The sequence below is a fragment of the Arvicanthis niloticus genome, chromosome 8 (genome assembly GCF_011762505.2).
Source record: "Arvicanthis niloticus isolate mArvNil1 chromosome 8, mArvNil1.pat.X, whole genome shotgun sequence".
NCBI lineage: Eukaryota > Metazoa > Chordata > Mammalia > Rodentia > Muridae > Arvicanthis > Arvicanthis niloticus.
Window position 1 is genome coordinate 4260238 of NC_047665.1, and position 140912 is coordinate 4401149.

The following is a 140912-nucleotide window of genomic DNA, read 5'->3' on the forward strand; positions in this document are numbered from 1 at the left end:
AGAAAGATGGAAAACTGTGGAACATGGGAAGGAAACATCTTACTTGACTGCTGAAAGTCAATAACTTTATTGCAACTAACAACAACAAAAACAAGTTGTGAACACCAAAGCACCACTTAAGGTCAAAATGCATGACTTTTGTGTTCAGTGGGTTTCTTCCTTCTATAAACCTGTGCTCTTCTTTCAACCTCACAAACAAGATTATAACCCATGTTTACAGTCAAATTACTTTTTTTCCTTTTTTTTTTATTGGATATTTTCTTTATTTACATTTCAAATATTATCCTCTTTCTAGGTCTCCCCTCCAGAACCCCCTATCCCATCCCCACTCCCCCTGCCTCTATGAGGGTGCCTCCCCACCCACCCACTCCCACCTTCCCACCCTAACATTCTGCTACACTGGGGTATCAAACCCCTCAGGCCCGAGGTCTGCTCCTTCCACTTATGTCCAACAAGGCCATCTTCTGCCATATATATGGCCAGAGTCATTGGTCCCTCCATGTGTATTTTTTCATTGGTGGTCCAGTACCTGGGAGCTCTAGGGGGTCTGGCCAGTTTACAGTTGGGCCCTCCATGGGGTTGCAACCCCCCTCAGCTCCTTCAGTCCCTTCTCCAACTCCTCCATCAGGGACCCAGCAGTTGGTCCAATGGTTGGCTGTGAGCATCTGCCTCTGTATTTGTCATGCTCTAGCAGAGCCTCTCAGGAGACAACCATATCAGGATCCTGTCAGCAAGCACCTCCCATCCACAATAGCGGTCTGGTTTGGTGGCTGTATATAAGATGGATCCCCAGGTGGCGCAGTCTCTGCTCCACACTTTGATTTTATGTTTTCTCCTGTGAGTATTTTGTTCCACCTTCTAAGAAGCACTGAAGCACCCACATTTTGGTCTTCCTTCTTGAGCTTCATGTGGTCTGTGAATTGAATCTTGTGTATTCTGAACTTTTGAGCTAATATCTACTTATCAGTGAGTGCATACTGTGTGTATTCTTTTGTGACAGAGTTACCTCACTCAGAATGATATTTTCAAGTTCCATCCATTTGCCTGTGTCAAATTACTTTTTAAAATTTCTTTTCTTTTGAGATAGGCTCTTGCTATAAAGTCCTGCATATCCTGATGCTTGCTATATAGTCCTGAACTTGTGGTAATCCTCCTGCCTCAAGCACTGGAATAGTCTCTCTCTCTCTCTCTCTCTCTCTCTCTCTCTCTCTCTCTCTCTCTCTCTATCTCTCTCTCCCTCCCCCACTCGTGTGTGTGTGTGTGTGTGTGTGTGTGTGTGTGTGTGTGTGTGTACATGTGCACACGTGCGCATGTGTGTTGTATCCCAGGATGTCTCAAGCTCACAGAATTCTCCTGCTTCAGCTTTCTGACAATATAGGAATGCACCATGAAACCTGGCTTAAAACATGTTAATCTCTTTGTGATCTCTTTGTGACCTACTAGAAATAAAACTCTTTTGACTTTGTTTTGTTTTGTTTTGTTTTGTTTTGTTTTGTTTCGAGACAGGGTTTCTCTGTGTAGTCCTGGCTATCCTGGAACTCCCTCTGTAGACCAGGCTGAACTCAGAAATCCGCCTGCCTCTGCCTCCCAAGTGCTAGGATTAAAGGCGTGGGCCACCACTGCCTGGCACTTGTTTTCATCTTATTAGCTTGTAAAGAAAAGCTAAAGAAGACAGGAAACAAAGATTCAATACATGTCATGTTTTACCTTCAAAAGTAGTAAATGCATATCTGAAGGTAAACAAAATACTGTACACACTTTAAGAACCTGTGTTCACCCTTAGAAGCAACAAGAATTTAAGACAAGCTTGGCTCTCTGGAAGCTACTGACTGTGGCAAGCCAACCAAGCCAGGCTGATTGACAGCTGGCACCAGGTTGCAGCCTACAGAGGTGGTAAGAAGTCATTGTGCTTTGCACGTGTTTATCTTTCTTTTGTTTTCTTTTCCTAGAAGTATTTAAAGGAAGAGTCGAAATAACCTACTAACAAAGTGAACAAAGAAAGGCATGAGAAAGAGAAAAAAACATAGCTGATAAAACTCTGAAGACAATTGCTGTATAGACTTCTGATATCTCCCACCTACAGAACAAAGGATAGAGTTTGTTACAAAGGTAACCAACAGCCATTCCCTACAGAAGATACATTGTAACAGAGAATAGTATCACTATTCTTAGAACAATCTGTAACACTCTATTGCCTCCTGTTGCCACGCTTCCGCTCTAGGTTATTGAAGCAATGCCACAGACATTTAAAGAAATTCTGTCTTCTTCCTCTTAAGGACTTCCAAGGCAATCCAAACCAAACGTTTCAACTGCATTAGAATTTTCATGACCAATATAAATCTCCAATATATTCTGACAGGTTTATTTTGCTGTCAGTAATTTTTTGTTAGTACTAGGTCCTCGGTATGATTTTTTTTCAGTCCTGGAGAGCAAATCCAAAACATTCTTCCAACTGAGCCGCATCCTCAGATGAATGACATTTCAAATATTTTTTTTTTTGTGTGTGCACGTGTGTGTGTGTGTGTGTGTGTGTGTGAGAGAGAGAGAGAGAGAGAGAGAGAGAGAGAGAGAGAGAGAGAGAGAGAGAGAACAGTTGCCCTAGGTGACCAGAAGCATTGTATCCTCCTGGAGCTGGAGTCACAGGTGATTTTGAGCCCCCCAAAATGGGTGATTAGAACTGAACTTCAGTCTTCTGCAAGAGCAGCCACTGCTCTTAACCACTGAGTCAAGTGACTCAGCCCCTGAAGATGAATATATCTCTTTCTATATTTGAGATTTATTTTTAATGTGCATGAGTGTTTCGCTCACATATTTCTATTCACATGTGTATCTGGTGCCCCATGAAGGTCAGAAGAGGGTCATGGAACCCCTGGAACTGGAGTTATGGACAGTAGTGAACTACTGTGTTGGCACAGGGGTAACAGATTCTCTTAACAACTGAGCCATCTCTCCAGCACTCAGCGTGACCTTAGGAACAACTATTTAGAATAGGAAAAGATTATGGATATATATTGAAGAAAATGCAGATTAAAAGATTTTAAATCCTTAAAACAGTGTGTCTGTGTACTTCCTCTAGGATCCTAGGAACCAAGGTTGACTTACCCAAGCTAGGACTTTGGTACAGAGATTACTCACCTGGGTGTGGTGACGCTGCTCCGGCCCATAATAAATATAATGATGGCTACATCACCAGCTCCCTTTGGACTCAATGACATGCTACTGTCTGCCTGGCAAACACATTATTAGTTTGGCTCCCATGAATTTTCAGAACAGAAAACAGCTATATGAGACGATTACAAATTTTTAAGAGTCTGTTTCAAGTCACACAGAGCTGCCTAAGAGTACATGCTTCCTGCTGGTGAAGGTTTAAATTTCAGTCAGGTCTCCTTAAGAGCAAACTTTGCCGTTGATTTTTCCCCTAGAGTAGTTTCTTGTACCTTTCTCCTTTCTAAAGGATGTGTGTGTGTGTGTGTGTGTGTCTGTGTGTCTGTGTGTGGGCATGCAGGTGCTGGTGGAGCCCAACTGTGTCAGATCCCCTAGGAATGGAGTTAGAGGCAGCTGTGAGCAACCACCTTGGGTGACAGAAAGTGGACTTCAATCGTCTGTAAAAGCAGCAAATACTGTCAGCCTTTCCTCAGCTCCTCATTCCCTTAATACATCTACCTTGCTTGGTGGTCACAGTCTGCTAGGTGTAACTTTTTCTGTCAGTAACAGGAACACTCGAGTTATGTTTAGTAGAACAACTACTAACACTGTGGGACTCTAGAGATGGCTGGCTGTGGAGCCTTGTCTGGCCTCAATGGAAGAGGGTGCACCTTAAGGAGGGGGGCACCCTCTCAGAGGTGAAAGGGAGGGGCATGGGGAAGGGGGGGGACGGATCAGGAGGCAGCATTTGGGATGTAAATACCTTTTTTAAAAAAAAGAGACTGGTGCAGAGCCTCAGATGATTCGCAAAAGCAAGAGAAACCGACATAACAAGTTGTAGAACATCTGCCGTTTAGCTATGTCTCTTTTGCTTTTTAAGTTTCTCTTGTATTCCTTTCTTGCTGAATTAGTAGGATTGAGTTAATATTTATTTACAGTTTTCAAAACAGTTTCTTGGAATAGCCAAGGCTATATACATTCTTCACTTTAAGACTGTTGGCTAAAGAAGCAATGGATTTAAATTTATTTTATGTTGTAGAGGTAGAAATAAAAACTGCCTTATTTTTTCCCCAACACTTCTATTTATTAGTTGCTTGAGACATTCAAGGCATTTAGAATATTTTAGATAACAATGAATATTCAATTAGAAAAAAAAAAAAAAAAAAAAGCAAGTCTGTGTTGTTTTGAGGTTTTGGTCCCCGACACACACCTGCGGGGGGATGGGGGGGGGAGTTGAATTTCTTTCTACCCAGGCCATCCTTTACCACTACGAATATTCTTCAAAATACGACCTCCATCCTCCCTTTCTTTTCTTTCTTTCTTTTATTATTTATGTATCTGTTTGTTAGTTTATTTTTGAGACAGGGTCTTCCTCTGTTTAAAAAACAAAAAAAAGAGCGTTCCCCTTGAGCATAAGAGGTTTAGGCCGCTGGACTTCAAGGTCGTTAATGAAGCCCTCACTGAAACTCGGAGTCACTTGGAATTATAAAGTCTGGCTCAGTTTCCCCAGAAGCCACAGAGTGCGTCGGGGAAGTCCGAAAGCGCTCGGTACGAGAACGCGCAGGTAGCTAGCAACCCGGAACTCTCCGCCCGCACCCGCCGCGCGCCCCCGGCGCTGGGCGGAACCTGGGCGGCGCGCGCTTCCGGTGCGTGCTTCCGGCCAGCCGCGGAGCGCGGGGCGGGGGCACCGGCGTCTTCCAATCGCGCACAATGAGACGGCGCTGAGCGCCGGAAGTGGGGCCGAAGGAAAACACGGAGAGGAGCCGGGCCCGGACAGGAAGCGGCGGGGGACCGCAGCGGCGCTGGTGAGTGCTCCCGGGCGCCGTCTCGTCGCGTCCCTTCGTGACTCGCCTCCGGGCTGGGCCCGCGGGTTCCCCCCGCCCCAAGGAGCGTATCTGCCCGGCCCCGAGGTACGTTGGCGCCGTCCTTCTCCGGCCGCCTCTGCCCGACTGCGCGCCCGGAGCCCTCGGGTTCGAGTCCGTGTCTTCACTTTGTGTCGGGGCTCCGGCCCTGGTCCGGGGGACCCCGGAATCCTGTCAATGGCCGGGCGCTTCCTGCTTTCTATTCCCCACGGCGGCTTCGTGGCCAGTAGCGCGGGACCACCTCCTCCTCCGCCTGGGGACTCCGCTTGAGGAAACTGAGGCACACAGGGGTGGGGCAGCCGAATGGGGAAGGAAAAGGAGTGTCATTCTGCGGTGGATTGTGGTTGGTGACGAAACTGGACTTGTCTGGGGCTGGGGACTAAGAAATCGGGTAAGTCAGCTGGCGTTGTCCCTTGGTCGGAAGCCGGGACCCTTAGAGTGGTACCTTGGTGGGTCGCGCCGGGTTGAAAAGGAAAGCATAGAGTGGGGCTGATCGAAACTGAAGTCTGTTCACATAGTTTAGGCTACTTTGATACTTAAAAGTAATTGCCAACTTTAAAAAAAATAGATTTGAGAGTTTTGTAACAGTGTTGACTTAGGATGTTTACTTTGAAGAGAGGTGCTTTCGCTTACATAGAAGTTACTATTTTAGTTTTTGAGGATATAGAAGCATCTTCAGATTTAGTCTTCATATTAAATAAGGACCCCTTACAGTTTTTATGAACACTGTAAGCTAAGCCTCCTAACTTCTGGAATGCACTAATTATTAGGAATGTGATAACAATTTAATTTTTCAATGGGGAAAAATAAAGGCTTCAGGGCATCAGTGTGTTACTTTGAGTTTTTGGTATGATGTTATTTACAGTTTTTTTGTTTTGTTTCCTCCCCAAATGCCTTCTTTCAGGTACAAAGTAAGAAAGTTGAAGTCAAAGACCATGGGAGATACAGCAAAACCTTACTTTGTGAAGCGCAGTAAAGACCGTGGAATTATTGATGATGATGATTTCAGAAGGGGTCATCCCCAACAAGATTATTTAATAATGGATGATTATGGTAAAGGCCATAGCAGTAAAATGGAAAAGGGCCTTCCAAAAAAAAAGACATCACCCGGGAACTATGGGAGCACCCCCAGGAAAGGACTATATGCGGTTTCCAGCAATCCATATGCATTTAAAAACCCAATTTACAGTCAGCCTGCTTGGATGAATGATAACCACAAAGATCAAAATAAGAAATGGCTATCTGATGAACTCGCTGGTAATGCAGACAGCTGGAGAGAGTTCAAGCCTGGACCTAGGATTCCTGTCATGAGCCGGTCAAGGAAAGATTCCTTTCAGGAGAGTGATGATGCCTACAGGTGGCAAGACGGGAGAGGCTGCAGAGCGGTGAGAAGGCTGTTTCAGAAAGACCTCAGCAGCCTAGAAGCCATGTCAGAAATGGAAGCAGGAAGTCCTGGTATGCCCCAAGTCTCTAGGTTATGTGTCTGTGTTATTTTCTTAATCCAAATAAGTGTTGTTCTTTTCAGAAATGAGCTATGTAATGTGATTGTGTTAGTGTTTGCAGTATAGTTGGGCAGCTTCAACATATTTTGTACATTGGACCATCACAAGCTCCAAGGCAGGCTGGGCATCATAGTGCAGTGCTGTCTCCCAAAAAACTAAAAAAAAAAAAAAAAAAAGTGAGGCTCATTTTACTTTAATAAACACCTTATGGGAGAGGAGGAGGGTGGTCATTTAACCTCGGAGATCATACTCTAATTTCCATAATCTGTATTACTTTTGTATACATGATTTTAATTTTAAAATGTGTTCATAATGTACCGGACAGTTTAAAATTGAAAATATTTACTGTTAAGACAGAGTATAGGCTGCATATATTACAAAGAGAGGAAGGGAGGCACGGAGGTGGGGGAGAGGTAGTGACAGGGAAAGAGGAAGTTGTAGGAGAAAAAAAAAAAGAAACCAAGTTTCTGTTTAACCAAACTAACTTACACAGAGCCAGGGATAGTTGGCATACTACCTTGACAACAAAATTTGGGAAATGGAAATTTAGAGACCCAGAATGCAGATAAAAGCAGTGCTGTTCCCTTTCAGAAGAATCAAAGTCTGCTGGTTTTTCATGTAGCTGAGGCTAGCCTTAACTAGATTCTCTTGCTTGCACCTCCCAATGCTAAAACTTCATTTCTAAGTAACTTCACAATTTTTAATATTGATACAGTGATTGTATTTTTCCAAAATGTGCAAGTAGATGTTGTATAGCAATTATTTCTAAGAACAGAAAAGTTATTTCTATGTATTTACTGAAGTGAAATAAAGTCATGGATGGAAAGCATGTAAACTGTTTATAGTATGAATTTAGACTTAGAAAAACTGTCCCCTTTTGGAGACAGTGACTCCGTTTGTGGTGCCCAGGGTGGAATTTGCTCTGTGGACCAGACTGGCCTCACAGTGATGCTCATGCTTTTTCCTCCAGAGCTAAGGTTTAAAAGGACCATGTCTCAAAATAAAATAAATAAAATAAAATAAACTGTAGCCTTATACATCTTTGAGCTGGGCAGACTAGAAGGGTAGTTGTGTGGGTTTCTGGGGTAATGTGGAACCACATTTTTGTAGATTGGGCAGCTGCAGTTTGGAGAGATTAAAATTGTCCAGAATTATCTATGCAGTGCTGGATGGAAAAATGGGACTGAAATCGAAACTGAAATTGGGGATGCTTCCTGTCACCCTGGCCATTACCTCAGTCTGCAGGACCTGGCGTCCTGACAAGGGAACAGTGTTTATTAGTGGTTTCTGGGCTTTGGATTTCTCTGTTACTTTTCAACATTTCGTGCAGACTTTAAGTGTTTCATGGCATTTATGTAGGTGTGTACATTGTTACCTATATTTGTCTTGTGGAAATAAAAAATTAAGATATGTGTGTGTTACATGCCTGCAACCTAGAACTAGGGAGGTTAAGGCAGAGGATAGAGTTTGAGGCGTTTGGGAGGCGAGCAGGAGGATCAAGAGTGGAAGACCACCCTCAGCTCCCTAGTGAGCTCCCAGCCAGTCTGGGTTTTGTGAATAAAACAAAACAAAAATTTAAAAAGAAAGGGGAAAGGGGGGACTTTTAAGGGCCTCGTGCAGCACTGACCTGAGTGGGATGCCTTAAATGGGACTTCTAAGATAAGGTGTAAGCCAGGTTAAGAGGTACACTCCATTAGTCCTAGAGTGTAAGAGGCAGAGGCTGACAGACTTGTGGATTTGAGGCCAGCCTGGTCTACATAGGGATTTCCAGGCTAACCAGGGCTACTTTAGACCCTGTCTAAAATTACCACTACTAGTAATAATAATGAATTATAGATCAGTGTTTTGCACCTAGAAATATTAAAGGGAACAATTGTAGAGCAAATCCTCTTATACATGTCCTTTCTCAGTTTTAGGAATGACTAGAGAGGTGTCTCAGAAGGTGTGAACAGGGAGTGCATTGACTGTGTGTTTACAGAAGCTCACTTAAATGTTTCTCTAGAAAGCACAGAGTTTCAAGTTGCCAAATGAAATTGATAGTTTGCCTTGAAAATCTTTTTAAAGGAAACATTAATGTTTAATGTGTAAATTTGCAGTGTGTGGAAATGACCCTAAGAAAGATCATTAAAGGGATAAAATTTTTTTTTCCTTTTGAGGCAGGGTCTCATTGTGTAGCTCTGGTGCTGATGAGGTCACCTCACCCTCACAGTTTCCTCTGCTTCTGCCTCCCTTGTTCTGGGAGTAATGGGTGCACTACCATGGCCTGAGTAATAAGGATCACTCTAACTGAGAAGATGTGATAAAAGTTATATTAAAGTTGATTTTTAAAGCTTTTTAAGCACTGTTTTGTTTTTCTTTTTTCATTTTGACATTATTGTTTCTCCCTCCAACCCTCAAATGTCCTAGACTGGCAATGTAAATCTTTGGGACAGTGTCATTCATAGGCTGGCAGAAAACATCCATTCAAATGTCCTCTGTGACTGGAGTGGTGTTCCATATGCAAATAAGACATGAGGACTTGGAACACTCACAGCTGGGGTTATGGTAGCTCTAGGAACCCGACATTTTCCTGTCAGTAGTTAGGGGACCTGCTTGGGCTGTTTTGCTGTTCAAGAGCTGCTCCAGTGAGCTTTTTCACAGCTTTCCCCTGCAGGTTTCACCAGCCCTGTCGTTCTTACTGTGTGCTACGGGGGCAAGGCCCTGTAGGGATTTCTCCTCACTTGCATCCTGTTGTACAATACAAGGCCGACTTCTGCCATATTTTAAACTGCATTTTAGATCTTCATTTTGACTTGGCCCTGTGCCCTTAGACAAGTCACTTCATTCTCAGAGACTACCAGTGTTACCATCCCGCACAGTGGGGCTAACCTCAGCATTGATGTGGGAAGTGCTACAGGGATCGGAGGAGGTGGGGCACATAAAAGCACTGTCTTCCTTCATGGATGCATCTGCACCATCTGTGTGTAGAAGCCTATGGTGGCCAGAAGAGGACATCAGACCCCCTGGAACTCGATTTCACAGATGGTCATGAGCCTTCTTAACTGCTGAGCCATCTCTCTAGCCCCAACCGTAGTACTCTTTATAACTGGAAGTCCTATACTTCCTTGTCTACCCAGAATTCTCTCCTGTAATTAGCCAATGCATTGCAGTTGCTAAGTCATGAGTCCCTCCAAAAGCTGGAGAGTGATTGCCTTAGGCAAGACTTCTTCTAAACATTAATTTATGAAAAGCCAATGCAAACAGTCCCATGTGTTTAATGAGAGTTGTTAAAGTTTTACTGTTTTGATTTTTGTGGGTGTGCAGGCATGTGCAGTGCCTGCAGAGCCTGCATGGGCACTGTGAACAGAACTCAGGTCCTCTGCAAGATCTCCTTCCACTGAGCCATCTCTCTGTCCTTCTAATCAGAATGTCAGCTTGGAAATAAGTATCGTTTTAGTCCGGTGTTACAATTAGCTTCCATTGTCTTTAGAACCTGATTGGAGTGTCAAGGCTACTCACCACGGTTTTTAAAGTTCAGTCTCAAAATTGTCATATGCTTCACAGGTTGAAAAGTTGTTAGCTTGAGTTTTTTTAGTCATTCTACTAATTGTAGAGCTAACAGAGTTCATAATGCACGTATTGAGGGTAAACTCTGACTTTTCCCTGTCAGTTGTGAATCGTGCTCAGCCTGTCACTGGTGTGTAGCCAAAGCGGGGATCGTGTGTGCTCAGTGTAAAGCTTGAAGATTTTCCTCCTAATGAAGGAACCCAGTTATGATTGAAGGCTGAATTGCAGCTAAATGATTTTTTTTTGAACCATATAAGAAAATGATCACAATTTCCAAGTTTTCCAGATACATACATACATACAGTATTGTCCATTTTTCCCTACTTGGGTTCTTCATTTTAAGAAGAAATCAAACTAGATACGAATAGTTTTCATCAAAACACAGGTTATTTACAGTTTGGTTGAAAGTATCATATGTGTCCCTTGTACATCAAGTGGATTAGAAGTACAGTTATATGCGCCTTCAGTGGGAGATTTCTGCTGTCGCACAAGTGTTCAGCAGTGAAGTGTGGGAGGAGATAAAACCAAATCCTATGGAAAATATGGTCCTTCTTAATTGCAGTAGTTCTGTGGATTGGTGAATGTGGCGAGCTGCCTTCCCCTTTGTTCAGTGTTCGGGCTTCACTTATTCTATCATTGAAATAAGTTCACACAGGTAGAGTTCAGGGCCTAGCGCTTGCCAGCATGAATGAGGACCTGGGTTCAATACCTAGTCCTATGCATAAGTAAATGGATTTATAGGAAGAAAGTTCTACTTCTCAGAGTGATAGTTTTCAACATTACCCATATTGTCCCCTAACTTAAGAAAACAAGAAACAGCGCTCCAGACCTCGTAAGCCACGGAGGACTAGAACAGAGGACGGTGAGCAGGACGAAGATTTGGATGGTCCTGTGATCGACGAGTCCGTCCTTTCAACCAAGGAGCTCCTGGGCCTCCAGCAGGCTGAGGAACGGCTCAAGAGAGACTGCATCCACAGGCTGAACAGGGTAACGTCTCTATGGATACACTTACTAGATCGGCTCTAAATTTTACTCTACACTGTGTTAGTAATTGCAGTATTTGCCTCAGGGAATTAGGCTTTCCACTTCTTTATCAGTGTGTAAGTCCGTATGCTAAGGGACAATCAGTGTGATTTAAGAAACTCAAGAGTTACTGCCATTGTATTAAAATAAGAATGACTGTCAAGCTTGGAAGCAATGGGGAAACCATTATTCTGGCTAATTTTCTCTAAATGTTTGGAGATACATCTTTCTGTCAATCTTTTCAAACTGTAGCGACCACGAAACTGCCCGACAGCAAAGTATACCTGCAAACTGTGCGATGCTTTGATCGACTCCATCCCTTTTGCTCATAAGCACATCAAGGAGAAGAGGCACAAGAAGAACCTTAAGGTGAGCGGGTCTCTGGTGGCTGAAACAAGTGAATACTCTTTATTAAAATACCTCCCTCACCCGCCCGCAGAGGGCGCACCGTCTCTTGGTGCACGGGTTCGAGTCCCGCTGTCGCCTTGTCCCGTTTCCCGAGTCTTGTGGGAAAAAAAAAAAATACCTCCCTCATACATCAAGTGTGTTAGGATAACGGTTGTGTCTACCTCATACATCAAGTGTGTTAGGATAACGGTTGTGTCTACCTTATACATCAAGTGTGTTAGGATAACAGTTGTGTCTACCTTATACATCAAGTGTGTTAGGATAAAGGTTGTGTCTACCTCATACATCAAGTGTGTTAGGATAACGGTTGTGTCTACCTTATACATCAAGTGTGTTAGGATAACGGTTGTGTCTACCTTATACATCACGTGTGTTAGGATTACGGTTGTGTCTACCTTATACATCAAGTGTGTTAGGATAACGGTTGTGTCTACCTTATACATCACGTGTGTTAGGACTGCAGTGTGTCTGCCTTAAATGGGAGATTTCTACTGTTGCATGAGTACTCCACAGTGTACTCCTTTGTGGTTTTTCTTAAACCCACTATAGAATATTTGTCCAATAGTCAGATGTGTTTGCTGGGTGGCCCTGTGAATTTCCCCAATTCCAGAGTTAAGATGTAAGAAGCCATTGGTGGGACCTTGGTGTTCTTATGCAGATAATAAGACACCTAATATTTGTTATTGCTGTCCATGTTTTCTCTGTATACCTGCCTACTCCTTATTATCTATATTAAGCACATAGAGTGTATATGTATGTTTGATAAGATGAAGACCACCATGTCTAAGATAAGGAAGGCTACAAAGATTCCAGAAAATTCAATAGGGTCCTGTCTAAGTTAAAAGAACAACAACACCTGAGTCATTTTAATCTCACCATTGATCTTACAAGGAAAAGCAGGAGGAAGAATTGCTCACCACACTGCCCCCGCCAGTGCCCTCCCAGATACATGCAGTTGGCAGCGCCATTGACAGAGTGGTGCAGGAGTTTGGTTTACACAGTGAAAACTTGGATCAGAGGCTAGAAATTAAGCGTGCCATGGAAAGTGTGTTCCAGCACAAACTTCCAGGTATGTTCTAGATTCGTTTTTTCTATTTAGCATCTAAAAGTGCCTCATAGTTCAGGTTGCTTTTACCTAATAAGTATTAACTTATGGTCTTGCCATGGGTGTTGCCTATAAGGCTTATGGAGGCTAAGGTAGGGGCATCCCAAGGCTGGACCCCAACAGCTAGAACCCTTTTTAGTGGAACCTACTGCTTATACTAAAAACTATATGTACATTCTGACATTCAAAAGAAGTGCTTGCGTTAGCTTATGTCTATACTGTAGGTTTTAAAACACATGTCCCTTTCAACATACATTATCTGAATTTTTAAAATTATGACAGTTTTCTACACAAAATATGAGCTTGATCGTGTCGGAGCCCTTAGCATGCTGCACAGCTAATGGCAGGAGTGGCTGACATCAGGAAAAGCTGAACAAATGGCTGTGCAGTCCTCCTCTGTGAGCGTCTGGGCTCAGTATGTCCTGCTTCTGGGCTCGGCTTTGACTGATGTTTTAAGTAGCTTTGGAAAGATTTCACTCCCGTGACTCCCATGTGCTTACTTCTTTCCAGACTGTTCTCTTAGGCTTTATGGATCCTCCTGTAGCAGACTGGGCTTCAGAGACTCTGACGTGAACATTGATGTTCAGTTTCCAGCTGTCGTAAGTACAAAATGATCTGCTGGACTTCACACTCACATAGATTCTCTCATTTGTTTAGCATTTAAGAAGTTTTATATTTATGTCCTTGTGTGAACTCATCTGCCCTTGCTTCTCCCTCCCCCCAATGTGTGTGGGTGTGTGGGTATGTGTGTGCACGCTCACCAGATGTGTGTAGGTACCCATGAAGGCCAGAGAGGCCATCAGATCCCCTGGAGCTTGTGAGCCAGCTGTGTGGGTTCTGGGATCTGAACTCTGGAAGAGCAGTGCTCTGGACTCCTTAGCCCCTGTCTTTACTTAAGCTGTTTGTACATGTCAGTCACCTGGCAGACCTGCTTGGTCATAGACCATCCAGCCAGTTGGACTTGGCTCCTTATCAGAAGCACACAGATCTTAGAGTCTTTATCTCTTCTGTCCCTCTGAAAACGGACATGACAGCCAACTTCTTCACAGAGTGGTGGAGCCTCTCAGGGAGGTCAGGGCGAGGCTTCTTGATTGGAGAGTGCTCAGAATTTAATAGCTGACCAGCAAACACACGGTACCACATGAGCCCTCAGGTCACAGGAGCTGTGAGGAACCAAGCCCTTTGCTGTCAGGCTGTGGCTGTGCTCCTTTCTGAGGACTTGGCTCTGTGCAGGTGGGGCTGCTCAGTGTGCGCCTGTTCTGCTTCCCACGGCACAGGCTTTTCAAGGGAGCATGCTTGAGGCTTGTGGTAGCTGTCTGCTGGGAAGAGTGGAAATGCTTTTGAATGTGACTTGGATGTGAATGCATTTTGATAGTTAAAGTATGGAGTGACAGCTCTCTCTGAGAATTTTCATTTTATGTCTTCTGTCTTGACCGTCAAAATTTTAATTTTTTTACTTTACAAATTTTCATGTTTATTTTGCTACAGATCTTCCCTACTTACTTGTAATGTTGATTTTCTAAGCCTGTGAATCCTGGGAGGATTCTATGTCTATGATTTCAGAAAGTTTAAGTTCTTTTCATAAAATCAACTTTCCTAGGACAGGAGAGGAAGGCAAATGTTCAAATAGTGTATTTGTAATATTTATAATATTATAATATAAAATATTTATGTTATATATGTTATATAATGTATAATATTTATATATTATACTATATATTATACAATATATAATATTTATTATATTATACAATATAATATTTATATATAATATATTTATAATATTACAAATAATATTTGTAAATATTTATGATCTGGAAACCTAACTAGCTCCCGTTTCCCTTTTATATAGCAATAATAATAGTCATAATAATAATAACAACAAGAGTGCTGGACCAGAGAGATGGCTCCTGGGTAAAAATACTTGCCCCCAAAATCTGATTGAATTCAATCCCTGAGTGTCACAAACTGTCCTCTGGCCACATGTATGCCTCCCCACATACATGCAATGAATAAATGTAATTAAAATAATTACACTTTTCAAAAAAACAACCACACCTAACCTCAAATGATGGAACAAAATACATCTATAATCTCAATACTGGAGAACTGGAAGCAGGAATAGCAGGATTTCAGAGCTATCATCAGACAAAGCAAGCTTGAGTGAAGCAGAAAGTAAGGATCCCCCCACCCCCCAACACACACACACACACACACACACACACACACACACACACACACACCGATACATAAGCCTACATTTTGGTGAAACATGATTCTCAATGACATAAGATAAGTCAGAACTTTAAAGCTAGAAGAAACTTAGATTATCAGTTTACCCACTCTGCTTCCCACTGTTTTGTTACAGTTGGTCTATGCTTAGTTTAGTTGTTTGTTATAAGTATAGATTCTGAGGCCAGGAATGGTAGCGCATGCCTTTGATCCTAAAGGCAGGTGGGTCTCTTGAGTTTGAAACCAGCCTAGTCTACATAGTGAAGTTCCAGGTCAGCCAGGTCTACATAGTGAGATCCCATCTTTGAAACAACAAATAGATTCTGAAGTTGGATTCCTTAATGTTCTTGTTCATAGCCTCTCCTTCCTTCCTGTGCTTAATTCTATAGCTCCCTGGTTAGGTAACACACAGACTTTATTGTTTTTTAAAGAATTTAATTGTGTGTGTGTATGTGTGTGTGTGTGTGTGTGTGTGTGTGTGTGTGTGTGTTCATCTTCACATGGGTGCAGGTGTGCCTTCAGAGGCTGGAGGTGTTATAGTCTCCCCAGAAGCTGGTATTACAAGTGATTATTAAATGCCCTGTGTGGGCCCTGGGGACTGAACTTGGGTCCTCTGGGAAACTGTGTGTGCTCTTAGCATTGCCAGCCCCAGTCTTAATATTCTTTTAAGTTTTAGAGTTTGATGAGTGATTTACCAGAGTAAATCCTTAGCAGTTATTTTGATCTGGTGTCGTTCATGTGGCAAATTTTCACTAAGCCCCTGCTGTATGTAGGCTCTGTGCTAGGTTATAAAGGACAAGATAGACCTGGCTCTCTAGTGGCACTTGTAAGCTATTAATTATATTGTAAGTTGTTAACGCTAGTGAGCTTCAAAGAGAAACGCGGCTGAGTGACAAGATCTGAGCATAGACTTGGCTTTCAAAGAGGGTACATTTCCACAGAACTCTGCTTAGGGTGTAGAGGCGATGGTCAATTGGTTGTACAGGATCTTGAAGGCTATATAGTAAGAATAAGAATAACAGTATGGTATCAGTAAGAATTTTAAAAACCCTTGAATTGGGAGGGTGGCTCCTACCTGTAGTCAAAGTATTTGGGAGGCAGTGGTAGGAGGATTACTGTAAGTTTGAGGCCAGCCTCAACTATAGAGCAAGACCCAATGTCAAAAAACCAGAAGGCTAGGGTGACTGCTCAGCAGTTACCTATGCTTGTTTTGTTGCCAGAGGACATGAGTTTGGCGCCCAGCTCTTACCTCAGGTGGCTTATAACCTCCTGTAACTACTGTTCTGGAGCTTTGATACCCTCTTCTGATCTCTTCAGGGGACACACACACACACACAAACACAAATAAATCTGTAAATGACACACCTCAAATCAACAACAAAAGAAACATTTAAAGATCCATTATAGAATTTTTAATGGTTTTGGTCCAGTGCGGAACAAAGGTTTGAGAAGGGAGATACTAATTTTAGAACCATGTAGCTGTGTGTTGCTACATTGTTTCAGAGTGAGAGGAACATTGTTGCAATAGATACCTTCCAACCACCATTAAGGCAGCTAAGGGGTTACTACCTTAAGAATGAGTTTGTATACGGTTACTCTGTAGCAAGTCCATTGTCCACACATGCATCCTCATGTGTTTCTTGTTGGCCTTACCCAGGCTGGTGACTCCTCTCCACCTGTAGCAATGTGCGTTTCTTATTTGGAAAGCAATTTGGGGAACTTCAGACTGTATTATACCAGAAAACAGAAGTGCTTAGGGATTTTTTTCATGTATTCATTCATTTATTTCCTAGATGTCTCAGCCAGATGTCCTCTTACTTGTTCAAGAATGTTTAAAGAACAGTGGTAAGGCCAAATTCTTCCACATTTTGCTTCTGATTTTGTCTTCTGTCTATAAATTTTAATATATCTTACTACCAAACTGAAAGTAGAAAATTCACTTATAAAAATTACTTATGGGTAAAATCCAAAGCAAAAATAAAAGTAAATGCCCTTGAATTATTAACTAAGTCCAGCTAATACTCCCAGGACCACCAGTCAGACAGCTGTTAGTTTGACAGCATTCAGGATTAATGAGCCCTGGACTGTGAGTGAAAAATGCAAAATATGTGATACTTACTTTTAGGAGTACATTTATGGAAATCTGCTCTATTGGTGGTTTAAATCAATGTTACAAGTGGCAAATAGATGGGACCTGCCCTGATTAATGAACTCAAAGACAGTTGCTCCCAAGTGGGCTCACTGGTTGTCTTATCCAATATAGTATTTCCCTTGGGGCTTATTGCATTTTCTCAGTAGCTAGGCCTCACAAACCGCTCTTTTCCTTGAGTTAGGCATTCTTATTCTTTCTCTTTTGGTATGAGAAACACTTAAACCTTCACCTTGCTTCAGTCAGTACACATTTGACACTATGACTTAGTAGCTTTACATCAATCTGTCTTTAGTCTCCTGTGCACATTCCTAATTTGTCCACATCGCATTTAAATGCTGCGTCTGCACTGCGGTCATTTCTGGTCAGACACTAACTAGCTCTGAAAGATTAGGACGTTGTCTGTGATGACTTGGTTTTTGGACAGTGTTCTCTCCTCCTAAGTCACCTGAGGGCTGTGTGTGGTAGTGGCCTCTCAGACCCACAGCTGTGCTTAGGTTTCTTGGGTCTGCTTTACAGAGAGGTTTGATGGACTTGTTTGATTGCTCTTTCCTCTTTCCTCAGACTCCTTTGTTGATGTTGGTGCTGACTTCCACGCCCGGGTCCCTGTGGTGGTGTGCAGAGATAAGCAAAGGTTCCTGTGTCTTTAAGCTGCTATTTTATGTGATTTATTTGATTTGGGATTTTTGAGATAAGGTCTCACTATGTATAACCCAGAAAGGTCTTGCATTTACCATGTCACCCAGGATGGCCATCAGCTTGTGGCCGAGTGCCTGCTGTTGTGCTGGGATCCCAGAAGCACCACCAGCTTCTCAAAATTGCCAAGGTTACAAGCACTTTGTATAATCTCAGGGTCTACCTTACAGAACTGAAGGTTCCTTATCTGATTACCACTTGGACTTCTCCCTGGCCATTTTCCTATACTTTCATTGTAAGAAGAAAGGGGAATAAAGTATTGGGATGTGGGGGGAGTCCTCACACATTCCAGCTAGACTGGAGTCAGCCTGCTGGAACAGTGGCTTCCTGTAAAGGTTCTTTGCCATTGCTCTCTGTGCATTTGTAGCATCTGAGATAGTGCTCAGGGTGGCCCCGCATGTGCAAGTCTTTTCCCTTGGAAAGCACTGTCACCACTGCTGAGGAGAGCCTCGCAGGCTCTGCTCACTCTTCATTAAGCAGATCCCTCTGACTTGGGAGGAAACATTGTATCCTTGGGATGAACAGAACAGGCCTTTGATAATTTCTATTCCTGTGTTCTTCCCAAAATATTTTTAATATTTGAAAACACACAGTCCTAGTTCTGACAAACAAATCTACTCAAAAATAGTTGCCTTTAAAAAAACAAAAAAATAAAAAAATTTTAAAAAGAAAAGAAAATTCAGTTTCAGGGCTGGAGAAGAGGCTGGCTGCTCTCAAAGAGGAGCTGGGTTTGATTCCAAGCACCCACTTAGTGCCTCACAACCACCTGGGCCTCCAGTTCCAGGGATTACATAGCCTCTTCTGACCTTCCAGCGGGCAGTGCATGCACATGGTACACAACATACTTACATTCAGGCAAAACACTAAATAAATGAACCTTGTTAAGAGTCCGACGTCTTACATGAAGATGCTAGTGAGCTTAGGGTCTTTCCATGTACGTCTAATTATTGGTGTGAACTGACTGACGCAGAAGACAGGTCCCTATCTAACATACTTTCTCTCTTTCCCTCCCATCCTTCCCCTCCCCACTAGCGGCCTTCTTTGTAAAGTAAGTGCGGGAAACGAAAACGCCTGGCTGACCACAAAGCACCTCACTGCTCTTGGAAAGCTAGAACCAAGGCTGGTTCCTCTGGTGACTGCATTTAGATACTGGGCAAAGGTATGATTGGATGCTGGTGCTGGTGCTGGTGGTTCTTCTTCTTGGTTTTGTTTGTTTGTTTATATTTTTGTTGGGTTTATTTTGTTTTTGCTTTGTTTCGTTTCGCTTTGCTTTGGCAGTGCTGACTGGCCTGAAACTCACTACACAGACCAGGCTGCAGCTCTCTTGTGTTTTTCCTCCTGAGTGCTGAGATTACAGATGCGTGCCACCATGCCATGCACCAGATGTGTATTTATAGGCATCAAGAGTGGATGTTAGACTATTGGATTAGAAACTTTAATATACACAGAAGGGAAGGTCAGAGTTTCTATTTCAATGTGGCACTATTCATCAGAAGATAAAATGGGCTATAATGCTTATTAAAAGTCAAGTTTGGGTCGAATCTTGTGAAATATGACCTAAAAAGTTGTATTTTCGTGTCTCTGTGAAGGGTTTTCTGGGGCATGGTGATGTTTGAGATGAGTCTTCTTACACCATTTTCAATAACATAGGCAGAGACATCAGAAAGACAAAAGGTACTATAATTGTCCCATAGTTCCATAGCGTTCTAGGTAGGTTGTTGTTTTGCAGTGTCAGAGTAAGCAGCCCCAAAGGAAGATCGTTTCATGATGGTGAGAATGAAAGCTGGTGAGGCATTAGCACACATCCCCAGCACTGAAGAGGCTGAGACAAGAAGCTCTCAAGTCCCAAGACAGCCTGAACTAGTTCATACCAAGACCCTGTCTCAGAAACATAGCCGTAGCAGTAAAGCATCCAGTTGGAAACAGGGATTCACAGCTAAAGTTCTTACTGACTCAAGTGCAGCTAGAGGGTTCCAGTGCGTGGGTCTGGGATGAACATGATTCCCTGTTTCAACTTAGTGAATTGGAAAAACCTTGCAGAAGCCGGGGTATGGCTTAGTGGCAGAGAGTTTGCTAGGACATTGAGGCTATGGTTTCAGTACCCAGCAACCCCCAAACTAATATCACTAATGTGCTTTTGGTTTTGTAGCTGTGTAGCATCGATCGCCCTGAGGAAGGAGGTCTTCCACCATATGTGTTTGCTCTCATGGCTGTTTTCTTCCTTCAGCAAAGAAAAGAACCTCTCCTGCCAGTTTATCTAGGATCATGGGTATGACAATTTCTAGTTGTGTCTGATAGTTACCTTATTAAATTCCTTATGCAAATATCTAAACACTTAACCAGGTAGAGTCATGCTGTAGAGATACTCTGGTTGGTAAAGTAAGAATGAAGACCCAAGCCATCCTAAAACACATCACAGGCATTGTGATATGTACTACTGATTCCAGGGCTGGAAAAACCAGCACAAAGAAGTCCCTAGAACAGTCTGCCCAGTCAACCTAGCCTAATTTAGTGGGTGTCAGACCAAATGAGAGAATTTGTCTCCAAAACCACAGTAGATGCCTCCTGAGGAATACCACCCAAGGTGGTCCTCTGGCTTCCACAGGTATGCATGGGTGTGCCCCTCCACACTATCCCAAGCACACACAGGGGAGAGATGCCTAAGATCCCCTTTAAGGGTATGCACTTAGTGACCTAACGTCTTTTCATGAGCCCACCCTTTCCAAATGTTTACCACCTCCCAAGAAACACCATAGACTCCCAACAAAACCTTCAGCATGTGGGCCTTTGGGGAACATATAGTTCCAGACCATAATATTGACCCCAAAGTGACCCAGAGGTGAGAGTTATCAAAGACTTGAGCTCAGCTTTCATGACTGCTTCTCGGGATAGAAAGACTACACTAAGAATACATGAAAAACAAGAGATACCAGCTGAAGAGAAAGAAAGTGAACTAACCTAGAGTCAGTGATGGTAATAATTATCTTAAATTAGAGCAGGTTGTTAGATACTCCTGTTATAGAGGGCCAGCACAGACATGATATACATTGGTGATCCCAGCAGTCACTACCAGAGGGCAAAGCACTGGCCCATCTTCCAGAGGACCCAGGTTTGATTCCTAGTGTCCACATGGTGGAGATCTGATATCCTCTTCTGGCCTCTGTGGGTACCAGTCTGTGGTACACAGACATATTGCAGACAAGATACCTGTGCATATCCAACAAACAAAGAAACGGTTTTTTAAAGAATTGAGAAATTGAAGGTAGCCTGGGCTAATAAGAGTTCAAGGAGGAGAAGGCAGAAAACATGGTTAACTAAATGCTGAGAAGCACGAGCTGCCAGAGTGAGCTACAGCTAAAGTGCTCACCACAACACTTTCAGTTTAATTCACTTCAATGTAAAACAATTCAAGAAGTTTGAAGTTAAAAGTGCAAAATCCATACCAGACCTAAGAAAGTAGATAGATTAATCGCAGCCACAGGAGGCGAGCATCTCCTGCAGACCAGAAGCGAGCTCGTAGTGCCAGACAACTCTGTTCATCAAGAATGTCAGTTCTATATCTTTAATAAGTAAGCTTAATTGAGCAGATAAAGAAATACAAGTTATTATTGGAAATGAGAGAGCAAGTATCACTTAAAGCCAGGCAGAATGGCTTACATTTGGAATCCCAGCACTCAGGAGGTAGAGGCAGGAAGATGAATTCACGCCAGTCTTGGCTACAAGACTTGCAAATCTGAAGCCTGCTGGGATACAGGAAATTGTCTTTTTAAAAAAAAAAGAAAAGAAGAAAAAGCAGGAGGAGGAAAAGGAGGAAGAAGATGACAACAACAACAACAACAAAAAAAATTATTTATGACTGGCGTGGTAAAGCATACCTTTGATCCCAGCACTTGGGATGCAGAGGCAGGTAAATCCTCATCTTCAAAGCAAGTTCCAGGCCATATAGTGTTACCTAGAGAGACTTGTCTCAAACCAAGGAACAGAAGTGTTGCATGGCTTTGACTGGGATTATACAAAGAAATGTCTTCACATTCTCCTCTTCATGGAGAGGGCCCTGGGATCACAGGAAGAACTCTGTTGAACTGTCATGTGGCTCAGGTTGCTGTCAGCCTTCACCATTCATATTAGCACATACAATACAGCCAGGGACTTGGAGGGATGGTAGCTAGACTCTGCTCCTGGCCTCCTCCCTCCTCCTGAAGGAATGTCAACAGCACTCTTGCTTGTTTGTTGCCTGGTCCTTGTCCCTAGTCAGCAACCTGTTTCATGAGGGCCACGGGTCATGAATAGCACTACGACAGAAAGAAGAGCTAGATAAAATGTACATTTTTTAAAATTATATTTTGTTTTTACTTCTGTGTATGGGTGTGTTTCTATACACAAATGTGGGTGTTCACAGAGGCCAGCAGTATCAGATCCCCTGGAACTGGATTTACAGGTGGTCGTGAGTCATCTGACATGGGTGCTGAGAATCAAATTTGGACCCTCTGGAAGAGTGGCATGTCCTCTTAACTGCTGAGCCATCTCTCCAGCCTCAAAATGAATACGTTTTATAGTGTTAAACATGCCATTTTCAATTAAAAAAAAATAGCTAGGTAGCCTTTCTTCTCCTCCTCTTCCTTCTCCTCCGTCTTTTTTTCTTCTCTTTCTCTTCCTCCTCTTCTTCCTCCTCCTTTCCTTTGAGACAAGGTCTCACTTATTTGTGCCCTTGGCTGACCTAGAGCTTGTTGTGTCCAGCAGACAGACCTCAAATTCACAGAGATCCACCTGCCGCTGTCTCCTGAGTGCTGGGATTAAAGGCACTGGCCACCAAGCCCAGCCAAGAGCCTTATATTTACTAAAGAAGTTGAATCTGACTTCCTAGCCTGACAGTAGACATCTGTGGAAAACATGTACAGCTAACTTCTCGCACTTTGTCTTTTCTTTTTTTGACACATAAAAATGCCTCTATTTAAAGGTTCTTGAAGAACAGTTATATGTAACTGCCACACAGGCTGATACCATCCTGATTGCTGGCAGCCGCCTCAGCATTCAGCATAGAATTGTCCAGTTTTCCTTGTCATAAATAACTTTTCAGCTACCACCAATACCAACATCCTAGTGTGACTGTTCTTTAAACTGTCTTTAAACTCTCTATTAACATCTTTAAAAATGAACATGCTAACAGAAATTTTTGGAGGCCACCTTCAATGAAATTAATGACCAGGAAGAATGGTTTTTTTACCTTATAGCTTTTAAGTCCATCGCTATGGGGACTCAAGGCAGGTACTAAGGGCAGGATCCAGCACATGGGCCATGGAGCAGTGCTTCTCACTGGCTTGTTCTCCATGGCTTTCTCAGCCTGCTTTCTTATAATACCTCCCTAGGGATAGCTCTGCCAGCACTGAGCTGGACCTTCCCGCATCACTGGTGCATCAATAGAATTACCACAGGCCAGGATGTGGGTAGGGACCATCTCCTCAGTTCCTCAGTTGAGGTTCCCTCTTCCCAAAATGATTCTACCTTGTGTCAAGTTGACACAAAACTAACCAGGACACACCGTGACAAAGGCACCTTTTAGAAGGAAGGGTTTATTTGAAACTTGGAGTTCCAGAGGGATAGGAGTTCATTCCCATTATGACAGATCTCTTAGAAAACTGAAACTGTAATCTATGTCAAGTTTAAAAATTAATAAACTTTTTAAGTTCTAAAACCTTTTGCTATTTGAAAACCATTGTTAAGGACTGAGGGTTGGTCAGTGTGGTAGAGCCCTTTCCTGGTCCCACAAAAAGAAGAAAAATCACGAAGACCAGGAATACAGTGCTGACTTCAAGAACACTAAATGCATGCATCTAACAGACAGTGACGCCTTGTCTTCCATTGTGCATTTGGGAGAATCGTTAGGGAACACTGTCCTCTGGCGCTGGGTTAGAGCAAGAGCGAAGGAGCACAGCCTGTGAGGCACTGAGAGCGGACGTGGACTCATGACCACTGCCCACACGTATGTTCAGGAGCCCAGTCCACCATTTAGTATGTTCATTAACTTGTCGAATTACGTGTGATGACTATATTGCCAGCTTGACAGAATCTAGAATTGCCTGGGAGACAAGCCTCTAGACATGCTTATGGGCTTGGCTTCTTCAGGTCAAGGTGGGTCAAAAGAAAAAGCGATTTTTGCTTCCTTGCCATGGTGGGTTTGTTTTGTATGTTTGTTTTCAGTTTTGTGAAGGGCCTCAGGCATGATAGGTAAGAAAGTACAGCTAAGCTCTACCCCAGGATACTGAAACTTACTTTGTAGAGGCATCGTGCCTTTTGCAAATCAGAACCCTGCCTTTTACTCTGAAAACAAACTTCAACTACTAGCTCTCAAAGGTGTTTGGTAAGCTGTTTGTATTTCTTACTATTGTAATTTTATTCATTATTGTGTCTGGCCATGTGCACATGTTTCAGCATGCATGTGGAAGTCAGAGAACAGCTCCTTCATTGCACTTCGGGATTGGACTAAGGTCATCAGGCCGACACAGCCAGTGTTCTTGCCCACTGTCTGCCTCCCCTCTTATGTCAGTGAAGCAGAGATACCAAGTGTTGTTCCTGTCAGTGAAGTAGAGATACCAAGTGTTGTTCCTGTCAGTGAAGCAGAGATACCAAGTGTTTTTCCTGTCCCTATCAACAGTGCTTTTCTGTTTGGTTTTTTGAGACCAGGTTTCTTTGTTGCCCTTGCTGTCCTGGAACCTGCTCTGTAGACCAGGCTGGCCTCGAACTCACAGAAATCCGCCTGCCTCTGCCTCCCAAGTACTGGAATTAAAGGCATGTGCCACCACTGCCAAGCTCCTACCAGCATCTTAACATTCTGGTTGTCACACAGTTGTTTGTGCTTTATAGTAAGATAAGTCTAATTGTTTTTTTCCTAGATTGAAGAATTCTCATTAAATAAATTAGGGAATTTCAGCCTTAAAGACATTGAGAAAGACTCTGTGGTCTGGGAGTACACTGACAGCGGCACAGGGGACACCAGCTCAGCGAAAGAGGAGGCACCCAAAGAGACTGCAGCAAAGAAGGGACAGGTCTGTGCACTCCTCTCTGGTCATACATTGACTTTCCCTTTGGGCTCCAGCTGTGGCATTGGTCTTTCTCCCTGTCATTCTCTTTACTACCCTCTGTTTACATTGGTTTGGGTTTTAGAGAGTGGGTCTCACTCGATTTCTCAGGCTGAGCCTGGAGCTTATTATGTAGCCCATGGTGGTCTGGAGCTCATGGCAGTCTTCCAGCTCAGCCTCTGGAAGTCCTGGGATTATGGGCATGAACTGCCATATCTGGCTCTATCTTAACTGTTTCTGAGATGGAGTGTTAGTTAATTGTACACAGGCATGGGCCTCATTATGCACAGCATTTCTCTGCACATTTGTAAAGTGCTTTGACCCTGTTTAGTTCTCTGTTCCCCTTTCTTGGCCCACCTGTCCCCTACCCCTGTTTCTTGTCCCTGCCCCTAATAGACCCTTTTTAACTGCCATGCCTTAGTCTGCCCTTCCATTCTGCATATGAGACAAAATATGGGCTGTTCGTGTTTGTGAAACTAACTTATTTTAATGTGGTAATCTTTACTTATGTACATTTTCATGCAAGCACCATAATTTCCTTTTTATGGGCAAATACAATTTCATTTTATACAGAGACCATACATTCTTCATTCATGTTCCTAGGCTGACTCCATAGCATGACTGGTGTGGGTAGTGGAGTGGTAAGCAGGGTGTCAGGCTTCTCTGCAGTGAGCTGACTGTGAGTGTGGGGCTGGTCCCATGTCTGCCTCAGCTTATCTCTTAAGAAGTTCACAGACTGATGTACTAGCTCACAACTATTTCATTTCCTTTTCTATTCAGCCTCCTGAATAAACAGGTAATGAAACAGTTGAAAACTTGGCATCACCATTTACTTACATGACCTCTGTTGTATATAGAGGTCTCTTAAAGAAACTTAGTAGAGTCCTTACTGGACAGTGAGCCATCAATTCTTCTAAGACTGGGATTCACGGTTCTAAGCCCACTGCACATTAACAAGTATGTTCCTTCTCTGATTCCTGGCTTATGCATGCCTCAAATGCAACAGTGGTGAACTGTGGACTCCAGTCTCCTGGAACTGGGGAGGAGAGGGGAGATGCACTGGCCCCGATGACCCTACATAGCACCATTCTGTTTTCTGTGTGGGTTTTGGTTGTGGGCAACAGCCTAGGCTCTTGAGACAGTGTGTGTGAATTTGTGTCCCAGCTCTGACTTTGTAGCTCTGAGTCCTTGGGCAGGTCACTTACTCTTCCTAGGCCCCAGCTCTCCACAAATGATCTTGGTCCCTCTGGAAGCATCATTGATTCCTAGAGTGTCTCACTCAGTGCCAGGAATGTGGTGAGCACTCTGTCAAAACTAGATGCTATTCTTACTTTACCTAGAAAAGAATGTTCTCTACTTTAAAAAGAAAGATCAAAGCTCGTGGTATTTGAAGGTTCTGAAGTTCCTTGCTATGATGCTTTGAAGACATTTCCATAAGAGACTTAAAAGTCCTTCATAAGACTGCAAATGGCTGTGGATAAAGATGTGAATTCAGCAAGATTGTCATGTGTCCATGTCCTCGGTTACAGTGTGTGGGACCTAGAACATGTCCATCCTCAGGAGTCTCAGCACTGCCTGTGGTCTCCCAGGTGACTGGTGGTGAGCAGAATCCATAGGCCCGAGATGTACTAATTGATGAGTATCACACTTCTTATTCTGAAGTGTGCCATTAGAAGTGTGAGTACAGATAAATGTACAAACCTTGGATGGAAAAATGTTTTACTCGTCATGAACTAGAGAACAGTGAAGGAAGCGCCACTGCTGCGTCCGTTTAGTGCTGTACTTCGAGAGTGTTACTTGGAGAGGCGAAGCTCCTCTAGGACATGCCTGACATCCGAGTGGTGCAGCTAAGCTCTCGTCCTCTTCCTGCTGAGCCCTGGCACCTCCGAGTACATGCTCAGACCAGCAGTTTCTCCTTGGAGCACTTGGGAGTTGAGCCAAGTGACCTCTAAAGCATCTTACAGGTGTCACGTTGCATTTCAGTGATGTTTGCATTTCTTCAAAAGATAGTACCTGAGAAAAAGGGCAGAGAGCAACCACATCTGCCAGCTGCTTTCCCTTGCTTCTGATTTAATGCTCATCACTGTCCTGTGTTATAGGTGTATCATCCCTACTCTGCAGATAATGATAGCGACCATTTTTTGAACACTGTCTGCCAGGCACTGTGCTAAGCACTTTACAGACACTCCCTCACTCAGTCTTCCCAACAGCCCTATGAGGTGGGTACTGTTATCCCCATTTCCAGGTGAGGAATCCAAGTCCCAGACATGTTATAGACCATGAACAGGCTCATCACAGCTAGTACCTGGCACAGTGTGAATCTTAAACTACGCTTGTCACACAGCCGTTGTCCTGTCCATGCTGCTGATCGTAGAGGAGAAACTAAGTTGCAGAGAGTACCAAAGAGCTGTGAGCTGACTAAGTCACAGGGGACCTTTCCCTCTGTTCCCACTGTCTTAAGTCCTATGTACTTTCATTATGTCACATATGTTGTTGCTGGAACTTGTCAAAAGTCTGTGATTGACAAACTAGTGTCAATTTATGATACCAAATATTTGACTTTAGAATTCAGTGCCACTTGGCAGGTGTAGTGTGTTGGGGCAGTGACAGTGGGTCTCTTTCTCCCCCTTGCCTTAGCTACTGGTCTCTGGATAGCCACACCTGTGAAGATGCCTCCAGCAGCAGCAACACCTCAGGTCTTCCTGAGCACAGCAGCAGCCTTTGCAGGGGCCTCTCCACCTGCTGAGACTCCACAGTTAGCTGTGCTGTCTGGCTACATGACACCAGTTCTGTCCTCTCCTATGGTGAAATTCCTAGGATAATGGCTTGAGTGTTAACATGCTCAAATCCCAGGGTGCAGTGCAGTAATGTTCACCCCTGACCAAATAGAACCTACAATTAGATTATCTAGGTGGATTGTCAAGCTCACAGTTTTCCAAAGACTTCATATTTTTCATGTAGGTTTGACTGATCTCTAACTTCTCAGGCTGTGCTAGTGTATGAGTTAACCTGTGTGTTCCTTGTCATTCATAGGTGCCATTGACATTTAATATAAAACATCAGCCTTCAGTGCCAGTCGGGCAGCTCTGGGTGGAACTGCTGCGGTTCTATGCTTTAGAGTTTAATCTGGCTGATTTAGTGATCAGTATTCGTGTCAAAGAGTTGATATCACGGGAATCCAAGGACTGGCCCAAAAAGCGCATCGCGATTGAAGGTAATAATGTTGGATTTCTCTGATGTCCTACCACTCTAACAACCCATCTTCATCACGTTCTCTTACAGTTCCTAGCAGAGGTAGGCCTGGTCTGAAGGTAAAATAGACACTGGCCTCTTGCATGCAGTGCACTGGGGTGAGGGACAGCGGGCTTACTCACCCCAAAGCACAGGGTCTTAGTTATCAAGTGACTGGCTACGGCCCCGAGCCCCTCTGTGTAAGCTGCTCTCCCAGCTTCCCTGTGGCCTGTGGGTCCTTACTCCCTCTTCTACCGTCCTCACTCTTGTGTTTTGAGATTCTATTATCTCAGGAATCCCTGTTGAGCTTTAGTTTTGCAAAGATAAATGAAATACTTTTTCTTGTGAAAATGCTGTTCTTAGGGTTGGTTGACTCCAGTGGAGGGAACAGACCTATTTTCAAAGAAGAAAGCAGTAATTTCCTCATAGAAAACACTTTGTAGTGAAAGCTGTCACTTTGCAGAGTCAGCTGTCAGGTACTGGTGGCCCTGTGGTGTCATTGAATAGATGAGTTCCTCTCAGCTTTGCAAAGTCAGGAGGTTGGAACCTTCTAGAAATCTTAGCTCTCCTCCTTTAACTTAAGAACAACAGCAAAATTCCTACATGGAAATCTCAGTTTTGCTTGATTTTTTTTTTCAAGTTTTATGTTGCATAAGATTTTTTTTCTTTTTGCATAAATTCTGTGTGCAGTCATGGGGAATCTCACATTTTTAAACCCTCCCCTGCAGTTTCTCTGGCTCAGCTCTTCTGGCCAATTGCCTAACCTGCTGGAGTTCTAGGGGAGGAGAAAAGATTGAGAGAAGTGGTGTCTCCTCCTGGTGCCTCCCTCTCGCCCCTGAAACTCAGGCCAGCCACTTCAGTGATGGGGCCTCCCAGGGCGGAAGAGTGGAGGTAAGCTTGCCACACTGCAGGGCCGGCTGAGTGAGGTACAGAGCACTCAGCCACAAAGCCTGTCGGAAACTCCTAAGTTCCCCACGGCTCCAGAGCCACACTGACATCTTTCCTACCTCCAGTCACTGAGCAGCTAGGGAAGGGGCATCAGTTCCCTGAGACTCAGAAGCATTGCTTTCAGCTCTTAACTGCTGCCCCCACTCCCACCCCACCCCCCCGGGTTGTTTCGTAAAGTGTTTAAAGCATGTAAGCTGCATGGTCCACTCTACTGTTGTTGCTACCTGCTTTATCCTGGAAAGTCTAGTTTAAGCATGGTGAAACACAAGTGGATGAAGTGGTGGCTTTCTTTTCTCTCTCTCTTTTTGTTACAGACCCCTATTCTGTTAAAAGAAATGTGGCAAGGACCCTGAATAACCAACCTGTGTTTGAGTATATACTTCATTGTTTGAGGACAACGTATAAATATTTCGCTCTTCCACATAAAGTTACAAAACCCAACCTCACAAAGCTTTCTAGCCCAATCACCTGTGTTTCGGACCCTTACAAAGAAGCAAAAAATGGTGGCGCAGAGCTCCAAGCAACAAATACCGATAAACTTGGAAATGCGGCAAATGCGGCTGTGGCTCGAGATCCTGGTGTTTACCCCTCAGGTGCCTGCAGGGCAGAGCCGCTTACTCCTAACAACACGGCTGAGGGGTTGGGAAGCCCAGCAACGGAGAAGAGCGGAGGTGTGCACATGCCAGTCCACCAGGAAAGCTCGGGCTGTGTCCAGGCAGAGGTCAGTTGTGAGGGTTTTGAGGATGTCACAGCAGAGCGTCAAGAAGCAGAAAGTGACAACAAGAACGCCAGAAGGAAGACCAAGCATCCTTATAGCACTGATGATCAAGGTTTAAGCAGCAGCAAGCACCCAGAACTCCAGAACTGTGGCGGCCTGTGCGGTCTCCAGGCAGACAACACTCTGGAGTTAGTAGGGCTCCGGAACCCTGGAGCTGAGGAGTGTGCCAGCTGTGCCTCTTTTGATGACAAGGCTGATATCAATGAAGAAAGCACAGAAGGCACCGATGAACTAGAGGAAGCTCTGAATTGCTTTTCCCCGTTGGTCCAGGGCCACACATCAGCAGCCGTGCACTTTGATGAGGAAGAAGATGAGGAGGAGGAGGAGGAGGAGGAAGAGGAAGAGCCCAGGCTCAGCATTAACCTTACAGAAGAGGAGGAAGGGGTTGCTAATGAACATCAGGGGGACAGCAGATGTACTGGGTCAGGTGAGGAGGACGCTCTCTCTGAAGATGACTTGGCTGAGCCTGCTAAGGATGAAGATCCAGAAGAGTGTGGCGGACACCTGAGTGGGGCTCTGCTCATAGACCTCAATAGAATAACTCTTAAAGAAGAAAGCTTCTGTGAGGAAAACTCACCAGGGGACCAGGCTGAGTTCTTCTATGAATTCAGAAAGCTGACCTTCACCAAAGGAAAGGTAATAGTTGCTGGTAGGCTGAGGTCTGCGACTCTACGAACTCCAGTGGGTGTTGTTTCTAGTTTTCTTTCTGTCACGTGTGAGCAGTAGGCATTGTGTCCTTGCATGGATATGGAACTCTGAGGCTGACTTGAGGAAGTCGGTTCTCTCTCTTTTTTCTTTCCTTCCTGTGGGTCCCAGGAATTGAACTGAGGTCTCCAGGCTCGGCACCAAGTGCCATTTACCAGCTGAGCTAATTGCCAGCCCTGGTTTCAGTCTCTATGAACTAGAGCAGTAGCTTCCCATTCGGCGTGGTGTAATACATTTCTGTTTTGTACCCTGTGACCCTGTCCCTCCTGACACTAATGGGGATGTATGTACATAGGTGACAGACAGTTCGATTTGCTTTCCCGCTTTCCCGTATCAGGCCTTCAGGTAGCTTTAAATTAGGGTGTAGCTTTCCAAGGGTGGCTTTCACGTCTACATGACGCCCCCGGTGTGATAGTTAACATTTTCTTTGCTGTTTATTATTGAGCCAATAAAGTTTGTAAACCCTAAAAAATAAATAAATAAATAAATAAATAAATAAATAAATAAATTGAGGTGTATATGTAGATCATTTTTAAAGACCCTTTATTTAGCAAAGATTCACACTCTGTTTTGGTTCGCATTTCCCTGCAGTCTCCCACAGTAGTGTGCAGCTTGTGTAAGCGAGAAGGTCACCTAAAGAAGGACTGTCCTGAGGACTTCAAGAGAATCCAGCTGGAACCTTTGCCACCCCTGACACCCAAGTTCTCAAATATCTTAGATCAAGTCTGCATCCAGTGTTACAGTAAGTGTTCTGTGTTCACCTGATGCTCCATCACAGTCGCTGTCAGCCTCACAGTTAGTACTTTGAGAATTGTGTACAGCGTGTTGTGAGCGTAGGTACTTACCACCCCTCTCCCAACTCCTCCTGCATCCACTCCCTCTTCTCACGCTAACTGAATGATTCCAGGATGTGGGGGCCATCCACTGTCAGCTCCTCAGTTAGGTGTGAGGGCTCCTCACCCCTGCATGCTAGAGTCTTGCAGACAGCTTCCTGCTGCTGTGAGTGCAGGAGTGCAGCCGTCCTGTTGTGCCTGACATACACACACCCTGACCTCGGGCTCTTAGGCTCCTTGTGCTCCCTTTCCTATGACAGTGCCTACACCTTGAGGGAAAGAATACTTTGAATAGCCCACGTGCAAGCTCTTTAAGGAACATCCATTTGGAAGCACTGGAGCTGAGAGAAGTTTCAGTTTCTATTTCTGAAGAAGCCTCCTGCTGCTTAGTCTGGATGTACTCGGAGCCCCACCCTGACTGGTTCTTAAGAAGCTCCCTACACCCCAGCAGGTTCTCTCCCTCTTTCTCCCTGAAGCTGCCATGGAGGTTGCTATCCTCCTGCCTTTGCCTCCTGAATACTGGGATTATAGGCAGGCACTGTCATGCCTAGCCTGATCCCCCCCCCCTTCCCTCTTTTCCTAATAGGGTCTCACTCTCTTATTAAATTCTTGGGTCCCAGCAATCCTCCTCTGCCTCAGGCTTCCAACTATTCAGAATCATACACATATACTACCATGTCTAGCTACCATTGACATTTTTGTTTTGTTAAGCTTTTTCAGATGTTAAGGAAGGAAACTGGGCTTCCAGTTAAAAACAGGATAACCCTAGACACCTCTGCTCCTGTTCTAGAGGCTCTGACAGCCCAAAGTTAGAGCCCTTGTCCCAGTTAGCTCCCATTCCAAGGCCGTTCTTGAGGTGACAGTTCTTCTGAAGCAGGGTGTTCTGTGTGTCCCTGACTGGCTTGGACCTCACAGTGATGCTCTCCTCTGCCACCCAGTGCTGGGATTACATCGTGTCCCACAGGGTTGAGACAGGTGTTATTTGTTTGTTTTTATTGCTAAGACTATCTGTTGAGAAGGATAAAAATCTGTTTTTTGAATCTTGTAAGTTTTCTTTTTCTCAAAACTTTTTTTAGCTTTTCTAGAAATACCAATTTTTAAGCCACTCCTCACTCGTTGTACCTATCTGATTTTAAACAGAGGATTTTTCTCCAACTATTGTCGAAGATCAGGCTCGTGAACATATCCGGCAAAATCTAGAAAGTTTCATAAAACAGGACTTTCCAGGTAAATATTTTTTTTTCTCTCTGTAGGAAAAAGGAAGGTGATATATGTATTCCAGGCACATTGACTTGGCAGCATCTAATTACCAGTAGAAAGATGGTGGTGTGGGGTCACCCAGGACATAGGAGGTGAATTCACTGGGGACTGCAGTTAAGTCACACACACTTATAGGAGCAGAGAAATGGCTTAGCAGTAGGAGTGCATACTACTCTTGCAGACACCGCTGCTCTCTGGGTGTACGCACTCATGTATTGAGACATACACACACAGGTAAAACCCAATCTTTTAAACTACATAGACAGCACAGCTCAGTATTAAATGTCATAAGATGATGTACAGTTTTCCTTGAAACATCCTTGCATTTTGGTATAAAGTGATATCCACTATTCTTTCATGTCATATACAGCTTGTATATTTAAGTAAACTAAGGGAATCATTAAAAATAAATGTGTAGTTAAAAGGACATTGAGGCTGGCAAGATGGCTCAACAGATAAATGACCTTACTGCCAAGCCTGGTGACCTGAGTCCAGGACCCAGATGATGGAAGGAAAACCCACCCCTGCATGTGTATGTTGTCCTCTGACCACCTTACGCACACATGCTGACACAAGAAATCAATAAGTGAATAATTGTTATAAAAGATTTTAAAGACCACAATTACGAGAGGATAGTTAGCAGTTGGTATTTTGGATTCATGAGAGGGCCGTTTTTTAAATAAAGAATAATTACATGTACTCAGGTAATGAGCTATTACTTGTCATCTGTCCCTAACAGGAACTAAATTGAGCTTGTTTGGCTCCTCCAAAAATGGATTTGGGTTCAAACAGAGTGACCTTGACGTCTGTATGACGATTAACGGACATGAGACTGCTGAGGTACGGTTGCCACGTGAACACACATGTGCTGTGAGCATGTGGTTAGCGCCGTCCTCACTGGCAGAACCGCGAGGCATCTGGAATGTGCCGGGCATTCCACATGCAGTGCACCAGGAAGCACAGCCCCTGGCACCTGCGCTGACACTCTTGGAGGGGGTGTGAAGAGTAGTTCAGAGCTCTGGCTGGGCATGGGTGGTGCACACCTGTGGTCCGAGCTCCTGGGAGCCTCGTGAAGGAGGGTTGCTAGAAGTTCAAGGTCAGCCTGGGCTGCATAGAAAGAAAAAGCCTGTCTCACCAAAACAACAACGATACACACACACACTTACACACATACACACCCACACAGAGAGACTAGATAGCTTTAAAGGGGCTTTCCAGTGTTGTACAGATTGGACTGGATTTTGTGAAACTAGACCACCTTCACCAGTGCCCATTGGCTTGGCCACTAGACCAGTACACCTACCCCCTAGATAACTGTGATGTTGGTTTGCTTGTACATGGTGAGTATTAACTTTATAGTTCAGAACCTGGATTTGAGACAAACTTGGTCTTATCAGCACCAAAACATGTGTCCTTTGGTAGAAAACAGAGGTAATCATTTCTGTTCCGTGCTGCTCTGAGACATTCTGTCTTGGCTGGCCTGGATTGTGTGTATCAGGAGACGGCAGGATGGAGCCTTGTGCTGAGATGCAGCTCAGAGCCTACTTGTGGTGGTGGTGGTGTGATTTGTTTCCCTTTCCCTGAAGACAGACTCGTCTGCAACTCTTGATCCTCCTGCCTCAGCCTGAGTCCTGAGCCTGTGGCATATGCCCTCATGACACTCTTAACAGCTATTTTTACAGGTTTATTAGCATAGTGCCACACCCAGTCCTGGATGTTTTCTCTGAGGCTGCTTTCTTTTTGATAACAGAGTAAGTCTGAAAAGTGCTGGAGACTGGATCCAGTGCCTTGTGCATGCCAGTTGGGGGCCGTCCTTCCAGCCACGCCTGTCACTGCGGAACACTTTTCAGAAGCAGTGGTGGTGTAGAAGCTGTTGACCCAGTGACTGTTGACCCAGTGACTGCCACTGCTCAGGGACTCTCGTGGCTTGTGCTGACTCTGCATTCTGAGGGTGTTCCTGACTTCAGGAGAGTAGCCACAGCCAGGGTCTCCTGGGATTTGGTGAACGGTGTGGGGTGAGATTAGGTCCACCATAAGGAATAATCCACCATATCTCCTCCAAGATGACTCTCATTCATGTGGTTTATAAACTACCTGTGACAGTATTTCTAAAGTAAAACTCTAAATAGGGTGTAGGTTTTGTATGCTGTGGGGATGACAAGCATACTTTTACGTGCCACGGCACAGTGGTATATGCTTATATCCCACAGTTCGGGGGAGTCAGGCAAGAGAGCTTTGAATCTGAGCTCAGCCTGGGCTTCCCACAAAGACTTTGGTCTGAAAAACAGCAAAAACATCAAGTATGAATACCATCCCGAATTGCTACGTGACTTTAATTTTAGCTAGTCCTACCAGGAAGTAAAGTGAATTCAATTATTGTCCACAGCAAGTCATCAGTTGTTGGTTAAACTGTATGTAGACGTGCCAGCATAAATGAGACAAACACAGAAGCTTTGCTTGCACGTCCATACCTAGGTATTCTTCCAAGTCAGGGAATGACATAGAAAGAGAGGGAATGTCTTCCTGGTTCAGAGACCTTTCTGGAAGCTCCTATTCTGGCTTTTGTTGTACATCCAAAAGCAATTAAGATATGTTTAGAGGCTTGCATATCTTTAGGGTGTTTTGTGTGTATGGCAACTCAACTGAAAGAAAAATAAAAACCATCTGAAGTTGGGCTGATGAGATGGCACAGTAGGTAAAAGAGCTTTCAGTGCAGCCCTGATGACTGGCGTTCAATGGCTGAATCCCACAGTAGAAGAAGAAACTAATTCCTGAAAGTTCTCTGACATCCATGCATACTGTCTTTCATACATGTCATGTCCTGATACGTGTGCCCACACTCATTCACACGTGCGCATGCACACACACACACACACACACACACACACACAAAAGATTTGAAGTTAATCTCACTATCTCTGAAGGCAATAGAAGTAAGCACAGTTTACTCTTCCTGTTTTGTTTTCCGTCTGACCCAGAACCTCACACAGGCTAGCCAAGCACACAAGCACTGAGCTAGAGTCCTTTCCCTTAGTCTCACTAGATCACCCATGCTGGCTTTGAACTTTCTTTGCAGCCCAGGACAGTCCTTTAAGTGGTGACTGTCTTGCTCAGCCTCCAGAGTAGCTAAGATGACAGGTGTGTGCCGACAGTCCCAGCTTGCTTCTTGATTTCCCTCCTGTTGTTTGTGCCTTTCCTGCAGGGGCTGGACTGTGTAAGAACTATTGAGGAGCTGGCACGAGTCCTCAGAAAGCACTCAGGTACGTCCATACCTGTTCTAAAATACTTCTTTTTCTTTAGTGTTTTATATACGTAGAGTTTATCTGTGCCAATGAGGAAGTATGATGAGTTAATTACAAATATGTGCAATATTGGTGTCATTAAAATGTTCTGTGGTCTGATATATAAGAGGATTTTGCTAGTACTGCCTGTGTGTTGGTGCTAGCTATTGGTCTCAGGAGAACTCGAAACAGGTGAGGTATTTAAGTCATGTATCTTGATCTCTTCTTACACAAATCGAGAAGACTGTTTTAGGTGGTTTCTGAAGTATTTACAGCTCTAAAAGGGGTACATCCTGCAAATGATGTACAGACCTAAAATGCTCTTACAAAATAGTTTAAGTGAATGTTTGCTTGCTTGTCCCTCTGTAGCTGGGGATAGAATCTGAGGCCTTGTCCATCAGAGGCAAGTGCTCTACCACTGAACTACAACCTCAGCTCTGTCTTAAACATGTAGTGCAGGCTAGCCTCAAACTTACTATATAAGTGAGGCTAATCTTGTCTGCCTGCCTCTACCTCCAGTTCTGGGATTATAAATGTGCAGCATCATGCCTGGCTGGCTGTTTGCCAGGTGGGTTGGCTCCTTGATTAATTGGCTTTAGATGGGTTTGTTTGTTTGTTTGTTTGTGGCTAGTTGTTTTGAGATAGGGTCTCATGTGAGCCCAGGCTGGCCTTGAACTCACAACTCTTGCCTCTGCCTCCTGAGGACATAGGATTGCAGGTGTAAGCCACAACACATGACAATATACTTTCTTTAAACATTAATTTCTTAATCTTTTATATAATGAGATCAAAGTTATTACAGTGAGCAATTCAGCCACCTGTTCTTGTGGACACACTTATGGGTGTGCACACACACAGTGGTACAGTTTACTTTGTATGTTGAGAAGGTACTGTCCTCAAACGAGAATCCATCTCTAAAGATAAGTTTTATGTGGATTTTCAGGTTATGCAAAGAAACTGAAGCTGCTAGATTAGATAGTGCTTAGGTTTTAGGTTTGGGCTTTGATGCTTATTGTAACTCACTCTTGCTTGTTCTGGGTCTCTTTCTGGGTCACTTGAGACATACTGGTTTTTTCCTAAGCATCCTCAGTGTATACTTTGTAAGGACAATACCTTAAGAAGCAGTCCTTCCACCTATGATATTGAACACCTGCTATGCAATTAGGATGCATTTAGACAGCAGAGAAGTTAAAAGGCCCGTGTCTCCTTTTATTGGAGTGGATAAACAGAAGGCTGTGGAATAATAAAATGGAACCAGGGGGACATGCAAGGAATAGGTCTTCAAGGATAGTATCATGAGTGTCAAATGAAATCTAGCATAGTAGATTCCCTGAAGGGAAAGAGGAGTGTAGTGTTGGTAGAGGCTCTGGATTCCAGAGTTCCCACTTATTCTGTGCCGTGTGAACTTGGGCTTTTGGTTTATTGTACGTTTCCTTTCTGCTGCCTCTACCCATTCTTATCTAAATCTCACCCAGACTTGAGCACTGCCATGTGTGGAGTCAGCAGAATAGGCAAATGACTGCTAGTCACAGTGCACACAGGGAAGTTGAAGCTGCCTGGCTTCAGTCTGAGGCCCGGTTCCACAGCAAGCACGTGCCTCAGCAACACCTGAGGTCTCTGTTCTCCCTCATGCAAGGTGAAGTTGAGAGTCTGGTTGTGAAGGGTCTTCTGCAAGTCCCCATTACATGCAGGCCTGCTGGGACTGAGAGCACTGTCTTCCCATTCACATATGTGTTCCTCCGTCTGAGGCCACCATGACAGTTCATCAAGAGGGGTCACCCTGCCTCCATCCCTGTGTTTCTGGCCTACCATTGGTCCTTTCTCCAGTGTTTATGCCCTCACTGGCTTCTTTCTCCTCAAGGATAATTCCTCTGTTTCTTTCCTGTTCCCCCGCAAGTCTACTCTCCAGCCTACATAGTGTCATGGAAGGGCCCTCAGGCCTTTTTGCTCCATTTCCCTTGTCTAGTGAATGGCCACCACTTCCACTGTCTCAGCATGTTCCTTTCAGAGTGTAGCTCAGGCAGTCTCCTCACCTGCAAAGTCACATCCATGCATTGCTTCTAGCTCTGTGGTGACTGCTGTGTCAGGCATTGAGATGCTGCTCCAGGCTGTCAGTCAGGTGGACAGGGTAGGAGAGCTCATGTATGCAAGCTCTAGTAGCTGCTGTGTGGAAACGGACCCCCTGCGTACACACTTGCAGGTTCTTATTAACCAGTTGCTTTATGGAGGACAGTGGACTTCTTGGTTCTTATAACTCAAATATCAATGTGTATAACAGATACCTACCTTGCCAGGTGTCTTCTAGTTACTTAGTAACAATTGTTTGGTTAGCTGTAATGAATACAAGCAGACTGCTGAAGTTAGGTCTTGTGAGAATCATCTCTCCCAAGTTGTTTCAGCACTCTTTTCTTTCTTCCCTCCTAGGGCTGAGGAACATCCTGCCTATCACAACAGCCAAGGTGCCCATCGTGAAGTTCTTCCATCTAAGAAGTGGTCTGGAGGTGGACATCAGCTTGTATAACACACTGGTAAGACTTCCTAGGGCCTGGCCAGCCTGTCTTTTGATGTTTTGATTTTTAGAGTCTCAATGACTAGCCTAGCCCACTCTGCCTCTCGCTTGCCATGTCATAAATCTCCTGTTTTGGAGATTTTATCCCCAAAAATCCCCTTTTCTTTTTTTCTTGTTTGCTTGTTTCCTTCAATCCTTTCTTTCTTTCTCCCATCCAATCTTTTTGGAGGGGAGGGAGGTAAGAATGAGGTTGAGACACGGTTTCATACTGCAAGGTTAGCCATGAACTTGCTGTGCAGCTCATGGTGGCCTTGAGCTGCTGCCCTGCCTGCCTCGGCCCCACAAACCAATGCCAAGATCACAAGCACACACTGTTAGGCATTTTCTTAAGGAGATAAAGAGGAGTGAATGTCTCTTTAAAAATAAGTAAACGAACCACACGTGGTGATGCACGCCTTTGATCCCAGAACTTGGGAGGCAAGGCAGAGGCAGGTGGATGTCTGTGAGCTGAAGGCTGTCTACAAAGTGAGTCCAGGACAACCAGGGCTATTACACAGAGGAACCTTGTCTTGAAAAACAAAAAACAAAACAAAACAAAAAAGTAGCTAAGGGAAATGAGGCATCCATTTCATCTGTCTTATCCCTGTCTTTTTGGTTGCTCAGTTTTATCCCCAAATGGCTAAGCAGCTCTCTGCTCTTGTTTAATTTGTGAATTGTCTGAGTGGTTGGTGTATACCTTGTCCGGGGCTCTAGAGACTTCAGTGGCCGCCCACATCCTCGTGGGTTGTTTGCCTGGCATTCCATCCCAGTGCCTATCAAGTCAGCAAGTTGGCGAATAACTAGGAAGCTCAGTGGTTTAGGTGTGAGGATGTATATGTGTGTATGTGAGAGAAAGTGTGTGAGTGCATGTGTGTGAGCACGAGTGTGTGTGTATGTATGCATGTGAGTGTGTGAGTGTGTGTGTGTGTGTGTGTGTGTGTGTGTGTGTGTGTATGAGCTCATGCACTTGTGAAGATTCACTTCAGATAAAGTCAGGAAAAGCAGATAAAGCAGTTATCTGCTTGGCTTGAACCTGTAATCTGTTTTGTGTGCTGTGTCCCTTCTTTTGGCCTCACACCTGGCCTCTTCGAGGCCCAGTGGGACCTGGGAGCATTTCGAACAAATGATGCCACAGTGAAAGGGAGAGAATCTTACATCCACTTAAAGAAAACTTCTTACTTTATTTTATTTGGTTTTATTTTATCTTATTCCATTTGGATTCACTGTCTTGGTTTTTGAGACAGAACCTCTCACGCTGACAATGACCCTTAAACTTCTCATCCTCTGCCTCCGTCTCCAGAGTGCTAGGATGGCAGACCTATGTCACCACACCTAGTAGCATGCTTGTTTATTTTAATGGCTTTTTTTTTCTCTATTCAGAACAAAGATTTATTCAAGAAATCAGAAGTCACGTGTTAGTGTCATTATCTCTTAGATTAACACAGCGTATCTCAGAAAGAAAGGCAGTCTCTAAATCATACGGCAGTCTGAGCCTTTCCAGGTCACAGCATTTTACATGTCTCATTTACACGAGAGCCTCATGGCGTGTTTTCCCTTTCAATAGGCCCTTCATAACACAAGGCTCCTGTCTGCATACTCAGCCATTGACCCCAGAGTGAAATATCTGTGCTATACCATGAAAGTGTTCACAAAGGTAGGTACACTGATGCTTGTGGTTTATCTGGAAATTGCTGTATAGACCAGGCTGGCCTCAAACTCAGAGATCCTCCTGCCTCTGCCTCCCAAGTGCTGGGATTAAAGCCGTGCACCACCACAATGCCTGACCTTAGTGTGTTAACTTTTCATGATACTCCTGCTGTGATTAACAGTCCACTTCCTTGTTGAGTTCAGTTAGATTTGGGTTGGGTTAGTTGCTTTTGTTGACATATTTTCATTTTTAAGATGTGGTTTTTGTATTAGTTCCTCAATGAATTGGTGGTGATGGGGTGACTGCAAGCTGAGTAGAAACACCCTTCAGAGTGCTCTCTCCCTCTAGATGTGTGACATTGGTGACGCATCCAGGGGTAGCCTGTCATCCTACGCTTACACGCTTATGGTGCTATACTTCCTGCAGCAGAGGTCCCCACCTGTCATCCCCGTGCTTCAAGAGGTAGGTGCTATGGGGGTTGTGGGCTGGATCTGAGCCTCTGCTTCTGCTGTCATGCTGTCGTTCTGTAGTGAAATCTTTAACTTTTCCTGGATATTTTGGTGTCAACACTTTTAACTTTTCATTCTATAATAATACTTTTAAAATTAATTTCAGATATACAAAGGTGAAAAGAAACCAGAAATACTTGTTGATGGCTGGAATATTTACTTTTTCGATCAAATAAATGAACTGGTGCGTATTTTAAAAATAAAGATTTTCCCAGTCCTTGGCTAAAAGTCATCCTGTTCTGTGCTATAGTTGTCTGTTGTGACTGTGAAGACTGGCATTCACAGGTGTCCCCTTTCACTTGGTCCTGTCCCTAAGCTGGATGTGTTTCAGGCACTGTACCAGGGTTTCCTCACTGTCAGCTGGTTCTTGGTAGTTAGTAACTGTTCCAAGGGGATGGATTTTTGTTGTTTGATCTTGTCACATGCCTGTGGCATGTGTACTGAGTTCAGTGCTATGGTCCGCAGAGTTCCTCAGTCTCTTCACAAAGTCTCTTGCCATCCTGTGCTGGACACGTCACTGAAAATTCTCAGTTGTCTCTGCTGCAAGTCACTCATGGAAATGCTGCTTTAAAATGTGAAAGAAAACTTATATACATAAAACGAAGTCGTTTTATGTATATAAGCCAACTGATTTGTCCAGGTTTCCTCCTGAGGTGCACATGCATACTACTGTTAACACTTTGTGATTGAGTGGTATCCTTGTTCTCTTCTGTCTGTAGCCCACTTGTTGGCCAGAGTATGGAAAAAATACAGAATCTGTCGGGCAGCTGTGGTTGGGACTTCTACGCTTCTACACTGAGGAGTTTGACTTTAAGGAACATGTAATCAGCATCAGAAGGAAAAGTCTGCTTACAACGTTCAAGAAACAGTGGACCTCAAAATACATTGTTATTGAAGGTACAAAGAAGTCCACTTAGAAGTGAGGTGCTGGCCTGGTGTGTGGGGGGCGGTGTGCAGGGCACAGTGAGTGCCAACTGTGAGCCCCTCTGGCTCGTCCCCAACACATCTTTGGAGACAGTCACGTGTGTGCGTACAGCGGCCCTGCTATGGCCCACACCACCCTAAAAGTTTATTTTTAAGTGACTAATACCTCCAGGAGGGGCCTTTTATGGGTCCAGAGTTTTCACTGAGAATAAACTCTGTTGTTGGACCCACACAGGAAATGAGCACAGCAGTAGAGGTGAGGCAGCTTCAGGACAGTGGGGGGTTAAAGCCTGAAGTGAGTTGGTTTTCTAGTTTAATTCTGCCGTGTATTTTTTCTTTTTGGTCGTGGGTAAGTGTAGAAAGCACTCAGTACTGAGTGTGTAGAGTTTAACATGCAGTTCCACACTTCCAGATGTGAATGCCTATTCCAGAAGCTTGGGAAGTCGTCCAGTTTTATAAACCTTGGGTCTGGTTAATTTTCAAGTGTGATATTTTTATGTATTTTTTATAAGAAAGTTTAAAACTTTTTAAAACTAAAATTAAAAATGAAACTTTACTAAAAGGTAGGAAAGTGCCACTAGAAATGAATTTTTAGGCCCTTACATACTGTTGGGAAAAGAATTGTCTGTACTGATTTCTCACTGCTGACCAGAGAGAAAGGCCTTTCCTAGCTGGACCTGGTGCCCAAGCCTGTGTGTGACTCCAGCACCCTTGGCTCAGGTCCCCTCCTGAGCTCAGCAGTCCACAGGAGCCACGTCGCAGTCCACGGGAGCCACTGACGTTTATAGCTAGTTGGTTCTAAGTGGTAGGGATTTAATTTTTAAGGAAACAAAATGAAGGTTAAATGCTTTAAAATGAGCTGGGAGGGGCTGGGAAAATACCTTTTCAGTCTCATAGGGTTTTTTCTTACCCACTGGTATGTAGATAATGTATGGACTGGCTGATGATTTCATTACTTTGGGCAGTACTGGACTCAGTGCCATGAACATTACCTGGGACATGTATGGTAGGGACTTGTGGTCTAGATGCCCCTATCAAAGCACAGATTAGTGAGGGGAGTTTCTCAGATTGCCGCCATGTCTGTTGTTGTTACTCAGCATACTAAGTGAACTTTGAAAAAAAATAGAAAAAGAAAGAAAGAAAGAAAGAAAGAAAGAAAGAAAGAAAGAAAGAAAAGAAAAGAAGAAAGGAAGGAAGGAAGAAGGAAAGAAAGAGGCAGAACTGAGAGAGTGGTAGTCTCTGCTCCAGTTGACTGTGACATCTAGTGTCATGTTGCCCAGCTTGGTGCTTACCCTCTGGAAGCTTTGTTGACAGAATCATAGTGCCTAGCTTCACTCCCAGACGCCTGCTGTGCTCTCTGCAAGCAGGACCTTCACATCCCCATGGAGGGAGGGCTGTAAAAAGAAGGATCTTTGTTCCCCCTTTGCCTTTTTCAGTGCCGTTTTAGGGGAAAAAAATGATAGCAATCTTCATGTGATGACCATGAGTCATGTGTATGGTGTTTGAAATCATCCATAAAATAATACTTAGGTTTAGAAGCATGCTGAAGAGTAAGTTCGATTACTGCGTCTGGCTCTTAATGGTTCTTGTGAATCAAGCTCAGGTCGTGACAAGTGTTCAACAAATGCTTTACACGCTGAACCAGCTCCTTGGCCCTTGATAATCAGTATCCACCATTACAGTGCCACTCACTCTATAGCTCAGATTGGCCTGGAACTCAATTATACAGCCCAGGCCAGCCTCCAGTTCCTTGCCTTTGTGCATCTGCTGCCCATGTGCTAAGATCATAGGCATGGCATGCACTGCCACTCCTGGTTTGTTTATGTTTGCAACTTCTACTGTGAACACAAAATGGACATCACTAAATGAGCTGGTTAGTGAGTCTTCCTCAGTACTTTTTCCAGAAGTAGGCAACCTGGACAATATGAGGAACTTTATAAAGATCATAAATAATGATACAGTGCCCATTTCTCACTCATGCTTTGGGGAGATCTTGCCTGATGTGTCGGTTTGTCTGTTGCTGAGCCATGCATAGCCCTGGCTGATGAGCATAGCAGGTGACACTCTGTTCTTGTGTGTACCTAGATAATGAGATGAATGCTGGCAGTGTCTACTCTGTTATCTTACTTGTCTCATTATCTTCTTTACTCAGACCCCTTTGATCTGAATCATAATCTTGGTGCTGGATTATCAAGGAAAAGTAAGTTACTCTTGTCTGTTAACTTGGTGCGATTTCTTGTCCTCTTAATGCATGTAATTGAATTCTTACTATTTTCCTTATAGTGACAAATTTTATAATGAAAGCTTTTATCAATGGTAGAAGAGTATTTGGAATTCCAGTCAAAGGATTTCCAAAGGACAACCCCTCCAAACTGGTGAGTTTTTGTTAGAAATGCCAAAGAGCAATTAAGATGCACATTTTAAGCACCAAATAAGTCTGCAATATGGAATGGTTGAATGAAGCTGGCTAATTAATGTATCTGTCTTCTCCTCTGTCACTTCGTGGTGTGGCATTTGAAATATGTGGAGTTATTTTGAAATGTGTATTATTAACTGTAGCCACTAGGTTGCAATAGATCTCTCTCTGGACATGTTCCTTCTCTGTCCAGAACGTTGTCTCCTTTGACCAGCTGCTTGCCATTCCCTTCTTGCAGTCAGAAGACTCTGATTCAGCTTCTGCATGTGGGCGAGGAGGGACTTTTAGCAAATCATTGTCGGGCTCACGTCAGATGCTGCCCTGGACATTTACGGTGGTGTTGCTCATGCTTGTTCAAGAGGTCCTTCCCCTGCATAATGTGCTCAGATGAGTGCTTTCTCAGAGGTGTGCAGGGGGATACAGCATCCCAGCCTCTGGCAGCAGACACAGAAGCAGCCGGGGTGTTTTTTCCTTAGGAAGCCGTGCAGCAGCAGCAGCACTGGCATGCAGCAGCACTGGCATGCAGCAGCAGCACTGGCATGCAGCACTGGCATGCAGCAGCACTGGCATGCAGCTCTTGGCCTTACTTTAATATAGAATCTGCACTGTGTGTTTCTCAGTTTACTGCAGTGTGGCCATTTTGTTTCATGTCAGGCTCTATGTGACCTCAGCTTCTGCTGTTGTGTTGAAGGCACTACTATGTCTCATATGTCAGTGCCCTCCAACTTGAAGGGATAAAAGACATAGAGCTTTTTTTTAATAGGTGGGTCTGTATCAGCGTGCCTCTCCCTGGTGTTCAGATCTTCGGGGAGGAGTGGTACACATACTAAAATATCAGCCTGTTCTCACGCCGGTTGCATGGTATGCCGTGGTCTTGTTCACACTTCATTTTGTACAACTGTGTTCTTGTAGGCATACTTTTTTGATCCAGATGTTCTAACTGAGGGAGAACTGGCCCCAAATGACAGGTGCTGCCGAATCTGTGGGAAAATCGGACACTTCATGAAGGACTGTCCCATGAGGAGAAAGTAAGCACATGTTTCAAAGGAGTGGTGTTTTTATTTTCTTGTACCAGTTTCTAAATGTGGGTCTATTGATACAGAGAAAAATAAACCTGTGAAGTTAGAGTAATTTTAGGGGGGTTTCCAACCCACTCTAGTCCATACAGCTCCCAAATATAAGGTACAGGAACCTATTATTTTTTTATTAACAATCCGTTGGCACTATACTGGGCAGGTTCTCAACTAATCTCACCTACGTACAGCCATAGGCCTGACTTACTGTTCTAATCTACGTCCAGCCGTAGGCCTGAGTTACTTGCCAACTGAGTCTTGCTCTGTTTGCTCTGTTCCATGTGTGTCTTCAGGGTGATTTTCTCTTGGCCACATGCTCATGGTCCATCCTGCCTCATGGCGACCTCCTTTGTCCCCTCCCTTTTTTCTTCCTCTGAGACTCCCTACTCAATCTCAAGTCCTGCCTTCCTGTCTCCTGCCAGTCAGTCACAGGCTCCAGCCTTTTATCATCTAGAGAGTATTGAAGAGCATTCTCAACAGCACATGGGTCAGTACAGTGCCCATGTCCAGACTGCAGCCTGATCCTGGAGCACAGGACTCAGCATCTGAATATACAGCACACAAGACCAACCCAACAGAAACTGAGCCGTTTTCAGATAATTTTAATATCTTTTTTAAAAACTGAAAGCAAACTGATGTAAATGTGGCTGTGGGTGCAGATGCTGCGGGCTGGCTCACACACCGGCCAGGCATTCTTTCTTCCCTGTTTTGGGTTTTGATTTTAAAGTAGCTTAATGCTTAGTAATTATCTTCAGTAGCTCAGGTGCGTGGCACCGTGCTTGCTCCTGATGACGTCATTGAGAGGCAGGGACCTTTATGGTCTGCGTGGATCCTTGCTCTGCTGGCTGACAGTGCTGCACTTTAACTCAACAGTGTTCTTCTCATTTCACAGTACACTCACATGAAGTCGGTGACAGTCTGGAGCTTAAGAAACAGTAATCAGCAGGGCAGAAAGAAGTCATCTTACTACCTCGGTGTAGTACCGTTTAATACTGCCTAAGTGAGAATTGTTTCTCGTTTAAGAAATCATGAGTTCGAGGCCAGCCTTAGCTACAAAGGGAATACGAAGCCAGCCTAGGCTATGTGTGACAGTATGTCAAAAAAAAAAAAAAAACCACAATGCAGCTGAAGAGATAGCACTTACTGCTTGTGCACACAAGCCCCTGGTTCCATTCCTAATACCTACATTCGGTGGCTCTCAATCACCCGCAACTCCAATTCCAGGGCCTTCATGGACACTTAATATATATGGTACACATGTGTATATGCATATAAATGAAAGAAAATCACTCTTTAAATATAAAACAAAGGAAAAAGTGACTCTGACATTCTTGAAGATAAACCCCCTTAAAACCATCGTTAAAATTTTTCTGTGAAATTCAAGTCTTACACTTCAAATTTTCATTGCCTAATAAAAGCTGGTAACATCAGAGAGGCTGCAACCTACCACATGTAGGATTTGAATTTCGTCACTCGGGTATCAAAGCAGGCACTGGGGCTGGAGCGGTGGTTAAGAGCACTAGTTGTTCTTCCACAGGACCGGGGTTCAGTTCCCAGCAACAACGTAGCAGCTCACAACTGTCTGTGACTCCAGTTCCAGAGGACCCTACACCCTCTCACAGACATACATGCAAACAAAACACCAGTGCACATGAAATAAGAGTAAATTTAAATTCGGGCATTGCGCTCAAGAGTCTGAGCAGTAAGCACTGCTTGCAGCACTGGTGATGGGTGGGCTTTGTGCTCAAGATACCAAGATTCCAGTTCCAGCAGTGGCAGAGCAGGATGTTTGGAAACTCATGCATCTGGATTTAAAATGCACAGACTTGTTTTTTGTTGTTGTTGCTCCCTCCACAGTACAGTGTAACTGTGAGAGGGTGTGTGTGCGTTATACATATAGCACACCATTCTCTGTAAGGGCTGGGGCAGCTCTGGGTTTGGGTTTCTGATTGGCCATCTGTTAGCCACCCTCTGGATGCTGTTCACTGTGCGTATTTGTGAGTCGAAGCACTGCCCAGACGTTGGGTGAGGTGGTAGCTTACTACCATGTATAAATGAGTATATTTTCATCCATATATTCTAAGCAGGAAAGAGAACAGACAGATGTCGACAGTGTTCTTGTCTGCAAAGAACTAGGGAGGGTTTCCTGTTTAATAGAGAAGCTAGGTTTATCACATTCTAGGTTTCCTTTTCACACGCTGTGGTCCTGGCTGTCTCTACATTTGAACACATCTTGATATTTCCATAAGTTTCTGTTGACACTTTTCCTATTAGTATTTTATCTTCACTAGAATGAGGCGACGGCGAGACCAAGAAGACACCCCAAACCAAAGGTACTCAGAGAGCAAAGAAAAAAGAAGCAAAGAGGACAAAGAGATTCAGAACAAGTACACAGAAAAGGAAGTGCCAGCAAAAGAAGATAAGCCCACACTGTGTGCAGCTGCCAAGGCCAAGCCAGTGAGGGCAGCTGTTGACCCGGGCCGGGAGAGGCTTCTCAGGACACCAGCAGAAAAGTGGAAGAGACAGGACGACAGAGACTCGAGAGAAAAGCGTTGTTTCATCTGTGGAAGAGAAGGACACATTAAAAAGGAATGCCCACAGTTCAAAGGCTCTCCAGGTACAGACCCCTCTCCAGAAGCCGTGATGGTCACGGTCAAGGGTACTAGAGTTCCAGAGGGTTTTCACATTTTGTATCCGTGTCTTTAAGGAATACTGTGTCAGGAAGAGCTACACCCCCCAGCCATTCACACACGCGCACGTTACTCCGTACAACTGAATTGCCTCTTCCTGGGTTTAGGTAGCCTTAGGAAAGTCTAAGACTGTGAATGAGATGGTAGTCTTCTCCCTTCTAGTCCATATAAACATTGTCTAAGATTGTCAATGAAATTGTAGTTGTCTCCTCTCCAGTCATATAAACACTGTCTCAGTGTCCAGTAAGCAAGTCACACCTAGAGGCATGCTGTTCACTGTGCGTCTTTGTGAGTCGAAGCGCTGCCCAGAAGTTGGGTGAGGTGGTAGGTTACTACCTGTATAAGTGAGTATATTTTCATCCATATACTCTAAGCAGGAAAGAGAATAGACAGATGTCGACAGTGTTCTTGTCTGCAAAGAACTAGGGAGGGTTTCCTCTTTAGCCCTTATTTAAATACCTTTCTATCAGTGATCATAGTAACAGCCCACAGATGAGAGAGTGAGCCACAAGTCTCTTGATGTAGTGGTCCATGTCTATAGTCTAAGCTACCTAAAAGGCTGAAGCAGGAAGGATACCTTAGGCCAGGAGAATAAGACCCGTCTAGGCAACATAGTGTGACCTTATCTTGAACACAAAACTAAACCACCTCTAAATATGGACCCTTTATGTTGCTGGATGTGAGTTAGTCATTTGAATAGATTGTCTCTGATGAGCACCTTTTAATGGACTGTGTAGACACTGTCTGGGTGCCTTTACGTTGTGTAAGCCATGGTCTTCAGAACAATTTATATACTATATACTGTACTAGCTTGTAGGGTAAGCCTAGATGAGACTGCATAATCGTAGATGAGGGACACTAGAGAGTAGCTGTTACTGCCCATCTGCTGACCATGCTAGTAAGGACAGCTCCGGGTTCCCTCCTCGGAGCACTCTGAGCTGGGAGTGCTGGGAGGGATTTATTAAATCCAGTCTACCAGTCAAATCGTCTCAACTTCTAAGACTGGAATTTTACATGCCCTGTTCTCCCCACACACCCCAGGGGTTTTGAGGCAGAGACTCACTATTGTAGTCAAAGCCAGCCTAGAATTTCTACACAGCCCTAGCTATGTATCATACTCACACTCAGTATCCCCTGCTCCTGCATTCTGGGATCACATGCATGTGCTGTCATGCCCAGCTTCTCCTCGTTTATTTCTTAAGGAGCTTTATAGAGAGAATTTACGCAATGCTCAAGTGTTTATGGATGACTTGGCTCTGGGTGCCCCAGCCTGAATCAACTGAACCCCAGCCTGACTCAGTTGAACCACAGCCTGAGTTAGCCTTGTTCTTCTAAGGAGCTAGGGACTTAACCCCAACATTCGCCTTGATTTTCCTTTATAAGGAGACAAGATTTGAAGAAATTAAAATGATGACATCTGTTAGCATCCAGTTGACGTGTTCCTCGGGTCAGTCTGGCACTATTTCAGTAGAAGTATACTTAACAATTATCTCACTTAGCTCAAACAAATTGCCTCCTTAAAACTAGTTGGAACTAGACAGTATAGATAATATTTAACATAGTTTCACCAAAATTGTTGTTATACCCTATATTTGTCTTTACAAACAATGTGAAGCAGATCTTTGTGGTCTCCTCCTCCTCCTCCAGCAGGGCTGTTCTGTGCCTCCCCTCAGGCGCATCCCTCTGTCTAGTAGCCAGCTTCAAGTTCCTGGACCAACATGTCTCAAAACTGTTTAGGAGTCGTGGCCTAAAGAGGTAGCTCAGGGAGGCTGGAGAGATGACTCAGTGGTTAAGAGCACTGGCTGCTCTTGCAGAGGTTCTGAGTTCAATTTCCAGCAACCGCATGGTGGCTCACAACCATCTGTAATGGGATCTGGTGCCCTCTTCTGGCCTGCAGGCAATATATGTTGTATACATAAAATCTTTAAAAAAAAAAAAAAAAAATGCTGCATGACTTCTTAAAAAAGAATGTTGAGAGAGAGAAAGGAACGAGCTAGCTAGCTCAGTTAGTAACACAAGAACCTTAGCTCTATTCCCAATATACACACGAAAAGCAAAGCATTCAATCCCAGTGCTGGGGAGGCAGAGATAGGCAGATAGATCCCTGAAGCTCAATAACTCCCTAACTAAGGGAGTCCCAGTGACAGAGCCTTTCCCCCAATGCCCACAAAAAATGGATTGCTCTTGAGGAATGGATTCAGAGCTTAGCTCATGCCAGATATGTGTCTACCCTTCCACACACATGCGTGTGCACATACATTCACACAAGCTTAAGAGCGGCAATTCTGTCATCCTGACAGGACACCTGATGGCAGCCTCAAGGATTAGCAACCTTAAGAAAAAGCCCTGGTCTAGAAGCCTGGCTACTTCCTATGCAGTATTCATAACTGATGTCTGCAGTCAGCATCTGAGAGCAGAGGAGAGGTGTGGGGTCAGAGTACGGCAAGTGCTCATTGGTGCTAACTACAGTACGCAGATGCTGCTGTGCCCGAGTTCAGCCCTCCCCCTCATTCCTTCAGTGGACTGTGTGCAGTTCCATCACGTCTTCAGAAGATAGTTCTTAAAACATTTTAGACCAAGACTGTTGCTGTAACTTAAAGTAGGAACAAAGTGTTCCTTTCTTTCTGTAGGTTTGTGTAAGTCAGATTATGTGTCTGCATACTCTTCACCTAGCCCTTTGAGACCAGTTGCTCAGGTAAAAGCCAGCCCAAACCTGAGTGGGGAGCCCCTCCATCCTCTTCACTCCCACAGCCTCTGGAGTGCTTGCAGCTGAGTGCTGGGCCCTGCCGGCTGTCCCCTGGTGCTTATGCCTCTGTGTCCCACAGACTGTGTGGTAAGGCCTGTTGGGCCCTGGTCGTAGGGGCTTGGTGGATGGCTCTTGCATACATGTGTGTCTCTCCAACTAACGTGCAAACTTGTGCCACTCGCGTGCCTAATCCCAGCTCTTCTTGGATAAGGTTTGAGGCTGTTTCTGTTGCTTTTACCTTCAGTTTTTGTAAACCAGTCTATTTCATTTTTTAGGCAGTGCTTTTACATGAAGACAAAAAGAAACAAAAAACAACCATATTTTTGAGTCCCCAGTCAGGTATGTGGTTTTAAAGGGTCAGATATGTGTTGTTTTCTTCTCTGAATATTTTACCACATGCCTTTGAGATGTTTCCTTTCCTGTGTGGTTCTGATAGGGATATCAGAACCTCTCAAGGGAACTTAAAAAAAAACAAAAAAACAAAAACAAAAACCCTCTTGCCTTGTTTCCACCTTGCATCCTTATCTGATTGTTCAATGGGTAAGTGCAGCCTGTGTAGTTTTCAAATACTCTGGGTGACTTTGCCTCGCTTGAGGAAGAATTGCTGCCCTTAGCCACGGAAGCCTTTCTTGTACGTTGTTGTGACTGCTGTGGAGTTGCCGTTGCCTCACCCTCACTGTTTCCTTGTGGATGATATTATGCGCCATGCTCCAGAATACGGAAGGAAAGTTACAACCGGAATCCTCCACTCTGCATCCAGACAACTATTTTATTTTATTTCTCTCTTCAGTAAATATCTACTGGGACTGTCTGTAACTGCAGGGCACCAGCCCCAGCACTGAGCATACCTCAGTGAGCAGCAAAGCTCCTACTCTACATTCTTGTCAGGAGTAGACAACAGAGAGAAGTAAGCAACAGTGAAGGATAACCATATGTGGACAGATGCGTTAAGCAGGAAAAGCACAAGATGATGCTGAGTTTGGCAGTATCCTTTCTACTAAAATACCATCCCGGGTCAGCTGAGTCACAGGAGATGAGGGCCAGGCTGATGGGCGGTGGGTAGACCTTTATTTAACTGTTAACAGTTCCTGCTCTTCAGCCGGAGCCTGGCAGGAATGATGTCTGCATGTGGGAGCAGTGAGAGATGAAGTTGGAGTAAGTGAGCTTCTGGAAGCTGCAGCAGTGATGGAGGGATGACAAGGATTTTGCTCAGCGAGAGGAGAAGCTGCTGGAGACCTGATTTAGCAGGAGGAACGGTGCTGTTGGAAGTGGTAAATGAGGAGGGCAGGAACCCCTGAAACCACTAGAGATTTACCAAGGTAGTTGAGTAGAGACGATGGCTCATGCGTAGGTGGAGAATGCCAGGGAGGACAGCCGTGTGGTACACATCTATATTCTGAAGACAACACCAACAAAACTTATGCATTGGGTTGTGACATGGATACACAGTGAAGTTCAGATGACACGACAGCCTTTGTCTAAGAACCGGAAAAATAAAGGAAATATTTGACCAGAAATAGGAGTCAGTTTTATAGTGGTGACCTTAAGGTAGCTGGAATTCTAGACTAGAGAAATCAAGTGGCCAGTTGAGTTTGTGAATGTATTAGGGTTCTCTAGAGTCACAGAACGTATGGAATGTCTTTCTATATTGAGAGAATTTATTATGATGACTTACAGTCTATAATCCAAGTCCCCAGCAGTGGGCAGCTGTGAACGGGAAGTCCAAGGATCTAGTAGTTGCTCAGTCCCACAGGCTGGTTGTTTCAGCTGGTCTTCTGTAGAAACACAATCCAACAGATGTGCTGGCGAGTAAGTGCAAGCAGTGAAGAAGAACAAATCTTCCTTCTTCCAGTGTCCTTATGTAGGTCTCCAGCAGAAAGTGAGGCCCAGGTTAAAGGTGTGTACCACCACGCCTGGGTCTGGGACTTGTTTTGTCCCAGGCTGACCTTGAACTCAGAGATCTCCTTGCCTTAGTCTCCTGGGATTAAAGGCATGTACTACCTTGCCTGGGCCTAAGCTTTTCATAGCCACTCTGCCTCTAGATGTCCATGCCAAGATCCAGGTCAGAAACTTGTGTCTTCCAGCCTCAAGATCTGGATCACAGGTGAGCCCTCCAATTCTGGATTGTCGTTCATTCCAGATACAGTCAAGTTGACTACCAGGAATAGCCATTACAATGAGCCTGGCAATGAAGTGGTCTGGGCTGCAGAAAAGAGTGTAGTAGTGTCATTGGCTATAGCATTTACAACCCTACACTTGGGGAGATCTCCAAGCAGGTAAAAGCACATGGAAGAAAGCAGTGCATGTGGACCCTGAATGTAAAGAAAACAAAGATGCTCAAAGGAGGAGAAGAGAGAGCCAGAGGTGAGCTCCGAGTATAAGTGAAGGAAGTGCTTTGTGAGCTGCTGCTTAGAGCTCTGTGGAAACTGAGATCAGCACTGGGCTTGGCATCTGAGCTCACTGAAGCTTCTGCAGAGAACCTTTGCTCTCATAACTAGGTTCAGAACTCCAAGAAAAGGAACTGAAGCCTGCTTAGCCTGGGTTGTGGTGTGAGGGGAGAGCCCCTCTTTTGCCATGTGTCATGCCTAGGGAGGGATGCTGAAGAGAAAGAACATGGTGGAGTACCAGGGCGAGAAGGTCTTTTGCTGGTATTTCAAGTGTTCTTCTGACTCTCAAAAAAAGAGGGAAAAACTGAGGTAACAGAAAAGAAAGTGACTTTTTCAGCAATATCATAGGAAAGAACAAAACTGTAAGACAGTGTAAACAGCGGCATCCTTCCCGGGACAACCTAAGTAGCTTTCCTTAGTCAGCTGCCCTGGGCCCTCTCTACCTCTTTAAGTGGAGGCTAGCGGTGGGTAGTTAAGCACGAAGGGAGAGTGTGAGCACTCAGTTCTTTTAAGTTCTTGTGTCATTTATTAAAGATCAACGGGGAGATCTTTTTGTGTATATGAATGTTTTCCTGTGTGTGTCTACGTGTGCTTCTTTGTGCCGGGTGCCTGTGGAGGTCAGAAGAGGTTGTTGAATCTCCTAGAACTGGAGTTACAGATGTTTGTAGGCTACTGTGTGGGTCCTAGATACCAAACCTGGTATTAACTGCTGAGCCATCTCCAACCCAGAAGAGGAAAATTTCTAATTACAACACTTATGTAACTTTTACTACAGCGGCATCGCAAGAGTGTGTGTGTAAGAACACGCATATAACATGTAGAACACAGATTAGCTGCAGTTTCAGGCATCCATTGCAGATTCTGGGAATGACATCCTAATGCTAGGAACAAAATACTGACTTTTTAGTGTTGACTTTGGTAGAGCAAGAAGTCTTCACCTGCTCCCAGAAGGATGAGCTGTCTCTCCTGGTCTTTCTGGCCTATTCTGTCAAGGCAAGGACACTGACAACTCTGGAAAAGTTGAGGAAGTCTTGGGATAAGCGTGTCTATTATTTCTACTATGAATGCAGTTCATGGAGGGAAAAATAGTGCAATTGTTAATGTGTTTGACTAACATGTTCTCAACACCAAGAAGCATTATCTTAAGTGTTTGCAATTGTTTTCCTTTTTTTAATGAGGAAAGGGAAACATTGAAATGATAGATTTTTTTTGAAGCTAGGGTCTCATGTAGCCCTGGCTACACCGTGCAGTGTTTCATATGTGGTGGGCAGGCACTCTACTGTCTACGTCTACATGACATTTCCAGCCCTGGTGTCATATATCTTTACACAAAATTTAAAGTACATGGGAATTGTGGTTGGTGTGCAGAATAAAGGCATGTGACTTGAAAGAAACAGAACTCTCCACATGTTAACTGCTCTTAGACCTGAAGGAGAACATTGTACGTGACAGAGAATCAGGAAGAGGTTTAAGGGAACAGGAGCTGCAGTTCTTCTCAGGAGGAGTGTAACTGTTCTCCCTGGAGCTCATCATTTCACAGTAAGAGTGTCCAGTAGACAAGTGAAAGGGGAATGGTGCCCCACAGCTAAGCTGATCATGGGTGGGGAGGAGAGATGGGCTATAGTATAACCACACAGACTTCCAAATGACCCTAGCATTCTGGAGAGGTGTGAGCCACAGACACCACCAGTCAATGGCGTAATTTTTCCTGTAGATCTGGGAGTTTGAAGATATAAGATGTACCGTGTATAATCAGACTAAAAGAATGTTGTTTTCAGCAACTTTGACCTTAGGCACATATTCTCAAAACATTTCACACAGGAAACAGACTGATATTCCTGACGTCAAGTGTATAAAGGAACACAGAGTATAGACATGTGTTGTGCAGTTGATTGCATGTGTCTGGTTTCCACTTCATGTGTTGGGAACGGTGTTTGCCCTGCACACACCTCAGGCTCTCGGCTATAAACTGGAGGCTGTTAGCTGACTGCTAAGGTTGCTGAGGAGCCATGTGCAAACACTTGAGCAGTTGTGTGTGTGACTGCAGAGAAAGGTTCCTGGTCCCCACACTGTCCCCGAGTCTGCACAGAGCAGCATTACTGGGCTTAAGAGGTTACACGTCGTTAAAGTGGAGTTTTACTATAATTTTTCAGTTTTAAAAAAGTGGAAGAAAGATGTAGATGTTAATTGTAGACCTAGAAATAGCATAGCCAACTACATTTACTTAGTTATAAAGAAGTTATTATTTATTCATCTCAGTAAAAAAAAAAAAAAATCCTACAGCCTAAAAAGTTACTAACTTAAATTTATTATGGGGAAATTTTATTACAAATTGTATTCTACTTTCTACAAGAAAAACTTATAGATGGCTAAGATTTGTCCTTGCCAATAAAGTAATTCATAAAGTCACATATTAGCATGTGGACCATGTCTGTGTTGCAGGTAGAGTTTGTTTCCCTGAGCCCCTCTGTAGACCTTGTCTCTGACCCACCCTAGTTAGTTTCCTTAAGTGAGCACGTGTTGATGGACAGCTGTGCTCTTACCTTTGACTTTGCCATCTCGGCTAACAGGTGCCTTTCTCTGTTTCAGATGTTTCAGCAAATAGTACTTGTTGTTTTAAATTATCATAAAGACTATTGGTGGGGCTGGGGAGATGGCTCAGTGGGTTTTATGAAGACCAGAGTTTGGATCCTAGCATCCATGTGTTAGGTAACATAGCAGCCTGCTAGAAATCCATCACATAGGGGGTAGACGGAGGGAGCTCCAGAGCAAAAGGCACAGCCACCTAAACCTGCCTCCATATATAAGGAGGAGACTGAGAAGAAGGCATCCAGTATCAAGCTCTGACTCAACACGTGCACGTACACAACACACATGCACACAGAGGGTGCAAACACATACAAGCATGCAGAAACATGACGTTATTTCATACACACAGACATATGGAGGGGAAATGGTTCAGTACTGGTGTGGTGATTTTTTTTTTGTAGTATTTTTTTTAATAGGCTTTAAATTTCTGGTCAATGGTAAAGTTATCTAAATATACATAAACAAATGAGGCAGATAACTACCAATCTCTTAGAATATATCTGATTTTTAAAATGTCAAGCCATTTGATTAAAATGAAATAAAGGAAAAGCTTGTGTTGGTAGGTCATTCCTAAAGCTGCTGCCTTAGGAAAGTTGTGTCCATGGTTTTGAAAATATGTACTACTGCTATACTTTCTTTTACTTACATTTAATTCTGCAATTCAAGAGTGACAGTTTGAGACGGGAGCTAGCTTCCTTCCCACTCTCAGAAGTATTGGATGCGATCCAGGTGTGGTGGTCATGGCATAGTATTTAACCCCAGCACTCAGAGGCAGGCAAATCTCTATCAATTCCAGGCTAGCCTGGGCTACATAATGAATTCCAAGCCATCCAAGGCCTCACAATGAGATTCTGCTTTTTAAAAAAAAAAAAAAATGTAGCTGACATGGTACCAGTTCCTAAATCCTTTGCATTCCTCTCATTGGTTTGAATAGAGCCTTCATTATATAATAGAAGTCTTATGGGCTCTCATTCCTTCATATGCTCAGACTCCAGAACAAAGTAAGTGCTTCACTACTAATTAAGTACAGACAATTTTATTTTCTCCTTGTACACCCATAAGGTACTACTAGACTTCTACAGGGTAATGGTATGAGGTACTAATTTCTGGCCAGTGAACTCTTTGCAGTCTGTGTGGTTACAAACGAAAAGAATATCCTATGTGAAGAACTTGCAGAATGTTTCTTCCAGCCTCAGTGCCAGCGTCTGGTGCATTGAACAGCCTCAGGGCTGTAACTTGTCAGCACTGAGGAGGCAGCGCTTCGCTCTGCCCTGGGCCGCTAATGTCTGCACGTGTTCATATCTAGCTTAAGTACTTGACCCAGGACAAGTGCCCTTTGTGGTGGGACACATGTCTGTAGTAACTGATACTAAGTATTATTTGACTTTGATCAAATAATGTTCCTTTCATTTATGTTGGATTTTGTTTTCCCTCCTAGGTAGCCTTTCCAGTAAATATATGACTCAGGGGAGAGCCTCAGTGAAGAGGACCCAGCAAGAATCATGAGGGAAGGAACTGCAGCACTGGAAATGCCACTCAGGTGTCCCTGTCCACTTGGGAAATTAGGTTCATGTCACAGGACACAGTGACACAGATCAGGCTTCAACGTAACAGTTGAGGGGTATCATAATTTTTTAAATTTTAATGAAATTGTCAATGAGGAAAAGAAAAATTTTTAATATAGTCTAACTATACCACCAATCCCTAGAGATTTGAAGATTTTAATAGAAAGTCAACTTAAAACTATAACTGAGGGCCAGTATTCAATGACTACAGCGTCATGGTTTTTAGTTCTTTCAAAGCACTCTAATATAGTGTGCTGCTCAGCAGAGGACTTAGCCCTCTTCCCTACACACCCCCTTTTGGTTTCAGAGAGGGGATTCTCTTTGTTGTTACTGGATCGTGGTATGGACACACATCAAGTACATGTGGACTGTGCTGCTGTACCTAGGATCTGCAAGCATTCTTCATGGCTCCCTGTAGAAATGATAGCATGGAATGCAGGCGGCCGCCAGCGTGGGCCTCGGTGGACGGCAGCACCACTGACAGACACATCTCTGAGGGCTTCTCTAAGTAATTGGCAGAACTGTTGTGCTCATAAAAATGAAGTCATAAAAATAAGTAGTCCTTTTTGCTGGTTTAAAAAAGAAAAAGGGGGAAAGGACAGAATAAAAGTGCTTTTTACTTTTTGTGATACTCAGAAATTAGGGTGGAGAGCTTTTACAAACCTCTGAAGATCAAAGAGGCTGCTGTCTCTGCCAATCACAAGTTTGATTGGCAACCTTCTGGTCTGACTGGAGCCCTCTCTAAACTGTTAATGAACTTCACAAGCCTTTCTGAAATAGTACAGAGTCAGAACTATGCCAGTTTATTTATCATTTTGAAATAAAATCGAACTTTCAACATTTAATTTTATCCACATTATTTTCTTATAAAAAACCATTAGAAAAGTCAATCAAAGATCTGACAATATAAATCTCCTTAATAGGATGCCTATGCTGTTCCCCTTCAGTGTGTATTGGGTTGTTGATAGCTGTGCACTGGGTCTGGGGTACAGGAGTGGACTGGGGGCTGAGAGAGAGAGAGCTTGCCAAGGACACTGCCACCATGAGGAGGACTCAGAAGACGCAGATGTATGTGGACTTCTGTTCATAGTCTAGTTATGAACAGTCATGTCAAAATGAAGTCTTTGAGAAATTGGAAATCATGGTAAAAAAAATAAAAATGGTGACCACCAAACTCATGAGTTGTGCACCCGTGGCCTCCCTGCTACGTGACTGCTCAGCTGCTGTCCTGCTTGCTGTCCTCTTGCCTCTGGCTGTGAAGTGACAGCACTCTGCGCTGGCCACAACAGTGCCAGGCCTACTGAATAGCTCACAGTGTTGTCAATCTCTCTGCCTCTAGAACAGAAAAGAAATACCAGATGGAACTTTACCCCTGGTGGTTATTTTTTCTACTTGGATGTTTTGCTGGTTGTTGGGAGAGGGGAGCGTCCTTATACCTAAAATTAAGAAACAGAACTGTCAGGTTTTATTCTATCCTTAAAAAGGTTTCCTATATTTTGATTCTTAAAAGAAATTCTGGCCCGCAGCCTGGATTTTTTGCTGGCTTACACTGATTCTGTTAGACAAGTGAGGCGTGCTTGTCAACAGATGAGAGAGCAGGCTGCCCAGGACTTGCCCAGCATGGCCCGCAGCCATGGCCAAGTCAAAGCTGCCTTTGCAAGGATCGCAGCACCCAATGCCCTGTGTGTCCTAAAACAGTGGAAACTCAGAATCCACTGTTTTGATAGCAGTAGTTCTGAAAACCGATCTTCACTTTTTAGCAGTCTCTTGCTCACTGTGAACTGCTTCGGCAAGCTTCCTGATAAAAGATGTGTTTTCAGTGCACTTTAAAAAAAATTTTTTTTCAATCTATTTTTTCTTTGCTTCAAAGGTGGCTTTTATTTTAAGGGGGAAAATCTTCCCAAGTGGAACAAAATCCTTGCAAGAGAGATGAATGATTGAATGGGGTTCACAGTTTTCAGGCATTAAAAATAGAGTAGAAAACATGGTGTACCCACTCTTTATAAAGCTATAAAGAAAGGGTCAGAACATTTTCTTTGCTTCTGGGCAGGTCTAGGCAGCGGCAATGCAGAACATCTGTCTTACTCCTTCAATGTTCCAGCATAGCAAAGTGCCCACTAAGGACGGGGAACTGCCCCGTCTAGTCGGAAAGATCAGTGAGATCGCTCTGGTAAAGAAAGCACTAGTTCTTGCAGTCTAGACAGACCCTGCACTGCAGTCTAGAATCCTGCCGTGCAGTTAGTTCCATTTCCCTCCCTCAGCCTTCCTGAAACCGTGAGGGGGCGTTCCGGGCTAGCAAACTCCTCAGTACTCCCCACACCCACCCCCGGCAGCTGCTGCTCCGAGATAAAGGAGCTCCTGTTCTTACGTCATCACTAGAGCCCAGCACTGGCCGCGAAGGAAGCCGAGCGCGGACGCGCGTACAGCTAATCAAATGGGAGCCGCTTGCAGGAAAGGCTGGCTGAACGTGCACGGGACCCGGGATCGGGAATCGAGAACTGGTTCTAACGCAGCGCCCAGGACACTCTAAGGCTCGGATAGAGCCACCGTGCCTGTGCTTCCATCCTCGTCTGTTGCGAGGCTGGTAGCTATGTACGTACTGTTTTCCTGACACAAACTGCTACACAAGTGTGACATTTTAACAACTGGAAACCTGTCCTACGGTGTCTTTCCGCTTGCTCTACTGTCGGAGCAGCTTCAGGGTCACAGAACAGTATCCCCACTTCCGGGAGGCTTGTCGTTAAAGTGCGCTGTGCGGGGAAAAAGCCACTCCACTTCCGGTAGCACACTGACCGCGAAGCCCGCAAGGTCACAGGTCAGCTCCCGTGCCTCGTCAGTGGTGACGGCCAATCGGCCCGGCCCGTCACTCACCCAGACTGTCCAATGGCGGAGCGGGACGGGCAACTGGGGGCGGGGCCTGTAGCGCCTGCGCAGGAGCTTGTGTCGTCAAAGTGCCCGCCGTGTCCATGGAGAGAAGCTGAGGCCCTACGCTCCAGCCCGAGGCTGCGGGCGCCGCGACGTGGACATGTCGGCGTCGTTGGTCCGCGCCACCGTGCGGGCCGTGAGCAAGAGGAAACTGCAGCCCACGCGGGCGGCGCTCACGCTGGTGAGTCACCTCGGCGTCCGCGGGGAGGTGGCGACCCCGACCCGGGGCTCAGAACAAGCCTGGACGCGGACTGGGGCTCCCGGCGGGCCGCGCGCGGAGCGGTGGAGCGGACGGGCTGTGGGCGCAGCACCGGGCGGCCGGGACGGTGGGCGGCAGTTTGGCGCCGAGGTCACGGCGTTCCGGGAGAAAGGTCACGCAGGGAACGCCGCGGCTCGCCATAACCTCCCTGGAGGCGTCAGCCCGGGAGGGAGGCAAACGTAGGATCCAGACAGCGTGAGACAGGGAAACCATTGGTCCAGACGCCACCATGGAATCTGCTCCATCCAGAGCCCTAAGTGGAGCTCTTGCCAATAATTATTAGTTGAAGCAAAATAGAAGGAAATCGTGACTAAGTGAGAGAATCTGTTTTCGTGAGAGGTCGTGGTTTGGCCCTTCAGTTTGCCCCAATAATCACACTGTGTTCTCTGTTGCCTTTTCCTCTGGAGCAAGCTAGTTTTAGGCTCCGCAGGTATACCAAGGATTCTAGGATTGTGCAAGCACAATTCCAGCTATGTTCATCATACTGAGAATAGAGCAGAATCCTCATACAAGTAATAAATAGTAAATCCTAGAAAAGTGGAGGCACAGGACAGGTGGTGGCGGTTGTCGTTGTTTGTTTGATTGCTTAGGTTTTCATATTACATGTTACTTGGGAAATTACGACCCTCCCCTTTCTTCCCGGTTCCTCAGCATACATTATCAAGATCTGTTGTTTTCATGACAAGAAGTAAGTGAGTTGCCAGAGTCCCACCCTCCATAGGCCATTCTTAACAGGAGTAACATCTCATTTGCACAGTCGTGCTTTGTAATCTTCTGTTTGGTTATGTGTCGTCTTGTGGTAGCAGGTCTCAGTTCACACCCTCTGCGCTGCAGCCTGGCTCAGCTGTAGAGTCTGTGGTGTTAGCTTTCCCTGATTTTCAGAGGACACAGGGAACAACACTGCAGCCCACTGGCAGGCGTCATGTCCCGTGCTTGTTTTTCAGGTGTCTGGCAAACATTTTGAGCCCCAGCATATAGCAAATGTAAAAGCAACGAGGTGACCAAAGGCCTAATGTGTGTGTGAGAGAGAGATAGCTAGCAAACAAGAGTGATAAGAGGCGGGCACTGCCTGACTGGCCCATCCGTCTGACAGGAGGAAGTCTGACATCCTGCAGAGTGCTGTAGTCTACTAGAAGTCAGCATGGCCAGGAAAGGTGTGACATAAAACATAAGCACCAGCTATCTGTTAGCTGATGTCAGTCCTGGACAGAATTGATAGGCTGGCACATTGTGCTGTATTAGTCAGGGTTCTCTAGAACTTATGGGTAGTCTCTATATAGTAAGGGAATTTGTTATGATGACTTAAACAGTCTTTAGTCCAACTCCCCAGCAGTGGGCAGCTGTGAACGGGAAGTCCAAGGATCTAGTAGTTGCTCAGTCCCACAGGCTGGTTGTTTCAGCTGGTCTTCTGTAGAAACACAATCCAACAGATGTGCTGGCGAGTAAGTGCAAGCAGTGAAGAAGAGCAAATCTTCCTTCTTCCAGTGTCCTTATGTAGGTCTCCAGCAGAAAGTGAGGCCCAGGTTAAAGGTGTGTACCACCACGCCTGGGTCTGGGACTTGCTTTGTCCCAGGCTGACCTTGAACTCAGAGATCTCCTTGCCTCAGTCTCCTGGGATTAAAGGTATGTACTACCTTGCCTGGGCCTAAGCTTTTCATAGCCACTATGCCTCAAGATCTCCATGTCAAGATCCAGGTCAGAAACTTGTGTCTTCCAGACTCAAGATCTGGATCACAGGTGAGCCCTCCAATTCTGGATTGTCGTTCATTCCAGATAGAGTCACGCTGACAACCAGGAACAGGCATTACACTGTGGTAAGATCTGTAAACCCGGAATGGTTCCAGCTCACCACATCCAGACAGAATTGGCTCCTTCCCACCTCTGTGTGTCTAGGACTTAATGGAATTTAACTTGTAGGAACCAGAGTAAAATGTAACTGAAGAATGTGAAAATTACCTCCTGGTTGACAGGCAGCTTTACCTCCATCATTGTACAAGACAGGTAGTCAGCTTTCATGACTAGAGGCTCATACTGCACAAAGCTCAACTTCCGAGTGAGCCGTGGGGCCTGGCCAGTATCCATGTTGATGTGCTGAGAAGCTAGTTCACTGTACATGCACAGGAGACTCTGGAGGACTTAGCTTCTCAGCACAGCCTGATGGAGGGGCCCAGGGTGTGTCTGAGGACCTGCTACTTCACTGGAGTAGGGCCAGAAGATCTTTGGAACAGCAACTAGCACGTGTGTCTGGTTTAGAAACTGTTACCAGGAAAACCTCGGGTACAGCCAGGTTTCTAGTCCAGTGTTAGAAACGGTGTGAGAGGAGAGAAAGCCTGTTGGTGAGGTGTGTGTTCACTGTTGGTGAGGTGTGTGTGTTCACTGTTGGTGAGGTGTGTGTGTTCACTGTTGGTGAGGTGTGTGTGTTCACTGTTGGTGAGGTGTGTGTGTGTTCACTGTTGGTGAGGTGTGTGTGTTCACTGTTGGTGAGGTGTGTGTGTTCACTGTAAAGAGTGATTGTTTTGTTTTACAGTTGTTAACACTCTGATCACTAATTTAGTAGCCCTTGCGGATATTTAATTACTCTTAACCACAGAGTTGTAAGATTAAAAGCATGAGCTATAACAGATACCGCCTGGGGGAGGGGCCTCTGTGGGGCAAGGGCTAAACCCGCAGAGAATGAGTTGTGAAGCTCAGGGCCCGAGTTTCCTCTCCAGGTCCCAGATAAAACACAAGCTGCGATGGGGGTGGGGTGGTGCATATTTGTAATCCCAGTGCTGGAATGGACACAGGCAGGGCAGGGGCTCCACTGGCCAGCCAGCTACCCTGCAGGCTCAGCAGCAGCCATGTGAAGCAGTTCTGAAACATTCGCTCCAGAAGTGCATTTCCCAGCATTCTGACAACAGAAACAGCCTTGGAATAATTGTTTGGTTTGAGTGTTTAATATTTTAAATTACATTTATTTATTGTGTATGTATGGCCATGGGTGCCTTAGTGATTGTATGATCAGAGGACAACTCTGGATGTCACTTGTCTACTTTGATCGTGTGGATCCCAGGGATCAAACTCTGGTCCTCAAGCATGTCCACAAGTTCCTTTACCTGACAAACTACCTCACCAGCCCTTCGATAATTTTTTTAAAACATCTTCAATATGTTCTCACTTTAAGCAGCCATGTTTCTGTGGTAGTTTACACAGGAGCAGATTAAAAGGCATTACTAGATTTTACAGGATTTCAATAATCTAAATTCTGAGCCCTTACTTGTTGGTAAATTTCTTGGGAAGGTTCAAGTTGAGCTGGTCTGGGAATGCAGACATAGTAGAAAGCTGCCAGACTTGTAGTGGTTCAGGGAAGACCTTCCTGCTGCCAGGGTGTGCACATGGACCTGTAGTCAAGGGGTACTTACCTTCTTTCTAGTACCAAGTCCAGGTCTATACCTACAACAGAAAGGGCAGTCCCATCGGAGCCCCATTCAACCCATTCAGTTCTTTTGACTAACCAGAACAGTCCTTCGGCTGAACAATGGCAGCTCTTGGAGGTGTAAGGGTCAAGTGTTAAGACCAGCCTGGGGTGCACAGTCTGTATCTCCAAAACAATGCAGAAATAAAGCAGTCCCTTGGCCAGTTTAAGCTGTCTCTCCCTCTTAGTTGAGAGCTTAGTAACAGCTTCTCAGGGAGGAACACAGCAAAAGTAGGACCGGTTTTGGTCACTTGACAGCAGTTTGCAGACATTCAGATCCTTTTAATGTTACTTTTCCTTGCATGTCTTTCCCTGTATACAAGAGAGACTTGAGAAAAGAAGAAAACACCAAAGTAGGCAACTTAGAAAACTTTATGGGGATAAAACTCTCACCCAGTTAATGAGAAAACTGTATTCATCAGACAGTACGTGGGTTTCATTTTCTCCTCTGACCCATGCGTTGGACCCAGGCTCATGGCAGAGCCAGCTCCAACATCACAATTCCCTAAGCCGTGCCTTCTAAGCTTTTTGTTTTTTATTATGTTGTTTTATGTCTGTGAGTGTCTTGCTTGCATGTATGTATATATACCATGAGTGCCTGGCGCCCCACACCCCCCAGGGGCTAAAAGAGGGAGGCCATTGGATTCTCTGAAGTTACAGATGGTGGTGGGCCACCATTTGCATGGGTGCTGGGAAGCAAACCCAGGTCCTCTTCAAGAGCAGCCTGTGCTTTAAGCTGCAGCAGCCTCTGCTGCCGCCCTTGTAAGACTGTTGTTCAAAGTCATGTTCTGTTGACAGAGAATAGATATATTTCCTCAGCACTTCTGGAGGAAGGATGCTCGTGGAAATGGACACCTGGAAGACAGGAGAGGACGTGCTTATTGGCAGCCACTTGGAAAGACAGTAAATAAGCACATTTTAAAATAGTCTCGTTTTCCTTGACAAACCTTTTATTTTCACTAAAATTAGTTTTTTCTTTTTGAATTAAGTCTAGGTAATTTTAAGATCTATTAGAATATGCATACTTAATCCCTTCCCAAATAAGTTCACCTTTAAAAGTTACTTCTTTTCTGAGGCCATATTGTAGAGCAACCACTTCAACTGTGAAATGGAACATCGCTCTACTCTGGGGACATGTGACGTCACCAGGTAGCAGTGCCCTGGCTGGTGTTTGTGGGCTTCTGCACCCCTTGGCTTTTCCTGAGAAGAGCCGCCTGCAGTTAAGCTACACAGTTGGAGCAAAGGCAAGGTCTGTCCTTCCTTCTACTCCACTGGAGTTTGTGGCACTTTATCTCACAGGATACTCAATCCCAGGGTCGCTCACCTGCCATTTCTCTAACTGCCTTGTCTACTTGGCTTTATCTCTATTGATGTAGCCTTTTTTTTAATGAGAAGAATATGGCAAGATGTAATAAAAATCACCCACAATTAGTTTGGTTTGTGATAATTAAAAGCTGCCGAATAACCAGAGCAAAGTTGAGAGTCTCATCATAACATAGTCTGTGTGAGTGTCTTCTGCGGCTGACGTTCGTGCCCATCTCTGCCTGGCACTGTGCTTGTTACAGAGCATGCAGTAGATGCACAGACGGGATCTTCTCAGGAAACGGGGTTCTGTCGAGGCGGATAGCACAGGAGGAGTGTGGGTTTGCCGTGACTCTCTTTGCTGGACTAAATCCACAGATGCTCTGGCAAGACTTGAGCTTACTACTGGTAAGCAGACTTGGGCTGCTGCAGTGGAAGGCCTGGCCAGAAGATGAGTTGATAAACTGTTTCTTTTTTTTCAGACCCCGTCTGCTGTGAACAAGATAAAACAACTTCTTAAAGACAAGCCTGAGCATGTGAGTAACTGTTAGAAGGTTAGCAGAGCCGGGCAGTGGTGGCGCAGGCCTTTAATCCCAGCACTTGGGAGGCAGAGTCAGGTGGATTTCTGAGTCAGAGGCCAGCCTGGTCTACAAAGTGAGTTCCAGGACAGCCAGGGCTATATAGAGAAACCCTGTTGGGAAAAAAAAAAAAAAAAGGTTAGCAGAGCTGAGGTTCTGTTCTGGGGATAAATGGATTTACTTTGTTGCAAGTATGTATGTTTTCACTGACTGCTGGGTTCAGTTTTGTTAGTTTCTACCTTGGCAAGGATTCAACCCCGGGCCTGACTCCTGCCAGGCAGGTGCTCCACAGGGAATTGCACCCAGACTCTGGAATCTTACACAGGGAGTGAGCATGTCCATAGACAGCCAGACTCTACAGCTCAGCCGGAGCTTGTCTGTGCGTGCATTGTGGCTGGGCACTTCCTGCCTGCCACTTGTGTGCCTTGGGGTGGCTAAGGATGTTCTGGAGTGTTCCTGGCCTCTGTTTGCTGCATGATAGTAGCACCCTCTCTCTTCCTAAGTTGTAAGGACCAAAATCCTGCCCAGGGAACCACTGGCCTGCACAGCACTTGTTCTTGTGTGGGTTTCTCTTGCTTCTGCAGACAACAGTGTGCAGTACGTGCTGTGATTACACTTTGGTTTTACTCTTACAATTCAGCCTGGAGTTCTTCCAGGTCATTATCTAAATTAAAGGTCTCCCTCGGTCTTAGTTAAGGTTTTACTACTGTGAACAGACACCATGACCAAGGCAACTCTTAATTGGGGCTGCTTACAGGTTCAAAGGTTCAGTCCATTGTCACAAAGGCAGGAACATGGCAGCATCCAGGCAGGCATGGTGCATGAGGAGCTGAAAGTGCTTCATATTCATCTGAAGGCTGCTAGTGGAAGACTGACTTGTTGAGGGTTTTAAAGCCCATGCCACAGTGACACGTCAACAGGACACACCTCCTAAAAGTGCCACTCCCTGGGCCAAGCATAAACAAACCATCACACCCTCCTTCATGGCCGCACATGTTCCTGAGAAGGTTTGATTTGTTCAGCTAACCTTCTGTATGAAAGGTATCTGGGTTTTTGTGTCTGCCACAGACATCAGTTACCGGCTGTTGGTGAAGAGAGCCAGACCCAGTGTTCTAGACCTGGACTCATAACTTACTGTGTCCACAGAGGATCCATCCCCACATTCAGGGTGGTTGAATTGGGTCTGTGAATCACTTGAGCTGTGGCCTGTGGGTAGTCATTCCTTAGGCCTGAGGCTCTTGAACAGCCTGACTGTGCCACTCACAGCTCCGTCCTGAAAGGTGTTAAATGCTGACAGATGTCAGCTCTCAGACTCTGTTTGGACTTTTTAGTGCATAAATTGACCAAGAACCCCCTCCCAATTCCATGAAATTAGCTGTGTAGGTTTGTAAAGGTATATTTGTTCTTGATGGTGTAAAAGTGTGTAATTTATAGCATTGACAACTCCTTTCCCAAAACTCCTAAACCTGCCTGGATTAGAATTCTATGTAAATGAAGCTGCCTTTGAACTCAGGGGAGATCAGCCTGTCTCTCTTCCTATGTGCTGGGGCTGCAGGTGTGAGCTGCCAAGCCTGGCTTAAAAACTGTTGTTTACAAATACTGAGAAGGAACTCTGTTTGCTTTTGCTTTGTGTGTTTCTGGGAGTGTGCAAAGGACCTCAGACAGGGAAGCCAGCACGCTGCAGAACATCACCGCTCACCCTGTCAGAACTCTAATGTCCCCAGCCTCGCGTTTGGACTCTGCTTTCTTAAGGACTTCTGTGTACAGAGATAGGAAGTTTAAAAGTGCTTAGTACTTACGTTCCAGAAATTCATCCAGGCAGCTTATTCCATCTGAATAAAGAAGTCCTGGTTAGAGGGTAGAACTCCCCTTTTTGAGGGAGCTCCTGCAGCAAGCACACCTTACAGAGTCTCACAGAATTGGAATGCCCTGGTAGGGCAGGACTTAGGGAAGGGGTGATTGACTGTTTGCTTAAAAGAAAAGGCAGGCACCAATACTGAGAGTATAGGTAGATATTATTAGAAAATCACATCAATTTGTTGTAATTTATGTTTTATGTCACCTGGACACAAGCTGGAGTCATCTGAGAAAATGCTTCCATAACACTGAGCTGTAGAGAAGTCTGTGGGATATTTTCTTAATTTGTGATTGATGAGGAAGGATATGGGGGAAAGGGCTGTTGTGGGTGGTTTCCATCCCAGGTTGGTGGTTCTAGGTATTTTAAGAAAGCAGGCTAGGGGGTAGAGAGATGGCTCAGCAGTTAAGAGCACTGACTGCTCTTCCAAAGGGTCCTGAGTTCAGTTCCCAGAAACCACATGGTGGCTCACAACCATCTGTAATTGGATCCTATGCCTCTTCTGGAGTGTGTGAAGACAGCTGCAGTGTACTCATATAAAAAAAATAAATAATTCCCTTTTAAAAAGAAAACAAAACAAAAGAGGCCAAGCAAGCCAGTAAACAGCATCTTCCATGGCCTCTCCTTCAGCTCCCCCTTCACCCCACCCCACCCCACACACACACTTAAAACTACTGTGGTCTTTGGCTTCCTGGTATTTTGGTATATTTCCTTGGTATTTTACTGAACTGCCCTAGAAAGGAGGCTCCTAGAAAGGCAGGGTGGTTGCCAGGTGACAGGATGAGCCTCCATGCTCAGTAACCACAGAAGCCTCTAGAGAACACCTCAAAAAAAAAAAAAAAAAAAAAAAAAAAAAAAAGAGCAGAAACTCTTAAAGGAAGCCAGGTTTTAAAGACAAAATCTGCCATCAAAAGAGGATGGGCGTAGCAGTGCACACCTTTAACTCCAGCTTTCCGAGGCAGAGGCAGCTGGGTCTAAAAAAAGGTAAAAGAAAGAAAAGCCAGGTATGGTAGTGCATGCCCATGGGTCCAGTGCTTGGATGGGTGAGCCAGGTGGGTCATGAGTTTTGGGACCAGCCTGAACTGTAAGACAAGCAACTAGTGTCGGCTGTACTGCATTACTCCAGATTATAGTCAGGAAGCAAACACTGTGGAACTGGTACCTCATGTCCACAAAATAGAGAGAGGAAAACGTTTACTATGCTGCAGTAAAAACAATCCAGACGCAAATGCAAGCAGGACTGGGAGAAACAGGAAAGCTGCTTTCCTGGACCACAGTGGCTGCGTTCTTCTTCTGTGTGCTGTCTGTGTTGTTGTCAAATGTTGTGTCCTGATGCATTTGTTCTTATAGGGGCGTTGTGTGACCAGAAATCTGTTATGTACCACTGAGTGTAAGGGAAAGGGAATAATGGGAATAAATATCAAAGGTTGTTTTCCTTTAAATTTGATTTTGTTATGTGTGCAGGTATTTGTATTTGCGTGTGTGTGTGTGTGTGTGTGTGTGTGTGTGTGTGTGTGTATTCTGGAGTACTTCCTTGGGTTCTTGAGCTGGCCCCATCAGCCCTTTTCTGAGCTAATTCAGCCCTTGTTGCTTTTCTTGAAACTTTGTCTTGCTCTTTGGCCTCTCGCTTGCCAAAGTCCTCATCCCTCAGCCTCCCAAGCAAATGTTGGGGTTCAAGGTGTGAGTCACCACACTTGACTGTAGCCAGGATTTTCATTAGTCTTTTAACCTGTACTGTTAACACTAAGTTTGTATTCTCAATTCTTTTCAGGTGGGCCTGAAAGTTGGCGTGCGAACCAGGGGCTGTAACGGCCTCTCTTACAGCCTGGAGTATACAAAGACAAAAGGAGATTCTGATGAAGAAGTTATTCAAGACGGTAAGCTCTCTTGTCTTCATGAGACAGGTTCTTTTGTAGCCTAGGCTATCCCTGAACTCCTTATGTGGCCAGGTGTAAGAATGACCTTAATTCCTGCTCTAACCCCCAGTGATGAGATGGAGGTATGTACTCCATGCTCAGCTCTGGGAAGTAGTGGAGTTGTTTCTCTAATATTTTCTGGGCACATTGTTCTGACGAAACATCTTTTTTTGTACAAAACAGATGTAAAGGCTGCCGTCTGTTAGGAATTGTGAGAGTGGTGCTCGTTGTGTGCCCAGTCTCGGCAGGCAGGCTTTCTTTGGTATATTATCTATGTGCAGCCACTGAAATGAGAGAGGGGACCTTTTCCCAGGTTCCATTGAGCCTGGTGCAAGGAGAGGTTGAGAGAAACGTCTGTGGAGAAGCTGGGTCTGTCTAGGCCCTAACTGCTCATCCCTGGGGAAGGTTTGGGTGGTTGTTTTGGTTTTTTGAGACAGTGTCTTGGTAGCCCAGGCCTGAATCTTGATTCTCTTCTCACAGCTTCTGAGTAGAATTATAGTGGCCATTGGGCTCAGCCTCCCAAGCCTTTAAAAGTCCTATTAGTTTGTGGAGTCAGGACAACTTTTGGGAGTTGGTTCTCCCCCTTCGCCATGGGCTCTGGCTGTTGACTCAGCCGGGCTTTCAGGGCAGGTTCCTCTCCTCCTAGCCTCTCATCACCCACAGAGAATAAAGTGAACCAGCCAGCCATTTCTGTTGAAAAGTTCTGTATGTATTGTGGTGTGTGTGTGTGTGTGTGTGTGTGTGTGTGTGTGTGTTAGCGCAGATGGCTGGTCCCTGGAGCTGGAATGGTCAGGAGCTACCTGAGATGGTCCTGGTCCTTGGCAGGAGCAGCCCCACTCCAGCACAGCTGTGCCTTTGAGCTTTGAGCACTTTGTCAGTTACTACACTTGACACCAGCTCCTGTCATCTTGCAAAACCTACTAAAGAGTGTGTCGTGGTGTGTTGGGTTTAACGCTGCTACTGTTGGTGATGGGGATCGTAAGTTTTGGGGTTCAAGATAAGGTCAGGCCAGCCTGGGTTAGCAAGGTTTTGTGTCAGGCACAGGAGAGAACACTACAGAGCCCTGGAGAAAGGGAGCGCTGGGGGCTTTGTGGTCAGGTCTAGGCGTCTGAGCTGTGCTCACAGTAACTTGCAACCCTTTTTGTGTTAGACAAGCAGGAATTATATTCCTAACTCTACTTTCACCAGACTTAACTGAAATTAACTAATAAAGACCTTTTGTAAGTTAGGAAAATTGGAGCTGGTGCTTGCGGCTCTTCCATGGGACCTGGGTTCAATTCCCGGCACTTATGTGGTAGCTCACAAATATCTCTAACTTTGTTCCAGTGCACACACACCTACAGGCAAACACTCATCCACATGAAAATCTAAGAATGACATCAGCTCAAACATAAGCCTCACTTGCCTCTATAGAGGAAGATACCTGTGGGGTGTGTGTTCATGTGTAAGGCCATCAGCAGATTGGAGCTCTGACGTCTATGGCTCATTGTTTGATCTTGGTTTATGTTGTGTGGTTAGAAATGTCCCATGAAACAACAGTACTGTGTGTTTTTAGCTGATGGTGTCAGGCTCAGACCCCTCATAAATGCCATCACTTAAAGCTCATAGAATTACACATTTTCCTACAGCAAATTGAAAAAAATGAATAAACTACAGTGAAAAGCAGATCATAGATTTGCAGAAGTACCTTGCAATTTCCACATCTCAGGGTTTCCCTGTTGTGTATAGAATTGGTTGGCTGTAGACGGGGCTAGCAGGAAGCTGTGTACTTCCCCCTTGAAAGGAAGTCCAGGGTCACTCATTAGCTGTAGCGTGGCTGACAGTGCCCACTGGAGACTCTGGGCTTTGATCTGCACGTTCTGTACACTGCGGGCTCTGTGACACGTGTTTCCTTTTCCCCAAGGAGTCCGAGTGTTCATCGAGAAGAAAGCACAGCTGACCCTGTTAGGAACAGAGATGGACTATGTGGAAGACAAACTGTCCAGTGAGTTTGTGTTCAACAACCCCAACATCAAGGGAACCTGTGGCTGCGGCGAAAGCTTTAACGTTTGAAACTCAGGACTGCAAGCTCCAGGGGGGCTGGGTCTACCTTGGAGCTCACTGAAGAAATCATGTGATGTCACGTGCTCAGAAGTATAGTGTGTGGCTGCCTCATGGGTGAAAATAAAGCAACGCATTTGGGAATCAAGCCAATGTGCTAAGAGTTCTGAAAACATGGTACCTGCACTCTCTGTAAGACACAAACAGAAAACATGGTACCTGCACTCTCTATAAGACACAAACAGAAAACATGGTACCTGCACTCTCTATAAGACACAAACAGAAAACATGGTACCTGCACTCTCTATAAGACACAAACAGAAAACATGGTACCTGCACTCTCTGTAAGACACAAACTGAGAAGCCGTTGGTTTCCTGAGTCATTCTGTTCTATACAGAAAACTCCTACCGCACCCTTATGCTGTAACCTGCTTTGTGCTAGAACCAGCTTCTTGGCCATTGCTTTGCTGGGAATTGAGGAATGAGATAACAGGCGCGCACCTAGATCACAGAACGGCTTGAGAGTGTCTCCTGGCCCTTTCTCAATCTTTGCCAATCCCCAGTCTCGGGCAGGACGACTGTGGGTAACGGTGTAGTGGGACCTCATTTCCCTCACCTTTGGCATGGCCCGTTACATTTTTACCAAACATGTGACTACCACATGCCTCCTTTGCCAACCCTGCAACAGTTCGTGAGTTCTGAGTTCCGCTATCAGAAGGCGGGAACCACCAGGCCTTGTTTCAGTCTGTCCTCTTGGGCAAGCTTCATGATGGTTTGCTTAGACCTTTCAGTTCAAAGTGCTTATGGTGAGCAGCCTGCTAGCTCACTCCCATCACGACTGAGCGCAGTTCTCAGAGCTTCTGCCCAGCTCTCCCTTCCTTGGACAGCAGTGCTGTCTGAGACATGCGGTGCCGATGGGCCTGGCCAGCGCGCTCACCAGAGTTTAATTTATAGAGACTGCCTTAGTTTTCGTTGGAAGGGAAGTCTTGTGTTTGTTTAGAACTTTGAAACAATAGTTTCTTCTTACAGAGAAGATGTGCATCAGTGGGATTACTCTCAGCACAGGACCTGTGGAGCAGAACATGCAAATTCTTACAGTTGCCAGTATGCATATGCTTCTGGTTCCTAAATGAAATTGCTAAGCCTTTTTTTAATGTTTTTATCACCAGTTTTTTGAGCCATGGTTTTGCTGTATACTACAGACCAGCCTTGAACCCACAATCCTTCTGCTATAACGTCCTGAGGCATGTGCTACCACACCTGGATCCCACGTTTTCTTTACGTGGTCTTGGTTGACTTGGGTTGGACATCTTAAGTAACCTGTGAATTCTTTTGTGGAAGGCTGAGTCTCATGTAGCTGAGTTCAATATTTGTTCTATCTGCTAAAGTACCTACCACCAAAATATACCAACTCGTAGTTTTATGTGAATGTTGATGAGTTTGTATCATAAATAGAATTATTGATACATCCTTAATTTGTGCAATATTGTATGAAGAGATTGAGTTATCCATTAAAAACACGCCTCTTTATGATCCTAATGGTGCCTTTTCTTGTTGGGGAAGAGGGCTTGGGTAATTAACTGCTAAAGCCATGGAAAATCCCCATTTTTTTGCTGCTGTCTCCTGAAAGCACATTGGAGATGGTGCTGTCTTGCTTTGCTGCCTGTTTGTGGTAACCAGTATATACCATCACATGTGCATCCCTCCAGCTGACACTGGTACCCACCACAGCATCCCTCCAGCCAACACTGGCACCACACACACACACACACCATTCCTCCATCCTGCACAGATGCTTCCAGACACCCGCAGGAGAGAATGCCACCCCCACTCTGGATGCTATTGTCCAAGCTTCAGCTTCTCTTCCTTCTAGAAGAGTCTAAGCAGTTCAGATCCAGTGAGGCTGCCCTGAGCTCTAAAAATACTCCTTTGTGCATTTCAGAAGCCCAGCCTGCTGTGCTGCTCTGTTCTGGAACAGCTCCCAGCCCCCTCCCTGCACTATAAGAATAGCTTTTTTTCTTCAAACAGGAAAGGGGAGTAGGGGATTGGAAGAAAACCCACAAGGTTGGTGGGGTCCCTAAGATAACCCAGAACTTCCTAGGATTGATTCAGCAGGAAATACCTCAAAAATAGCCTTTCTTGCCATGTTCTTATGTGTGAGTGATCAGGAAACACAGGTCTGTGAGGCTAAGCTGAGCTGTGGGCACCATATAGACCCCAGGGCAGCAGTGACCTGGGCCAGAGACAGGCTTGGCCCAGAATCAGCACAAACATAGCCTTGGGCATAGTGGTCTGGAGATGAACACTGATGTGCATCTGTCTCTCCTTAATCTTAACTGGTATTCTTAGAAGAGAGCACACAGGGAACAGGGTCACAACCCTGTGACTACATAGACATGTTGAAGTTATGAGCCAATAGCCCAGAATGCCAGGGCTTGCTGGCAGAGGCTACAAGAAGCATGCAAAAAGACCTTCCAGCAGGCTTCAGGTGGGCTTATGACACCTTCATCTCGTTTGTCTACTTTCCAGACACGTGCAGACTATATTTCTAGTTGCTTTTTAAAAAAAAAAAAAAAATACCTGCCTTGGGGAGGTTTGTGACAGCAATGTAGTACACTCTGTCTGCCAAATGTCACAATCTCTTGGGCTGTCTTGGCACAATTGAGCCCGTGCTGCTAAAGCCCTTGCCTGTGACTTTTTGAGGCTTGGTCTCTGCTTGCCAGCAGATGCTTAGTCCCACAGCGCTGAGGAACTAACTCTGAATCTAACACTGAATTCTGCAAGGAGAAATGGCTGCTGTTGGAGCTCACAGCCTTCCCCATTACACCTCACCTAGCAGTGCTGGGTGCCAGGAGTGTCGTGGTGGCAGCAGGCAGCCATGGTGCTGGAGGAGTAGCTGAGAGCTACATACATAGGCAAAGAGAAAGCCTGGACTTGGTGTGGCTTTTGAAAGCCCACCCCCAATGACACACTTCCTCCAACAAGGCCACACCTCCCAATCCTTCCCTGACAGTTCATCAGCTGGGGAGTAAGCATGCTAATCTATGAGCCTGTGGGAGGCAAATCTCATTCAAATCACAGATGGTGACACTTGAGTTTTAGATCCTTGATCATAAGCACAGGAGAGGAAAGGATTATGTCCTGCCAGCTGAGGCAGTGAGGCTGTGAGTGGGCACACTTAGAAACTGTCCTGACCTCATCTGTCCCAAAGCTCATCATAATTTGATGTTGCAAAATCATGAGGTCTGCTGCTCATGAAACTGAAATAGTAATTTCTTAAGTGTTTGGGAGGCTGTCAAGGTTAATTTCAGAACCTGTTTCCTGTGCTTGGTGAAGCTGTATGATCGTGCATTAAGTTGGGAATTTTGCTTTTAGAGAAATGTGACTAGTATCTTAAGGAACTCTTTGAACTCTCAAGTTACCCTTTGAGCATAGAGCTATCTAATGGAAGGCAAAAGGAACAGGACGTTTATCAGCACATCTTTGAAACAGTTCATGGGGCAAGCACATACACACACATGTGCAGGCATGCACACACACTCATATACGCATACATTCTGAGAATCTACTTCCCGGAAATAAGTTCTCCATGAGGTCAGAACTGTCCTGGGACATTCCTGTCCTTAGTAGTGAAATCAAGTTTCTAGACTGCTGGCTTAGGAATGTGACAAGGGTCAGCTTTCTTCACTCTGGTCAAACAAACACAGCAAAAGAAATCAAGAAAACAATCTCTCTCATAATAACCTGATGGAGATGTTTTATCAACTAAGGTTCCCATTCTCGGGGTGGCTCTGGTTTGTGTCAAGGGGACAGTTTTATGTCGGACTGACATACAACACATCACCTTTCAACTAGAACCTTTTTCTTTCTCATTTGTTCTCATTAATATCAATATTATATTATAAAATATGTTACAGCCTTTAAAATCCTTTAAAAATGTTAGTCTTTGTGAATTTAAGCACTTTAGAAGTTCAATCTCCTTGAAAAATCCAAAGTCTGTAAAACTCCAAAATCTCTCTGAAAATTCAGTCTCTCCTTTTTTTTTATTATTCATTAAGTTACTTATTTACATCTAGGTTGCAGCTTCGCCCTCCAGTCCTCCCTCTCCCCTCAGCTCCTCGTCCCTCCTCAGAAGAAGGGAGGCCTCCAAAGGACACCAGCTAGCCTTGGCATCTTAAGTTGCAGTAAATAAGACCAGGTGTATCTTCTACCGAGGTTAGACCAGGCAGCCCAGTTAGGGGAAGGGATCCAAAGGCAGGCAGTGTAGTCCGAGACAGCCCCTGCTCCCAATTTAGGAGTCCCACGTGAAGACACAGCTGCACAATCATCACCAGTTTCTTAACAAGCCAGCATCAGTTGTCCCGGTAATGGAAAGGATCCCTTCGTGGTTCTGGTCTCTTACTAATCACAGCTGATTCTTGAGCCTGAACTGACCAAAAGTACATATTCTTAATCCCAACTATCAAATGGGCCCTTACAAGAGGCTTTGCTTCCCTCTGAAAATTCACAAGCCAGTCCTCCCTCGGCTACACTGTTGGCAGCACTGTCCTCTAGTCTTCCAGGTTCTTAACAACTAACCAAGTCTTGAAAACCCATGGCTTTCCTAGCACAAAGTTCCTAAGTCCTTCTAAAATCCTCCCCAGAAACAATATGGTCAGGCCCGTGTCAGCGATATCCCACAAACCTGCTACCGATTTATCTTAGCCAGGGCGACGAAGGCTGTGATAAGACACCATAACCAGAAACAACTTCGGGAGGAAATAGTTACTTGGCTTACAGGTCCTGAATCAAGTCCGTTGAGAAAGGCTAGGTCAGCCTGGAGGAGGCAGAGTTGACACGGAAGCCACTGAGGATGCTGCTGCTGCCTTGCTCCTCACAGCTTGCTCAGCCTGCTTTCTTACAGAGCCCAGGATCTGCAGCCCAGGGTGGTAACTCCCACAATGCACTGAGGCCTCCCACAGCCAGCACTTAACTAAGAAAATGTCCCACAGGCTTGCCTACAGCCATCTTCTCTGCTGTGCTGGGACTTCTGCAGTATTGGAACCTGGGCAGGTCTTGTGCACGGTATCGCAGTCTCAAGAGGCCGTGCATACATCCGTCCTGTTGTATCTGGAAGGCACAGCTTTCTCTGGATGTCCATCACCTCTGACTCTTTATAGTCTTTTCCCTCCCTGTTCCAAATAGATCCCTGATCCTTGACAGGAAGGGTTAGTGTACATAGACTTTTTAACTCATACAAAGCTTGCAGGTTTTGTTTTCCGTGAACAGCCTTTATTGATGTTGGCACAATAAGCATTCAAAATGTTTTAGTATAGTCTAATCTTATTGCAAGACTCTCCATTTAGAAGGCAAGAGACATATTACTGATAGCAGAAGTATGTCACTCTGTTGCTCTACCACATGCTCTATGGCCACACCCTCCTAGAGGATGATTCTCCTGAGCCAAGACAGTTAGCTAAGTTAGTGACTTTAAACACAGACAGTGATGATCCTTTTAAAACAAATCCAAGGCCCAGTAGATGCTGTACGGTGTCCGTGACAAAAAAAAAAAAAAAAGAGCCTGTCAAAGTTACTGTTGTTACAGAAATTAGAGTCTTGTCAACTCATCACACCCAGATTTGCATGCTCTACATATGAAAAAAGAACCTTCTAGGGGCTGGAAAGGTATATCAAGAGTTAAGAGTGCTTGCTACTTTCCCAGAGGTTCATTTCCAGGTAATCTCACACCCTCTTCTGGCCCCTTTCAGCACCTGCTATATATATGTTACACAGACATACATGCAAGCAAAACACCCATACATAATTTTTTAGTGTGTGTGTATGTGTGTGTGTTTGAATGCTTTTCTCTATATATATCATGGCTTCCACTTGACCTGACCCAGGGTCACAGGATAGGCTGAGAGGGAGGGAACACTGAGCGAAGTTCTTAGGAGTCCAAGCATATCTGAGAATCCCAAACCAAGAACACGGTATCTGAGAATCACAAAGTAGTGTGTGTGTCCTCTCGTCACATGTTGGGGAAATGCGTCTCTCTGAAGACATGAGAGAATGTGTGGAGAAATTTAGGAGGAGACTTCTATGTGGCAATGTAGGTCATGAGGGAGATGCTATGGGAGATGACAGGGCACTCCCTGCTCTCTGTGAGGTCCTAAAATGTCCTGCTCTGAACACACCCAAGTCTTAAACTGTGCTCCCAGCTCGCTGGGATGTGTGTGCCTTGCAGGCCTCAAACACAGGAGATGCTGGGGTTAAAAACAGAGGCGACAGTTTCTGAACACAGCAAATGCTCAAACATACAAAACAACTCTGCTTCCCAAATTAGCCAATATTTTACATTAAAGTCATAGTCTCAGACAGATGCAGAGAACCACAGCCAAGCATTGGATGGAGCTTTGGGACTCTTACAGAGGAGCTGGGGAAGGACGGAGCATCCTGAAGGGGACTCCACAGGAAGACCAACAGAGTCAACTAACCTGGACCCTTGGGGGCTCTCAGAGACTGAACCACCAACCAAAGAGCATACACAGGCTGGACCTAAGCCTTCCTACACACATGGAGCAGATGTGCAGCTTGGTCTTCATGTGGGTCCTGAACAACTGGAGTGGGGCTATCACTGAAGCAGTTGACTGTCTGTGGAATCCATTCCTCTAACTTGGCTGTCTTGTCTGCCCTCAGTGGGAAAAGAAGTACCTAGCCCTGAAGAGACTTGATATACCATGGTGGGGAAGACCGGGGGTGGGAGGCACTCTCTCAGAGGAGAAGGGAAGGGGGAGGGACTATAAGAAGGAACCAGGAGGGGGGCTAGTAATTGGGATATAAAGTGAAATTTTTAAAAAGGCTTGCAAAACAAACACAAAAGTCATATTCTCAGCTGTGAAACTGCTTTCATTTTAAGACTAGGACCTGGGGGCGGGGGCCTGAAGAGATGGGTCAGAGGTTAAGAGCACTAACTGCTCTTTCAAAGGACCCAAATTCAATTTCCCCACACACATGGCAGTTTACAACTATCTGTAACTCCAGGGTCCAACACCCTCACACAGACATACATGTACAGAAAACACCAATGCACATGAAATAAAAAATAATTTTTTAAAAACCCTCAGAACCCAGTTGCTAAGAAATCACTTTTTAACACGTTTCAAATGATTGAGAACATAAGAATTTGTGAGGTCTCTAGGTGCCACCTAGCGACTTTCCTTAACCTCTCTGAGCTTGTGTTCATTCATTGAGAAGACGCTCCAGTCCCTGCCCTTCTTATTCACTGGGTTGCCGAGAGAGCCCATTGAGAATATTGGAAGACATTTGGAGCCCACGGGCTCTGGTAGGATACTCTAGAGTTGGGTAGCAATTATGTTAGAAACAGCTGCAGTCAGTGGAGGAGGGGCTAAGTATTAGAATGGTCTATCATTCGATGTTAATGGGGGTTGTTGATGGCAAAGCACAGTGTGTCCACAAAGTGTCCAATAAATAATAAATATTCCTTTTAGCTTTGGAGAAACTTCTGGGAGGTACTGAAAACAAACCGAATTATAACTGGAGGGAAAGAACTTTTACTGAAACTTCATGTGGGCTTGAACTCTCCGCTCAAGTCTGTACATGAACATATGTGGCCAGTGATGCCATTTTCAAAGGTAACAGTGTTGTTTGGTCATCTGTGCCAAAGGACCATTAGTTCCTAAGAGAAAGCTGGAGACATCGCAGGGAAGCCTAGCTAGGCAACGGTGTCCATGCAGTGCTCACCCACAGCCCCGGATCTGCCCCTCGGGTTGCTCGGGCTGCTTGCAGCTGTTGAGGGGTTACACTTTTTTCTTCAGGCTTGAAGCTTTGACTTCTGTGGAACACAATTCTTCAACCTAGCTGAGAGCCTCCCTCTTTCCCCCAGGGCCTGTGACCTCCAAGTGTCTATACCTCCTTCCTGGGTTCTACATGAAGACTTGGTCAAGGTTGCAAGCCAAGGGAATGGAGCTTGCCCTCTGGAAAGACGTGTGTGCTTAACTGGTGGGTTCTGCCTCACTCGGAGTCTGTCCCCTCACAGGAGAGCTAGTAAGAGGCATGTGTTGTAGAATGAAGTGATGGCTGTAGAGTTTAAGGGAAGCGTGAGACACGAGCAGACAGATTGGAGCACAGCAGACAGAAGAGAACACCTAGAGCAGGAATGGGGGTGGGGGTCATTCAATCCTGGGCCCATTTAACAATGAGAAGAATTCCGCTTGGATAACATGTGACAGACTCTTCAGTTTGGGGGAACATTGCCAGGTGACTGCAACAAGTATAATTTAGAAAGAGTCGTGAGAGAACTCCACCCAGGTTCTTCCCTGGCCTTGACAATCCCAAGTCCCACTCTGTCACCAAGGACTTGGGGACTTACCGTAAGGGAGTATTGTCAATCAGCCCCATGAGGGGATCATGCAGCCTATGCAATCACTGACATGATCAGGAATGGTCTACAACGGTCTACACGTGGGGAAATCGGGTTCAAATTAATGATTCATGTGGGAGAAATGAAGGAAGACAGACTCTTCTCACACAAGAATGGTACAATGATTGTGAGAGTACGTGTGTGTGTGTGTGTGTGTGTCTGTACATCTGTGTGTCTGTGTCTGTGTATGTCTGTATGTATCGCTCTGTGTGTGTACATGTCTGTGTGCCTGTGCATGTGTGTGTCTGTGTGTGTCTGTGTGTACATGTCTGTATGTGTGTCTGTGCATGTGTCTGTGTATGTCTGTATGTATCTTTCTCTGTGTGTACATGTCTGTGTGCCTGTGCGTGTATGTGTCTGTGCGTGTCTGTGCATGTGTGTGTATGTGCATGTATGTATCTGTGCATGTGTGTGTCTGTGTGTCTGTGTTTGTGTGTCTGTGTGTCTGTGTTTGTATGTCTGTGTGTGTATGTGTGTGTCTGTATGTGTGTTTCTATGTGTCTCTGTGTCTGTGTCTCTGTGCCTGTGTCTATGTGTGTGTGTCTGTGTGTTTCTCTGTGCCTGTGTCTGTGCGTGAGTGTTTCTGTGTGTCTCTGTGTCTGTGTCTCTGTGCCTCTGTGTGCCTGTGTCTGTGTGTGTGTGTCTGTGTGTTTCTCTGTGCCTGTGTCTGTGGGTGTTTCTGTGTGTCTCTGTGTCTGTGTCTCTGTGCCTCTGTGTGCCTGTGTCTGTGTGTGTCTCTCTCTGTGTGTGTTGCTGTGTGTCTCTGTGTCTGTGTAATCTGTGTATGTGTCTGTGTTTCTGTGCATGTGACTGTGTGTGTGTGTGTGGTTCTGTGTGTGTCTCTGTGTCTGTGTGTGTCTGTGTGTGCCTATGCCTCTGTGTGTGTCTGTGTGTGCATGTGTGTGTGTCTCTGTATGTATGTGAGTATGCATGTATCTCACTCTCATTCCACTTGAAATTTCACTAATTTCAGAAAAAGAAATGGAATAAAATTATACCAAAGAATGTCCAAAGATGCAATTGTATCCATATTTTATATGAGTTTGATTATTTGAGTCCACCCCTGATTAAAGATGTGAAGTACTGTCAGGAACTTGAAAATGTTCTTATCAACATGTATAAAAGTATAAAGGAAGTTTCTTCCTGATCTGAGGAAAAGGAGCCATTGCATAGGTGACAATGTACTGGAAGACATTTGTGCAAAAGACTAAAAATCCAGCCAAAGGCAAGAATTCCAGGTAGGCTGCTGGGGGGACTGAGGTGAAGCCACACACACACACAGAGAGACACACAGACACAGATACATATACACACATGCATGCACATACAGACACACGTAAACACACACACACAAACATACTCTCACATACAACACAGACACAAACACACAGACATACTCAGATACATGCAAACACATTCACATAAACACACAAACACACAGATACACACACAGACACACACATACAGAGACACACAGATACACATACATGCACACATGCACAGATACACAGACACACAGACACATATGCACATACACAGACACACACAAACACACTCACACAGACAGTTACAGACACACACAGTTACACACACAGACACATACATACAGAGGCACAGATACACATACATGCACACATACGAACACACATAGACACACATGCACATACACAGACACACACTCGCACAGACACACAATTAGACACACACAGTTACACAGACACACAGACACACACATAAACACAGACACTGTGGTCCTGGCCAGAGAGGGAACACCCAGGGAAGGATAGGAATGAAGCAGCAGGCTCAGGCAGAGGGCTCTGCTGGGACTTGGAGGCGGGGGGGAGGGAAATATTGAGGGCTCACCCTCCTCCCCACCCTCACAAACCCTCTATGACTCTTCCTTGCTCTGTGATGCAGTGATGCTGCTTACAGTGAGGCCCACACAACCTCAGATCTCAAGGCAGCTGTGTGAGTCACACTATGCGGAAGGTTCTCTCCATTCTGAGTAGAGCTACGGAATCATGGTTGAGCTTTGGCTCAATGCTCTTGGACATTGGCCCACTCTACCCTCCTGGGTACAGGAGCTGCTTCTCCTGTGCCCGTCCCATCTGATTCTGACTTCATTTTATCACTGTGGAAACGGCAGGGCCTCAGAAAGGTGAGGCAGTCACGGTAAACTCCCTGGAGGAGTCTTGGTTGATACAGTTGGGTGAGTTTAGAGTTTGACTGTCTCACAGAGATGTCTGAAGGGGGATGCTGAGGAAAGAAGAGAACACTGCTTCTCTAGGGCCTGAGGTCTGGCAGGGTGTGGATTCAAGGAGGACCAAGGTTTTCATCTGGGCCCACAGTCACCTCTCTGGGTGTAATTGAAAGTTCCATGATCTAGGGCGAAGCACTGATTCTTGGTCTCATTGGCTTAGTTCCAGATGGTGGGTTCTCTGAAGGGTAGTGTCTCCTTACATTTAGTCTGCCCTGTTCCACCTCTCAACCTCCTTCACCAGGCCTTCCCTGGGCTGCAGGAGAGGCCCCTGAGGGCCTCTGAGCAAAAGCTGGAGTCTAAGCTTTGTCCCTAAGACTCGGAGCTTTCTGAGCTGTGGCTGCCGGCCTGAGGCAATGGCTGGAGTAGAGCGCTTGGGGCTGAGCATAGCCATTATGATGTCACAAACTCTTCCTTTAGTTTCCCAAAGAACAGTGAAAATTTTCTTTCAAAGTTAGGACGAGAAACTTATTTGAAGTCAGTGTTCTTGGATATTAGAAGTCCAAGAGAACCAGGAAAAGTTGTTACTTCCTCATCCTTTTGTTCTTAGTACAGGGCAGAACCAACAGAACAACAGTGGGTAACATTAAAACCAACACCCCCCCATTACACCTGAGCCCCTCAAGGAGCCCCCTCCTGAGATCCCAGGTCCATGGTCTAATGATGCCATTTGCTAGACTCAGTTCCTCTCAGGAGTCAGCTCTCTCAGAAATGGCTTCTAGAGACACTCCTGAGGTACTTCTCCACAAGCGTGGTGGTTTGAGTGAGCTGTCCCCATAGTCTCAGGCATTTGAATGCTTGGCCTCTAATTGGTGGTGCTGCTTTGGGTGAGGCTCCAGAAGTGTAGCCTTGTTGAAGGGAAAGCATGTCACCAGGGACGAGCCGGGAGGGCTTAAAGACTCACGCCATTTTAAGGTTGCTTCCCCTGCTTCTTGCTTGAGGCTTGGGATGTGGGCTCTTCACTGCTCCTGTCACCATATCTATTGGTCTGCTGCCAGGATTCTTGGCACAGTAGACTCTTAATCCTCTGGAACTGTAAACCCAAATGTATCCTTTCTTCTACAAGTTGCTTTGGTCATGGTGTTTTATCGCAGCAACAGAGAAATGGCTGATACAGAAATCAGTGTGAAGCAGTTGTTAAGAAGGGGCTGAAGAGATGGCTCAGCAGTTAAGAGGACTGACTGCTCTTCCAGAGGTCCTGAGTTCAATTTCCAGCAACCACATGGTGGCTCACAACCATCTGTAATGGGATCCGATGCCCTCTTCTGGTGTGTCTGAAGACAGCTACAGTGTACTCATATAGATGAAAAATATAAATCTTTAAAAAAATATAAAATATAAAAAAAAAAAATAACAAAGAAAGAAAGAAAGACCAGGGCACTGGGTCCGTCTCCTTGCTTGCCAAGAGAAGTTTAGGAAGGCCCATTGGTTGCCTGAAATCACAACTTCTGTCTCCTGACATCATGTAAAATGCTGTACTCCTAAGCACTCAGATGTCTTCTGTTTCCCACAAACAGACGCTTGTAGAATCTTTGTCTCAACCTTCGTTTCTGTACTAATTATGCTTACTGTTCCCACAATGGAATTCCCGGCCAAAGCCACTTAGTGAGAGTTTGCTTTGCTTTATAGTTCAAGGACACATTCTGTTCTGGTGGGGAAGCCATGACAGTGGGAGCTGAAGGCGGTTTGTCACATTGCATCTGCAGTCGGGAGCCATGAACCATGCAGACTTGCTTTCTCCTCTGTGAAAAGGAAGTCCGGGACCTCAGCCTGTCAATCAGTGCTGCCATTTAGCGTGGGTTTTCCCATCTCATTAAGCTAATCTAGAAGGTGCCTCTCAGCCATGAGAGGATTTGTGTCTGAGACTTACTGACCCCACCATTTGCCTTTTGAGACGAACAACCACAATGCCATACAAACTAATGTTCTTGTTTTCCAGTTTGGAGAACTTTCTAGAGAGAAACAGAAGGGAAGAACTTGTTCTGGAAGGCGATTCAAGTATTTCCCTTTAGCCTTGTGTTGCCTTCATCACGTGGTCTGTGCACCCCGGGAGCTTGGTGCAGCCACTCTAGGCTTGGGAGGGATAGTCACTGGAAACCACAAGTGGCTGGGAGCTTTGTAGAAGCTTGAGGGTTTTTTAGGTCAGAGGTGTGACCGACGGTGATAGCCCTCAGGTGATGCTAGCTGAGGTTGGCCACATGGCCGTCTGTTCCTTGTATTGGTCCTTACAAGGGCTTTGAAGCTTCATGTGTGGGCATCGTGACAGCAGCTACTTACAGTAAGTTCTGCGTCCTGCTGAGGTCAGCCGCCTGCTGTCCCCGGCATTGCCAGCACATACCGCCCCATCTCTGTTCCCTTTGGCTTCTGTAGCTCTTGTGACTGTTCTCAATGTTCCTGGCCACTCTTCGGAACTCTCTACCTGGGCCTTTTCTCACCCTCCCCTCCATCCTGTCACCTGACACAGGGCACCCCCTTTGGGGGACCGCTTTCATTCTTACTGAGTAGCTCTCTGACACTAGGACCTACTGTTCCCTTGGATTTGAAATCCCGAGTGACCATTCCCTACCCCAACAGCGACCCTCTCCCCCATCCCTGGGAATACTTTACACTAGAAAAGACGATCCTGTGATCCAGCCAGACCATCTTGACTTCGGTAGGTACATCATCCTTTACTGCCGTTCAAATGCAGCAGTTCCGTGATCCTCCTCGGGCAGAAGGCACGCTTTGCCTCATGAGATGGCCGCACTGGTTCTCGGCTGGAGAGAGCTTTCCTGGGGGCGGGGCAGGGGGCGTGGTGCCTTGTAAAGAGGAGCAGACCTGACTTCTTCCCTTGCTCTTCACATACAGAAACTCTTGAAGAGACAAATGAAAAAGCAGATGGCTCTCCAGATTTTGGAGGAGGTGGAAAAAAGAGATGATACTTCTCCAGATGCCAAGAGGTCAGAATGCCAACTCACAGCCCCGTGGAACTTGCCAGGTTTGACTGTCACTAATCTGGACACCCAGGCCCCGAAAATCAGCTTGAAGCTGAAAGGGAAACGAAAGCAGTTCGGGGCTTCTGACCAGCTCCTGTGTGTGAAGATTCAAGAGGGAGACCTGGGTCAGAAACACAGCCAGCTCTTCTGGGGTCTCCCCTCTCTGCACAGTGAGTCCATTGTGGCTACTCTCCTGGTCCCCGTGAGCAGCTACTCACCAGACCCTTGCCTTGTGTTGTTCAATGGGGTCTGTAAAGCCGCGACAGCTCCAGTTCTGAGTCACGGTCTTCCTGCCCTTCCCCAGCACCACGCCTCCTTGCCTCTCACCCTCGTCCATCCTCAACCTTTTCCTAGGGTAAGTCCCCAGCCACAGACTCTTACTGAGGGAAAGTCTCAGACCCACATGCAGTCTCCACTGTCTGCCATGACATTGCCGTCTCTACCCTGTGGAAGTGCTCTACAGATACCACAGACCAGGACCGTCTCAGACTTCTTAAATGGGAAAGAACATTTGCAATACCACTTGCTGCAGAATCGTCAAAATAGTTTGTGGGGTTTGGTCCCTGAATGCCAGCAATATGAAACTGCCTTTGGTCTTCCAGTTCCCACCTTTCCCATGAGCAGCCAGCCTTCACAGAACTATGTTTCCATCCCCGGGTCTGGCCTTTTTCATTTCAGCAGTGAACATCAGAACAACCTGGATCCCTATGGACCAAACAACCTAATCTCACCCTGGTGCTTCTCGACATGCAATGGGGCAGGAATGCCAGAAATGATGGATGCTCAGTTCAAACCAACAGGAGCATCTTCCCACTGCTACAAATATGTTAAGTCTCAATGCTGTGTATACGGGGGCAGCGTCTGCGCTGACCCTGGGACTGGAGAGCAAAGTCACTCGGAAAGTTATTGTGTGAAGGTCCCCATGAAGCCACAGCTAAGAAAGGATGTAGCCCAGAACCTTGGCCAAATCCTCGGGAAATGCCCATTAGACAACCCACAGATGCTCTCAGGATGTTATGTACTGGATGGTTTGAAGGCTAACCCTGAGACAGAGGGGGGATGGGCATGTCGCTCAAGGACTGGCTTGGAAAATAGACAGTTCAGCATCTCAAGGAAGAACTTGGACCAAAGACACACAAGAAGCATTCTGAGGTTACACATGAGCAGGAAGTACTGGCAGATCACTATGGGTCGGATCCCGATCGAGGTGTGTTGTTCATGGCTCGCTGAAGATGCATCATCTCTCTGGGGCTCACCCCTGGGAAAGATCCACTGCAATACTGCTATTCCAGAAATACCTTTTCTTGATCACAAGACCCAGAAAATGCTGGAAGCCCATCTGATAAGGTTCCAGGTGAGTCAGCAATGGGGCCTCCCCATCAAGGTTATTGAATCCATAAAATTCTATATTTTGAGAGAAGCGAAAACATGGCCCCTTTCTCAGTCTGATCTCCCCTTATTGTTAAACAGTATTCCTGGGCTGGATTTGAAAAGTAACTTTCTCAGTCCCCTCAGGGGAAGCTCCGACCTTCTCCATGGAGACAAATTAGAAACCACAGACTCAGCCCCCACCACAGATTACTCTCTCACCTTCTCACATGTAGACAGCGAAGGAGAAGAGGGGTCCCTGAGACCGTCAGTCTCTAGCCCTGCCTCTGAGGTTACAGAGACAGTCCAGACAGTTGATGATAGGCCCAGCAACCCGGACCTAAGTCAGAATGAGGCTGTACTACAAAGCAGACCCAGACAAGAGCAGCCCATAAAGGAAGAAGCGGCTAGGTCTGAACCAGAGAATGAGATAGCGAGTTCTTCTGAACTAGTAACTGCTGAAAGCAAACAGAGCGTAGAAAAGCATCCAAAATACACGGCGGCACCCAACATGCTCAAAGAGATCCTCAAAGCCCGGGAGGTAAGTGTCGTTATGTCGGAGCCTGATTCTAGCATCGAGTCAGAAAGCTCCACAGAGAAAACTGAAGATGAGTGTAGACCAAGCTCTCTGGTGGCCACAGAGAAGAACCCGTCAAAGATGTCAGTTCCTGAAGAGCTAAGAGTATTGGGCTTTAAGAAACAGCTGTTTAAGGAACTAAGGTCAAAGATGGAGTATCAGCCACAGTGTCAGTCTGAAGGCTGGGAGAGCGAATCATCCTTTGCCTCAGACAGCCTCTCCGGCTACTCGCCCTCTTCTTCCAACAGCATGTCTAGTGCAGACATCTCCATTTTCAGGGACGTGCAAAGTGACACGTACAACACAGGAATCAGTGTGGAACCATGGCAAGAGCCCAGTATCTTCAAACGTATCTTAAAGAATTTCACATCAGCTGAGAAGAGACTGGCATTGCCAGTATCCAGAAAAGAAAATGGTAGAAGCAACCCTCAGGAATTAGAGACATCCAAAGCAGGAAAGAAGACCCAACCTACTAAGGAAAAACCAGCCAAGAAGGAACATCCTCCTGACGGTTACTTCAGAAAAAAGATAGAACAATTTTTTCAGTGGGTTTATTCCGGTAAAGACAGCACAAGACACAGATCGGAAAAAGACATGGCTCTCTTTATGAGCTGTGGGCCCCCTGAAGCCCACGAACTCATGGCGTCCCTTGGGAAGCTCCTGGAAGATAAGCTGTTGCATGGGCAGAAATCTGAGTTCTTGGAGTGGAACCAGAAGAAAACCCTGCCTGCTCAGCCGGAGCTCAAGGGACAACCTTCCAACCTTGGAACTGCCAGTGCCCATCACGGAGAAGCATCAAGTAATAACTGCTCCTGTCCCCAGACAGCCATCACCCCTGGGCCAGGTCGTATGCTGAGTCTTGGAAGGAAGCATCAACATGTATCTTTTGAGCACCCTCCCTCGGCTTCAGAGAGCCTTAGTTCTTCTGTTCGAGCTCCGCTTGCATGAAGGTGTGTCACATGCCTCCCACTTCTCCTCTGCCATAGGCTCAGTGACCTTCCCCTGAAACTTCTGTAGGAAAAGACCTCCACAGTGGAATCTAGTCTTTGTCTAAAGTTTTCTTTAAAAGTATTTTCAGAACCCACACACCCTATGATGAGAATAGTCTATTTAACAAAACCAAGAATAAATGTTTCTTCTGCTAGTTTGGAGTGCTCTGTGTCTTGAACTGTGGGCCTGGGTTGTGGAGCTTTTCAGAAGCTTCTTAGTGAAAAGGGATCTGTTAATGTCTAGTCCCCTGTGAGGGTGCTTCCCAGCTTAGTTCTGCAGCCTTTGATTTCACTGGTTTCTGAAACATTGTTTTCTTTATTTGGGGAATTTCATACATGTATATAATGGAATATATCTATTCTAACATCCTCCCACAGTGTCTCCCCCAACACATACCCCCCCAACTTCATGTCTTTTATATGCAACCCACTAGGGTCAGTGAGTGCTACCCATGTATGGGAGGGAGTAGACAATCCTTTGGAACTTGCAGGACCTACTAGTGGCCACATCTTCAAAAAGAGATGCCTTGGTGGCTAAAAGTGTTTGTTGTTCATCTAGAAGACCTGAGTTTGATCCTCATCATAACAGCAGGTAGCTTATAGACACGTGTCACTCCAGCTTCAGGGGAAATGACCTCTGACCTCTGTGGGCACTCAGGCACATACATACTTACACATAAATATGTCTCTTAAAAGATGGCTCTTCCTCCCTAGCAATTGCCCACTGCCAGTAGCCCCTCAGTATGGGGTGGGGCATGGATATTGTCTTACCCCACCTATGGTGAGATTGTGGCTGACCTGATCTTGTATAGGCCTTGTCCAGGTAACACCTCCTCAGTCTCTCATCCCTGATGTCCCCTGAGCCTTGGTGACATTTAGGGCTGAGCAGTTGACTCCGCTCTATGTCTCTGTGTGGACTGATTGCTGTTCATTGCCAAGAGAGGCTTCTCCAACCAAGGCCGAGAGCAAGCCAGGTCTACAGGGATACACATAGGCTTGGGGCACCTCCCTACAAATTTGTTTAGAGCTGCTCCAGAGGTCTCCAAAACAGCACAGGCTGCTGCCATTGCTTTGGGTCACCTTCGGCAACTATATGCCAACACCCTAGTGCTGAAGACACCACACATCATGGCTACAGAACATGGCGAAATCAGCCTTAAACCACCTGGGAAACATGAAGCTGGCTAGGCTTTTGATGCTGGAAGGTGCTATGTAGGCTGCTACAGGGTAACAGAAATCGGTTTTACCTGGCAAGTGCTGAGCTCTGGCATGCTGTAATATGGAGCTGCCGGGCAGAGCGTACCTCCTGGTGCACACTGACGGGGTTTTCAGGCAGGACCCACAGGAGGGAATTTCGTGAGTGGTGCTGTAATGCTGTCCAAAAGCCCATGGCTGCAGAGCTCATGGACTGGAGGGCAGAACCTGCTATTTGTTCTGTTAAATGGTCACGCTGACAGATCGCTTTCCAAACAAGTATACTTGTACCCATTTTGTGTTTCTTTTTTTAACAAAGATATGTTCTGAAATCTTTCATTTTTTAATTTGTTTTTATGACGACAACAATGTATAATAATTACATTATTATTGTCTAACTATATGACCCCACTTGCACTCGAACTTGCTGTGTAGACCAGGCAGGGTTCAAACTCACAAAGATCTGCCTTCCTATTTTAAAATTAAAATTTTTATTCATGTGTATATGTGTGTATTTATTTATGGGGGCGGTGACCACTGAGGCCAGAAGAGGGTATCAGGTCCCCTTGAACTGGAGTTGCTGTGAGGTGCTGGGAATCTCTGTAGGGGCCACAGCACTAGACCTCCAAGCCAGTTCTCCAGCCGCCTCAGACAGTTTCAGGTAAAGAAAACCTACCAAATCCAGAACATGAAACTGCTGTTCCCCTTGTGTGCTCACAGGGCCTTGTAGTTGGGCACCTGCTGCATCAGTGAAGACGGATGTCCCCTGCGGCATGCAGGATGCTCTGATCTGGAAGCGTGAAGCCAAGACCCCGGGGTCAGTGATGGGGGCAAAGACCTCCCTCAGATCTCAGTACCTCCATGAGGATTGAAAGTCACCTGTTCACAAGAGCCATCCCCCTGTCCCTCGCGAAGGGTGTAGTAAGGGCCCTGCTTTCCAGTCTTACACTAGTGGGAAAGGGCAACATTTGACAGACATCCATCCCTCTTCATCCACTCTTCACAGACACAGAAAAGACAGAAACTGAAGCTGTAAAGGGGCCCAGAGCTACAGTGATTTTTCTGATGCTTCTGTTCTTAAAGAATACTGACTTGAATATATAGTCACTGTGTGAGGTGTGTGTGTATGTGTGTGTGTGTATAGACCTGTATATTGTGTGAAATGTGTATGTAGACCTATGTAGTCACTGTGTGAGGTGTGTGTGTATGTGTGTGTGTGTATAGACCTGTATATTGTGTGAAATGTGTATGTAGACCTATGTAGTCACTGTGTGAGGTGTGTGTGTGTAAGACCTGTGTGAGGTGTGTGTGTGTGTATAGACCTGTATACTGTGTGAAATGTGTGTGTAGACCTATGTAGTCACAGTGAGGTGTGTGTGTGTGTGTATAGACCTGCAGAGTCATTGTGTGAGGTGTGTGTGTGAGGTGTGTGTGTGTGTGTGTGTGAATAGACCTGTATATTGTGTGAAATGTGTATGTAGACCTATGTAGTCACTGTGTGAGGTGTGTGTGTGTATGTGTGTGTGTATAGACCTGTATACTGTGTGAAATGTGTGTGTAGACCTATGTAGTCACAGTGAGGTGTGTGTGTAAGACCTGTGTGAGGTGTGTGTGTGTGTATAGACCTGTATACTGTGTGAAATGTGTGTGTAGACCTATGTAGTCACACTGAGGTGTGTGTGTAAGACCTGTGTGAGGTGTGTGTGTGTGTGTGTGTGTGTGTATAGACCTGTATACTGTGTGAAATGTGTGTGTAGACCTATGTAGTCACACTGAGGTGTGTGTTTGGGGGTGGGGGTAGACCTGTGTAGTCACTGTGTGAGGTGTGTGTAGACTTGTGTAGTCACTGTGTGAGGTGTGTGCGTGTGTCCATAGACCTGTGTAGTCGCTGTGTGAAGTGTATGTATAGACCTGTATAGTCACTATGTGAGGTGTGTGTGCATGTGTGTAGCCCGGTGTACTACATGAATTGTGTGTGTAGACCTCTGTAGTCACTGTGTAAGGTGTGTGTGTGTGTGTGTGTGTAGACCTGTGTAGCCACTGTGTGAAGTGTGTGTATAGACCTGTGTAGTCACTGTGTGAGGTGTGTGCATGTGTGTGTGTAGATCTGTGTAGTCACTGTGTGAGGTGTCTGTGTGTCTATGTGTAGACCTGTGTAATCACTGTATGAGATATGTCTATCTGTAGACCTAGTAGTCACTGTGTGAACTGTGTCTGTAGACCTGCATAGTCACTGTGTGAGGTGTGTATAGGTCTGTGTGTTTGTGTGTAGATCTGCATAGTCCATGAGTGAAGTGTGTCTGTAGACTTGTGTAGTTACTGTGTGAGGTGTGTGTGTGTAGACCTGCAGAGTCACTGTGTGAGGTGTGTGTGTGTATAGACCCGCAAAGTCACTGTGTGAGGTGTGTGTGTGTAGACCTGCAGAGTCACTGTGTGAGGTGTGTGTGTGTATAGACCCGCAAAGTCACTGTGTGTGTGTGTGTGTGTAGACCTGCAGAGTCACTGTGTGTGTGTGTAGACCTGCAGAGTCACTGTGTGAGGTGTGTGTGTGTAGACCTGCAGAGTCACTGTGTGAGGTGTGTGTGTGTAGACCTGCAGAGTCACTGTGTGAGGTGTGTGTGTGTATAGACCCGCAAAGTCACTGTGTGTGTGTGTATGTGTGTGTGTGTAGACCTGCAGAGTCACTGTGTGTGTGTGTGTGTATAGACCTGCACAGTCACTGTGTGAGGTGTGTGTGTGTGTAGACCTGCAGAGTCACTGTGTGAGGTGTGTGTGTGTAGACCTGCAGAGTCACTGTGTGTGTGTGTGTGTGTGTGTATAGACCTGCAGAGTCACTGTGTGAGGTGTGTGTGTGTAGACCTACAGAGTCACTGTGTGAGATGTGTGTGTGTGTGTGTGTGTGTGTGTAGACCTGCAGAGTCACTGTGTGAGGTGTGTGTGTGTGTGTAGACCTGCAGAGTCACTGTGTGAGGTGTGTGTGTGTGTGTAGACCTGCAGAGTCACTGTGTGAGGTGTGTGTGTGTGTGTGTGTGTGTGTGTGTGTATAGACTTGCAGAGTCACTGTGTGAGGTGTGTGTGTGTGTAGACCTGCAGAGTCACTGTGTGAGGTGTGTGTGTGTAGACCTGCAGAGTCACTGTGTGTGTGTGTGTGTGTGTGTGTGTGTGTGTGTGTGTAGACCTGCAGAGTCACTGTGTGAGGTGTGTGTGTGTGTGTATAGACCTGCAGAGTCACTGTGTGTGTGTGTAAGGTGTGTGTGTGTGTGTGTGTGTGTAGACCTCAGCGTCACTGTGAGGTGTGTGTCTACAGATTAGCACTGCTTGGGGGATGGCTCTATCTCCAGAAACTATCATATACGGCACCATCTTACTCTCTCTGACAATGACACTATTCCTATTCCTAACTTGAAAAATGAGTTACCTTTACACATATGGGCACTTTGAGGGGGAAGAAAGAGCCTCTTGCCCCAGGAAACTCTCCAGAATGCTGGCTTCCTAAATCCATAGAACAAAAGTCTTCTAGCGATCACCTGTAGAGATGGCCTGCATGGCCACCCTGTATTTGAGAATAAAGGAGACTGAGAAGAATCAAAAAGTCAGAACTGGGAAGAAGAGAAGAGAACAATGAATGGGAGGGAGCCATTCTCTCACTCTGGCAACCTCCTCCGTCCGACAGCCCTAACCCACTGAACTTTGTAGCACAAAAAATGCTGTAGTTTAACTGTAGCAGCGGCGGGGGGTGGGGGGTGGGAGTGACTTTCAACATGGAGACTGCCCCTGTGGGGTACTGCTGGATTCTGTATTCGACTGAGGATGGATCTCTTTCTAGCCTCTTTATACCTCCCATCCGAAGTCACGATGATCCCGGCACGTATTAACAATCACCTATTGGTGTTATGGGTTAACTTTAACACCAACTTTAACACATAAACTTTATTGGTTAAGAACCTAACTTATTGTCTCAGTCTCTGTGAACCCTGCATTCTCTGCCTTGTGGTGAGGGAGTGCAGGGAGGGGGTCTTTGGCAAGACTGGAATTGGAAGGCTTGATGGGGGAACATCCCATTTCCAGGTTCTCTCATGGAACTCTGCCAGGATTTTGGTTGAGGCTGTTGATCACATGCTTGACGGTTACTGGCTGGGGTCCTTCCTCTGTTTCCTGCAGATGGGCACACTCCATGTGGTAGCAACTTCATCAAAGGCAGGGGAGGATTTTGCTAGTAAGACAGAAATACCAATGTGTTACTAGAAGTGCAAAAGCACCAGTGTGTTATACACTAGAATGTGTTACACACTAGAGGTACAGAAATGCCAAGGTGTTAGACACTAGAAGTACAGAAATGCCAAGGTGTCACCCACTGGAAGGGCTCCTTCATGGTAGCTATGGTTCTAGTTTTGAAACTAGTATATAAAAATGGGCTCTGTTATAAATTAGAAGGCCTTGTGTGTATCACCTGTAGGAAGCAGCAAGATTTGTTGTGTGTTCAAATAAAGTTTGCATGCAGCCCCACTGTGTCGAAAGCCGGAGAAAAACAAAGTAAATACATTACACAATCACAGCCTGAGACTCAACACTGAGTGAGGAAGACTGTACTAAAGAGACCAGGAAAGATCAGTGCTGGGCTGTCCTGCACTTAACATGGGGGCTTAAGGAGGGTTAGTTCAACTTAGAGAAACTACACATGGCTAGTTTTACTTTAGGGTTTGAGTCCAGGTGGGTTTTTACAATTGCACCTCATCCCATTTCTTTAGAGCTTTGAATTGTGTTTTTCTCTTCTCATTTATACAAGTGCATCCTGAGGGACAGAGAAAGCTACCTTTGTTTAGAAGTTTTGCCTGGGTCAGAAAGCCAGGGGTGGGGAGTCCTTGTACAGAAAGATGCATAATTTGGATCCAAAAGATAACCTGCCTAATTCAGCTGGCTTAAGGGTAAGAATCTGCTCACTGGGGTACCTGGGAAAGCCTGAGAATAAGGCTGAAGTCCAAGACAGTTACAAAATTCCTGAGCACTGGGCATGAATACCACAGCTTGCCTTCCTGTACTGCTGAGGAAAATCCTCCATGTGGCTGTTTCTCTGTCCTGAGAGAATTCTGGATGAGGGCAGGCCCCTAACATCAGGGATCATCAAGTCAGGTAGAAACAAACTAAACTTTGTTGATGGCCTTGTATCTTCAAGGTTACCCACGGGTTCAGTCTGTAACATTTCTGCCACATAAGCACAAAGACCTGACTTCAGATTCCCAGCACCCACAAAAAAAGCTCAGTGCAGTGGCATGTGCCTGGGACCCCAACGCTGGGAGGTTGAGACTTGCTGACCAGATGATTTATCCAACTGGTCAACCCTAGGCTCAGCGAAAGAGACTAAGGTAGGAGGCTGAAGAAATCGCTTAGCAGTTAAGAAGAGCACTGGCTGATCTTCCAGAAGACCCAGGTTGGATTCCCAGCATCCACGTGGCAGCTCACAACTGTCTCTAACTCCAGTTCCAAAGCTCCTGACACCGTCATACAGTCACATGCAGGCAAAACACCAGTGAACATAAAATATAATTTTTAAAAAAAAAAATGAGGCAGGAGGCCAGTCTGGTCTACATAGTGAATTTCAGGACAGCCAGTGGTACATAGTGAGACCCTGTCTCAAAACAAACAAACAAACAAACAAAAAGGATGAGGTGGAACTGGCCGACATGCAGAGAATAAGAAATCATGGGTTGCTTAGCTCACTCTGTCCCCCTCAGGGCTCAGAAGAGGGGATGGAAAGGTCACAAGGACCAGAGGGAGACAACTAAGAGGTCTGTACTTTAGATGTCTTCAGAGAAATGTTATTTATCAGGCATGTTAGCACAACAGTACGAATGAACTCAGTGGCTGGGACTGCATCCACAAGCTCACACCAGAGGGAGCCAGACAAACCCGGCATGGATGGGGAGCAGCTTCCGAATCCTCATCCCCACTGAGGAGCCACTGACAGCTGATGGTTGCCAGAGAAAGGACAATCACTTTCTTCAGGGAGGGAGGGAGAGAGGGAAGTTGTGGGGGGAGTTAGGAAAGAGAAGGATAGGGAAGAAATTAGAGGTGAAAGAAATGATCTAAGCATTATATACATGTATAAATATTAAATAATACACTTAATTTTTTAAAAGTAAAAGCAATAGAAGACAAAAAATAGTAACCTCTGATCCCCCCATATACATTCACACACGTGCACATGCACCTGAACACACACGTGCACATACACCTACACACAAATACATGCACACACTTATACCCAAACCCTACAAAAAGCTCTTTCCTTTAAGAGGTGAGATCTTAGTCATTGAGTGAATCATTGCCTCAACTTTGGACTCAGTGTGTGAAATAGGGATCTAATATACTAATTTAAAAATCCAGGAGTTGGGAGGGAGGCTAGTTGGTTAAAGTGCTTGCTGCACAGACACAAGAGCCTGAGTCCAATCCCCAACACCCACCAGGCATAAGAAATAGACACCAGGATGTTGACAGCATCTTCAACAGACAGAGTGTGTCTACATGTAGAACGTTAAATTAGATCCCCGTCTTCTCACCCCACATACCAGGGAACCCTAAACACATCAAGAGTCTCAATGTAAGACTTTGAAACAGTGTAACCCAAATCATTGTAGTCCAAAATTGCACACTGTTGTTCTCCAGTCACCCTGTGCACCATACCAATGTCTGCCCAGTGCCCATATTCACACGATCCCATCAGTGGGAAGGACATCCCATGTGCCACTTACAACGTGCCCCCTTGCACCCTAGTTATAGTAGCTTGAATATGATTGGCCTATAGGCAGTGGTACTCTTAGGAGGCATGGCCTAGCTGGAGGAAGTGTGTCACTGTAGGGGTGGGCTTTCAGACCCTCCTCCTAGCTGCCTGGGAGAGTCTTCTCCTGACTGCCTTTGGATCAGGACGTAGAACTCTCCACTTCTCCAGAGCCATGTCTGTCTGCATGCTACTGTGCTTTCTACCATGATAATAATGGAGTAAACCTGTCCCAGCCCCCATTAAACATTTTCATTTGCAAGATCTGCCTTATGTCATGGTGTCTGTTCATAGCAATGGAAAACCTAACCAAGACACTAGCGTTTGCTCCACTACATTGCCCTAGAGTATCCAGCCAATCTGTACCTGACCCCACAGTATTCCATGCCTTACATTCCCGTCCCACCCAGCCTCTCACTGCTCCCATCTCTGCCTAGCTCCCTACCTTCTGAGCTGCCAGCCAAAAACTTCCACAAGTCACCCTAGTCTGACACCAAGCAGTTGGGACTTTTCACCTCAGCTCAGTCTGCCATGGAGCTCTTGTCCAAATCCCTTGATTATGACGTCACATGACCCACCAACATTCCCTTCCCTAGTGTCACAATAGTGCCTGGTGCCAACACTCAACTCTGATCCCTACTCTGTAGAAAGTCCTGACTTACCCCAGTCTAACCACTGCACCCAGGCTCACAATGGTGCCCCACCCCCATCCCCAGCCGTGACACCTGTCCTTGTAACCTACCTCCTAGCCTTCTGGTCCCTTGACTTCCAGCAGCCATTTCTATGCTTCTGCCTATCTCCATAGCCTCCTTTGTTTCCTGACACACTATAGTGATGACACACAGTGGCCACTAGCCTGCCTGCTCTCCTACTACTCAGCCCAGTCTTCCCAGTATGCCAAGTTCTCTACACCCCCTGTGCACACCAAAGACATGCTAAACCTCCCCTCACCTGCCCCTACTTGCCCCTGCCTAACCTTCTAGGAAAGCCAGTTCAGAAACTATGCTGGTCAGTGTATCAGGCCATGCCCTGCCCCTGTATAGTCACATGTCCATCTCACCCTAGGCCGTGGCCCTCTAGCATGCTATCCTGCTCTGTTCCTAGACCTAGACCTATGGCACCTTTTTTGGCCACCTGACCACCAGTCTTACAGGCTGCCATGCTCCCCGGCTTGCCCTCTTCCACTCAAGGTATCCCATAATCAACATGCCCTGCTTGCCTACCCTGCCATTCTGCTGGTCAGCCTAGTCCCAGAAGCCTTGGTTCCTATCTCGCCGTATACAACACAGTGCCCAAACCTAGTTTAGTTCACAGTAACTGGCTATGAGAGTGAGCCCAGATTTTCATCTCACCTTGGTACACTTCCTGCTGACCTGCCAGCCCACACCACCACCCAATAGCTTTCTACTTTTCCAGGATCTGATGCGTAATGTCCTTCAGCTTCCCTCCTACCCAGACGCCCATCCCCAGTTGCTCAACTCTACCCAGTGTGACCATCCCACAAATATTCCCTTGTGTACCCAAATGGAGATACAGTGTATACATTTAGTCTGTACACCGTGTATCCATTTGTTTAACCCACCACCACCACCACCACAAGAGTTCTTCCTTTTCTATTCAGCTTACCTCATCCTGGTCTATATAGCATACTTAATTCCCAAAGATCCACAGATCACACACACAGCCTGCTGACTTCCCTAAGACTACAGCTGGCTGGACTGCCATCTGACATTGTCACCCACTCTACCACCCAACATGGCCCATTCTGTGCCTAACCCGAATCCTTCCTGACCTGGCTTCCCAACTTTGTCGCCACCCAAAGCAAATGGTATAATGATACACAAAAGAAGGCTTGAAATCTTAACTGTGTATATCCTGAATTTATGACAGCTTGGTGATTTTAGTCTGTCCCTCTGATTGAAAACACTGCAAGATGACTCAAACACAAAAGTTGGTCATTGGGTATTTGTGTGCCCAGCCTACATTGTCCTGCAGCTCACAAGTTCTCCCGTTTCTATTCAGCTTGCTTACCAGGGTCTCTACAAAGGAAAGACTTGGAAAAGGAAGCCCATCTTGTAGCTAAGTTCGTGAGAGGGAAAATGGTCCTGAAGATATGTAGAAAGACAGTGTTCCTGTTGAGGCCAACTAAACAACAGCAGACGTTTCAAGGAGGATCTCATGTCAGGGTTTCTAAGCTGGAGAATTACATGGTCCAGTTCAAGAGCTGCAGACAGTGAAGGAATGAGGTGAAGCCCCAGACACAGAGGGAACAAACAGAAAAGTTCCCTGTAGAAGTGATGAGATCAGGGTGGGGGGCATGGAGCAATGGGGTGGGGATGGGGTGGGGCAGGGCGGGGCGGGGGCAGGGACTGAGGGCTCACCCTCCTCCCCGCCCTCACAATCCCTCTATGACTCTTCCTTGCTCTGTGATGCAGACCTGCCCACTTACAGTGAGGCCCACGCAACCTCAGATCTCAGCTGCCTTAGGCAGCCCCTGAGATTCACACTATGAAGAAGGTTCTCTCTATTCTCAATAGCTCCATTCTGACTAGTGCTGCAGAATCATGGTTGAGCTTTGGCTCAGTCTTCGTGGACATTTACCCCAAATGCATCTTTCTGAGTGCACTGGGACTGCTGTTTTTGTACCTAAGGTACCAGATACTGAAACCCTCGTTACCCGCACAGACCAGACAAGGAATCAGGAAGGTAAGGCTGTATGGAGACTTCCTGGGGCACTCTCTTCTTTTGTAGTCATTATTTCTATGTTAAGGACCTGAGCTAGAAAACTGTGGAGAGGAGAGAGCACTGCAGACTTATAGTATGAAGCCTGGGGTGGAAGGAATGAGTTTCATCTGGATCTATAGCCTCCCTCCCTAGGTGTCCAGTGTTGAGCACCCATTCCTGGTCTTAATGGCTTGGTTCCAGGTGTCAAGCTTTCTGAAGGAAAACTAGGTCTGCTGACACTGGGTCCCAAGCTCCAATCCTGCCTCATGTGTTCCTTCAGCTCCCTTCTCCTGGCCTCCAACTCTGGCTTCAGGAGAGTGGTGTTGACCACTGGGACCTCTGAGCAGAACCTGGAGCCTGAGCTTTGTCCCAGGACAAAGTGTCTCAGGGGGTGCACCACCAGAGCTCTGGCCCCAGAGTCTTATGCTGTTCAGCACAGGATGTCGTGTTGATATTCCCAGCCCTGAAACTTGCAGATTAAAAAAAAAAAAATCCTCCTTTGTGTTTCTCAAAGAAGGAAAAACTGAAGATATTCTATTACCTTCAAAAGTAAATAATAAGAATAGAAATTAAACTTGCTTGACCTGAAATTACAATGTTCTTGGTTAATGGAAATTTTGGGAATCCTAGGGAAAATGACAGAAAAAAAAACATTTTTCTTTTTATTCACAGCAACAGGGCAGAGCTAAGAAGGAAAGAAGAGCATCATTTAATGGTAGGCTCCCAGGTCTACGTCTTATTGCCACAGTTTCTCTCTTCCTGTCATTTCCATAAGCGTCCAGGTCCACAGTCTGAGGATATCCATCACCAGACACACACTCTGTCCTGACAATAGAGCCCTCAGAGAAGACTGAGGAAGATCTCTGTGTTCCCAGAAGACCGAGGAGGAGCCCTGTGTCCCTCCTCAGCTTACAGCAGGCATGAAGCAACTGATGCCTGACCTGGGCAGTAGGTACTTGCTGCCTATGCAGTGAGCACAGGAGGAGCGTAGGGAGCACGGGGAGGGGGCGGGGCAGGGGCAGCACTGAGGAAATGATGCTCCTGAAGAAACACAGGTGCTGCTGATGTCACCACGTCTCCTGTTTCTTGATGTCAGACTACAGTAGCGCAGGTGTTTCCCTTAGAGGAGATACGATGCCCACATCTCTTGTTTTTCATTGCATACAACCTATACCCCTGCCTTCCAGAATTCAGACGCTTCCATGGAGAAGCACAGGAGCGGAGAAAGCTGCAGTCTGTTGTGCAAAGGTGATTTTTTTCCCCTTTCCTCCACGGCCTGTTCCCCCAAACCCCACCCCAAGGTCAATGAACCCCGGGGACTTAGTATAGCCCACTCTTGTCATAAGAGGGATAGCCAGAGGAGCAAAGGAGTAAGTATATAAGCTGGGGGTATGGGGTGAGGCTGCAGCCTCCCTGGTGGCCAGGGACAGAGCAAAAGTAATAGGCACACAGGCTTTGGGTGTTCATATCCCGGACGGGCCGGTAGGCCTTCTTTTCATGCATGCTGGTTGTCCTAGTTTTGAATCTGTTGGTGTGATGAAACACCACAACCAAAAGTGACTTTAAGGAGCAAAGGTTTAACTTCAGCCTATAAATCCAGACCGTGGTTTCTTGTTGAGGGAAGCCAAGGCAGGAACTCAAAGGCAGGCCTGACTGCTACTCTACATGTTACTGCCTCCAACCAAGGATGTAAGCAATCCACTTCATAGCCAAGAGCCATGGAGAATACTGCTTGCTAGCTTGAGTGGAGGTAGGCTCATGGTGATCTAGTTTTCATAGACACAGCAGCACCATCTGCCTAGGGATGTGCTGGGCCTTCAAACAGCCAAGGCAACCTTCCACAGACATGACTACAAGCCTGGCTTCTCTAAGCAATCCTCCCATGGAGGCTCTTCTCTCAGGTGAGAGCTAGGTTATGTCAAATTGACAGGTAAAGCTAGCTAGAACACAGGTCCTGACTACAGATCTGAACTTTGTGTGTTCTTCAGCCCCTGTGGACAGCTCTACGACCCCTCCTACTTCCGGCAAGCGCTTTGTCAGGATCCCCGCTGTGCTGTGTGCAATGGAGCAACGGTGAAGGTCAGGCGACTGCTCTCATGGGCCAGCCTAGAAGACTGCTCTGCCTCTGTATCCAGCATGGCTTCCACAGCTTCCGTGACTGAGGCCTCATTCACTCTCTCTTCTTCCCTCTCCATCTCCCAAAGCACTTCAGGATATCAGATCTCATCTGTATCTGTACCTTCTCCCCCTCCTCCCTCCATTTTCTCAACTAACAAGCTCGCCCCCTTGGAAGACATCCTTTTGGGCACACCACAGGATGATGCTCTGTCACCAGAGCCTACTCTCACAAGTACCACCTTCCCACTGGATCACATCCTACCTCCTCCACTCCCTAAGTCTCCTCCTGTGGCACAGCCTGCCACTCAGCAAACAGAAGGGCCTCTAAGACCGGAAAACATTCTGTCCTTGGCTGGCAGCCACGGTGACCAGTTTTTCGATGCAACAACGAGTGAGGATGCTTGTGGCGCCTTGCCAGAGCCCTGCCGGCAGCAGGGTGGTGCTCAGAACCCCTCCCCACCGCAGTTAAAATGCTTAGTTAACCAAGAGGCACACAACCACCACTCTTCTGAAGACTTTTGGGGAGGACAAGCCTCACCCCATTTCACAGTGCCCGAAAACCTCCTGAAAGTGCTTGACAGACAAGAGGAAAGCCAGGCTGACTTTCTCACACTGGAGGACAGGAAAGTAGAAGCAGAACCTTTCCAAAAGACAAATCGAGTCTGGAAGAAAAAGCCAGAGCCAGCCGCTGAGCTACAGAACTCAGGAGGCCCCTTTCCTCTAGGGGGCAGCAGAGCCATACTCAGTGAGCTGTGTACTCAGCAGGGGCTTGCTCAAATGCAGACCTCTGAAGGCCAGTTAGAGACCATGCCCACGCAGCACTTCTGGGGCCTTCCTTATCTTCACAGCGAGTCCATGAGCTGTATCACTACAATGTCATCTCAATGCTCCTCCATGTGCATCTGGTTTAACGGAGCCACAGACTCCCCAGCCCAGGCTCCCCCCCCACCTCTGCCCTTGCCTGAAGAACAACCACAGACCTTGACACAATCTCAGTCCCAAAGCATCCAGCTTGCCACACCCCAGGCCCAGCTTCAAACAATCCCAGTGTCATCACCTTCCTCTCAATCTCAGGTTAGGGTTTGCGGTGTGTATTTTCGCAGATCCCAGGAGACGAAAACTCTATTGCAATCGGAAATCCACCACCTAGAGTACAACATGACGACAAAAGATCAGGAGAGGCCATGGGCTTTACCCTCTGTGGTCCAAAAACCTCAGGAAGAAATTTGTCTCCTTCCTTCTAAGTCTTCCTTGGCCATACAGTCCTTCAAGTTCCAAGCTCCCAGGTCCGTTCCTTCTAGAGACTTCCCTCTGACTGATGGATTCCAGAAGAAATTCGAGCAGCACCTTCGAAAGAGACTCATCCTTCACCGCTGGGGCCTGCCTCAGGAGATCTATAAGTCTCAGCTGTGGGTGACTCCTGACCCTCCCGAGTCACCCATGAGCAGCTGTGAGCTCTCAGGCTCCAAGCAAGAAGATGAAAAAGACGCGCCCAACACTCCGTCGAACCAATCTGGAAGCTCCCAAGAGAGGTGCTTAGAGTCTATCTCTATAGAGACAAAAACAGTCAAGGCACAAGAACAGACTCTAGAAATTATCCAAAAATATATCTGCAGTAACTCCAAGACTGCTCTAGACAATGACCTGCCATCTGACCATGAGATAAACCTACAGGGTCAGTCAGGCAGTCTGTCAGACAAACCTTCAGGGACCTCAAAGGTGAGCCAACATCAGAAAAAAATTGAAACTGCCCCAAAAGAACATTTGAAAAGCCATATCAATGGAACCAATGAGGATCAGGTCCCTGTCACTATGTCTAGATCAGGAGACCATTGTCCTCTCCATTTTGACTCATGTGTGGGCAAGGAAGAAAACAAGCCTGAGAGGCAGTCGCCTTCCGATAACAAGGACGAGCATCTCAAGAGCGTACATAAAATTAAAGTGTCTAGTGTGCAGCAGACATCTGTTGTCTTTGACACCACAATCCTGGAGGAGTCAGAGGACAAAAGACCCAGCCCAGATGTGCCCAAAATGTCGGCTGAGGCTGGCCCTGTGCCATTGGGTAAAAGCCTAAGTTCTAGTAAAATAGTCGCAGGCCCTCAAGAAACAAAGATGGATGACAAACATGTATTTGTATCCAACAAGGTCAGTCACACAGTCAAAGGAGAGCAGCTCGGCCTTCAACCTCTACCTACCCAGATCTCCAATACCAGCCAGCGGGAGAGTGCCGAAGAGGCTGACGGGAATACACCGAAAGTAGAAAGTACCCTGTTAGTTGGAAGGGCCCTGGAAGGAATATCAAGTTCCCAGGAAAGTCAGGCATCTGACTTTAGTTGTCAGGTGTCCACAGAAGAGAGTTTTCAATCAGAAAGCAGTCAGTCCATCCAAGCTCCAGAGTGCCTCAGAGACGAGCTCCAGGTCTCAGATAAATTCGCTTACAATCCTTTACTCACTCAGTACCAGAGCCCTTACAGTGCGCCCGTGAACGCTGCTCAGGTGCAGCAACAGGAGCCCTGGATGCCTGCTCACTCATTAGGCAGGGGTCTGAGCAAGGACACCCCTCTAACTGCCAAGAAGTTGTGGACAACAACACGGAAAACAGAAGAGCTTGCTACAGGGGTTGCAGGGTCTGAGACATTACAACCCAATGGGAAGAGTTACCATGCACAGGACAGCCTGACCCAGGGGAATCATGGGAAAAGGCCTATCCCATCGCTGCCAGTGAAGGCTCTGTCTCCTCCTGAACATCAATTCAGGAAGCACGTCAAACACTTTTTCCAGTGGCTTTCTCCTGACAGAAAATGCAAAGGGCAGGAAGCACTCCTGAAAAAGGATGCTTCCCCATCCTCGCCAGCTCAAGACCTGGAACTAAAGGGGAGAGCTACCTTTCCTGGGAACACTGTAGCTCAGAAAGCCATGAGAGACTTTGGGAAGGTCCCCAAGGAGCAAGTGGGATACAGGCATGGTGCGGCTGATACCATGCGCCCCCGCTTCCCCTTATCTCCGCCCACCAAGCCTGTGAAAACTAAGCCGAAGAAAGAGTATTTGGTCCCGACAGACCCAGTCCAGGGATGCCAGTTCCACCCCCAGGCACCCCTTTCTAAAGTGCCAAGTCCCAGGTTCCACAATCAGGCCGCTGCTTTTGTTGGTCAAAAGAAATGTGTGGCAGAAAGGGCCAGACAGCCCCAGAAATGTGAGGCTTTACAGCCGCGCCAACCTGCGCCCCTCAGAGAGTCAGAACTGCGCCAAAATCTGCTGAGGAGTCGAGCTGGAAAAATCCCTCGGGGCACGCCACCCTTTGCTGTAGGCACTATGTTGGCAGACATGTCCCGGTTATGTGAACAAAAAATTCTGGCTCAGAATTTCAGTGGAAAAAGTTTCGTTCCCCAGAAATAATCCACCTCTTAACAGTACTCAGTACCCTCAATAAATGTTTTCATGAAGTAATGTCTTTTGTGTGTACTGGTGTGCGCGTGTGCCGTGAATGGAGTAGATTTTAGGTGACACAGGGCTTGTGTTTGGGAAAAGGACTTGATTATTTCAGCTCTCACCAAGTTCTGTGTGCTTCTGAGAGGTGACCTGGCTCCCTGGGCTCTTGTGAAGCAATGCTCACAGCCTTCAGGACCCATGCCGTTTTGTCCTTGCCACTGGAATATCACCCCAGAGAAATATTTCCCTTCGCTAGTCATTTTCTTCAGCCTGTCTGGGTTTGTATTACTAGGATGAAACATCACGACCAAGAGCCACTTGAGAGAGAGAGAGAGATTATTCGGCTTACATATCCCAAGTTAAAGTCCATTGAGGGACGCAAAGATAGGAACTCAAAAGGCGCTGCTGCTTGCTGACTTGCTCAGCCTGCTTTCTTATCGAACTCAGGGCCACCTGCCCAGTCCCCTTCCATTAGCTGATGGAGGGACTGGACCTTCCATCAATCATTAAGAAAATGTCCTACAAGCTTGCCTGAATCCCAATCTTAAAATGAGACATTTTATCAACTGGGGTTCCTTCCTCTCAGATGACTCAAGTCTGTGTCAAGTTGACAGAAAACTAGCCAGCACAACTATCTAATATTCTCCCAGGCCACTAAAGTAACCTTAGCAACTAGTAGGTCTGCCCCACATGTCAGCCTACAATTACCCTAACTCATGTTATCTTGCCCTACCAACCTGGCTAGTTAGTGTTAACAGACACACCCTAGTCGGCTAACTCCTGATCTGCCTCTGTGACTGCTAGAGTGACCAGAGGACACTAAGCAATCCCAGCATGCCTCCCGAGTCTTGCTTTACTCTCACTACCCACATCATGTGCCATTTCCCAATGTATTCTCTTGTATGGCCAACTAATCTGCCAGCCAGGGCCTCTCCCCAGATTCCCTTGGCATAGTCCTATCTGCTAGGCTGCCCATTTGCCCAAGTAACCCAGCCATATCACTGTAACCCCACCCTGATTCAGAGCCGCTTGGCCTGCAACCAGCCTGGTTCACAAGCTCCCATTCTGCCATTCTATGCTGCTGCTTGCCCCCCCCCCAAAACAAGTACAGCTTTCCCCAGTGCACACTGCCTTCCTCACTCCATTCTGTCAAGTACACTGTGGTCCTCTAGTCCCCACTACAGATCTATAACCTGGCCTGCCACATGCTACTTCCCCAGTCTACCCAGCATGCCACAGTAACACCTGGCTTGTCTCCCATGCCTACATATCCTGTTCCCTGTGCGTCCTACTCAGGCCAGCCCTGCCGGCTTCCTGATCTGCCAGTCAGCACTTCTAGCAGGCCTTCCTAGCCTGCATCTAGCAAGCTGTCAGCAGACCCTGTTTCTGGCTGTCATTGCTCCACACAGGCCAGTTTCTCCAAGTCACCTGTCTGCCTGCTAGCCTACTCTGCTCCATAGCGTGCCCTAGTCCACACAGATACCTAGGCTGTTGCCTGGCCTGTGAGCCTTCTATTCATCAGATTACCCTACTCATCCTCCTTTGGCACACCATCAGTCTGCCATCTGCCTACCTGACCCTATTCCACCAAGCATGTCCCATACCATAACCTGTGTTGGTGTGGCTGCCTGTCTCACCCTAGTGTAGCCTACATGCCTGGCTCTTGATCCTCGTACATGGCTGCCTTGCCTTCCGGACGTTCTCCCTTCCAGACATCCCAGTCCACAGCCATGTGGACTCTAATACCATTCCTCCCATCACCATTCCCTACCTTACCCTGGCCTGTGGCATCCTGCCCAGCCGTACTCACGTTTCCAGTTTGTGGCCAGCTGACCTGCTAGTGTCTAGTCTCTGATCTCTCATTGGTGACTTGTGGGAAGCCATGGCAAGGCCTTACTCTTGGCAAACACTCACCCTTGGCTCTCCTATCTACTATTCTTCTTTCTGCTTACCTTCCATGATTCACTTGTCAGTTCTCAGAACTTCAAACAAGGCCTCATAGCAACCCACCTTAGTAACCCTTCCTCCTGATCTCTAGATTTAGACAACATCCTGCTAGATAGATGTTCTTAGAACCCCTGGTAACGGAAAGGCTTTGTGAGAACAACAGCTATAACCTAGTTAGACCCCACAGCTGCAGCTAGCTCCTCCACCTGCAAAGCCCTCTTTCCTTTCCTATCCCTCCCCATATCCTGTTTTCAGAGTATATAACCTGTGTGAACAATCAAATCTTTGCCAGCTTGATCAAACTTCTTGACTTGCTGTGCCTTTTTATTTTCTCACGCATCTCAGTCCTCTCCACAGGGTCTAAGGGTCCCACTTGATTGTCTAGCTGACCTGAACAAGTGGCACCCATCATGAGGCTCTGAGACCCCCGGAGGGGACCACCACCCCACCTTCGAGTGGCAGAGGAGCCGGCATTCAGGATTCTGGGAGTTCCCCGACGCTGAGACGGGCATTTGGTGAGTAATCAGGTGGTGCATTATATGGACATGGCTCAGAATATTTCTCAGCAAGAATTATCCATTTCAGGGCTTAAGGATTCCCTTGAGACCCGGGGAGCCAGGGCTGAAGAGAAAAACTTAAAGGGATTTTTTGATTTTCTGGTTTACCTTTGTCCCTGGTTCCCCCAAGAAGGAACTATTAATTAGAAGTGGAAGAGAGTCGGTGATTGTTTACAAGATTATTATAAGATCTTTGGTCCAGAAAAAGGTCCCTGTTATAGCTTTTAGTTACTGGAATCTCAGTCATGACCTATCAAAGACTCACAATAATTGGCCTGATGTTCAAAATGTCATTGAAGAGGGAGAGAGGGCCCCACATCAGAGTTCGTGCCCTCCCTCCGAATCCCCTTGTTTGCGACCACCCTCTCAAAATTCCTGTCCCAAGGGCCCCCCACTTGTAGAAATTTCTCAAAAGGTACCTTCAACTTTGCCCACTAAAGCCATTAAAGCCACCCCTCTTTATCCCTCTTTGATTGGTCTTGAGGGTGAAGGTGAAGAGGAACCCCTTGATCTGGGAGACTCAGCTGCCCTTGACAAGGAGGCTGCTCAATATCCCAATCTGGACTGGCCCCCTCTTGAGAAAACTGTGGTTCTTTCAAACTCCCGAGCCACTCTTTAATCAACTTCTCCCCCCTTTCTATGCCCCACCGCCCTATCCGTCTTCTCCTCTTGATCAAGTTTTTCTACCCCCCCCCCCCCCCCGCAGGCACACTCCACGGCTACTGCCGACTTGAGTGTCCTGACAGATTTGGTCTGTAATCGCCAGGAACAATTTTCGCTTTTAAAAACTCTGCATGACTTGGATAAACAATTAGCAGATCTTTCCCTCCCCGCAAGCCAACAACATTCCTTTCATGATGAGTCCCAGTCCCTTAGGAAGAAAACTAAAAAAGCCCCTCACACCTCGCTCGCTTTTCCTGCTTTCCCTTCACAGCAGCATCTGTTCCCCCAAGAAGCAGGTGACAAGCCATCTTCTAGTGAGGCTCACCCTCGTGATCCTAACCCCGATGGGACTGTTAGTGAGGATGAAGATGACGGGGATTCTGTGGCTGTGCTGCCCCCAGAGGCTGACCCTAGATGGAGATAACCTTGTATATACTCCTCTTAAATTGGCAATTTTGGAAAAACTTAAATCAGCTACCTCTAAGTACGGTCCTACGCCCCCTTTTACCTTAGCCTTACTGGAGGCCTCTACTGAGGCTTGGTTAACTCCAAATGAATTTTTTCAGCTGGCTCGTGGTGCACTAGAGGGAGGAGATTACATATTATGGGAGGCTGAATTTCAAGAAGCAGCTCGTAACCTGGCCCTTCTTAACACCAAAAACCCTGATACCCGTGATTGGACAGCCACCAAACTTATGGGCGAACTGCCTTACAATACACCCGATGCCCAGAGACGTTATACACCTGGTTTCTTGGCTCAGGTTCGCCAAGTGGCAGTGAGAGCTTGGAGGAAACTCCCGCCTTGGAATACTGCTTAGGGAGCATTGACTAAGATCAGACAGGGTCCTGAGGAGCCTTATAGTAGTTTTGTTAGCCACTTGGAGGAGACAGCTCACCACCTCCTAAGGCCTCAGGAATAGCCCTTTTATTAAACAACTTGCTTTTGAAAATGCTAACCCAGCTTGTCAGGATGCCTTGAGACATCATTGCAAAGGTACCCTTTCTGATTATGTCCGCCTTTGTTCAGGGATAGGCTCCGGCCATATAATAGGACTGGTCCTCCAGAGGGTGGGCATGCAAGGGCAGCCTAATAGGACATGCTTCAACTGCGGCCAGCCTGGCCACTTTGCTTGGGAGTGTCCTCACCCCAGAGCAGCTGTGACCCCTAGGCCCCTGCCATCTGCCTCTCCATCTAGTACTCCTCTTACTAAACATCTACAGCCCGCTACTGTTTGTCCCCCATGTAAATTCGGGCACCACTGGGCTAATGAGTGCCGTTCTCACACTGTCCTGCAGGGCAACCTACTTCCCTCCCATGAGTCGGTAAACTTGATCAGGGGGCATCCTCCGGCTACCAACTCTCAGATGAGCCCAGGGGCAATTGGGTTCATCCCTGCCTCCACCCCCCAGGTACGTTACAGCACACGGGGATGGCGACCCCTTATTCCTCCCTGTTTGTTACCTTAAAGATTGCTTTTTTACCATTTCTTTACACCCTGATGACTGTGCTCATTTTGCTTTCAGCCTACCACAGCCTAATTTTCAGGCCCCCACACTTTGCTACCATTGGCATGTCCTCCCCCAGGGGATGGCCAATAGCCCCACATTGGCCCGAAAGTTTGTGGGACAAGTTACACAACCTGTCAGAGATGCTTGGCCAGATGTATGTATCCTCCACTATCTTTCTGGCAGCTGACTGCCAAGCTCATCTTTTACCTTGCTTCCAACAGTTACAGTCTGCCCTTCCAACGGCAAATCTTAAAGTGGCTCCAGAAAAAATACAGCTCTCTGAACCCTTTAGTTATCTGGGATCTGAGCTCCGCTCAGGCGGGATATTCCTGCCTAGACTGGAGCTCCAAACCTCATCCTCCAAGACCTTACATGACTTCCAAAGGCTTCTAGGTAATCTTCAATTTTTACCTCCCTATCTTAAGATTTCCCCTGATACAATGCTCCCTCTTTATGATCCACTCAAAGATTCACATTTTTTATCCCCACCAAGAGATCACCCTCAAGGCCCGCTCCTTACTTCAAAAAATAGAAAATGCCATAAATTCCCAGACTTCTGCCCAAATTCATGATAAGCTCCCTTGGTTTTTGTTGTTTGTGCTACTCCTCACTCCCCTCTTGGAACGTTTTGGCAGAGCCCTGTTATCCCCCGCTCCAAGATAGGGTCCCTCCTTTTTTGGGTCTTCCCCCCCCCCCCCCGCGCTAAGGTTGTTGCTACCTATTCCTCTCTGGTCACCCAATTGGTCTCCAGGGGACACAAACTCCCCCGCATGTACTTTGCTAAGGACCCCAATTCTATCATTGTCCCTTTCACTGCTGAACAGGTTGGCTGGCTTTTCCAGTCCTCCGATACTTCGGGCATTGCTTTTGCTCAATTTTCAGGCATTATCAATAATCATTACCCTGAAGATCCCTTACTCCAGTTCTCTCGTATCCATCCCTTTGTTTTTCCAAAAAAGACCTCATTAGAGCCACTAAAGCAGGCGCAACTTGTCTTTCTGATGGTTCTGCCAATGGTACTGCTGCCTGTGTTGTAGACAATGACCCTCATGCCTTCCAGACCCCTTATTTTTCTGCTCAACTCATTGAGTTATACGCCATATTACAAGTTTTTCTTGCTTTCCCCCATAAGGCTCTCAACATTTACACAGGTAGTTCTTATGTTGCCCGCTCCTTACCTCTCCTTGAGGCTGTCCCCTATATTAAAGTTTCCTCAGGGGCTTCTCCCCTATTTCTACAAATACAGACTCTGATTCATTCTCGCATGCTCCCCTTCTTTGTTGGCCACCTTCATGCTCATTCCAGCCTCCCTGAACCACTTTCTGAGGGAAATACCCTTGCTGATCTGGCTACCAGACACCATATTTACCTCTCCTCTCACCCTGATCCTCTTGACCTTGCAAGACAGGCTCGATTCCTCCATCACCTCAGTGCACATTCTCTGGCTGCTCTTTACGATCACATGTGAACAGGCTCGAGCTATTGTTAAGACCCGCCAGGCTTGTATTCCTTTTCACCCAGTCGCACATTTGGGGGTTAATCCCAGAGGCCTGCTACCAAATGACCTATGGCAGATGGATGTGACACACATACCTAGTTTTGGTAGGCTCAAGTATGTTCATGTGTCTATTGACACCTACAGTGGCTTCATTTATGCCTCACCCCTCGCTGGAGAGGCTTCCAAACATGCTATTTCTCATGTTATAAGTTATTTAACAGTCATGGGTCAACCTAAGATCATAAAAACAGGTAATGGCCCTGGCTACACAGAATCTAGCTTTAAAACCTTCTGTGCCACACCTGGCATTAAACACGTCACTGGTATCCCCTATAACCTACAAGGTCAAGGTATTGTGGAAAGAGCCCATCGGACTCTTAAAGCCACACTCACTAAACTTGGCCATTCCTCCCCACCCCTACTCTCTGCACCAGAAGACCATCGAGCACTGTCTTTCCATTGTCTCCACCAAACACATAGATGGCATCTGTATATGCTACGACTGTGTTTGCTGCGCTGGGCGCCCACAAATTGTCTCAGGGCAAGAGGCGCCACCAGCGATGCACTGTTTTGAAGGGTCCAAAGTTGATCGTCAGGTACTCGACACTGTCTGAGCAGCTGTAGTCAAAGTCCACGCTCGAAGCCACCTTGGAGAGCACCCCTCCTGTCAAGGCCTCGGGGCCCAGTGGAGCCTCCAGAGACTCCGGAGCAGGCCATACTGGGTTCAATCCAGATAGAACACCAGGTTGTGGAATTCATGGCCACTGCCTGGGCTCAGCCAAAGGACCACACTTCCCATCGAGGAGCCTCAAGCCCCAGCTGAGGATACTCTCCCTTGTGCTTCTTCCACAGAAAATGCTCCCCACAACAATGATGATCCTGCCACTGATAGTGGTCCTGTTTCACCCATCAAACTGACATGGCCATTGACTAACATCCATCATCCCTTCACAGCAAACTCCTCAAATAAATCCCACATAAAACTTCCTCTGTCACCATAGGACCTAGTCTGGTTTTGGTCCCTCACCAACCTGCGCCACCTTCCAACTCTCGACCTCCTCCAGCTTCTCCTTCACAGGATCATGCTGCGCCAGAGTCGACTCCCTCGTTAACAACAGTTTCTCATCATTCATCTTCACACCTTGTCTTTTCCCTTGTAGAACAGACGTTTGCTGCCATGAATGATTCTCGCCCAGAGCTCACGCAGGAGCACTGGCTTTGCTATCATTCTTTGTTGAGGCCCACACTCTGCCTCAACACTTTTGGGGCTAAGTGCTCTGGTCAAGAGAGAGTGTGGCTCTTGGGGCAAGAGACGAGAAGAATGGAGACAAGACAGGGTGTGATTCAGTCTCTTCTATTTTCTCAAGTCTCTCTTTATGAGTCCCTCCTTTGAAGGGAATTCTGAGGTATTTATATACACAAGCAGGAGAACACAGGTGAAAACATTTTACCACGTGCACCATACAGCTGAGGTCACTAAACAGCAAAACAAGCTATGTGGGATAAACAATATACTTATCAGAGTGTGCTTCAGCTGTTATAGGCTTTTGACAACCAAGTCTTTCATCAGGGTATATGGTTCCAGATGGCTGCAAAGTTGATCTAGCCGATTTCTACTAAAGTCGGCTCCCAACAGGTTCCCCCTTTTAAATTTTTTTCAAAAGGGAAGGCTGGGAAAACTTATGGAAACCGTGCCTGTCCTAGGTTTCCTCACTTAAGATGGTGAGGCCTCCCTTATTTTAGGGGTAAGGGTCTCGGTATGCTCTCTTACCCGTCATTGGCTAACTGGCTTAGCACGTAAGTTAGGGGTTAATCCTCATCAGTCTTAATGACAGAGGTTTCAGAGTCCCCTACTTCCAGCCTGTAATAGCGGACCTGTATGGGTTTCATTTGTTATCTGTTGCCGTACCAAAGCCATCAGTTTGAACAGCATGAACCTGAGAGACAAGAGATTTAATATCTAAACTGTTGATATAAAAGCAACACTCTTTAAGGCAACACACAACTTCCCCTGTTGGAGAAGTAAAAGGTCTAAGCCTTGTACCCACAAATTTTTAATAGAAGAAATTATACCAATGAAATCCTTGAATTTTGCATCAGCTTAGTAACAATTATACAGATTAAGACAGCCTAATATTAACCACCTCAGTCCCCAAGTCCAGGGAATTGGGGCGCCGACTCTTCATTAACTTCTTCAAGCTGAACATGGGCGTTGACTTTTAGAAGAGGAATGAGGGGAAGGGTAAATTGATAAGCATCTGAAGTCTGTCTTAACTGCATCCAGCTGGAAGTCCAGGGCATCAGTGAACATGCAGGAGATAAGATTCATTCTCCAAAGCTGTGTATTCTGCAATATACAAATCTCAAAACAAATTTTAGTATCAAGATAATTATTTTGTTTGATTCTCTGGAATCTAGTGTTCTGGAGGCCTACCTCTGTCATGTCTGATCCATATAATTCTGGAAGACATAACTACTACCATAATGACCTCATCAGAAAACTCATAGAAAAACCTTTTTTTCCAAATTAGCCTTTCCTTAAGCCAGTAACCAGAAAAACCTTTACATTGAGTTTTTATCCAGAAAAATATAACTATATAACTCAGAATCACACCCATTTTGAAAGTTAAATCAATTAACATTATCATTCTGCTTAGCTCTCTGTCTAGAGCAGCCTTCTATTTATTCCTCGAGTCTTTAAAGCCTTTTTCATCTGTTTTTACTCACTTATTTCTTGCCCCATTTTCGTTACTATAACCTTTATTTATCTGTTTGGCTCTCTCGACTCAGAGCAGCCTGCAATTTACTCCTTGCATCTTTAAAACCTTTTCCATCTGTTTTTGCTTATTTCTTGCCCCGTTTTTGTTACTATGCAATCACCTTTGTTTCACTTCCGAATTCAGCCAGCTCCGTCAGTCGACTGGTTCTCCAGCGCAGGGTGTCTTCCACTGTATCCCGCTTACTGGAGTCCCTGTTTGGGCACCACTAATGTTGTGGCCCGTACTCAACGTTTTGGTTGCTAGGTGCTCTGGTCAAGAGAGAGAGTGGGGCTGCAGGGGCAGGAGACGCGAAGAATGAAGACAAGACAGGGTGTGATCAAGTCTCTCCTTTACTGTCTTCAACACACACAATTCCTACTCTACTACACCACCACTACACCACACACTACACCACACACTATACCACCCTACTCCACTACCACACCACCACTACTACAAGGAAATCCTGGGTATTTGTAAGCACAAATAAGAGAACACAGGTGAAAACACTTTACCACGTGTACCATACAGCTGAGGTCACTAAACAGCAAAACAAGCTATGTGGGATAAACAATATATTTATCAGAGTGTGCTTCAGCTGTTATAGGCTTTTGACAACCAAGTCTTTCATCAGGGTATATGGTTCCAGATGGCTGCAAAGTTGATCTAGCCGCTTTCTACTAAAGTCGGCTCCCAACAATTCTTCCCCTCCCTTCTATGAAGGAATTGCTATCCCCCATAATAATTTTACTCTCTCCACAGAACATAGTTCCCGCTGTTGGCAACATTGCTCCTTTAAAAGATTTTCTTTGGAAATGGTCTCAGGATCTGGTACCTGCGTCACCTCTCCCTCGAACAAGCTGCCTCCTACCTTTGCTTGCATTATAATCAGATTCAAACCTCTTTTAACCTTACAGGCGACTTTTACCTTATCCCTCTTGAGGATACATGGTGACCCTGCTCCTGTGGACTCACTCCATGCATACACCTTACTACCTTTAAGGCTTCAAAGGATCTTTTGTGCAGGTTCTCCTGCGGTTAGCCTATTACTCCTCAGATGACTTTTTCCACTTATGGAACCAAGAGGAGCGCCTTCCCTGGACCTCACCCTCAAGACACAATGAAGTTCTCCTCTGACAAAAGCGAGAGCCCATCATCATAGTGACCGTTGCAGTCATCTTGGGGCTGGGGGCGGTGGGTGCTGCGACTGGAGTTTCCTCCCTTGTCCTCTCCAACCACTACGACTCTGAGCTTAGTGCCACCCTTGATCAAGATGTTAGAGAACTACAGCAGAGCATCGAAGCCCTTAGTGAGTCACTTTCCTCTTTAGCTAAAGTTGTCCTTCAGAATAGTGAGGCCTAGATCTCTTGCTCCTTCAACAGGAAGGACTCTGTGCCGCTTTAAAGGAAGAGTGCTGCTTCTTTGCAGAACAATCAGGGGCAGTAAAAGACAGCATGTACAGAGTTCAAGAAGGCTTAGAGAAAAAAAAAAAAGCGAGAGCTGGTATAAGAACTGGTTCTCTACCTCGCCTTGGCTTTCTTCCTCGCTGCCTTCTATCCTTGGACCTCTCATTGGCCTTCTCTTGCTCATTTCTTTTGGCCCTTGGGCCTTCTCTCGCCTTACTATTCTCATAAAGATCCAGGTAGACAACCTGGAGGCCAAGCCACTCCAGGTCCATTACCTAAAATTGGACTCTGATAATGAACCCACTCCAGAATTTATCAAGCGCCAGCCCCGATGCAGTGCTTCAAAGTTCAACCCCCCACAAAATTCCCTAGAGCGGCTGCCTTTGTGGGATATCCTACCATTGATCCTCCTCAGTAAAGGGGGATGCTGGGGGGTGCGAGACAAAGTACTACAGGGATACCTCTTTCTTTGCGCTCAAAGACAGGATCCTGAGAAGCATGCCTGATTGCATATGGGTTGGCATAGGTCACTCTTCCTATCCACTTGAAAAAGCACCCAGGAGGCTGGAGCTCAGCCTCCCCAACCAAGGAGTGCTTAGCCTTTCAGCGCAATGCCCGAAACTCAAAGGGGATCAGGCCTCTGCTTCTCCCTCCATGCTTCCATCGCTCTATTATACAGGAAAGGGGGAGATGTGGGAAGCCATGGCAAGGCCTTACTCTTGGCAAACACTCACCCTTGGCTCTCCTATCTACTATTCTTCTTTCTGCTTACCTTCCATGATTCACTTGTCAGTTCTCAGAACTTCAAACAAGGCTTCATAGCAACCCACCTTAGTAACCCTTCCTCCTGATCTCTAGATTTAGACAACATCCTGCTAGACAGAGGTTTTTAGAACACCTGGTAACGGAAAGGCTTTGTGAGAACAACAGGTATAACCTAGTTAGACCCCACAGCTGCAGCTAGCTCCTCCACCTGCAAAGCCCTCTTTCCTTTCCTATCCCTCCCCATATCCTGTTTTCAGAGTATATAACCTGTGTGAACAATCAAATCTTTGCCAGCTTGATCAGACTTCTTGACTTGCTGTGCCTTTTTATTTTCTCACGCATCTCAGTCCTCTCCACAGGGTCTAAGGGTCCCACTTGATTGTCCAGCTGGCCTGGACAGTGACTGGTTACGAACTTACTCTAGTCTACAGTCTGTCAGACCACAGTATACATTGGCACCCAGACTGGTTGCATAACTCACTTTAAACACACACACACACACACACACACACACAATTAGCTTTCTTTCTAGGGCCCCAAATGTCACTTAGTTTGCTAGAAAGAACAACAAAATGTCAGATTTGTGCCAAAATCCTTTCCCTAAAAATGGGCCAGGTGTGGTAGTGCACACCTTTAATCCCAGCACTTGGGAGGCATAGGCAGGTGAATCTATGAATTCAAGGCCAGCCTGGACTACAAAGCTGACTCTAGGAAAGCCAGGGCTACATTGTGAGACTCTGTCTCAAAAGAGAAAAAGAAAATGAACCCATGAAGCTCTACACAAAAAACATCCCTGGAGACAGAACTGAGCTTAAAGTGATTTTCAAACCCAGAGTGGTTGTCAGCTGGCTATCTTCTGGGAAAAGGGTTAAGATCTGGACTCCATGCTGCACTGCAGAGGCAAGGCTCCAACCTGGTCCCCTTCCAGACAGAGGGTACTCATCTAGTAGGCAGGGCTTGCCTCGAGCCCACACAGTTGAACAGATAACACCCTTGGTGACCTTACCTTCAAAGTATTCTTAAGAATAGTGAGAAGGTGAGGCCTATGGGTGTGGCAAGGACTGGCTCAGAGCAAGGGCCAGGAAGGCCTCTGTGAGCTCTTAGGATGGGCCAGCCTCAGGATATGGATTTAAGAGGCTGCTGGGCCAGTGGCAGAGTCCAGAAGAGGACAAGTCTTCTAGCTTCCAAGGCTAGGCAGCCCCTTATTGCTTCCAGTATGGTTGCTAGCCTCCTTGTCTGGGGCCCTTCCATTTCTTTGTCAGCCTTCTCAAATACTGCCTTGCTCCTACCTGCAGTTTCTGCACTACACACCCACAGTCTTGGAGTCACCCTATGTCAAGGGCAACCATCACAAGACATGGAGTCTGAGGAAGAGCTGACCTTCGTCAAGCTTACCTCACTGCCCCTTGTACCTGGTCTAATTTTATTTTTTTCTGTTTGTACCTCTTCAAATTTTCTACTTTCAATTAATCAGTGTAGAAATCCTACCATCTTAGAAGCTATGCTTTATGCTTCCCATAATTTCAGCTAACTCTGTCATTCTGGATTTCTGATGGGGTTGAAAACTTATAGTCTCATAGTCAATCCTGGCTATTTACCTTGAGAGAAAAGATTTGAGTGGATGGTTTTCAGCTGACATTCATTCTAAAGCCAAGAAAAAAAAGCCAGGTTCAGAACTAAGTGTTTTAGTTAGGAGAGATGACAGAGGTTCTGGTTAGTCAACAAAATGATGGACTGGGTATTAGGACTATCTTGTACCTCACTGGTACAAATCGGCATAATTATGCTCTAATTGTATTGTGAGAGAAAAGTTTTATTTTAACAGGAAGGGTGATGTGTAGGAGGAGCTAAGGTGGGAGGAGTACCAAGAGGAAGAGAAGGAGTAAGGAGAGGAGGAGAAGATGGAGAGGGGAAGCTAGGTGATGAGAGAGAGAGAAAGAGGGGGGGGTACATGGAGGCAGATGTTCATGTGTCTCCACCAGTCAAAGATAGTTGATATATCTAGGTTGGGTATTGGGTTACACTTCTGATTGAGCATTACCAAACTTATAAAGCCTTTGATTAACATTTTTTAAAAAATGTATAAAAGCAAAAAGGAAAAGGGGGCATGGGATAGGGGTTTTCTAGGGAGGGGAAATGGGGAAAGGGGATGGCATCTGAAATGTAAATAAAATATCCAATTTTTTTAAAAAAGGTAAAAAAAAAAAATAGAAATCCGACCATCTTGAAGAGTAGCTCAATTGTACTGGCTGGCTTTTTGTGTCAACTTGACACAAGCCACAGTTATCACGAGAAAGGAGCCTCCCTTGAGGAAATGCCTCCATGAGATCCAGCTGTAAGGCATTTTCTTAATTAGTGATCAAGGGTGGGAGGGTCCATTGTGGGTGGTGTCAGCCCTGAGCTGGTGGTCCTGGATTCTATAAGAAAGCAAGCTGAGCAAGCCAGGGGAAGCAAGCCAGTAAGTAATATCCCTCCATGGCCTCTGCATTAGCTCCTGCTTCCTGACCTACTTGAGTTCCAGTCTTGACTTCCTTTGGTGATGAACAGCAATGTGGAAGTGTAAGCTGAGTAAACCCTTTCCTCCCCAACTTGCTTCTTGGTTGTAATGTTTGGTGCAGGAATAGAAACCCTGACTGAGACAGGCATCCTAGTGCCTGCACCCTCCCAGCTCAGTCCACCCAATCTATTGCGTTTCTCAAACCGCGCTAATCAGTCACTACTGGCCGGCCAGCCCAAGTTATTCCCTAAACCGCTGGCAAGCCACACTTCTCTACTTACCACTCCAAGTGGCGTGTCAGCCCACCTTTTTCTCTACTTACCGTAGTTCATGCAGCGTGACAAATTCACTTCTCTTCAGTATCCAGCCTGTCCTGTTTCCCATTCCACCTGGGTCCTGCTGTCCTCCATGTATCTTACCTGATCCACTCTACCCCAGTGTCCTGTCCTCCATTTCAGCATGCTACCAAGCACTTCATTCCCCACAGCTGCGTCTCTCCTCAGCCCACCAGTGACCCAACAGCCTCAAGCAGCTGCTCACAGGACCTGGTTTAAGCACATGTAGACTCTCTTTCTAGATTCCATCTCAGTTGTACAGGATCCTCTGCAGCAATAGAGGCAAACACTGAAGTAAGGGTCACATCTCGCATCTGATCACTGACAACTGGGTCCCAGACTTGACTAAGTCACTCTATTCTAAAAAAATCACCTACCCTGTCATATAAGATTGACTTCATGTTGGGGGGGACCACTGGTCTCAAAGTGCTGAGGGCCATGCAGGAGAAACAACAGATGGCTTTAGAACTTGAGGACTGCTGCCCACCGGTTACCATGGCTACATGGGTTGGCCTCAGTGTGGCAGGGCCTTGAGGACCACGTGTTCTGAGGACTTCATGTGTTATGGAGTTCTGCTCTGCTTGCTGCCCTCACATCCCTCCTAATCTAAGAATTATATGAAAACTCTAAGGGGGCTTCCAGCATCCCACTGGGCAGTGTCTCTGACACTCACAATAATAGTGCTTGATCTCTTTCAGGCATTGCTGCCAAAGCAGGTTAATGACTAAGTCACCACCTTGGGAAAGAACTCAGATTGTCAGCAATGACCACCACCCTTAGAAGGCATTTGGAAAAATAAAATTGTTAGTGAAGCCAGGTTGAGATGCTTTTACTACTGTCTCTGATGTAGAATACCTTAGCAAACAGTTTAACATTCAGGGCACACTCTTATTAGTTAACCCTTTATGGTCAGGAAACAAGAACAATGGCAGCGCTGGCTGACGTGACCATCACTGAGGCTGGGCTGGCGATGATTGATGCCTGTGCCCATCTCTGCTGCCCTCAGATTCCTGATATGATTATAGAGAATTGCTGGTAAGTAGATATGCATTCTGAGGATTTAAGGTAGCTATGACTGATTTTTATATAAAAGTTTAGGTTTGTGATTCTTTTAAGATTCTTACAAGATTACTTTTAAAGATAAATAATTACTCCTTTCTTTGTAACCGCAAGTTGCTGCCTGTAAGAGAAACTGCCTGCGAAAACTCCCTGCTTGCGAACACTGTTACTCTTTAGCAAGTTGCTTAGGTATGAATGTTCATGGATTTTTTTTTTTTTTGGAATAATTTGTTTTCTTTATCTGCATTGCATAATGTTATTTCTTGTAAAGGTATTAGGGAATACTGCTTTATCATAATCATTCACTAGAAGAAAACTAAAATGTAATTGCATTGTAATTTATACTGGTTGGAAGATTTTGCTGGGATAGACAAACTATGGAAGAAAAAATAGAGTATAGAGGGTTTGATCATTGGTCCTTCCATCCATCAACTGTGTGTATGTGTGTATATGTGTGAAGTTTGTATCCATCAACTGTGTGTATGTGTGTGTGTGTGTGAAGTTTGTATCCATCAACTGTGTGTATGTGTATATGTGTGAAGTTTGTATCCATCAACTGTGTGTATGTGTGTGTGTGTGAAGTTTGTATCCATCAACTGTGTGTATGTGTATATGTGTGAAGTTTGTATCCACCAACTGTGTGTATGTGTATATGTGTGAAGTTTGTATCCACCAACTGTGTGTATGTGTGTATGTGTGAAGTTTGTATCCATCAACTGTGTGTATGTGTATATGTGTGAAGTTTGTATCCATCAACTGTGTGTATGTGTATATGTGTGAAGTTTGTATCCACCAACTGTGTGTATGTGTATATGTGTGAAGTTTGTATCCATCAACTGTGTGCATGTGTGTATATGTGTGAAGTTTGTATCCATCAACTGTGTGTATGTGTGTGTGTGTGTGAAGTTTGTATCCATCAACTGTGTGTATGTGTATATGTGTGAAGTTTGTATCCATCAACTGTGTGTATGTGTATATGTGTGAAGTTTGTATCCACCAACTGTGTATATGTGTGTATGTGTGAAGTTTGTATCCATCAACTGTGTGCATGTGTATATGTGTGAAGTTTGTATCCATCAACTGTGTGTATGTGTATATGTGTGAAGTTTGTATCCACCAACTGTGTGTATGTGTGTATGTGTGAAGTTTGTATCCATCAACTGTGTGTATGTGTATATGTGTGAAGTTTGTATCCATCAACTGTGTGTATGTGTATATGTGTGAAGTTTGTATCCACCAACTGTGTGTATGTGTATATGTGTGAAGTTTGTATCCATCAACTGTGTGCATGTGTGTATATGTGTGAAGTTTGTATCCATCAACTGTGTGTATATGTGTATATGTGTGAAGTTTGTATCCATCAACTGTGTGTATGTGTGTGTGTGTGTGAAGTTTGTATCCATCAACTGTGTGTATGTGTGTGTGTGTGTGAAGTTTGTATCCATCAACTGTGTGTATGTGTGTGTGTGTGTGAAGTTTGTATCCGTCAACTGTGTGTATGTGTGTGTGAAGTTTGTATCCGTCAACTGTGTGTATGTGTATATGTGTGAAGTTTGTATCCATCAACTGTGTGTATGTGTGTGTGTGTGTGTGAAGTTTGTATCCGTCAACTGTGTGTATGTGTGAAGTTTGTATCCGTCAACTATGTGTATGTGTATATGTGTGAAGTTTGTATCCATCAACTGTGTGTATATGTGTATATGTGTGAAGTTTGTAGGTTCCTTGTAAAGCTTGTCTGGGTGTGTGTGTGTACACATTTTCTCTCTTTCCTTCTCTTTCTCATCGTCACCAAGGAATTAAGAGTTAATAGTTTATTCACTGGCCACGGGGAGTACCAGCCCTAGTAAATTAAGCTGTGTTCCTCAGAGACTAGTCTGCTTAGTAACTTCTCTAATTGATGGCTGCCATTGGCAGCAGCCCCTGTAGGTATCTGTAGGTACCCCCATCAGCGGCTTTAAGCACTAACCCCCCCCCAACATCTGTCTGCCTCAGTTTACCTACAAGGATGCCAAAGCTGGTCACTGGCACTGAAGAATATGGATAAGGTCAGAGAGAATAATTGTGAGCTAAGGGCTGGGGCAAAGCCAACTCCCCCCAAATCCAGGGAGCAAGGATCTCTTCTGATGTCACCTCAGTCCTTTAGAAGGAATAGTGCCTCTTTTAGAAGCAGCACAAAGAGGTAGCCAGGAAAATCTAGAGTGATTGGCTCCTTTCTCGGATCCAAGCTCTGGTCCTAATGTAAGCCACACATAAAACACACAAGAAAACACATTTTCAGAAAATCTATTGGTGAAATCAATACTGTCAGCAAGGGAAAATTTACTGTTGGGTAGAAAACATATTCCCCAGAAACTCTGGATAAGCATTGTTTTGTTTTGCTAATGGAAACAAACCTCCACCAGTGCCTTCAACACAGAGAAGGGCTAACAGAGGCTCCTAGCCAGCTTCATGCCTACAGATAGGACTTTGGTGGAAAAGCATGCGTGGGGGAGGGCTCCACCATCTTAGCTTTTCCTGTAGTGCCACACCTCTCAGGGACTGTCTGCCCCTGTCCTGGGCTGCAGCACTCAGCCCTTTGCCCTTGAGAGCAGGAAGCTTTGCAGCAGAAGTGGGGCAGCCTCTGGACAGGCTCTGCCTGAGCCTGCAGTTGCACCTCCTGCTGAGCTTCTTCAGACTCCATGAGGGGACACACAGGTGCCTGGGGACAGGGGATGACTGTCCCATGCCTGTACCCTAGCTGTTTCCTCAGGACCATCCCAGGGTCTCTCACACATTTCTGAGCTTCAGGGTTGCCACAAAACTCACATCTCCCTTTGATGAGCCTTGTGCCCTTCACGGATGTTAATGGGGAGCAGCCCTTGGCCAGGGACTTTTCCTGTCCTTTGTGCTTCCTTCCAGGGGACAGCCTCTGCCAGAAGCCCTTCGCCTGGTTGGTGAACTGATTTTCCTGAGGCTGGCTCTTAGGTGTCAGTGCTGGGGAGGATGTGTGTCCCAGTGTTTCCTCTGGTGCCCCGGCCTGAACACAGTGACTCTTCCCTCTGGTTTGGGATGTCCCTAAGCCTGCATCCCCTCCACCAAGCTTTCCTGCTTCACTTGCCAGTGTGAGCAATCCTCTGGCAGCAGGGGGACAGTCCTTGTTCTTGCTCTTGCCTGAGAGATATGCAGGGACCCAGGGACCCTGATGGGACTCCATGTTGATGCCCACAGTGGGCAGGTGCAGGTGCAGCACCTGAGAAACTGCCATGTCCCCACTGGAGGGGCCCTGGGGTTTGGAAGTCATTTCTGCTGAGGCAAAGGGCGTGGCAGGCAGGTCTGGCACCTGGATGTGTGGCCTGCCCTCTGGGTTTGGCTCACCTTCCGTGGATACCTGACTTTTAGAGTCAGGCTCCTCAGAGTTGTGAGGAACTGACATTCCCTTCAGGGACTGACATGCAGTCACGTGGCTCCCGGGGGAGCACAGGCCTTGTTTGCCTCTCGAGTTCTTAGTGGACTGTGGGTGAAGACCAGGGAGTTGCTCTCCCTTGTGTAGCTCTGTGGCCCCCTCAGCCGTGGAGCCGTGTTCCCAGCTCGTCTTTTCTCCCTGAGACCCCTGTGTGTTGGTGCTGGAAGCCAGTCTCTCATGTGTTGGCCCATCTGGGCTCACGGGCAGCTCTGGGCCAGGTCTGTTGTCTGGTCCAGACTGTTGCAGGATGCCTTTGTCTGCCATACTGGGTGTCCAGTGCTGGGTTGGCTCTCTGCCCCTTGGGGCTATGCTAAGGTCTTTATCTACACACACTTTGTTGTTCTCAGAGGCTGGCTGGCTGTGGCCCACAAGTGAAGTAGCAGGGAGAGGCCTTTGTTGGGTGGGGACTGAATTCACAGTCACCACTTTATCTCCAGTAGTGTTTCTGTGGAAGGACCTGGAGGACTTGTCAGAGTCTGCTCTGGGACCTCTGTGGGCTTGAATGTGGAGCTGAGGGAAAGGACAAGACGACTCTGCTTTTGTCAAGTAGGACTCTAAGGACTCCTCAACTCTTTGTGGAAGGCCAAATGTCATCCTCCTGCCGAAGGATGTAATGTGTTCTTCCAGCATCTTTTCTTTGCTGCGACTAAGTGTCAAGCTGTGTGGGTGTTTCCTCAGTCCATCCTCCTCACCTGCCAAAGGTGTCGTATCTTTCACTTGTTTGGGGGAGGTCTCAGGTGGACGCCGCACAATGTCCATAGAATGCCTGGACCTGTCCACAGTGGTAGGAATCTCACCCCCACTGATTTCCCTCATTTTCTTGTTCAGGTGTTTCTCCAGGACATTTCCAACTCCTTTCTGGCCCTGGCTTCCTGGTGAAGGGCTAGAGTGCTTGGGAGGCCGCCTGCCTGCATGACTCTTCCGGTGTGTCTTTGAGTGAGATTGCAGACTGTTTTGTGAAGCCTCCTGAAGGTTACCCTGGGGATGGCCAGCCTGGCCAATATCTTGACTGTAAGTCTGTTCTTTGACCACAGTCTCCTGTGGAGAATGTCTTTCAGGCATCCGACTGTGAGAGCTTCTAGCTCTCCCAGGTACAGTGGCCTGCGAGTCTTTGCTGCCACGGTACTTAAAGAAAGTGATCCATGAGAGTCCATGGCTCTTCTTTGATTCAGGGAAGACAGTCAGCTCCGAATGAGGACTCATGAGTGACAGGGACTCGTCGATCCTGTGGGGCAGACCCCAGCGGTGTTGGATGAGTCTCTTTCGGAGATGGTGTTCCAGTTTCTTCTCAAGCTCACTGGTGAGGGGGAAGTCTCCAGGAAGGATAGGCCTCGGAGTACAGGTCTTGGAGGAGCGACTTGCCAACAAGACCTTGGGAGGCGAGGGACAAAAAGTATCCTGGGATTTTTGGATCACGAAGGGTAAACCCCACACCCTCTCCTGTTCCTTTTTCAAGATGTTGTATTCCAAGCACTGTATAGCACAAGGACTGAGAGGCAGCTCGTCTCCCTGGGGTCTGTGAAAATGCACCCCACAGTTCCTCAGCTCGGATTGAGAAGAAAGTGTCAAAACTGAGACAGGGGATTGGGGCTGAGGCTGAGGCTGAGGCCGTGCCTCGGCATGAGGGTCACGCTGGGGATGAGACTGGGATGCGGCCTGTAGCCAGGTCTGGGGCCGATACACAGACAGAGGTGTGGGAAGCAGAACCACATGGGAATAGTCGGCAATGGAGGCTTCAGCCATACTGTTGAAGCAGACAAATGTTGAGGAACGGTCATATGAGGTAGTGGTAGTAGGGTGCAGGGCCTCACTGTGTAGAGAAGGGGGGCCCCAGAAGAGCTGGGCAGGCTTAGGCTCCTTGTGGTCTTTAGGAGTCTTGGAGTGAGGGAGCAGCTGGGGCATGATCTTGCCTTTGCTGCTTTCTGAATGAGAAGCCGCCAAAACCTGTGGCTCAACCAACGGCTTTCCCAATGGCAGCCTCTCCGAAGAACTGGGTGACTTTATAAAACATCTTTTGTCCTTCGTCTCCTCCTTCTCCTCCTTTGCCATCAGGAAATCACGTCCCTTTTTGTCCAGCCTTTGGAGCAATTTCAGGGCATCAGAGTTGGAAAAAAAGAGGTGTCCAGGATCTAGATGATAGGTCCTTGTGTTTCCCTGCAAAGGGGCTTGAGACACATGGTGCGGAGGGAGATGCTGGTTAAAGGAGTTTTCCAAGTCTGAAGATAACTGGTTGCCAGCAGCATGCTGCTGGGAGGGCTCTGCCATTGCTTGCCTTAAATAGCTGGTGCCTCTGGCTGGTGGGACATTAGTGGACCTCTCATTGAGTCCATCCACCAGAGGTCTAGTGGTTTCTGGTTGGAAGACCACTTTTGACTTCTGCCCTTCTTTTGTTGGAGGAGGAAAAGAGACAAGTGGAGAGGGTGGGGTGGGGTCCGGGAGAAGTGGAGGGTTTGAGGGAAGTGTGGACTCCGGTGTCAGAGAGTCACACAGCGGTGTGGACGAGTAGAAGCCTTCTAGGGGGACAAAGCGGTTAGGTGAGTGGATGGACTGAGGCAGCGGTAAAGGCTCCGGAGGATGGGCTGGAGCCGGATGCCCTGCCTGGTTTCCTGTGAGCCGAGAGGACAGAATAAAGGAGGCCTCTGTCCCAGGAGCTGTGGAGACCACGCACAGGTGAGAGGCACTACCATCTTTGAGGATGGCCTGGGAGAGCTGATGACCAATATCACCAGATCTGTCACATGCAGGGAAGAGGGGACCTTTGTGTAGCAGTAGTCCATTGCAGGTGGCATCGGAGGGCTCTTCCAGAGAGCTGCGGGAGATACCAAGGTATTGGTCTAGCTCATTCACACTGCCCCATCCATGGCTGTCCTCTGTAACCTCCTCCCATGACCTGTTTGCTATGTGCACCCCTCCCCTGAAAGGGTAGGAGGCACTGGATCCCTGGAAAGTAGGAGATATGTGGGGGAAGGAAGGAAAGCAAATCACCTTTGCTGGGTTATCCGCAGCTCCCTTCTCTGCTCTGCTTCCCTCTGGCAAGTTCCCTCACCTTAAATAAGCAAGATAACGGTTGTAGAGAACGGAGGCAGGAAGTAGCAGTGCATAGAGCAGACTTAGGGAAAACACTTGGGGCAACAACAAGTGTTCTATGAGAACACTCAAAGCGTTCACACAGTGCAAGCCTGCGGTTTAGATGCTAATCCCGCCCCTTTTGTTGTTGAGTGTCACTCAAAACCACAGCAGGAAACACTGCTCAGTGGTTTCCTCACCACTGTTAGCTCCCAGGAAAGAAGCAGGGGATACAGAGTCAGGAGACTTAAGCTGTGCTTCAAAGTAGCCAGTCCCCCCTGCACATCTCAGAAGATCCCCGATGGGGGACCCGTCCTGTCACCAAAGACTGTCACTCTCCCCTGCACATCTCATAAGGGCCCGAGGGGTAGTCCCAATGTGGGTCTGCCTGTCTTCATATGAGTCTTTCCTCACAGCCCCCCCCCACCCTGATTAAGGGGCTATGAATAGCAGCCAACAGCCTCAGATCATAAATTTGGAATCCTATGGAAAGGACACGGTAGGGAGCCCTGAGAAGATGAGGTCAGAGGTCAGAGGTCAGAGGTCAGAGGTCAGAGGCAGACACCTACCTGTAAGGGTTTGCCTTGTCTTCTTCCCTTTCTCCTGTAGCTGCCAACAACAAGATAAAATGAGCCCAGGAACTCACTGGTTCTGTCTCTCTTCCTAAGAGACTCAGAATCCCACTGACCAGTCACATCCCAGAACCCACTGGTTAGCGAGACGAGGCTGCTTTATTAGCTGTGAAGCTGGCTGCTTATCTCCACTCTACTCTGGGAAAGTAAAGGACAGTGTGGCATTCTCTCTGAGGAGTTTATGACTGGTCTTCAATGTGCAGCACTGTGATCCTGACCAGTTCATCATGGAGGAGGGTAGGGGAAGGGACACATGATGCAGGAGTGGATCATGGGATCTACTGTCAAGAGAGGCTGCTCTCATCCCCAGAGCCCAAAGACTGGAGCCAAGCCACTGGGACCAGTTTTCTACTTTGTCCTGGAAACTTCAGCCACACACAGATAGGAAGGTGAATGTGGGCTCCAGATGGGAATCTTAGTCCTCCCTGATCCCTCTCATACCTCTCTCCCTCTCCCCTGCCTCTCCCCCTCCCCTCCCTCTCCTCTATCCTCTTCCTTCTCCCCTCCCCCTCCTCTCCCTTCCCCTCCCCTCCTTTCCTCTCCCCTCCCTTCCTCATTCAGCTTAGACATCCCTCTGACAGCCAAGCACATTCCACAGCCAGAGAACAGAAGTACAGCCCAGCAGTGAAGAGTCTCTCTTGGGAACTCACCACACTCCCTTACCTTAGGGGTGTCTTTCTTTCTCCACAGCCACTGTGTAAGCAGTCTCAATATCAGGTAACAGATGTACAGAAGCAGTAGCCCCAGTCCACTCAGAAGAGTGTAGCTGAGGTCTGTGTGGTAGGAAGCTGAGCCAAGGGTCAGCCATGACTCAGTGAGGCCATTCAGAGATGAGAGAATGTTCTCCATAGTATAAACAGCATGGCTGCCTGAGGTGTCTGATTCTGAGGGTTCCTGAGCTTGACTAGAGTCCCAAGCCTGCATCACAGAGCAGGGGAGAGTCACAAGGGTTTCTGAGGGCGGGGAGGAGGGTGTGTCTTCAGCCCTTCCCCCACCCCAAGGAGCTCCTCTGAGCCCTCTGCCCAATCCTGCTGCTACCTGTTTCCATCTGCCCTCTGCTCACACCATACTCCTCAGGGGAACTTTCTGCTGTTCCATCAGCAGCCCAGACTGTCACCCAGTCCCCTTGTGTTGAGGACCACACTCTTTCACTTAGCTTTGGGGCTAAGTGCTCTGGTCAAGAGAGAGAGTGGGGCTGGAGGGACAAGCGATATGAAGAATGGAGACAAGACAGGGTGTGTGGTCAGGTCTTAATTCTCGTTCTCTCTCTCTCTCTCTCTCTCATCTCTCTCTCATCTCTCTCTCTCTCTCTCTCTCATCTCTCTTTATTGAAAGGAAATCTGGGGTATTTATAAACACAAGCAGGAGAATGTTGAGGCCCACACTCTGCCTCAACACTTTTCCTCAACACTTTTGGGGCTAAGTGCTCTGGTCAAGAGAGAGTGTGGCTCTTGGGGCAAGAGACGCGAAGAATGGAGACAAGACAGGGTGTGATTCAGTCTCTTCTATTTTCTCAAGTCTCTCCTATTGAAGGGAATTCTGAGGTATTTATATACACAAGCAGGAGAACACAGGTGAAAACACTTTACCACGTGCACCATACAGCTGAGGTCACTAAACAGCAAAACAAGCTATGTGGGATAAACAATATATTTATCAGAGTGTGCTTCAGCTGTTATAGGCTTTTGACAACCAAGTCTTTCATCAGGGTATATGGTTCCAGATGGCTGCAAAGTTGATCTAGCCGCTTTCTACTAAAGTCGGCTCCCAACAGGAGAACACAGGTGAAAACACTTTACCACATGTACCATACAGCTGAGCTCACTAAACAGCAAAACAAGTTATGTGGGATAAACAATATATTTATCAGAGTGTGCTTCAGCTGTTATAAGTTTTTGAAAACCAAGTTTTTCATTAGAGTATATGGTTCCAGATGGTCAGCTCCCAACACCCTTGCTGTGTGGAGGACTTGATTTGGACCTAGCAGTTCTGGTAACATGTGGTGTCTGGGATTTTGCTTTGCCGTGACATTTACTGTCTCAGTACAGTAATGTCATCATACAGATGTTACGTATGGAATGGCCTGTCCCTTCCCTTAACACAGGTCCATGACTTGAGGTTCTTTTACATTTCTTCTTTTCAAACGTCAGTAAGTTTTATGTATGAATCAGCTTGTAATGCCTTTAATTAGTGGAGCAGAATCAAATCACAAAACTAACTTTTCACAAATTATCCTCTAATGGTCAAAGGATTTGTGCACATGCCTCTGTGTGTGGCACTGAACGGATACTCAACAGTTATAAAGCTTCACAAACCAGGAAAAAGAAAAAAAGTAGACTTGTTGCAGGAATTTGCAACCCCGATAAGCCCATATAAAAAACACACAATCCAGTAATTATATTTTTAAGCTATATGCCTAGATTGAGCAGATCTAGTGCTATACTGACTTATTTCCCAGCTGTAAAACCCTTTTCAGTTATCCCTGGTTCAGCTCCATCTTGTCTTCCTCCTCTTCTTCCATTCTCTCTTTCCCCTCCCAAAACCTTCTGTCCCACCTTTCCCCTCCACTGCCCAATCACAGGCTCTAGCCTTTACTTGACCAGTTAGAATGGGGAGAAGGGTCACAGGAAGTCATCCCAAAGACATGACTGACCACTAGTGGGTGGGGGAGCCCCTCTGGAGGAAGCAGAATTAATATCAGAATACAAACAGCATCAGGGCAACACAACATTAACATGCTCCAAGAATCCCAAGAAATTTTAGTTCTAATCACTTTAAATTTATGTAGGTGATTTACATTTGGCTTCACGTGGAGAGACTCACGAGAAAGTCAGCGGGTTCGGCTGAGTGTGTCCAGGAGGAGAGAGAGGTTTGGGCGGGAAGAACGATAGCTCCCAGAGTAAGGGAAGGCTGGAGCAGCTGAGAAAGTAGGGTTGACCCCAGGCCAGGCTGGAGTGGACTAGGACTGATTAGTCAAACAAAATGCCTTGTATAAAATAAGGTGTAGTGGGAACTGGATAATTGGCTCTATAGGGTCCATTGGAGATTATTGCACAGCAGGCAGACTGTGGCCAGGTGGGGGACACTAGAAGCTGGGAACCAGAGTGGGCAGTAGGCCAGGAGATACCAGAATGCTGTGAGGTGAGGAGAAGAACATGCTGGGTTGGCTAGGGGAACCTGGAAGACAGGACTCCCTTGGTAGACTCTGAGTTGGGGAACAGCATGCTGGGCAGAATGGGGTCAGGCAGGGAATGTGGTCATGAAGGTGGGCTGGAGACCACCGCAGTCCGGCAGCATGGGCAGTGGGATTATGGAGTATGTTGTAGCTGGGCAACAGTACGGTCTGGGAGCACAAGCAGCAGCTGTAGAGTAGGGTGCTGTAAAAACAAAGGAGGCAGACTCGGGGTGAGATAGGAGGCCACGGGTCTGTGAGGTGAGGGCCAGAGCACACTGAGGGGAACAAGTGAGTACAATGGGTGGACTCTTTGAGCTGCAGGACAACAGTCAAGGATAAGTTGGGCACCAGGGTGGGCAGGCATCCAGGGGGCATGATCTGAGTGAGCTGGAGAGGCACAGCCTGGTGGACAAAGGCGGTGAGTGTGTACAGGACATACCGGGTAGAGTCATGGGTAACATGAGTTTTGGAACACCACAGGGCCAGCAGGAGGGCACACTGAAGACAGGGATGTGGGGATGCATGTCAGCTGCCACATAAGACCCTGAGGACTAGGTTGGGTTGAAGAAATAAGTGCTCTGGTGCGACTAGTGTGGCCTGGGGAATGGGGAAGGCTGAGGACAGGGGACATGGGCAAAGGACAGTAGGAGTCACTGGGGAGGGGGTGGCTGGGGAGAAGGTAGACTGGGGTGAACTGGGGAACAGTTTAGGGTGTGTTGGGAAGCAGGATGTACCAGGTTGAACAGGGGTCAGCGTGGTCAGTATTGATCTGACATGCCAAGAAAGGCAGGCTAGACTAAGGCACAGGTACAGTGCAGGCCGAAAGCCAGGGAGCAGCAGATTTAGGGGACATGGGGTGGATGGGCAGAAAGAAAAGTTGGAGCCGAAATGTACTGGGTAAAGTGGAGCAGGTTGGGGTGTGGGGTATATTCAGTGGATCATGGGGGGAATGGACAAGCTAGTAAGCCAGAGATGGGAAGACAGAGAGAACTGGTGGGACAGGCAGGATGGTAGTTGTCTTAGTCAGGGTTCTTATTCCTACACAAACATCATGACCAGGAAGCAAGTTGGAGAGGAAAGGGTTAATTCAGCTTACACTTCCAGACTGCTGTTCATCACCAAAGGAAGTCAGGACTGGAACTCAAGCAGGTCAGGAAGCAGGAGCTGATGCAGAGGCCATGGAGGGATTGTCCCTTACTGGCTTGCTTCCCCTGGCTTGCTCAGCTTGCTTTCTTATAGAACCCAGGACTACCAGCCCAGGGATGACACCACCCACAATGGGCTGGGCCCTCCCACCCTTGATCACTGAGAAAATGCCTTACAGCTGGATCTCATGGAGGCATTTCCTCAAGGGAGGCTCTTTTCTCTGGAGTGATAACTCCAACTTATGTCAAGTTGACACACAATACCAGCCAGTGCAGTAGTCAAGAGACACTAGATTAAGTTGGTATAGGAGGCATGGAGGACCTTGTGTTTCCATTTATTAGGGGTATCTAGAATGTTAGCTTACAGGGTTGATCCTTCAAGGGAAGAAATGGAAAACCTGTTACCCACCCAGAAGGCTGAGAACAGGTGTCCATTCTAGTGTACATTCTGACTATCTGTGCGACTGAAGACCACCAGCCCCTCCCCCAGAGCCTCATCATAAGTTTTTTTTCCTCAGCGGATCTATAGAAGAATCTGTCTTTATGGTTGTGTCATGTGTACTTGTTTGTTTTCTGGACAGGGTTTCTCTATGTAGTGCTGGTTTTCCTGAAAGTTGCTCTGTAGGTCAGGCTAGCCTCAAACTCAGAACTCTGCCTTTGCCTCTCTGCCTCTCTCTGCCTCTCTCTGCCTCTCTCTGCCTCTCTCTGCCTCTCTCTGCCTCTCTCTGCCTCTCTCTGCCTCTCTCTGCCTCTCTCTGCCTCTCTCTGCCTCTCTCTGCCTCTCTCTGCCTCTCTCTGCCTCTCTCTGCCTCTCTGCCCCTCTGCCCCTCTGCCCCTCTGCCTCTCTCTGCCTCTCTCTGCCTCTCTCTGCCTCTCTCTGCCTCTCTCTGCCTCTCTCTGCCTCTCTCTGCCTCTCTCTGCCTCTCTCTGCCTCTCTCTGCCTCTCTCTGCCTCTGCCTCTCTCTGCCTCTCTCTGCCTCCGCCTCCTCATTGCTATGCCTGCTTGTGCTCCACACCCCTCACAAAGCGTTTTGATGTAGTCACTCATGGTCTGTATTTAGTTCACTTTGTGCTTCATTGTTTACATGGAACTGAGTTAGTTTTCAACCAGCAGAAATTTTCACCAAATTGAGCTTTGCTTAAATCTGTCTAAAATAAACCACCTGGGGTCAGACTCCTGAAGTCTGACCCGACACCAGCTAATCAGTTGCATCAAAACAGTCTTCTCGACTCCTGTGGAGTGTTACTCTGCTGGCTGCCGTGGCTGCAGAGACAAATTGTCAACAGAACAAGCTTTCTGGCAAAGGTCCTAGTAGGGAAAGTTGTTGAATCGTGGGGTTTGTGGGCTGGCCAGAGACAGAGGAAAGCCAGTGGGATTGCAGGGAAGGCTGGGAAGCCTGGCAATCTGTGGTGACTTGCAGAGTAAGAGAGGCTGAGTACACTAGAGTGTGTTTTAAGAAGCTGGATGGGCTTCCCTGGGATCCCCACAGGCGGGAGCACAGGGCAGTCCTGGGCACTGTGTCTGCTGTCTTTCCTATAGAAAGATCAGCCACCTTCTTACTCTACCCATTACCAGTTGTCTCCTTGAGTCAAACTTACCGAGGCGTGTTCCAAGAACAGGGAGACATTTGTTTCAATAGAGCTGTCTGGGACCATCTTGAACAAAAGGGCCTTACAAAGCCTCCATTCATATTGTGAGGAAAAAAAAAAAAAAACCAGTGGGAATCTCCTGGAATTCATTTACAGGGACTATAGAAATTGATGGTATAATGTTGGGAGCCGACTTTAGCAGAAAGCGGCTAGATCACCTTTGCAGCCATCTGGAACCATATACCCTGACGAAAGATTTGGTTTTCAATAGCCTACAACAGCTGAAGCACACTCTGATATCCCACATATTTTGTGTTGCTGTTTACTGCCCCCAGCTGCAAGGTACACGTGGTAGTCACGCCTGCAAGGTATTGCAGTTCACGTGCTGTCCACGTGCTATCTACGCCATACATGCTTATAAGGCGCATGTGCTATCCAAGCCTGCAAGGCATTGCGGTGCACGTGCTGTCCACGCTATAGATGCCTGTAAGGCTTACGTCATATCAACACCTGCAAGGCACGTGGTATCCACGCGCCTATAAGGCACGTGGCAAAAGCCTATAAATAGCTCCGAATTCCCTTCAATAAACGAGACTTGATCAGAATCTCTGTCTTGTCTCCATTCTTCGCGTCTCTTCCCCTTTATCCCCACTCTCTCTCTCTCTCTCGCTAGACCCTGACCCTCGGACCTGAACGGGCAGTACGGGCAGCAACAGTTTGGCGTCCAACATCGGGCTCCAGTAAGCGCAACAGTATAAGAAAAGAGAAACAGGGGCTGGAGAGGTGGCTCAGTGGTTAAGAGCACTGACTGCTCTTCCAGAGGTCATGAGTTCGGTTCCTAGCAACCACATGGTGGCTCACAACCATCTGTAATGGGATCCAATGCCCTCTTCTGGTGTGTCTGAAGACAGCTACAGTGTACTTACATATATGAAATAAAGAAATCTTTTTTAAAAAAAGAATAAAAGAAAGAAAGAATGAATGAATGAATGAAAAGAAAGAAAGGGAAACTGAATATTCATAACATGCCTCCTAAATACTTCATGACTCATACCTGGCATACCGTGCTTACATGAGAGTGTGTGTCGTAGTCACCAGTATGTGGTGGCGCCCTGAGAAAGTTATGGCACTGTTGGGAAAGGGGCCTGGGAGAGAAAAGCTAGATGGTTGGGATGTACCTTGAAGGGAGGGCAAGGCTTCTTGCCCTGACTTTCTGACTTCCCTTTTGGTTTGTCACAGAAAAGCCACCTCTTCTATAATACAACAACACAATCACATGCCCGAAGCAACATGCCAAGAGACCGTGGGAATAAACCGTATGAAACCACGACTCTCCAAAGCTTTTCTTATCTTTGTCATAGGCCTTTTATCACAGGATAAAGACTAACATACGATGATGAACCATGTCTAAACCATCATGCGATGCTGGGGGCAGGGGGAGTGATGCCATTTTGAATATCCAAGTCTATTCATCAGGAGAATGGTGTACCAGAGTCTCACCCCAAATTCTTAAAGGAACTCACCAAGGTGGGACACAAGGACACAAAATCCCAAACTGAACAAACCATCAATTCTTTTTTAAGGCAGAAGGTGTAGGCAAGAATGCACAGCAACCTCAGGGTTATTTAACCCTGACAAGAAATGCTGTTTGGATAACACATGATAGGCTCTTTGGTTTGGGACATTATTGTGTGAGTACCTACAGCGGACGACAGGCAATCAGTGAGGGTCCTCAACCAGGTTCTTTTTTAAGGCACTGATACTCCAGGGTCCTACTGTGTCATCAAGGACCCCAGGAACCACCCTCAGAGTGTGCCAATAGCCAGCCCCATCTAAATGAATGCTGAAACTCCTATCATGCGCTGACATGGCAAGGCACAGTGTTTATCATAGGCAGAGTGGGAAGAAACAGGGTCAAAAACAATGAGGTGAAGGGAGTGCAAGGAGGAAAGATTAACTCTGCCTAGACATGAAACTAGTGCTCTGATTGGTCAGTGTAGCTCTGTACATTTAGATCATAATTAAAGGCCTTGATGCAACTAAATTTTTACTAACTGTGGGAAAAAATACATGGTATGCAGTTATATCCAAAAATACATGATTTGACCAAAAATGTATGATTTGACATGATTTAATATTTATATCAGTTTTATGACTTTGTCTGCTCTAACTAAAAGACACGCAAGGCTGACTCAAACAGAGACATTTACTTCTTGACATTCGAGAAGATAAATAAATGTAATGGGCAGAGGGAAAACCCATTCTGCAGATGGCACATGTGTGAGAAGAGCCTAATTATCAAGGCTGTGAACATCTCGGCAAAGCAAAATCCCAGGCACCACATGGTACCAGAAGTGCTGAGGTCCAAATCAAGTCCTCCACACAGCAAGGGGACTTGGTGACAGTCTGGGCTGCTGATGGAACAGCAGAAAGTTCCCCTGAGGAGTATGGTGTGAGCAGAGGGCAGATGGAAACAGGTAGCAGCAGGATTGGGCAGAGGGCTCAGAGGAGCTCCTTGGGGTGGGGGAAGGGCTGAAGACACACCCTCCTCCCCACCCTCAGAAACCCTTGTGACTCTCCCCTGCTCTGTGATGCAGGCTTGGGACTCTAGTCAAGCTCAGGAACCCTCAGAATCAGACACCTCAGGCAGCCATGCTGTTTATACTATGGAGAACATTCTCTCATCTCTGAATGGCCTCACTGAGTCATGGCTGGCTCTTGGCTCAGCTTCCTACCACACAGACCTCAGCTATACTCTTCTGAGTGGACTGGGGCTACTGCTTCTGTACATCTGTTACCTGATATTGAGACTGCTTACACAGTGGCTGTGGAGAAAGAAAGACACCCCTAAGGTAAGGGAGTGTGGTGAGTTCCCAAGAGAGACTCTTCACTGCTGGGCTGTAGTTCTGTTCTCTGGCTGTGGAATGTGCTTGGCTGTCAGAGGGATGTCTGAGATGAATGAATGAGGAAGGGAGAGGAGAGGAAGGGAGGGGAGGGGAGGGAAGGGAGGGAAAGGAGGAGAGGGCCGAGGGGAGAGGGGAGAGGAGAGGAGAGAGAGGGGGAAAGGGGGAGAGGCAGGGGAGAGGAGGAGAGGTATGAGAGGGATCAGGGAGGACTAAGATTCCCATCTGGAGCCCACATTCACCTTCCTATCTGTGTGTGGCTGAAGTTTCCAGGACAAATTAGAAAACTGGTCCCAGTGGCTTGGCTCCAGTCTTTGGGCTCTGGGGATGAGAGCAGCCTCTCCTGACAGTAGATCCCATGATCCACTCCTGCATCATGTGTCCCTTCCCCTACCCTCCTCCATGATGAACTGGTCAGGATCACAGTGCTGCACGTTGAAGGCCTCTGGTTAGAGCCTGGTACGTGGTCTTTAGCTTCGCACACAGCCCTTGGAGAGAGCAGAGCTATAAATGCTGGCTTCAAACTTTATGCTATCAAGGAGAGGACTTTTTGCTGAGACCCCCAAGTGTGAACTTCATAATGTCCTCTACTTTCCCAGAGAGAAAAACAGTAAAAAAAAACAAGTGCTTACTTCTAAAGTTAGTAAAATGAATGCACAAATCTCACTTATTCAGTAGAGCCCAGGATATTGCGGTAAGGAATTCTGAATACATATGAAAGAGCAGCAGTGCAAAGAAGTCTCAGGTGCTCACTGCATTTCTCTTGTCTTTACAGAGACAGAGCGGCATTAGGCGCAACAGATGGAAAGCATTTAAATGTAGGTGTCTACCTATTAACTTCGTCATCCCAGCATGGTGTCCTTTCTGTGAAGATTCAGGTCCATGATAAGAAGATGTCACTCCTGGGACTCTGCTTCATAAGATCAACCTAAGATAGATTCAGTCTCCTCCATTCCCCTAGTTCTTAAAGCAAGGTGCACAGCTCCTTGGGACTGTCTCCAGCAGTGGGTACAGCCCCTGGGACTCCTGTGAGATGTGCAGGGGAGAGTGACAGTCTTTGGTGACAGGACAGCCCCTCAGGGATCTTCTGAGATGTGCAGGGGGGACTGGCTACTTTGAAGCACAGCTTAAGTCTCCTGACACTGTGACCCTGCTTTGTTCCTGGGAGCTGACAGCCACAAGGAAACCACTGATCAGTGTTTCCTGCAGTGGTCTTGAGTGACAGCCAACAACACCAGGTGGGGGTGTGGGGGTGCAGGGGGTGGATTAGTATCTGAGCCTCACACAATTGTGAGCGTTCTGAGTGTTCTACAGAGCGCTTGTCACTGTCTCCAGGTTCTCCTGCATACTTTTTTTTTCTTTTTAAGAGATCTACATATTTAATGCACATGATGGGTGTTTTCCTTGTTCATCTATCTGTGTACCACACTCCTTAGAGGTCGTAAGAAGGCACCAACTGTCCTGTCATTGGGCCCTAAGGTCGTTGTGAGCCACCATGTGGGTTCTGAGAACTGAACCCAAGTCCTCTAGACGAATCTCAAGTGCTTTTAACCACTGAGCCATCTCTCTAGCCCCTTGAATGTTTTTTTGAAAGCTCTGCCATTGCACCTCCTTCTGGAGTACACGTGTTCTCCCTTTTCCAGGTAAGAAAGTTGGCCAGAGAGACTCTGAGGAAGGAAGGAAGCTGCAGACAACCCTGCAAAGGTGATGCATTCCCTTCACATCCGGGTCCCTTGCCCCCAGCTCCCTACCCTGGCTGGCAGGTTTTCTTTTTCGTATACTCAACTTGGCTAAAGCTCTGACCTTTCTGTCTCCTTACAGCCTGGGCAAACCATACGACCCCACAGGCTCTCAGCAACGGCTATGTTCAGATCCCCTCTGTAAAATATGTAACAAAGCAAGCAATCGCCACCTGCTCTCTCGGGTTCCGCTGGAAGACGGTGCTGCCTCGATGTCCTCTTTGCCTTCTACAGCTCCCGTGACAGAGGCTTCTTTACTTGCTCTACCCACTCATTCTCCTGCAAACCAACCAGGACATCCAGCTCCAGAAGCTCCTCCCCACACTTCCCTCTCCATCCTCGCACAGAACCAAATCCGTCCTTTGGATGGCATATCTTCTCCCATACCACTCCAGGCCTCTCTGTCACCACAAGCTATGGCTCCCTTAAGCCCTGCAGCGTTCCCGGCCCATACCCCACACAGAACACTTGCCCCTTTTCCACACCGACTTCCAAATGCCACCCAGAAAGCACAGTTAGCTCTCCAGTCTCCTCCGGAGAGGCCTAGGGAGCAGTCCCTCAATGTCTCGACAGCCAAAAGCACTGTCTATGAGCCAGCATCCTCCGGGCCGTGGTTCAGTGCTGAAGACCACTCCCTGACAAATTTGGCAGATGCTACTACTAACCAGCACCCTCTAGGCTCCTATGCTTCTCAAGGCTCAGACCAGAGACTCACAAAGGCCCATGCTGTGGCGCCTGGAGACCATTTGTCTCCCAGCCTCGATGTCTTAGCACTCTTCAAGAAGCAAGAGAAAGAGGATGCTAATGTCCCTGTATATAAACTTAAAAAAAAGAAAACAGTATCTTTTATAATGCCACCAAATACTTCAGGGGAAATCTCGGCATCAAATGCTGGTCTAGAGAACTTGGAAGTCTCCCACCTTTTGGGTAATAAAGAGGGAAAGATAAAGGGCCCTCACCTGCACCAGCAGCCCTCTCATCTGAAGAACTCTGAAGATCAGTCAGAGATGAAGGACATCCAGCTCTTTTGGGGACTCCCTTCTCTACACAGTGAGTCCCTGAAACATAAGGCTGCCAATTCAGGTAACAGTTACCCAGAAAGGGACTATTTCAATGAAATGGCTAAGGTCTCTTCAGGTAGTGATTATTCTAACCTTACTTACCCCATACCTGTGCCCTTGCCTGAGAGTGACCAACAGAGGCAAATCAGACCTCAGTCTCAGATCAAGCCTGACTCCCTTGCCAGCTGTAAGGCCCAGACTCAATCGCTAACCCAGTTCTTGCCACCTTCTTCTCAATCCCAGCTTAGGATATGTGGGGTACGTTTTCATAGCCTAAAGGATAAGGCACAGCCTCTCAGCCCACATGAAATTCAACAGCTGGAATACAACCTACTACAAAAAGCGCTGCAAAGTTTCTTGGGTTTACCCACTCTAACCCAAACATTCCAAGAAGGCTTCTTTCCCTCACCTCCTAAACTCTCCTCAACCAGAAATTCATCCAAAGTCCATGCTCCCAAGACAATTCTTCCTGGAGACTTCCCTCTCATCCATAAACTCGAGAGGAAACTGGAACACCATCTTCGAAAGAGACTCATCCACCGTCGCTGGGGCCTGCCCCAGAGGATCCGTGAGTCCCTGTCATTCATGAGTCCTCGTTTAGAAATTCCTGAGGTCCCTAAGGCAAGTGACACCTATGGACTCTCATGGATCTCTCTCTATAAGTCCAATGCCAACAGAAACCTATCAAGCTTTGGGGTAAGCCAATCGGGAAGCCTCCAAAAGAAGCCCATAGAGATTCAACCTCTAAAGAAGAAAGACATCAAAGTTCAGAGACAATGTCCAGGGATAGACCAAAGAGATCATGTACAGAGTAACTTCAGTGGGGCTACAAAGAGCAGTGTACATTCTAATTCTGAGACAGATCCAGAACTTCAGCCAGGGAATATGTCTGGAAAAATTTCAAAGGCTTCATGGGTCAAGCAGTGCCAAAAAGAACATGAAGTTTTCCTGCAAGAACATCTGGGCAAGAAAACTAAAGAAACGAGTGGGAGTGAGATGCCTAGTACTGTGGACAGGTCAGGGCATTCTATGAACAAGGCACAGCCTCCACCAGAGACCTCCCCCAGACAAACAACACCTTTGGCAGGTGAGGAGGATGGACTGACAAAACACCCACACAGCTTGACACTTAGTTGTAGCAAAGAAAAGATGTTGGAAGAACACATTACATCCTTCGGCAGGAGGATGACATTTGGCCTTCCACAAAGAGTTGAGGAGTCCTTAGAGTCCTACTTGACAAAAGCAGAGTCGTCTTGTCCTTTCCCTCAGCTCCACATTCAAGCCCACAGAGGTCCCAGAGCAGACTCTGACAAGTCCTCCAGGTCCTTCCACAGAAACACTACTGGAGATAAAGTGGTGACTGTGAATTCAGTCCCCACCCAACAAAGGCCTCTCCCTGCTACTTCACTTGTGGGCCACAGCCAGCCAGCCTCTGAGAACAACAAAGTGTGTGTAGATAAAGACCTTAGCATAGCCCCAAGGGGCAGAGAGCCAACCCAGCACTGGACACCCAGTATGGCAGACAAAGGCATCCTGCAACAGTCTGGACCAGACAACAGACCTGGCCCAGAGCTGCCCGTGAGCCCAGATGGGCCAACACATGAGAGACTGGCTTCCAGCACCAACACACAGGGGTCTCAGGGAGAAAAGACGAGCTGGGAACACGGCTCCACGGCTGAGGGGGCCACAGAGCTACACAAGGGAGAGCAACTCCCTGGTCTTCACCCACAGTCCACTAAGAACTCGAGAGGCAAACAAGGCCTGTGCTCCCCCGGGAGCCACGTGACTGCATGTCAGTCCCTGAAGGGAATGTCAGTTCCTCACAACTCTGAGGAGCCTGACTCTAAAAGTCAGGTATCCACGGAAGGCGAGCCAAACCCAGAGGGCAGGCCACACATCCAGGTGCCAGACCTGCCTGCCACGCCCTTTGCCTCAGCAGAAATGACTTCCAAACCCCAGGGCCCCTCCAGTGGGGACATGGCAGTTTCTCAGGTGCTGCACCTGCACCTGCCCACTGTGGGCATCAACATGGAGTCCCATCAGGGTCCCTGGGTCCCTGCATATCTCTCAGGCAAGAGCAAGAACAAGGACTGTCCCCCTGCTGCCAGAGGATTGCTCACACTGGCAAGTGAAGCAGGAAAGCTTGGTGGAGGGGATGCAGGCTTAGGGACATCCCAAACCAGAGGGAAGAGTCACTGTGTTCAGGCCGGGGCACCAGAGGAAACACTGGGACACACATCCTCCCCAGCACTGACACCTAAGAGCCAGCCTCAGGAAAATCAGTTCACCAACCAGGCGAAGGGCTTCTGGCAGAGGCTGTCCCCTGGAAGGAAGCACAAAGGACAGGAAAAGTCCCTGGCCAAGGGCTGCTCCCCATTAACATCCGTGAAGGGCACAAGGCTCATCAAAGGGAGATGTGAGTTTTGTGGCAACCCTGAAGCTCAGAAATGTGTGAGAGACCCTGGGATGGTCCTGAGGAAACAGCTAGGGTACAGGCATGGGACAGTCATCCCCTGTCCCCAGGCACCTGTGTGTCCCCTCATGGAGTCTGAAGAAGCTCAGCAGGAGGTGCAACTGCAGGCTCAGGCAGAGCCTGTCCAGAGGCTGCCCCACTTCTGCTGCAAAGCTTCCTGCTCTCAAGGGCAAAGGGCTGAGTGCTGCAGCCCAGGACAGGGGCAGACAGTCCCTGAGAGGTGTGGCACTACAGGAAAAGCTAAGATGGTGGAGCCCTCCCCCACGCATGCTTTTCCACCAAAGTCCTATCTGTAGGCATGAAGCTGGCTAGGAGCCTCTGTTAGCCCTTCTCTGTGTTGAAGGCACTGGTGGAGGTTTGTTTCCATTAACCAAAAAAAAAAAAAAAGAAAAAAGAAAAAAAAAAAGAAAAGAAAAAAAAAAAAGAAAAAAAGATTTTCAAGGGCATATGTTTTTTTTTTTTTTTTTTTACTGACAATAGTCTTATTCCTTTGCTAATAAATTTTCTGTAAGTGTGTGTGTGTGTGTGTGTGTGTGTGTGTGTGCCCCATGGTTGGCAGAGTATTTAGATAATAAGCCTTATGCTTAAGAACAGGACTCTAGAGCTCTTATTGAAAGCATGATTCGATCCCTAGTGTTTTAAGATGGCGTACACTTCCTATGT

General features: G+C 46.4%; 6 protein-coding genes and 1 long non-coding RNA gene across 15 annotated transcripts; 6 read left to right on the forward strand and 1 right to left on the reverse strand.

The window, feature by feature from the left end:
• Window positions 1–4797: 4797 nt before the first annotated feature.
• On the forward strand, window positions 4798–57719 carry Tut7 (terminal uridylyl transferase 7). Of its 9 annotated transcripts, none has more exons than XM_034509732.2 (29): window positions 4804–4949; window positions 5911–6461; window positions 10860–11041; window positions 11330–11446; window positions 12377–12554; window positions 13101–13189; window positions 16616–16667; window positions 17536–17605; window positions 18700–18826; window positions 19817–19936; window positions 24558–24710; window positions 27777–27957; window positions 29237–30336; window positions 30997–31147; window positions 32379–32465; window positions 33238–33338; window positions 35701–35758; window positions 38204–38307; window positions 39892–39981; window positions 40324–40437; window positions 40591–40668; window positions 41204–41381; window positions 43561–43608; window positions 43692–43783; window positions 44737–44852; window positions 47189–47514; window positions 50218–50282; window positions 50609–50672; window positions 56748–57719. In XM_034509732.2, the coding sequence occupies exons 2-29, from the start codon at window positions 5942–5944 to the stop codon at window positions 56813–56815; spliced, it is 4629 nt and encodes a 1542-aa protein (XP_034365623.1). In that variant the 5' UTR covers window positions 4804–4949; window positions 5911–5941; the 3' UTR covers window positions 56816–57719. The 9 variants fall into 9 exon arrangements, with proteins under 9 accessions (XP_034365628.1, XP_034365623.1, XP_034365627.1 ...); XM_034509730.2 differs by having other exon boundaries at window positions 4872–5397; XM_034509731.2 differs by having other exon boundaries at window positions 4872–5054.
• On the forward strand, window positions 50679–53279 carry LOC143443238 (uncharacterized). The gene is made up of 2 exons (XR_013112022.1): window positions 50679–51604; window positions 52474–53279. It is a non-coding gene; the product is annotated as an uncharacterized LOC143443238 (long non-coding RNA).
• Window positions 57720–59804: 2085 nt separating the features above from the next.
• On the forward strand, window positions 59805–72742 carry Isca1 (iron-sulfur cluster assembly 1). The gene is made up of 4 exons (XM_034510736.2): window positions 59805–59980; window positions 65297–65350; window positions 69019–69124; window positions 71067–72742. Exons 1-4 carry the CDS (start codon window positions 59900–59902, stop codon window positions 71213–71215), a joined length of 390 nt encoding a protein of 129 aa, XP_034366627.1. The 5' UTR covers window positions 59805–59899; the 3' UTR covers window positions 71216–72742.
• Window positions 72743–84736: 11994 nt separating this feature from the next.
• LOC117713486 (spermatogenesis-associated protein 31D1-like) lies at window positions 84737–87893 on the forward strand. The gene has a single exon (XM_034509675.2). The coding sequence runs from the start codon at window positions 84745–84747 to the stop codon at window positions 87745–87747; it is 3003 nt and encodes a 1000-aa protein (XP_034365566.1). The 5' UTR covers window positions 84737–84744; the 3' UTR covers window positions 87748–87893.
• A 10307-nt stretch (window positions 87894–98200) lies between these two features.
• Window positions 98201–104044, forward strand: LOC117713478 (spermatogenesis-associated protein 31D4-like). The gene is made up of 4 exons (XM_034509662.1): window positions 98201–98463; window positions 99154–99196; window positions 99669–99729; window positions 100470–104044. The coding sequence occupies exons 1-4, from the start codon at window positions 98266–98268 to the stop codon at window positions 103993–103995; spliced, it is 3828 nt and encodes a 1275-aa protein (XP_034365553.1). The 5' UTR covers window positions 98201–98265; the 3' UTR covers window positions 103996–104044.
• A 17245-nt stretch (window positions 104045–121289) lies between these two features.
• Window positions 121290–127037, reverse strand: LOC117714178 (spermatogenesis-associated protein 31D4-like). Its single transcript, XM_034510847.1, has 4 exons — window positions 126827–127037; window positions 126101–126140; window positions 125451–125511; window positions 121290–125274 (listed from the first exon to the last, which is right to left on the reverse strand). The coding sequence occupies exons 1-4, from the start codon at window positions 127010–127012 to the stop codon at window positions 121476–121478; spliced, it is 4086 nt and encodes a 1361-aa protein (XP_034366738.1). The 5' UTR covers window positions 127013–127037; the 3' UTR covers window positions 121290–121475.
• A 7677-nt stretch (window positions 127038–134714) lies between these two features.
• Window positions 134715–140621, forward strand: LOC117713324 (spermatogenesis-associated protein 31D4-like). Its single transcript, XM_034509547.1, has 4 exons — window positions 134715–134925; window positions 135752–135794; window positions 136620–136680; window positions 136798–140621. The coding sequence occupies exons 1-4, from the start codon at window positions 134740–134742 to the stop codon at window positions 140543–140545; spliced, it is 4038 nt and encodes a 1345-aa protein (XP_034365438.1). The 5' UTR covers window positions 134715–134739; the 3' UTR covers window positions 140546–140621.
• The last annotated feature ends 291 nt before the right edge of the window (window positions 140622–140912 follow it).

Excerpts from the sequence above, each read along its gene's own strand:
- LOC117713486 (XM_034509675.2), top strand. The coding sequence starts at position 84,745 with ATGAAAAAGCAGATGGCTCTCCAGATTTTGGAGGAGGTGGAAAAAAGA.
- LOC117713324 (XM_034509547.1), top strand. The coding sequence starts at position 134,740 with ATGGAGAACATTCTCTCATCTCTGAATGGCCTCACTGAGTCATGGCTG. Across the intron at positions 134,926-135,751 it reads GAAAGAAAGACACCCCTAAG|AGACAGAGCGGCATTAGGCG; the intron begins GTAAGGGAGTGT and ends TTGTCTTTACAG. Across the intron at positions 135,795-136,619 it reads CAGATGGAAAGCATTTAAAT|GTAAGAAAGTTGGCCAGAGA; the intron begins GTAGGTGTCTAC and ends TCCCTTTTCCAG.
- LOC117714178 (XM_034510847.1), bottom strand. The coding sequence starts at position 127,012 with ATGGAGAACATTCTCTCATCTCTGAATGGCCTCACTGAGTCATGGCTG. Across the intron at positions 126,141-126,826 it reads GAAAGAAAGACACCCCTAAG|CTACAGGAGAAAGGGAAGAA; the intron begins GTAAGGGAGTGT and ends TGTTGTTGGCAG. Across the intron at positions 125,275-125,450 it reads CTGCGGATAACCCAGCAAAG|CTCTCTGGAAGAGCCCTCCG; the intron begins GTGATTTGCTTT and ends TATCTCCCGCAG.
- Tut7 (XM_034509732.2), top strand. The coding sequence starts at position 5,942 with ATGGGAGATACAGCAAAACCTTACTTTGTGAAGCGCAGTAAAGACCGT. Across the intron at positions 27,958-29,236 it reads AAAGCGCATCGCGATTGAAG|ACCCCTATTCTGTTAAAAGA; the intron begins GTAATAATGTTG and ends TTTTTGTTACAG. Across the intron at positions 40,438-40,590 it reads TCATCCCCGTGCTTCAAGAG|ATATACAAAGGTGAAAAGAA; the intron begins GTAGGTGCTATG and ends AATTAATTTCAG.
- Isca1 (XM_034510736.2), top strand. The coding sequence starts at position 59,900 with ATGTCGGCGTCGTTGGTCCGCGCCACCGTGCGGGCCGTGAGCAAGAGG. Across the intron at positions 59,981-65,296 it reads CGCGGGCGGCGCTCACGCTG|ACCCCGTCTGCTGTGAACAA; the intron begins GTGAGTCACCTC and ends CTTTTTTTTCAG. Across the intron at positions 65,351-69,018 it reads TTAAAGACAAGCCTGAGCAT|GTGGGCCTGAAAGTTGGCGT; the intron begins GTGAGTAACTGT and ends AATTCTTTTCAG.
- LOC117713478 (XM_034509662.1), top strand. The coding sequence starts at position 98,266 with ATGAAGAAGGTTCTCTCTATTCTCAATAGCTCCATTCTGACTAGTGCT. Across the intron at positions 98,464-99,153 it reads CCAGACAAGGAATCAGGAAG|CAACAGGGCAGAGCTAAGAA; the intron begins GTAAGGCTGTAT and ends TTTTATTCACAG. Across the intron at positions 99,197-99,668 it reads AAGAAGAGCATCATTTAATG|AATTCAGACGCTTCCATGGA; the intron begins GTAGGCTCCCAG and ends CCTGCCTTCCAG.